Source organism: Lithobates pipiens, unplaced genomic scaffold (assembly GCF_037356315.1).
Source record: "Lithobates pipiens isolate NorthernLeopardFrog02 unplaced genomic scaffold, aLitPip1_a1.2 Scaffold_27, whole genome shotgun sequence".
Taxonomy (NCBI): domain Eukaryota; kingdom Metazoa; phylum Chordata; class Amphibia; order Anura; family Ranidae; genus Lithobates; species Lithobates pipiens.
The window spans coordinates 188389583-188529706 of record NW_027507788.1 but is presented as its reverse complement, the minus strand read 5'-3'; the positions used below and the strand labels follow the sequence as shown (position 1 = coordinate 188529706).

The window sequence follows — 140124 nt, the reverse complement described above, 5'->3', positions numbered from 1 at the left end:
CCCTGCTTTAAACCTCTCCACAACTTTATCCCTGACCTGTCTGGTGTGTTCCTTGGCCTTCATGATGCTGTTTGTTCACTAAGGTTCTCCAACAAACCTCTGAGGGCTTCACAGAACAGCTGTATTTATACGGACATTAAATTACACACAGGTGGACTCTATTTACTAATTAGTTGACTTCTGAAGGCAATTTGTTCCACTAGATTTTAGATGGAGGTTTAGGAGTAAAGGGGGCTGAATACAAATGCAGGCCACACTTTTCAGATATTTATTTGTAAAAAAAGTTAAAAACCATTCATCATTTTCCTTCCACTTCACAATTGTGTACCATCTATCACATAACATCCCAATAAAATACATTTACGTTTTTGGTTGTAACATGACAAAAAAGGCCTGGATTCTTTCCTAAATGTATAGTATCTCACAAAAGTGAGTACACCCTTCACATTTTTGTAAATATTTTATTCTTTTTATCTTTTCATGTGACAACTCTGAAGAAATTACACTTTGCTACAATGTAAAGTAGTGTACAGCTTGTGTAAATATTCTGTCCCCTCAAAATAACTCAACACACAGTCATTAATATCTAAACCTCTGGCAACAAAAGTGAGTACACCCCTAAGTGAAAATGTCCAAATTGGGCCCAATTAGCCATTTTCTCTCCCCTTTGTCACGTGACTCATTGTTACAAAGTCTCAGGTGTGAATGGGGAGCAGGTGTGTTAAATTTGGTACTATCGCTCTCACCCTCTCATACTGGTCACTGGAAGTTCAATGTGGCACCTCATGGCAAAGAACTCTTTGAGGATCTGAAAAAAAGAATTGCTGCTATACATAAAGATGGCCAAGGCTATAAGAGGATTGGCAAGACCCTGAAACTGAGCTGCAGCATGGTGCACAAAACCATACAGCGGTTTAACAGGACAGGTTCTACTCAAAACAGGCCTCGCCATGGTCGACCAAAGAAGTTGCGTGCACATGCTCAGCGTCGTATCCAGAGGTTGTCTTTGGGAAATAGACATTATAAATGCTGTCAGCGTTGCTGCAGAGATGGGGGGGGGGAGAGAATCAGCCTGTCAGTGCTTAGACCATATACCGCACACTGCATCAAATTGGTCTGCATGGCTGTTGTCCCAGAAGGAAGCCTCTTCTAAAGTTGATGAACAAGAAAGCCCGCAAACAGTTTGCTGAAGAAAAGAAGACTAAGGACATGGATCACTGGAACCATGTTCTGTGGTCTGATGAGACCAAGATAAACATATTTGGTTCAGATGGTGACAAGCGTGTGTGGCGGCAACCAGATGAGGAGTACAAAGACAAGTGTGTCTTGCCTACAGTCCAGCATGGTGGTGTGAGTGTCATGGTCTGGGGCTGCATGAGTGCTGCCGACACTGTGGAGCTACAATTCATTGAGGGAACCATGAATTCCAACATTTACTGTGACATACTGAAGCAGAGCATGATCCCCTCCCTTCAGAGACTGGGCCGCAGGGCAGTATTCCAACTAACGACCCCAAACACACCTCCAAGATGATCACTGCCTTGCTAAAGAAGCTGAGGGTAAAGATGATTGACTGGCCAAGCATGTCTCCAGACCTAAACCCTATTGATATAAATTCTTCTACATATTTTTTGGTAAATAAAATTGCAATAAGCGTACAGTATATTGATTGGTTTGTGCAAAAGTTATAGTCTACAAAAAGATTTATGGCATTTTTATTTTTATTATTTTTTTTACTAGTAATGGTGGCTATCGGCGATTTTTATTGGGACTGCATCATTGCGGCGGACAGATCGGACACTTTTGACACTTTTTTGGGACCATTGACATTTATACAGCGATCAGAGCTAAAAATAGCCACTGATTACTGTATAAATGTCACTGGCGGGGAAGGGGTTAAACACTAGGGGCGATCAAGGGGTTAAGTGTGTTCCCTCAGTGTGTTCTAACTGTGGGGGGATGGGAATGACTAGAGGAGGAGACATTATCACTGTTTCTGTCTAATAGGAACACAAGCTGTCTCTCCTCTCCTGACAGAACGGGGATTTGTATGTTTACACACACAGATCCCCGTTCTGTCTCTCGTGCCCGCAATTGCTGGTGGCCAGCGGTCATCAGACCACCGGCCACATGTACACGAGCCGGTTGGGAAGTGGTTAAACCTCATTTGCCATGTATTTTCCCACCCCATTAATTAGTTCAGATCTTTTTGCAAGGTTTCCACATCCTGCGGAAGTTATTGCCCTGCTTAGCTTATTATCGTCTGCAAATATTGAAATTGAGATTTACGCCATCCTTCAGGTCATTTATGAATAGATTAAATAGGATTGGTCCCAGGACAGAACCCTGGGGGACCCCACTTTCCACATTGGACCATTTTGAGTACTCCCCATTTATCACCACCCTCTGAACACGCCCCAGTTTTCAATCCATGTACTCACCCTATGGTCCATGCCAACGGACCTTACTTTGTACAGTAAACATTTATGGGGAACTGTATCGAATGCCTTTACAAAATCCAGATACACAACGTCTACGGGCCTTCCTTTATCTATATGGCAGCTCAACTCCTCATAGAAGGTTACTAGATTTGGCAAGAACGATTGTTCATGAATCCATGCTGATTACTGCTAATGATACCATTCTCATTATTAAAATCTCGTATATAGTCCCTTATCATACCCCCCCAGAGGTTGCATACTATTGACCGCTTTCAAGTTTTTACTGCCATCCGGGGCTGGCAGTTTCTTTATATAAATTTTCTTTAGAGAAATTTACCCTTCATATCCTGTCCTTCGGCAGAAAAAAGGTTAGGAAACAGGGACACAGGTGGAAAAATACATCTGATAGGGTTTCTAACCTTCCCCCACTATACTAAAGAATGTACTTTGCCTGTATTTCTGTTGGAGAGTTCTCCTCACTTCCTGTCTGGTATAATGATGTCAGCGGGACAGGAAGTAAGGGGAAGTCTCCCATAGAGCTGCAGATAGCAATAAAAACTCATCAGGGATTATATCCCCCTCTCTGCTCTATTCTAAACTAAGAAAAAAAGTGCCTGCGTGGGTTTCCTCCAGGTACTTCAGTTCAGTCCCACGCTGTTAGCATGATTGGATCCTGTCTAAATTGACCCTAGTATATGTACAGTATGTATGATTCTGAGTTAGATTGTTAGCTCCTTGAGGGCAGGGTTTGATGTGAATGTACAATATATATGTAAAGCACTATGTAAATTTACAGCGCTATGTATTTACCCAGAGGAGACTCTCTAATTAGGCGGCCGCCGAAGGCCTCGCACTCCAAGGGGCCTCGCGGCCACCCGGCTCCTCCCCTCCTGCCGTGCACTGCGAAGCTCCCTGATCTCCTCTGCAGGATGGATGATCTGTAATGGAGGACCTGCCAGAGCTGACTCCTGGTGATCATCCAGGAGCCAGCCTGCAACAGCCTCAAAGGTACAGCATGTACGGTCGTGCCCGATACGACACATCCTGTGACGTCACCTCCTGACTGAGGGCACCCCAGAGAATTACTGCTGCCTTCTGCCTTCTACCCATGACCTGACACACACAGCCCTGAGTGATGATATACATGCGTCTTGTCCGCATAGCTGGTATCCCCATGTACCCCACCTTCAGCATCCCCCAACTTACCCCTGTTATCATCATTATCTTTATCCCCCCTGTACCCCACTGTCAGCTTCCTACCAACCTACCCCCTGTCATCATCATCATCTCCATCCTTATCATAATCCCCCTGCGCCTGGTATCTTACCACCCCACCCCCTATGATCTTCATCTCCCCATACCCCTCTGCCAGCATCGTACCAGTATTCGTATTCGACCCCCTTGAAGTATTCGGCCCCCTTGAACTTTTCAACCTTTTGCCACATTTCAGACTTCAAACATAAAGATATAACATTTTTATTTTCTGTGAAGAATCACCAACAAGTGGGACACAATTGTGAAGTGGAACAAAATCTATTGGATTTTTGAAACTTTTTTAACTAATAAAAAAAATGAAAAGTGGGGCGTGCAAAATTATTCGGCCCCCTTGCGTTAATACTTTGTAGAGCCACCCTTTGCTGCGATTACAGCTGCAAGTCGCTTGGGGTATGTCTCTATCAGTTTTGCACATCGAGAGATTGAAACTCTTGCCCATTCTTCCTTGCAAAACAGCTCGAGCTCAGTGAGGTTGGATGGAGAGTGTTTGTGAACAGCAGTTTTCAGCTCTTTCCACAGATTCTCGATTGGATTCAGGTCTGGACTTTGACTTGGCCATTCTAACACCTGGATACATTTATTTGTGAACCATTCCTTTGTAGATTTTGCTGTAGGTTTGGGATCATTGTCTTGTTGGAAGATAAATCTTTGTCCCAGTTTCAGGTCTTTTGCAGACTCCAACAGGTTTTCATCCAAAATGGTCCTGTATTTGGCTGCATCCATCTTCCCCTCAATTTTAACCATCTTCCCTGTCCCTGCTGAAGAAAAGCAGGCCCAAACCGTGATGCTGCCACCACCACGTTTGACAGTGGGGATGGTGTGTTGAGGGTGATGAGCTGTGTTGCTTTTACGCCAAACATATTGTTTTGCATTGTGGGCAAAAAGTTCGATTTTGGTTTCATCTGACCAGAGCACCTTCTTCCACATGTTTGGTGTGTCTCCCAGGTGGCTTGTGGCAAACTTTAGACGAGACTTTTTATGGATATCTTTGAGAAATGGCTTTCTTCTTGCCACTCTTCCATAAAGGCCATATTTGTGCAGTGTACGACTGATTGTTGTCCTATGGACAGACTCTCCCACCTCAGCTGTAGTTCTCTGTAGTTCATCCAGAGTGATCATGGGCCTCTTGGCTGCATCTCTGATCAGTCTTCTCCTTGTCTGAGCTGAAAGTTTAGAGGGACGGCCAGGTCTTGGTAGATTTGCAGTGGTCTGATACTCCTTCCATTTCAAAATAATCGCTTGCACAGTGCTCCTTGGGATGTTTAAAGCTTGGGAAATTTTTTTGTATCCAAATCCGGCTTTAAACTTCTCCACAACAGTATTACCTGCCTGGTGTGTTCCTTGGTCTTCATGATGCTCTCTGCGCTTTCAACAGAACCCTGAGTATATCACAGAGCAGGTGCATTTATACAGAGACTTGATTACACACAGGTGGATTCTATTTATCACCATCAGTCATTTAGGACAACATTGAATCATTCAGAGATCCTCGCTGAACTTCTTGAGTGAGTTTGCTGCACTGAAAGTAAAGGGGCCGAATAATTTTGCACGCACCACTTTTCAGTTTTTTATTTTCTAAAAAAGTTTAAAATATCCAATAGGTTTCATTCCACTTCACAATTGTGTCCCACTTGTTGGTGATTCTTCACAAAAAATTAAAATTTTATATCTTTATGTTTGAAGCCTGAAATGTGGCAAAAGGTTGAAAAGTTCAAGGGGGCCGAATACTTTCGCAAGGCACTGTGTATATATATATATATATATATATATATATATATATATATATGTGTTGTGTTACTGTGTTATAAAAAACGGTTCAGTATTGTTTTTGTCTTGCAAGGCTCAAAGAAGTCGAAAGGTTTTTATTAGCTGCAAATGCATGATGACTGAGACCCACCCCTGACAACTGGCCATCTGGTCTACATTTGGAAAATGGAAAGGTCTTCCCACACTTCCCAAAATTTGATAAAACGCTTAATGAAAACATGCCTCAAACCATTTAAAAAATAACTGTTACTGTAAGTAGGGTGACAATGCGTGCCAGTAAATATTGCATAAAAACCATGTGGTAAGGTCTGTAACTAAAGGCAAAACTTTTCACAATTTTGAACAGAGTGGTGATGGATTGAATCTCCTGACAGTTTTTATTGCTGTCTGTGCCCAGTTAGGCAGATTCCCCCTCTCTGTTTGTTCTGTTTACTAGTATCATTGAAAGTGAACTTGACCTCACAAATGCGCGTCTGGAAGAATGGTCAAACATTTTCATAGGCACACTCCTAAACCTTGTGGACAGCCTTCCTAGAAGAGTTGAAGCTTTTATAGCTGCAAAGAATGAGCCAAATCAAGTTTTAACACTATGGACCAAGGCTGGGAGGACATTAAAATTAATTTGCATGTAAAGGCAGGTGTCCCAATACTTTTGGTAATATACTGTATGTATAAACAGTGCACAAGTAACTGCAAAAGCCGAGATAACCAGTAACACAGAGCTGTAGTTGGACTTAATGGTAGGAACCTACAGAATATATACAGAAAAAAAGGCTGATGGTTTATAAGCAACTTATAGACGTCTTCGAGATTTTTATACAATCTGAAATATACAAGCCCGGGTGGAATTTTGATCCAGATGAGGGCCATAGTTTACTTTAAGAAAGAGGAAGCGATGTAGAGCCATAAAGCCCCCTTATAAAGAGATTAGGGGAGTAAGAGAAGAAAACTGCAGTAATAGTTGGGAAAAAAGAAAGAGGTAGGGATCTGTAGAAAAGTAAGGACCAAGATTAGTATCATGGGTTGGAGGAAGGGATGGGATAGGAAGGGGGAGGAAATAGGTGGGAAAGGACACCAAGGCCACTCAAGGATGAACCTTGGGGTTCTACATCTACAGGGTGGAGTTGATTGCCATAGTCATTGAGTTGTGGGCATATTGTATCGAAGAAGACCATGCCCCGAGGAATTTCTTATGTGTATCCAGGAGAAAGGTAGTGCGTTTTTCATTCATAAAAAACACACTGACTTCTGTAAAGCAAGTAAATCGTTTTTTACAAGCTTTTGCTTAGGGTTTCTTTTTTGCTGCTAAGAAAACATATGAAAAGCACTTTTGATCCAAAACCTTGTAAACATGGGTAAGGTCCACCAGATGTGAAAACCATCTCCTGAGACCGTGCCGCCATGAAAGCATACGTTTGAATGAGATGGGTGAAGCTGCACCAATCTAGATGGAACCAGATACCCTCTTTTAACATTCTTGAATGCAGATATATTTAAAGACCAGGAAGTTAATTCAATTTTCGAATCAGTATTGGGGTCAAACTGATGGTTGATTTTGATCATAGTGACAAGAAAATTTGAAGGAGCGGGATGAAAAAATTCTAATGCACGCTCATGTGCAGCTTAATTTACGTTCTGACACATTGCCTGTCTACTGGGATAAATGAATTCCTGTGCATGCATGGGAGTGATATCATCACACACCGCCCAATCAAGACAGTCAAAAGCTGGCATCTGGAGGAAGCTATGGGACAAGATGTTAGTGTCGATGAAGGACCTCACGGATGTTGGATCATTGAAGCAAAGCTAAGTAATGTGGACTTTTGAATGAAATTAGAGTGGACTCGATGGCAAAATCAAATGCTCTGATGATACATTTTTCTGAATTTTCTTTACCGACTTTCAAACCAAATTCTACTGGTGTATGCGCAGCCTTTGTATTGTCACTGCAACAGATGTCATAGCTGGAAGATTTTACCTCTATTAAAGTGTATCTAAACCCAAAAACATATATATTGCAGATAACTGATTCTTAGATGTGGTGGCTGTATTTTTCTTTTTTGTAGGCTTTTTTCCTTCTTATTTTCACCTGTTGATCCCCCCAGTATGTAGGCAGATGGAGTCTACTTTCGCCACTGCAGGTGGTGATCTTCCGCAGCGGCACTGTTGTCATCTTGGGTCAGGCAGAGCCTATTTAAGGCCCTGGCTCACAGTTTTGGCATGCATTTGGTGAGTAACCAGTGTAGGGAACAGTACCCCGCCTATTAGGAACAGTACTAGTGGTAGGGAAAGGTTCCCGATGAGGAGGGTCTGCAACTCCTCTGCACATCTTCCTGCTTGGGCGTGAGATGGCCAGGCCCCATTATGCCCTTTTTACAGGTGTTGTAAATTGAGAATTGCTCCATTTACATTGCTAAAAACTGTAAGTGTACAAGGTTGGGTAGTCTTCCCTCTGGGTTTAGTTGTGAACTGTTACTGCATTACTTCAATACAAGTTCTCTATTTGACCTGACTGAATTATTGCCACCGCTCCATGCTGCACCCCACCTTCAAATCTGTTGGAGGCTCCCGTGCCTGTCACCCAGTTGTGGGAGTGACGCTGCACAGCTGATGCGTACTCTTTCACTTTCCATGGGATGCCTACACACAGCTCAATGCTGGTAAAGCTGGATACATTTTGGTTTAAGAAAGCATGAAGCATCACCAACACGACCATGTGAAGTATACTGCTAGCTGCAATAGACATAATTGGTACAGAACGTTGATAGTGAAGATTTAAAAATGTGGAAGAAATGTCAGTTTTTGGTCCATGTGTAAACAGTTGATAACAGATGGTATGACGTTATACATAAAAACTTATTTTCATGTACAAGGGCTTTCCCCAGACTGTGGATGTCATTTATTCTCAGCAAAAACATGGAGGGCTTTGTGATTCACAGCTGCAGCTGACACATCAGTCCCCGGAGATTCAAGTTGGCTCGATTTAGAGTGTTTTGCTTTCTGAATGTCAAAATTGTTGAAAAAAAATGTTAAAAAAATTTGGAGAGTTATCTAGTCAATACGGAGTACGGATTTAACCTCCTCCACCTCCCTTCCAGGCTGTAGACCCCATCCACCTACAACCTTCATCTGAAACGCTCTCGCCCTTTAAGCCACAGATAAGGAAACAGTTACTCGTCTGTTTGTCTTTCGCACCTTGCTGTGCTGAGAAAGGTGGATTCCCCATTAAATGACATAAAAACAACTTATGTTATGTGTTTTGTAGATCCACACAGAGATATTTTACCAAATTAAATATCTTTATAGTTTGTGCAGTGACATGTAGAAAACATGAACGGACTTAAAGGACTATTAAAGAGGACTATTAAAGTGGAAATTTAGTCAGAAAACTAAATCCTGCTAGGTTACTTCATGCTGGCCCCTTTTTCAGCTATAGCTATGTAAAACATTAAAAATAAGTGCCTATACTGTTTAAAAATCCAGTAATACTCTGTTTCACCCTGTTCTGCACATGCTCAGTAGCTCTCTAATTTTCGGAATTGTGCCGAAAATGTAGAGGCCGATCTGCTGACAGCCTAAATATTTACTGCTGATCAGGGGCTCTGGGCTTCAGCAAAATGGCTGTTAACCACTTGCTTACTGGCACTTATTTTTTTGCTAAATAAAACAAAAAAGGATCGAAAATTTTGAAAAAAAACAAACAAAACTGTTTCATAGTTTGTTATAACATTTTGAAAACAGGTAATTTTTCTCCTTCACTGATGTGTGCTGATGAGGCTGCACTGATCAGCATTGATAAGCTGTGCTGATGGGCACTGATAGGCGACTCTGATGGGCACTGTTAGGCGGTACTGATAAGGTGACACTAATGGGCACTGATAGGTAGCACTGATGATGTGGCACTGATGGTTGGCACTGAAGGGCACTAATGATCACTGATGGGTGTCACTGATGGGCACTGGTAGGTGATACCGATAGTCAGCACTGATCTGTGGCTCTGATTATGAGACACCGATGGGCATTGATGAGTGGCACTGTGGGCACTGGCAGCTGACAATGGTAGGAACAGAAAATGCAGCCGTGGCTTTCTGTGTGAGGGACCGATGTCCCTCTGATAGAAGCCAGCGATCGGCTTTTTTTTCCCCTCGCGCTGACAGGTGGTAATGCTTACTGCCCTCTGAAGAACATCTATATCTCTCTCTGTCCTCCATCAGCCATACAGTATCTGTATCTCTCTCTTGCCGATTAGACACATCCTTGTGTATCTGTCTTCCATTAGCCACATCCATGTCTCTCTCGGTCCTCCATCAGCCACATCCATATCTCTCTCGGTCCTCCATCAGCCACATCCATATCTCTCTCCCTCACTGTCTTCCATCAGCCACATCCTTGACTCTCTCTCTGTCTTCCATCAGCTTCATCTCTGTCCATCTCTGTCCTTCATCAGCCACATCCTTGTCTCTCTCTCTGACCTCCATCAGCCATAACCGTGTCCCTCTCTGTTCTCCGTCAGCCACATCTGTGTCTCTCTTTCTGTCCTTCATCAGCCACATCCGGGTCTCTCTCTGTCTTCCATCAGCTTCATTCTTGTCCCTCTCTGTCCTCCCTCTGCCACATCCGGCTCTGTCTTCCATCAGCTTCATCCGTGTCCCTCTCTGTCCTCCATCAGCCACATCCTTGTCTCTCTCTCTCTGACCTTCCCCAGCCACATCCTTGTCTCTCTTTCTCTGACCTTCCTCAGCCACATCCTTGTCTCTCTTTCTCTGACCTTCCTCAGCCACATCCTTGTCTCTCTTTCTCTGACCTTCCTCAGCCACATCCTTGTCTCTCTATCTCTGTCCTCCATCAGCCACATCCCTGTCTCTGTTATCTCTGTTGTATCAGTCATATCATAGTTTCATAGCTGGTAAGGTTGAATAAAGGCACTAGTCCACCCAGTTCAACCTGTGTAGGTGTATTTGTGTCAATCTTAATTATCCTTTCCCATATCCCTGTATGTTGTGTTCACTAAGATGCACGTCCAAGAGTCTTTTACAACTATCAATAGTCCCTGCGGACACCACCAATTGTGGAAGAGCATTCCACATCCTTATTGCCCTGACAGTGAAATACCCCCTGCGCAGCTTATGGTTAAAATGCTACTTTTCCAGTCTCATTGTGTGTCCCTGTGTCTTCTTACACTCCTTAAGACTGAATAGTGTTCTTCCTACACTGGAATCACCATTAAGGTATTTGTGTAATGCTATCATATCTCCTCTCAAGCATTTCTTCCCCAGGGAGAATACGTTTAGTGCGTATAGCCGTTCCTCATAATTGCCCTTATTCATTTTGTTGCCCTTCTCTGCTTTTCTAGTTCCAGCACATCCTTCATGAGGATTGGTGACCAGAACTAGATGGGATACTCCAGATGTGGCCTAACAAGAGTTTTATAAAGTGGCAGGTTTATTGTTTTATCTCTGGAATATATTGCCTTTTTTATGCAAGCTAACAGTCTGCTAGCTTTGCTCGCTGCAGCTTAACATTGCATGCTATTGCTCAGTCTGTCATCTACTAGGACCCCCAGATCTTTCTCCATCCTGGATTCCTCCAGAGGTTCTCCCCCTAGTGATGGGGGGGGGGTCACTGTTTGTATTGTTAATTGTGCTAATTGGAACACCCTTTGTCTCTCCTAGCAAACCCTTGGGGGATGTGTGTTTACTTGTAACAATGTGTATTGTACTTTAAGTGTTTGATGCTGGCAAGTCTGACCTGAAGTGGGGATATCTGATTAATCACAACACTGTCTGGGTGGGCATTGAGTCACCTAGGTTGGGTTAAGTGACAAGTTAATTATCTTTTGTTAATTATGTTCTTGGTTACAGATTGTATTGTTAGGGTAATATCGGGTGGGGGTGTCATCCTGTGGTATATATTCTGTGGGAGAGTGACAAATAAACATTCCATGTTCCTACAAGCTAGTGTTGGCTAGTGTTGTACGGGAGGCTATAATATCTGATATCTGATGTCCAAACTGGAGGAGGCTGTATATTGAAGCACTTAAGAGAAGTTTTACGGGGTTCCGTTACAAGCCACATCATTGTCTCTCTGTCTTCCATCATCAACATCTGTGTCTCTCTGTCCTTCATTAGCCAGGTACATGTCTCTCTCTGTCTCGTTCCTCCATTAGCCACATCCATGTCTCTTCCTCTCTCTGTCCTCCATCAGCCATATCAGTGTCCCTTTCTGTCCTTCGTCAGCCATGTCTCTGTCTTTTTCTCTGTCCTCCATCAACCACATACCTCTCTCTTTCTCTCTCTCTCTCTCTCTCTCTCTCTCTCTCTGACCTCCATCAGCCACATCCATGTCTCTCTCTGTCCTTTATCAGCCAGATCCCTGTCTCTTTGTCTTCCATCAGCCACATCCATGTGTAAGGCCCTGGGGGTTAGTCAGGGAGCCCTTTACCAAATTCCTTATCAGGAGTAGCTACTGTAGATAGTTGTTAGAGATCCATTGACTGCTCCCTAAGTTTGGCCTTGTTGTACTTTTCTCTTATGCCACTAGGTGGCCGGGCCCTTGGTGTCATTGGATGTGAGAAGGACATTTGGAGGGTCAAGTTATGGGTATATGGGATATCTCAGCCAATGGGCAGGGGTTTTCTTGAATCCATTAGCCTGCTGGGAGAACCTGTATATTCGGATGAAGTCAGGTGATTTCTGTTCTGTGCTACCCGGACTACTGTTTGGGTAGACGTGTGTCATACGCCCCGGGCTGCTTGGCTGGAGATTGGGCCTAACCCGGGGGGCATCTTGTTGCCAGGCTGTGTGAGTGCCCATCCACGAGTAAGAGGGCAGCGCAGGGTTGGGGTTGCAGCTTACAGTCCAACCAAAAGTGACGGTTCTGCCCGCCGGAGAACCTGTCGTGGTCAGAGGTAGAAGGGAAGCTGTTGCCACTAAGGGACCAACCACCTTTACCAGGGACCACAGTGAGTAACAGAAGCAAGTACCGGAGCAGTATTCTCAATAAACGGGCACGGTGGAGAATTAGGAAACTTCAGGCAGTGATCAAGTCAGGGACCCAACCAGCGCAGGAGACGCTTACAGAGCAGCCTTGTGTGTTAATCCAGGGACCGAGCTGGTTAGCAGGGGTGAAGCTTGAAAGGTATCTGAAGTGGCAAGCAAGGGACCTAGCAGGGAAGCGTGGGTGACGCTTGAGGGAGATATCACTGCAAACGCCTTGAGGACTCACGGGATTCAGAGTGAGTGAATCAGAGAGTCCAGTGAGAGACTAGGAGCTGAAGGGGTTGAAGAGCTACAAGTGGACATTGTAGTGAAGCTGAGAGAACTGTTAGATTCTGTTGCCATAGGAGACCGCAAACCTGCACGTGCAGAATTGGCACCTTGCTGGGGCCTTTCCCTGTACAGCTGTCCTATTGAAGTCTCAGAGTCTGCCAATTGAAATTGTAACTACTCAAGGATGTCCTGGTCCTAACCCTCTTTCCCTTTCAAAATTTAAAAAGGACTATTAAAGTGGTTGTAAACCCTTACAAACCACTTTGACCTACAGGCAAGCCTAGATTAAGGCTTACCTGTAGGTCCAAGAAATATCTCCTAAACCTATACGGTTTAGGAGATATTTGCCCAAAGACAGGCGCACTGAGCGCAGCATTTCCAACAACGGAGCTGCCGCGTGCGTCGGCTCCCGTGCGCATGCGCGGGAGTGACGTCATCGCGGCTCCGCCGAATGACAGCGGCGGAGCTGCGAGACCCCACCGAAAAGATGGATGCGCCGGACTACAGGGGACAGCGGTGACATCGCTGGCTCCTGTGTCAGGTAAGTGACACATAATGGGCTACTATGCGATGCATAGTAGTCCATTATGCTTTAAAAAGTAAAAAATAGTGTAACGCTTCTATAATAGTGAATGTGATCAACACGCACACAAAAAATTCTATATAAAGTAAATGGTCACATTGAGAAGTCCATAATTATATGAAACAAAGTCCAATTAGAATGGATAAACACTTCCGTGATGTAACTGGTGCGGAGATGGTTAGACCGCTTCAAGGAAGATAGGGGTCTTGCTAAACAGATATGCCCATGTAAATCAGCTTGTCTGTAGACATTAGAAAGGTAGATAAATACTCTTACCAACTGTGTTGGACTCACACGGTCATATGACGGTTGAGTCTGAAAGGCTTGGGGTCCCAACCTAGGACCAAAGGGTGGATCGATGTAGGTCCGTCAAACTGGTGAGGAAACTCCAACCAACTGTATACCAAGCGGTGTGTCTCACGGATGGAACATCGGGATGATTTCTTATCCAGCTCAAAACGTGGCACGATCAACACAGGTACCCCGGTCACCCCAAAATGGGGTGGAAGATGTTATGGGTTTTAGGCCAAAAAAGAGAAAGGAAAAAAAGAGCTCCACATGGTGCGGGTCAGACGGTATTAAACGGCAAATTTATTTAAAAGTCACAAAATATATAAAAAATTTTTATGACTTAGTGATCACAAAGAGATTGAATAAGAATAAAAATAAAAGCAATGTAGGGTGCCAACAGCTATCCCGACGCGTTTTGACATAAATGTCTTCGAAGACATTCGAAGAAGTCGAAGACATTTATGTCGAAACGCGTCGGGCTAGCTGTTGGCACCCTACATTGCTTTTATTTTTATTCTTATTCAATCTCTTTGTGATCACTAAGTCATAAATTTTTTTTATATATTTTGTGACTTTTAAATAAATTTGCCGTTTAATACCGTCTGACCCGCACCATGTGGAGCTCTTTTTTTCCTTTCTCTTTTTTGGCCTAAAACCCATAACATCTTCCACCCCATTTTGGGGTGACCGGGGTACCTGTGTTGATCGTGCCACGTTTTGAGCTGGATAAGAAATCATCCCGATGTTCCATCCGTGAGACACACCGCTTGGTATACAGTTGGTTGGAGTTTCCTCACCAGTTTGACGGACCTACATCGATCCACCCTTTGGTCCTAGGTTGGGACCCCAAGCCTTTCAGACTCAACCGTCATATGACCGTGTGAGTCCAACACAGTTGGTAAGAGTATTTATCTACCTTTCTAATGTCTACAGACAAGCTGATTTACATGGGCATATCTGTTTAGCAAGACCCCTATCTTCCTTGAAGCGGTCTAACCATCTCCGCACCAGTTACATCACGGAAGTGTTTATCCATTCTAATTGGACTTTGTTTCATATAATTATGGACTTCTCCATGTGACCATTTACTTTATATATAATTTTTTGTGTGCGTGTTGATCACATTCACTATTATAGAAGCGCTACACTATTTTTTACTTTTTGATTGTTGAACTTTGTTTGTTTTAAGTGTTGGCAGCTGCTTTCTTATTTAGTCATAGCGCAGTGTTTTCCCCCACTTGTCCATTATGCTTTGCCTTTGCAGGGAATGAAAGAGGAAGTAAACCCATCAGGGTTTACTTCCTCTTTAAAATAAATAAAACCTCCTTTACATCCAAGAAGTGTCTGGCGCCCAATGACATTTTCTCCATCTTTGCACCCACTATGCCTCATAACCCACTACATATTGAAGGATGTCAGCTGTCTTTAGCCTTGAAGGTTCTCATTAGCCTGGGAGAGGTAAAAGACTTTGCTACACCTGTCTCTCTTTGTCCTTCATCAGCCACATCTGTGTGGGTCTCTCTGTCATCCATCATCCAAATCCATGTCCTCCATTAGCAACATCCGTGTCTCTCTCTATCCTCCATCAACCACATCCCTATCTCTCTCTCTGTCCTCCATCAGCCATATCTACAGTGGTGTGAAAAAGTGTTTGCCCCCTTCCTCATTTTCCTGTTCCTTTGCATGTTTGTCACACTTAAGTGTTTCGGAACATCAAACCAATTTAAACAATAGTCAAGGACAACACAAGTAAACACAAAATGCAATTTGTAAATGAAGGTGTTTATTATTAAAGGTGAAAAAAAATCCAAACCATCATGGCCCTGTGTGAAAAAGTGATTGCCCCCCTTGTTAAAACATACTATAACTGTGGTTGTCCACACCTGAGTTCAATTTCTCTAGCCACACCCAGGCCTGATTATTGCCACACCTGTTCACAATCAAGGCATCACTTAAATAGGAGCTGCTTGACACAGTAAGGTCCACCAGAAGATCCTTAAAAGCTACACATCATGCCGAGACCCAAAGAAATTCAGGAACAATTGAGAAAGAAAGTAATTGAGATCTATCAGTCTGGAAAGGGTTATAAAGCCATTTCCAAAGCTTTGGGAATCCAGCGAACCACAGTGAGAGCCATTATCCACAAATGGCGAAGACATGGAACAGTGGTGAACCTTCCCAGGAGTGGCCGGCCGCCCAAAATGACCCCAAGAGCGCAGCGACGACTCATCCAAGAGGTCACAAAAGACCCCACAACAACGTCCAAGGAACTGCAGGCCTCACTTGCCTCAGTTAAGGTCAGCGTTCATGCCTCCACCATCAGGAAAAGACTGGGCAAAAATGGCCTGCATGGCAGAGTTCCAAGGAGAAAACCACTGCTGAGCAAAAAGAACATCAAAGCTCGTCTCAATTTCTCCACAACACATCTTGATGATCCCCAAGACTTTTGGGACAACATTCTGTGGACCGATGAGACAAAAGTGGAACTCTTTGGAAGGTGTGTGTCCAAGTATATCTGGCGTAGAAGGAACACTGCATTTCATAAAAAGAACATTATACCAACAGTAAAATATGGTGGTGGTAGTGTGATGGTCTGGGGCTGTTTTGCTGCTTCAGGACCTGGAAGACTTGCCGTGATAAAAGGAACTATGAATTCTGCTGTCTACCAAGAGATCCTGAAGGAGAATGTCCGACCATCTGTTCGTGTACTCAAGCTGAAAGGAACTTGGGTTCTGCAGCAGGACAATGATCCTAAACACACCAGCAAGTCCACCACCGAATGGCTGAAGAAAAACAAAATGAAGACTTTGGAGTGGCCTAGCCAAAGTCCTGACCTGAATCCTATTGAGATGTTGTGGTATGACCTTAAAAAGGCCGTTCATGCTCGAAAACCCTCTAATGTAACTGAATTAGGACAATTCTGCAAAGATGAGTGGGCCAAAATTCCTCCAGGACGCTGTAAATGCCTCATTGCACGTTATCGCAAACGCTTGGTTGCAGTTGTTGCTGCTAAGGGTGGCCCAACCAGTTATTAGGTTTAGGGGGCAATCACTTTTTCACACAGGGCCATGATGGTTTGGATTTTTTTTCACCTTTAATAATAAACACCTTCATTTACAAATTGCATTTTGTGTTTACTTGTGTTGTCCTTGACTATTGTTTAAATTGGTTTGATGTTCCGAAACACTTAAGTGTGACAAGCATGCAAAGGAACAGGAAATGAGGAAGGGGGCAAACACTTTTTCACACCACTGTATGTCGCTCTATGACCTCCATCAGTCATATCTGTATCTCTCTCTATGATCCATCAGCCACATCTGTGTCTCTCTCTGTATTCCATCAGCCACATCCGTGTCTATCTCTCTGTCCTTCATCAACCACAATTGTGTGTGTGTCTCTCCCTCTCTCCCTTCCATCAGCCACATCCATGTCTCTCTCTGTCCTCCATTAGCCACATCACTGTCTCTCTGTGTTGTCAACCACATCCGTATCTCCCTCGGGCCTCCATCAGCCACATCTCTGTCCCCTCCCCTCTGCTTCGTCAGCCACGTCTGTGTCTCTCTCGTCCACCCCCACATTATCCATATCTGTGTCTCTCTCCTCCACCCCCCCCCCCCATCATCCACATCTGTGTCTCTCTCCTCCACCCCCCCCCCCCCATCATCCACATCTGTGTCTCTCTCCTTCACCCCCCATCATCCACATCTCTGTCTCTCTCCTCCCCCCATCATCCACATCTGTGTCTCTCTCCTCCACACCCTCCTCATCCACATTTGTGTGTCTCTCCTACACCCCCTCATCATCCACATCTGTGTCTCCCTCTTCCCCCCACCAACCACACCTGTCTCTCTCTGTTCTCCATCTGCCACATATATTTTAGGGGCAAAAGCGAGCCCTAATAATTTCAACATTTAATAAACGCCCTAAAAAAACCAAGCAGTTCCTTTTTCGAACTTTCACGCCTGGCTTTGTTGGGAATTAGCCAACGAGGGGTTAACCCCAGCTGCTCTCTGGCCACACACTACATACTGTACGAGAATCTCCTCCCACTCAGTTTCCTTTTCCTAGATAGTAGTTTGTGCCATGGCCGATCACTCTGCTACTGTCGCTTCCCCCACCGCACAATCCTGCTTGCGCGCCCGCTGCACAGATGGACGCACTTGCTGGGGTCGAAACATGGAAACTGCTGTGGTAGAAAGTGTTTTTTCTCTCTACACTATTTTATCTCTGGAATAAATTCCTTTTTTATGCAAGCTAACAGTCTGGCTTCCTTCAGAGGTTCTCCGCCAGTGAGTAATTTGCATTTATATTTTTAGCCTCCAAGTACATTACTTTACATCTGTGTCTCTCTCTGACCTCCATCAGCCACATCTGTGTCTCTCTGTCATCCATCAGCCATATGACAGGAGTCACTTTGGGCGGGGGGGCGTGTGGATCCCAGAATGCCTTGGAGAGGTTGGGAATCCCTTGTTTCAGCTCCCCAGGCCCCTCTTATGTCTAAGTTACCCTGTGTTTATTAGAGGCACAGGGTGACTGAGAAAGTGATGGACAACTACTTAATGGACACTGAGAATGTGGTGGATTACTGTCAGAAACCATGAATCAGACGGAGACAGAAGTACAGTTAAATCCCACTTGTTTAATAATAATAAAAAAAGGTAAATAGAGTAAACGAAGTCAAAACATAACCAGAGTTCAGGAACCGGAATGGATAGTCAGACAAGCCAAAACATCTGAGAGGCAGAGGTGAGCATAGTAGAACAGCAAGCAGGATCTAGAGCCAGAAGGAATGTCAGTCAAGCAAGTCTGTAACAGGAACACAGGAGAGCGTCTCTAGAGATGTGACCAAAGCAAAGGCAGAGATCATCTGGGCTGGATGGCTTAAGTAGGCAGGACTGACGAGCAGGATATCATCAACAGGTGAGTCACTGTGGAGAGATAGGAGCTGAGCAGCCAGCTCAGAGAAAGAAGGGCTGAGCCCAGCTCTGACAATTACTTCAGAAGGGGCAGTAATTTTTATCCACAATATCTCCCAGGAAGTATATAAAGACTATTTAGAAGAAAAAGAGAACGTTGGGACTTTAAATGAGGCGGTGACCGGGTAAGGTCAGTTGCCTCCATCCCTATTTGAATAATATATTGGTCTTCTTGGTGTACTCATGACTACCCTCATGCAACTTACCATTGATTTTCCAATAAATTTAAATGTTTTACACCTGCCTGCTTCATTTAAAGTCCCAACCCCCAGTCATCCTGATTGCTTTATTCAAATAGGGATGAAGGCAACTGACCTTACCCGGTCACCGCCTCATTTAAAGTCCCAACGTTCTCTTTTTCTTCAAAATAAATTAGGGATGGAAGCGTGCTTGTTTATATCATTTTAGGTCTGATACCAAATTATAATACCATGTAATAATTAGATTACCTAATATAGGAACCCCCCCCCCTTCCACCAGGCTAATCGCCATGGGATGAGGCCCCCTTTTTACCTCCAACCCCTATTTTAAATGGGCTAATATCCCTGGCAGTTGCATGTGTCGCATGTTTTAGATAGGAGCAGTGGCTCCATCACTTTGGGAGCTGCGAGGCGTAGTGCGGGCCTTCCTCCTCCACTCTCTATAGGGTGGGTGGACCACCCTGCACTACGCATCGGCGTCACGCTTCATTTGATGAAACCGCTGCGCCATGTCTTTGGCGCCGCCATTTTCCATCACTTTTTACATCTAGCAGCCAGGTGGAGGAATAATTTGGCACTGTTTTACTTGGGGGCGGTTCCGCCAGACTGCAGCTGCCTATCCTCCTTAGTGCATGCTCTCACGTGACGTTGGTGGGTGTGGCAGATTAGCCCTTATAAGTCTTCTGGGGCAGATTGACTCACATAGTGGTTCCAGCCCTTTATCTGCACACCTTGTGGAGCACTCAACACTGAAGTGTCTATTAGGTAATTTGATCTTACTTTTTCGCTATTTGATTTATGCTGCACTTCTATTTCATTTCATCTAACCCTTTTGGTTGATATGGTTTCTTAAATTTTATTATTTTTTTTTTATATATATCCCATGTATTTCACCTTTCCAATCATTCTAACTTTCTACTCTCACTAAGTTAACCTTACCTATACACTCATTAGCATCTCATTATCCTATCCTTTACCAAGTTTAGGACAGATGACCTATTGTACCACATAATATGACCCTCCAACTTATTTTACAATCCTTCTTTTACTTTTAGCACTTATGGTCACTGTTGACCCTTATTAATTTTTAGAATTTCCTTTCTTGGAAACCATCTTTGTCCAGTCCTGATCTGCCTTAACCACCTCAGCTCCCATCAGTGATACCCATATGGGGTTATTCTGATTCATTTTGGCACATTGCTACTGCATAGATACAGACAATGTAAGTACTTTTGAGAGTGGTTTTGGGGGGGTTTATCCTAGCCAATATTACCTCTAATTACTTTATTTTAATCTCTACTTTCCGTGACAGGGTCAGACCTTACAGATATTATTTGTTATTATACTACAGCATTCAGTTTTCCACATGCATGCTCCTGAAGAGTGGATGAATCCACGAAATGCATAGAGCTACTATATGCCATGTTTTATGCCAACCATATGTTTTACTTACTTAATGATCACTTGTAATATGTGATTTGTATTTTTGTGGTCAATTGTTATTGCTGTATGTCTATCCATTGAATGGAATATATTGGTCTTCTTGGTGTACTCATGACTACCCTCATGCAACTTACCATTGATTTTCCAATAAATTTAAATGTTTTACACCTGCCTGCTTCATTTAAAGTCCCAACCCCCAGTCATTCTGATTGCTTTATATAAAGACTATGTCACGTACCTTACAGCGGAGTCCGAAATGCTGAGAGTGGCCTCTTGCATGGTTTCGGTCCCAACACCCCTGGTAGTGAGGACAGGGAGTGCTGGTACAAGGAAAGGGTTCAGGTGCCTGCAGACTGAAGGCTGGAGCTCAGAGATACAGGTTCCTCTCGGAGGAAGGTGTGAAGACTGATCACCAGAACTGTTCAGCGGAAGCCAGGCAGGTAACTATGGATTCAGAAACAACTGCAACGTCAGGAACAGGCAAAGATTGGCAACTGGCTGGCAACAAGGTACATAAACGGAAGGCAAGTTCGTAGTCCACAGGCAGAGGACAGGCAGAGGTTGGCAATGAGCTGGCAGCGAGGTACAGAATCAGGAAGCAGAGCCGTAGTAGAGAATCCAAGCCGAGGTCTGTATAATCAGTAAAGGTAGATAACAGGTAGGGGTGATCCAAGAGAATGGTCAAGGAAGCCGGGTTTGTCAGGAGCAAGGTAACAGGTCAAACGGCAATCAGGAACTCAGGAACAAGCTGAAGATGATCCAGCACTGGTATCAGGCAGACACTCTGTTTATATAGGGTGCCATGCGCCAGGATTGGTGGACGTGAATGTGCGTGCGCGAGTGCGCACACGCGTTCGCATTGGTGTGCGAGTGCGCACACACGTTCGCATTGGTGTGCGAGTGCGCACACACGTTTGCATTGGTGCTCGTGTGCGCATGTCCTCTGTCGGGGACACTGCGCATGGCCATTGGCATTAGCGGAATGGGAATTAGCCACTGCTGCACGGAGACGGCATTAGCACTGTGAGTTCTCTGACACTGCCCCCTCCTTAAGGGCAGCCTCTGGATGCCTGTTCTAACCGAACCCTCTGGGCGGGAGCGATGAAAGGCCCCTATGAGTCTGGGCATGGAGATTTGTTTTGGGCTCCCAGGAATTTTCTTCTGGGCCAAAGCCTCTCCATTTGATTAAATACTGGTTCTGCCCTTGTCGTTTCCTATAATCCAAAATGGCTTCAATCTCGAATTCCTCCTCCCCATCCACAATTATAGCTTCTGGAGGTCCTACTTCACGATCTGGAAAGGAATTTGGTACATCAGGCTTGAGTAGTAAAGCATAAAATACAGGGTGGATCCTGAATGAGTCGGGAGTTCAAGTTCATAGGCTACCGAATTGATCTTCTTCTTAACTAGGAAGGGCCCTGAGTATCTGGGTCCCACTTTCTTGGAAGGGCATGCCAGTTTTAGGTTTGTAGTTGAAAGCCATACACGGTCACCAACTTTTAAGTCCGATTCCCCCCTTCTTCTCTTTTAGAATCATTTTTTATTATCTTCCTGTGCCTTAGAGATGGTTTCTCTAAGCACCAGATTGTTAATGACAAAGAAATTCAATCTATCCTGGACAGCTGGCACAGGAGAGCCTGGTACAAGCGTTGGCAAAAAGGAGGGATGAAATCCGTAATTGGAGAAGAATGTTGACTGATTTGGGGCAGAGTGAGTAGAGTTGTTGAATGTGAATTCTGCCAAAGGCAGTAATGAGGCCCAATCTTCCTGAAAAAAAGAGGAGAAGCAACGTAGGTACTGCTCCAGCGTTTGATTAGTACGTTCATTCTGCCCGTTGGTCTGGGGGTGATAGACTGAGGAAAAACTGAGTTTGATGCCTAGTGTTTCACATAATGATTTCCAAAATTTTGATGTGAACTGTACTCCACGATCAGAAACAATGTCACTGGGGATTCCGTGGAGCCTAACAATTTCTTTAATAAATATCCTGGCAGTCTCGGTTGCTGACGGGGACTCTTTCATGGGGATAAAATGTGCCATTTTAGAAAATCAAGATCAACTACCACGTAGATGGATGAAAACCCCTCAGAGGGAGGGAGCTCGACAATGAAATCCATTGCGATCTTATCCCATGATCTTTCAGGGATAGGCAGTGGTCTCAATAGTCCCCATGCTTTATTTTTACTGTTCTTATTCCTGAGGTAGGTGAGGCAAGAATTAACATAGTTCCTGCAGTCCTTTGCAAGATTGGGCCACCAAAAGTGCCTTTGAACTAGGTCCATAGTCTTGTGACCCCCAAAATGACCTGCCAAGGGATAGTCATGGCAGACCTGTAGGGTGGTGGTGTGCAGATTTTGAGGGACAAAAATGTTATTTCCTCGCCAGAAGAGCCCATCCTTTTCTTGGAGGTTTGTACCTGGGGGTAGCGATGTTCTTGGGGATGCCTGATGGATTTGTGACACAAAACTAGATTGGGTTAGTAAGAAATTCCCAGCTTGCAGGATAGTATCTGGTGGGGATGAAACCTCAGCCTCCGTGAACATACAGGGTAACGCATCGAGTTTGATGTTCTTATACCCTGGCTGGTAGGTAATATGGAAATTAAAATGAGAAAAGAAAAGAGCCCATCTTGCCTGTCTGGGTCTGAGGCGCTTGGCAGTCCTGAGATATTCTAAATTTTTATGATCTGTGAACATCAATATTGGGTGTGCTGCTCCCTCCGAATGGGTGTACCGCCATTCTTCCAAGGCTGATTTTATTGCCAAGACTTCTCGGTCCCTACGTCATAAATTCTTTCCAATAAATCAAATTTTTTGGAAAGAAAGCCACAGGGTGCTTTAAGGACTTAGGTCCTTGGCGTTGGGACAGGATGGCCCCCACAGCACTTTCCGATACATCCACCTCCAGGGTATAAGGCAAGGCAGGATCAGGATGTTTTAGCACTGGGGCAGAGGTAAATAACCCTTTTAGTTTGTCAAATGCAGCTTGAGCTGCTGCAGTCCATTGAAAACGACTTTGCTTCCTTGTGAGCTGCTTGATAGGTGAGACGGGATGATACGGGAGACGTTTTTGATAAATTTTCTGTCGAAATTGGAGAACCCAATAAAACGTACTCCTTTTTTATCGGATGGGGGTGGCCAGGACATAATGGCTGAGACCTTCTGAGGATCCATTGCCACACCCCCAGTTGATATTACCATACCGAGAAAGTGAATGGTCTGGCGCTCAAACTCACATTTCTCGGCTTTAGCATAAGGTCTGTTTTGTCTCAATCTGTGAAGAACTTGTTTTACATGGTTACGATGTGCTTCTAGGGAGGTCGAGAATATCAAAATGTCATCCAAGTAGACAATCATGAATAAGTCCAAAAAGTCTCTGAAAATATAATTTACAAAATGTTGGTAAGTAGCCGGTGCGTTACAGAGTCCGAATGGCATAACCAGATACTCAGAGTGGCCAAAGCGTGTCCGGAAAGCCATCTTCCACTCATCCTCCTCACGGATTCTGATTAAATTATAGGCACCCTGTAAATACAGCTTTGTGAATATCTTTTCTGAACGAAGTCTCTGGAACAGTTCTGGGATCAGTGGGAGGGGATAGTGTTTTTTAACTGTTATTTTATTCAAGTCCCTGTAGTCCACACATGGGCGGAGGGAATGATCCTTCTTCTCTACAAAGAATATTCCGGCACCAGCTGGAGAAGAGGAGTGTCGGATGAACCCCTTTTCTGAGGTTCTCGTCAATGTACTCCTTAAGGACCAAGTGTTCCGGTTCCGACAGAGGAAAATTCCTTCCAAAGGGAATTTCTGCCCCTGGTACTAGTTCGATTGGGCAATCATAAACCTGGTGGGGGAGGGGAGAGTGTCCACCTTCTGTTTATCAAAGGAATTTATTTATTTTATAATTTATAATTATAATATAATTTAATTATAATATAATATAATTTATTAGGATTTATCCAGGAAGCTATGGTATACAGATGGGACCAGTTTTGGGGATTCAGATGCAGATTTTAAGCAGCCGATGACTGGGACCATATGGTGGAAGGCCTTGAGGCAGTTCTGGAGACAGTAGGTAGACTGGAAGACCACCTCAACGGTAACCCAATTAATTTGAGGGTTATGGGCTTGTAACCATGGCATCCCCACAATGATTGGAAATAGTGGTGAGGAGATGATGTCCAGGCAAAATAGTTCCTGATGGTTGGGTAGTATATTGGCGGATAATGGTTGGGTTTCATGAGTAATAGGCCCGGATTTGATGTTTGACCCATCTGCTAGCAGTATGGAGAGTCGTTGTTTGGGTGTTAATGGAATGTTGTGTTGCAGGACAAAGGCATGGCCAACAAAGCAGCTGCAGGCGCCAGAATCAATTATAGCCTGGACCTGGAGTGTTCCTTCTGGAAGCTGTAGTGAGACAGAGACAGCAATGCGAGCGGATTTAGTTAAAGTCAATGCACAAGGTTCATGAGGCAAAGAGTTAAACTTATGGGTCTTATTTGGGCACATATTTGCATAGTGGCCGGCTTCCCCACAATAGAGGCAGAGGTTGTTCTGGCACCGACTCTGGCACCGGCAGGGGTGATCCAGGGGACTAGTCAAGGAAGCCGGGTTTGTCAGGAGCAAGGTAACAGGTCAAACAGCAATCAGAAACTAAGGAACAAGCTAAAGACGATCCAGCACTGGTATCAGGTAGAGACTCTGTTTATATAGGGTGCCATGCGCCAGGATTGGTGGACGTGAATGTGCATGCGCGAGTGCGCACACACGTTCACATTGGTGTGCGAGTGCGCACACACGTTCGCATTGGTGTGCGCGTATGCTCGCGTGCGCATGTGCGTTCCGGAACTCTTTTGCCTCTGTCGGGGACACTGCGCATGGCCATTGGCATTAGCGAAATGGGAATAAGCCACTGCTGCACGGAGACAGGCATTAACACTGTGAGTTCTCTGACAGACTATTCCTGGTGTGTTTTATTCTGAACTATACATGTTCATTGAAAGAGCTGATCACATTGATCTTGTCAGGAAAGGCTGGCTGGGGATAGTGGTCCGTCGCCTGTCTGTGCGCGCCTGCGGGTGCCTGGGCGTGTGCGGGCGCGCACACATGGTTACCGGCGCCGGGCTATTTAAACCCAGTTCTCCCTTCAGATCTTGCTGCTTGATCTACAGCGTTCCTGAGTCTATTGCCTGAATCTGATCTGATCGTATATTGATCCGGCCTGACCTGTGACCTTCCTTGCCTTCTGCCTGCCTCTGACCTCTGGCTTGTCTACGACTCTGCACCTGTCTAATCCTCTGGTCCATCCGTGCTCATCCGTTACTGACCCAGCCTGTTCCACACTCCTGCCTCTGCCTGCTGCATCTGTTCCTGTACTGACTGTCTGGTTTGACCTGGCTTGCCCGACTCTTCTGTGTGCCTGCTCCTGATTGATCTACCTGTTCCTGTTGGTCTCCTGCTGTATGCTGGTTCCTGTCTGCTGCTGCTGAGGCCTGCTTGTCCAGCTACAGTTCCTGAAGTCAGCCTGACCCATCCTTTTAGCTGTTGATCCTGCCAGGCATTCGTGCTACCTTTGATTCCCATGCCTCCCGTCACCACCATCAGGGGCCGTGAGTCGGGGATGCAAGAGAGGTCTCCTTCTGCATTCTGGGCTCACCACTAGGTACGTGACATATCTCTTCAATATAGGAGACAGACAGTCTGCTACTGAGGTCTCCTGCTACAGTCTGTTGCCTACTAGGCTGAGGAGGGGGGAATCACTGTTTGTATTGTTATTTGTGATAATTGGAACACCTTTTGTCTCGCCTAGTAAACCCTTGGGGGATGTGTTTTTACTTGTAACAATGTGTATTGTACTTTAGGAGTTTAATGCCGGCAAGTCTGACCTGAAGTGGGGATATCTGATCAAAATATTGTCTGGGTGGACATTGAGTCACCTAGGCTGGGTTAAGTGACAAGTTAATTAGAGTTAGAGAATTACAGTTTGTATTGTTAGGGTAATATCGGGGGGGGGGGGGGGGGGTTAACATCCTATGGTATATATCCTGTGGGAGAGTGCCAAATAAACATTCCATATTCCTACAAGCTAGTGTTGTACAGGAGGCTATAATATCTGATATTCAGACTGGAAGAGGCTATATACTGAAGCACTCAAGCGGAGTGCGACAGGGTTCTGTTACAAGCCAAATCCGTGTCTCTCTCTGACCTCCATCAACACCTGTGTCTCTCTGTTCTTCATTAGGCAGATACATGTCTCTCTCTGTTATCCATCAGCCACATCCGTGTCTCTCTCGTTCCTCCATTAGCCACATCCTTGTCTCTCTCGTTCCTCCATTAGCCACATCCTTGTCTCTTTCTCTGTCCTCCATAAACAACATTTGGTTGATGTCTCTCTGACCTCCATCAGCCACATTCATGTCTCTCTTTGTCCTTTATCAACCAGATCCCTGTCTCTCGGTGTCTTCCATCAGCCACATCGATGTGTAAAGCCCTGGGGTTTAGTCAGAGAGCTCCTCACCGAATTCCTTGTCAGGAGTAGCCACTGTAGATAGTTGTTAGAGATTCATTGATTTCTCCCTACGTTTGGCCTTGTTGTACTTTTCTCTTATGCTACTAGGTGGCCAGGCACTCATGGCATTGGATGTGAGAAGGACATTTCAGGGTCAAGTTATGGGTATATGGGATATCTCAGCCAATGGGCAGGGGTTTTCTTGAATCCCTTAGCCTGCTGGGAGAACCTATATATTTGGGTGAAGTCAGGTGATCTCTATTCTGTGCCACCCAGACTGCTAGGCCAGAGATTGGGCCTATCCTGAGGGCATCTGGCTACCAGGCTATGTGAGGGCCTATCCAGAAGGACAGCGCAGGTTTGGGACTGCGGCTTGCACTCCAACCAACAGTGATGGTTCTGCCAGCTGGAGAACCTGTCGTGGTCGGAGGTAGAAGGGAAGCAACCACCTTTACCAGGGACCACAATGAGTAACTGAAGCAAGTACCGGACCAATATTCTCACCGAATGGGCACAGTGGAGAATCGGAAAACTTCAGGAGGTGATCAAGGCAGGGACCCAACCAGCGGAGGAGGCACTTGCAGAGCAGCCTTGTGTGTCAAGCCAGGGACCAAGCTGGTTAGCAAGGGTTAAGCTTGAAAGGTATCTGGAGTGCTAATCTAGGGACCCAGCAGGGAAGCGTAGGTGACGCTTGAGGGAGATATCACCACAAAAGCCTTGAGGAGCTCACGTCCAGTGAGAGACTAGGATCTCAAGGGTCTGAAGATCTACAAATGGACATTGTAGTGAAGCTGAGAGAACTGTATGTTAGGAACTGTTAGATACTGTTGCCATAGGAGACGGCAAACCTGCACATGCAGAATTGGCACCTTGCTGGGGCCTTTCTCTGTACGGCTGTCCTCCTATTGAAGTCTTAGCCCTTGTACACATGGTCGGAGATTCCGACAATCAAATCCGTCATAGTAGTTGGAGTAATTCCAACGGATTAATTCCAGAAGAGGTCCGGAAGTGATGTTGCATACACACGGTCGGACTATGTTGTTGGAAAATCCGATTGTACATAACGTGATGACGTTATTTCGTTAGGACGGGACTATGTTCAGGCTAGTAGCCAATAGCTTTGGTCTAGGAATTTGATCTGAGCATGTGTGGCACTTTGTCCGTCGGAGTAGGCTACACATGATCGGAGTATGTCCGATCGGAGCATTTTGTCGAAAAATTTTACCGGCAAGTTGGAAAATTTGGTCCATCGGATATTCCGACGGAAACAGTCCAATGCAGACCACACAAAGTCGGAATATCCGACAAGACAGTCCGATAGGAAACATTCCGTCGGAATCTCCGACCGTGTGTACAAGGGCTAAGAGTCTGCCAAATGAAATTGTAACTACTCAAGGATGTCCTGCCCCTAACCCTCTTTCCCTTGCAAATTATACAAAGGACCGCTAAAAGAAATAAAACCTCGTTTACATCCAAGAAGTGTCTGGCGCCCAATGACATTTTCTCAATTTTTGCACCTCACAACCCACTACATATTGAAGGATGTCAGCTGTCTTTGGCCTTGAAGGTTCTCATTAGCCTGGGAGAGGTAAAATACTTTGCTACACCTGTCTCTCTCTGTCCTTCATCAGCCACGTCTGTGTGGGTCTCTCTATCATCCATCATCCAAATTCATGTCTTTGTCCTCCATTAGCCACATCCGTGTCTCTCTCTATCCTCCATCAACCACATCCCTATTGTCTCACTCTGTCCTCCATCAGCCATATCTATGTCTCTCTATGACCTCCATCAGCCAGATCCATGTCGCTCTCTATGGTCCATCAGTCATATCTGTTTCTCTCTCTGTATTCCATCAGCCACGTCTGTGTCTCTCTCTGACCTCTGTTAGCCACATCCCTGTCTCTCTGTGTTGTCCATCAACCACATCTGTATCTCCCTCTGTCCTCCATCAGCCACATCTCTGTCCCCTTCCCTCTGCTCCATCAGCCACATCTTTGTCTCCCTCTTCTACCACCCCCCCCCCCCCTCCATCAGCCACATCTGTGTCTCTCTCTTCCACCCCCCCCCCCAATCAGCCACATCTGTGTCTCTCTCCTCCACACCCTCCTCATCCACATCTGTGTCTCTCTCCTCCACACCCTCCTCATCCACATCTGTGTCTCTCTCCTCCACACCCTCCTCATCCACATCTGTGTCTCTCTCCTCCACACCCTCCTCATCCACATCTGTGTCTCTCTCCTCCATACCCTCATCCACATCTGTGTCTCTCTCCCCCACACCCTCCTCATCCACATCTGTGTCTCTCTCCTCCACACCCTCCTCATCCACATCTGTGTCTCTCTCCTCCACACCCTCCTCATCCACATCTGTGTCTCTCTCTCCTCCACCCCCCATCATCCACATCTGTCTCTCTCTTTTCTCAATCAGCCACATATTTTTTAGGGGCAAAAGCGAGCCCTAATAACTTCACATAGGCTACCACCATATCCCACAAGACCCTGAGCAGCTTCTCATTAAAGATAAAGCTCTCAGATGCTAATCCACATCTCATTTCCATACTGACTAATTTTATAAACATTTAATAAACACCCTTAAAAAAAAACAAGCAGTTCATTTTTCGAGCTTTCACGCCTGGCTTTGCTGGGAATTGGCTAAGGAGGGGTTAACCCCAGCTGCTCTCTGGCCGCAGACTGTACATACTGTACGAGAATTTCCTCCCACTCAGTTTCCCTTTCCTAGATAGTAATTTGTGCCGTGGCCGATCACTCTGCTACTGTTGCTTTCCCCACCGTGAAATCCTACTCGCGTGCCCGCTGCACAGATGGACGCACTTGTTGGGGTCGATACACGGAAAGTGCTGTGGTGGAAAGTGTTTTTTCTCTCTACAGCGACCAAATTGAAGGGTTTCTTTTTTTTTTTACAGTGCAGTATGGGAAATTCAAGAAGCTGGCAGCTGGCTGTCATTTTGAGCACCGCTAATAATAAAAATAATAATAGTGTCTGCTTTGCCAATTTCAACCAATCAAATTACAGATGTAATTTTTCTAGAACAAACTTTTAAAGAAATACTGAAAACCATTGGTCAATTTAGGATATCAGTTTTTATATAGACTGTCCTAATGACGCGTACACACAATCGGACTTTCCGACAGACTTGGTCCGGCGGACTGGAATCCGTCGGACAATTCGATCGCGTGTGAGCTCCAACTGACTATTTTTCCCCAAAAGTCAGATGGATCTAGAAATAAAACATGTTTCAAATCTATCCGGACTAAAAATCGGGAAAATCGGTAGTCTGCAAAGTTTTTATGTGAATGCACCATATATATGTAAAGTGCTGCATAAACTGAAGGTGCTATATAAGTACCAGTAATAAATAAATAAAAATAAAATAAATAGACCCCATAGTGTCTTTTTGGTGAACATATCTTTTGAATTATTATCATAGTCTTTACCTTTAAAGTGGTTGTAAACCCTCCCCCACAACTTTGTCCCATGTAAATCAGCATAAAAAACTGTAATGAACACTGCTTGTAGATATCTCTTTACTTGCTTAGTATTGTAATCCTTTTTGTTCTTTAGAATGATGTCACTGAGCATGCCCAGATCTCCCCTGATTTACGGCACACTCTCTATGTGCTTGTCTATCTGTTAACAGGACTTCCTACAGCACACAGCACTGAACTCTCAGGAGGCTGCTAATCACTCAGAGCTTCCTTCTACACACCATGTGACCATGTGACCTCACATACAGTGTAAACCAGGGCATGGAACAGAAATAACTGCAGTCTTATCAGCTGAAGCTGATAGGACTCATACAGGCAAACACGAGGTAATCAGCACAAGTAAATACTATGAAATAAAACAAGTCAGCTATGAATAGGGAAGCAGGGTTGCCATAGAAACGTTGGATTGAGAAGGAGGCTTGGTTAACAGTACAAGAAGTGCTCAATGTAAGGGCGGAAATACACTCCACTGTAGACTCAGAAAACAATACTTAACCTCCATGGCGGTATGCTTAGTTCTGATTTTAGGTGCTGAAAGCGGTACAATTTTTTTGCATGGAAATGTGGTGTTTTATATTGTAGGCCTGCAATTCTTAGGAATAACTCTCTTAAATCTGTTTAAACTAGAGTCTAGCAGACATCCCGGGTATTATAAAATTTATAATATAATAAATAATGATAATAAATAATAATAAAAATTATTCAATAATGTAATCAAATCCAAAAACACAGAAATTTGCTCATTTGCAGAATTGTCCCTGTCATTAGATTTAGTGTTTGATGACGACTTTCCCCACAAATCGCTATCGCTCAATTCTGCAAGTGATTATAATTTATTATCGCTGTTTTCTAGTTGGTCTAAAATCACTTTTGACATAAAGGGACAGTTTTTGTTTGCTATGGACAATCTCCAAATTCCAGGCAGAAAAAACTGTATTTATAATATAAAAGTGCATGCAGTGCACTGGACAGAGGGTGTGTGTAATTTTTTTTATACAGTACTATAATCTGTAAGATTACAGTACTGTGTGTGTTTTGTGTGTTTTTACTTTTTGGAATTCGGTGCCAATCTCGGCTCCCGTGCGTCCTAACATCGCAGGGAACGGAGCTCGGCGGCACTCGGGCACTGTGTGAATCGAGCGGAGGGCGGCTCGATCACACAGCGCGGAGGACATCGCTGGATCCAGGGGACAAGGTAAGTAACTTCTCCCTGTATCCTCCCTGTACCAAGTGATGCGATCCCGAGTCTGGCTCGGGGGTTACCGCTTGTGTTACTGAAATCCCAGCCCGAGCCAGACTTGGGATCACCGCCAGGGAGGTTAAGATGGCGCTGCCTAACCCCTGGAAACAAGATTTTTAAAGTTTCTTTAAACAGTAAGTAATATGCGATTTGGGCTGGATTACAGTGGATATACTTTGATAATTACTTATTATAATGGACTAAATAAAAAGAAGCATCAGAGTAGGAGAGTTTACTTCCTCTTTAAAGAGGAAGTAAACCCTGATGAGTTTACTTCCTCTTTTTTTCCCTGCAAAGGTAAAGCATAATGGACTACTATGCATCGCATAGTAGCCCATTGTGTGTCACTTACCTGACACAGGAGCCAGCGAAGTCGCCGCTGTCCCCTGTAGTCCGCCGCATCCATCTTGCTGGTGGCGTCTCGCAGCTCCGCCGCTGTAATTCGGCGAAGCCGCGATGACGTCACTCCCGCGCATGCGCACGGGAGTCGACACGCGCGGCAGCTCCATTCTTGGAAATGCCGCGCTCAGTGCGCCTGCACGCCGCTGTCTACATTTTCGGGCAAATATCTCCTAAACCATAAAGGTTTAGGAGATATTGCTTGGACCTACAGGTAAGCCTTAATCTAGGCTTACCTGTAGGTCAAAGTGGTTTGTAAGGGTTTACAACCACTTTAAGCATAACTAAATGCAAAACTTTTTTTTTTTTTCTTGGATAAAGTGGAGAAGCACTAGAATCCATGTCAGTTTTTATTTCTGTCTGTGCCCTGTTAGAGAGACTGACCCTCTCTATTTGTCCTGTTTTCTATTATTGCTGGAATTGAAATAAAATTCTAAATTTTGGCTTGTCCCGAGAACAGAAATAGAGGAGAAATCTTTCAATGGGGACACTAGTTCTGGTGACCACCAGGGATTCCATCATTTTGGAGGGGGTTTCTCTCACTTCCTGTTTTGGAAAGGTAGTGTTGGGAAATCTCCCCAATTGGACATAGATGGCAAAAAAACAAAGAAAAAAAAACAAAACTAATGAGGGTTTATAACCCTCCCTGGCCATACACGGTTCGAATTTCGAAAGAATTTTATTTCGAAAATCGTATCTAAGAATTTTCGTATGAATTTCGCACCATTAGTGGGCTGCAGCAACAGCCGATTTTCGTGCGGAAATAAAATTTGAGGAATTGGACATGTTGGAAATTTTTTGAAAAACAAACGATTTTCTAACCAATGATGGGAGAATCGTGCGAGAAATGTAATAAGAAAAGAAAATTTACGGAGATAAAAGAAAATTTACGGAGAGAAAAGAAGATTCCCGGCCAAGAAAATTCTTTTTTGTAACAACATGAGGTGAAATTGAAGGCTTGGTGGGCCGAATTTCGAAAATCAATGGTGACATCATCGGATCACAAAAAATGAATTTTCTGATTTTGAAAAGAAAATTTGTTCGAAATTCCACCATGTATGGTCTGCATTATGCAAGAAGGGGGAGTTTTTGGGACTTTAAATGAAGCACGGATAAGTGCCTCCATCCCGGTAATCGGTACGCATAGAAGGGAGTTTGGGACTTTAAATGAAGCACTTGGATAGTGGAGGTAAATTTTAACCATGTTTGGATGTTTATTAATTGTTCAGTAGAAGACCGTAAAAAATAAAACAGATTCATAATATGTATAGGCATCAATGCAGTAGAAACATGATATATAGTATCCACATATAACAACACATGATAATAATAAATAAATTAATTGAGTAGTGTGGCATGGTAGTGCCCATGACAGCAAGCCCGACATCGACAAATATACCCACATGGTAAGTATGCATCCACTAGATGTAAAACAAAAATAAATTTTTAGTATATAGTTAAAAAGTCAATTCATAATGACATTAATATGGTTCCATATAAAATGTTACTGGGACATCAAATCAAAAGCTTGACGCGTTTCATGGGTGTATCCCCACTCATCAGGAGCTGATGCGACCAAAAAGTTCCTATGGAATAAAATAAAAAATATAATATACTAACCATATAGATAGAAATAAATTAAAAAGGGTTTAATACGTGTAAGTGGTTTAGCCAGGGCAGACTCACCAATCCGGACGGTAGGTGCAGCGTGCAGCGGTGGGCGTAGGGTGGGCCAGGAGCATAATCCCTCCACGGGAACTGAGGCGGCATAGGAGTGGATGCGATATCGGGCAAAGCAAAGAAATGCAACAGCATAGAAGAGTGTCACCAAAAATGGGATGTGTAGTGATTGTTGAAACCAATATATCTAGGAACAAAATGTTGATTATAGGTATAATTAATAAAAGTAATGTTGTTACAAAAGAAATTTAAATTAATGGTGACCCCCAGGGAAAGCAGAAAGAGTGATAACAAGTGGCCGAATCGTGCAATGTAGTGGGTGTATGAAAATGAATATCATCGTGAATGGTGTGCAGATTGAAGGAAATAATGTGAATGTGTCAATGGGAGTATGGGTGCACAGGTTCAAGTAAGTAAAGGAAAATAATGATGTGGTGTACGTGGACCGTAATGGACAAAGGAGAGTAACGAAATTACCATTGAGCGAAAGAATGAAAGTGTGAATAGGGGGAAAGAGAGAATTTTTCACCTAGATATCGCTCCTAGAACAGCACCAGCAAGCCAAGCGGCTGGTGTGTACAAACCCCATGCAGAGACCAGCCGTACACACAGCTGGCTCCGAGTGGGGTTTAAATATGCCGCCAATGCCACGTTCGTGAAACACAGGGGGAGGGGCCACACCTAACCTGGGTTAACAACCGGCAACAGGTGTGGCAAAACCTCCTAATGGAGACACGGAGAAGGAAAGCACCAGACGTTGGCGCGATGACGTCAGAGACTGACGTCACATGCACGGTGTAGGAAGCGTGGCACCAATGCGCAAAATGGAGTCCACCCGAACCTCCCGATCAAAAGTGAAAGGGGAGGACCCGCTGGAGCATCGCAGTTCCCGCAAGGAAGGAAAAGAGCCCAGCAACACCCAAACGCCCAATTGCCCCACACAAAACAACACCGGCCGGCCAGCGAGCGTGCACTGGACCCTAATAACTAGAAATCCATGTGGGACATTTATACGGTGTCGGTAAATAATGTCAATATACAATATATACATTAATGAATTAGATGTATGTGGATACACAGAAATAAAAATCTATAAGTATTAACAATATATAGACAGACCTCACATATATTTGTCGATGTCGGGCTTGCTGTCATGGGCACTACCATGCCACACTACTCAATTCATTTATTTATTATTATCATGTGTTGTTATATGTGGATACTATATATCATGTTTCTACTGCATTGATGCCTATACATATTATGAATTTGTTTTATTTTTTTATGGTCATCTACTGAACAATTAATAAACATCCAAACATGGTTAAAATTTACCTCCACTATCCAAGTGCTTCATTTAAAGTCCCAAACTCCCTTCTATACGTATGGTCTGCATTAGTCTACCCAAATTATAAAAAAAAGTTTTGGCTGATGTTGTCTCTCCTGCGTATGTGTGCAGGAGTCACGGCTGCCGCATGGCTCTCTCAATGGATGGCACGCCATCTACTGAGAACACAGTGCGCATCACCGCTGCTGTTTGGGTAAAGATCTACTAGACTGTACACGTTTAGAGGTAACTGTACCTAGAGGTAAGCCTCATTATTTCATTATTTTCCTCAAAATGCTACAAACAATACATTATAATGACAAAATGTAAGAAGTTTGTTTGAAGTCTTTGCAAGTTTTTTAAAAATAAAAAAATCTCATGTACATAAGTATCACAGTCTTTGCTTGATACTTTGTTGAAGCACCATTGGCACCAATTATAGCCTCAAGTCTTTTTGAGTATGATGCTACAAGCTTGACACACCTATTTTTGGGCAGTTTCGCCCATTCTTCTTTGCAGGACCTCTCAAGCTCCTTTAGGTTGGATGGGGAGCGTCAGTGCACAGCCATTTTCTGATCTATCCAGAGATGTTCAATCGGGTTCAAGTCTGGTCTCTGGCTGGGCCACTCAACGACATTCACAGAGTTGTCCCGTAGACACTCCTTTGTTATCTTGGCTGTGTGCTTAGAGTCCTTGTCCTGTTGGGAAATGAACCCTCGCCCCACTCTGAGGTCCAGAGCTCTCTGGAAAAGGTTTTCATCAAGGCGATCTCTGTACATTGCTGCATTCATCTTTCCCTCAATCCTGACTAGTCTTCCAGTTCCTGCCGCTGAAAAACATCCCCACAGCATGATGCTGCCACCGCCATGCTTCACTGTAGGCATGGTATTGGCCATGCTGTGAGCATTGTCTAGTTTCCCTCAAACATGGTGTTGTCATTCAGGCCAAAGAGTTACATTTTTGTTTCCTCTGACCAGAGAATTTTGTTTCTCATGGTCTGAGAGTCCTTCAGGTGCCTTTTGGCAAACTCCAGGTAGGTTGTCATGTGCCTTTTACTGAGGAGTGGCTTTCATCTGTCCACTCTACCATATAATCTGTCAGAAACCATGAAATCCGGTCGAGACAGAAGTACAGTTAAATCACAGTTGTTTAAAAAAAAAAGTAAAAAGAACAAACGTCAAAACATAGCCAAAGTTCAGTAACCTGAATGGATAGTCAACCAAGCCAGAAGTCAGAGATCCAATGTAGTGGAACAGCAAGCAGGATCTGGAGCCAAAAGGGATGTCAGCAAAGCAAGTCTTGAACAGGATCGCCAGAGATAGTTTCTGTGATGTAACCAAGGTGAAGGCAGAGCTCCCCTGGACTGGATGGCTTAAGTAGGCAGGACTGACGAGCAGGATATCATCAACAGCTGAGTAACGGTGGAGAGATAGGAGCTGGCAATTAGCCGACAGCTTAGCGGCCAGCTCTGAGAAGGAAGGGCTGAGCCCAGCCCTGACACAAGCCCAATTGGTGGAGTGCTGCAGAGATGGTTGTTCTTCTGGAAGGTTCTCCTCTCTCCACAGACAAAATGCTGGAGCTCTGTTAGAGTGATCATTGGGTTCTTGGTCATCTCTCTGGCTAAGGCTTTTTCCCCTGATCGCTCAATTTGGCTGGGCAGCCTGCTCTAGTCCTGGTGGTTCCAAACTACTTCCATTTACATATGATGGAGGCCACTGTGCTCAATGCTGCAAAAAAATTCTGTACCCTTCCCCAGATCTGTGCCTCAATACATCCTGTCTCGGGGGTCTTCAGACAATTCCTTGGACTTCATAGCTTGGTTTGCGCTCAGACATGCACTGTTAACTGTGGGACCTTTATATATACAGTGGTGTATTTAGGTTTTGTGTTGCCCTAGGTTTTTGTTGTTTTGTATACCATTTCAAATGTTGTATCTATTATTTTAAGAGATAGACATCCTAAAATAAAATAATGAAAAGTGCAGCCTCCTCAGTACCCATCATTGCAGCCTTATCAGTGCATATCAGTGCAGCCTCATTAGTGCCCATCAGTGCGGCCTCATCAGTGCAGCTTATCAGGGGCCACCAGTGCAGCCCCATCACTGCTGCCTTATTAGTGCCCTTCAGTGCAGCCTATCAGTGCCCATCAGTGCGGCTCATCAGGGGTCACCAGTGCTGCCTTATCAGTGCCCATCAGTACAGCTTATCAGTGCTCATCAGTGCAGCCTCATCAGGGGGCACTAAAGCTGGGGACTAGGACTGGGATTGCAGCGGACCCTCAAGCACAGCAAGGGGGAGGTTGAGCGCCGGTACAACTTGATATTATTAGTGCAGCCCCATTAGTGGTGCCTTATCAGTGCCCTTTCATGAGGCCTTATCAGGGGCCACCAGTGTCACAACTTATTGGTGTATTTGAATTATTTGAACTATGTATGAATGAAAGCACGAAGCACTTTGCAGAACATTCATTTTCACCGAATGTGGACTGTTTAAGGAGTTTGCATTAATTTCAGCATGCATGGAGCACTTTGTAGTAGTAATGAACTTTCATTTCAGCATGCATGGAGCACTTTGTAGTAATGAACTTTCATTTTAGCATGCATGGAGCACTTTGTACATAATGAAATCAAAGCAAACAGTCCACATTCAGTGAAGGTTCGAAGGTTCATTATTGCAAAGTGCTTCATGCATGCTGAAATCAATACAAACTCATTAAACCGCCCACATTCAGTAAAAGTTCATGAACTACAATGTTTGCAGTACATGAACTTTCACTGAATGTGGACGGTTTATTGAGTTTGCAGCATGGATCACTGACTTAGAATGATCTGTATATTAATTCAATCCATGTTTAGCCCTTTATATTGGCTGCTTGGCAAAGGACTTACAAAAATAATAGTAACTAATTAATTGTACCTGCAGCAGTGCTGCTCTCGCCACCGCCTGGAGGTTCCCCTCATCCTTCTCTTTCTCTCTCTCTCTCTCTCCTCCTCCTTCTATCGTCAAAGACAGACCCCCCCCCCCCCCCGGGCTTGGAGAAGATGCAGTGTAAGGATGCCACATGGAGGGTAGACGGTGTATTAGGCTCTGCCTCTGCCAGCTGAAAAACATGCAGCAGGTCTGGCCAGTCACCGGCCACTTTATGATGATACCAGTCGCTCTCCCTCTCCGTACTGCCCATAATAATAAGTGCCTAAAGGCGAACACAGCCGGGGACTGTATATTTTGTGCGGGAGGCGGCCGGGGGACCCGGGACTCGGGCAGTCAGGGTGGGGGGGTTTTCGTGTGGGGGGGCGGGCTTTTTTTACTGCCCCCCCCCCCCACAAAGTGCTGCCCTAGGCCTGGGCCTTGTTGGCCTAGGCCAAAACACAGCACTGTGTGGGCCTTTCCAAATCATGTCCAGTCAACTGAATTTACCATAGGTTGTAGAAACATCTCAAGAATGATCAGAGGAAACAGGATGCAAAATACTTATGTACATATGATTTTTTTTTTTTTTTCATTTTTTATTATATTATGCAAAGATTTCAAACAAACTTCTTTTACATTGTCATTATGGGGTATTGTTTGTAGATTTTTGAGGAAAAAATAAGAATTGAATCAATTTCGGAACAAGACTGTAACAAAATTTGAAAAAAAGCCAAGCGATGTGAATACTTTCCGGATGTACTTTTACCTTGTAACAAAGTCTTTCCTGTTAGAATAGTCTTGTTCTTCTGTATCACTGGAACTTTCCTACTAGTGATGCTAGACACATACAGCAGGCTTCTCACCGCCTCTCACATACAACAGGCCTGATATAAATGTAGCATCCCTGCCCTGGGCTGGCTGATTTTATTTTTGGCTCTACCATACCCAGCTAAGCAGCAATTTATTTTCCTGGTCTGGTCAGGTCCTCCTAAGGCTGTTGGTTGATTCCTCTTGCCTGCCTCTGGAAGAAGCTTCCAGAAATAGAATAGGATGGTCAACCACTGGTCTTTGTCTTCCCCATCCTTAATTATGGTGGACAGAAAATTTGTACAGAACATTTTAATGCAATACAGGTGCTTTCCCCCTTGCCGAAGAGGCTTTGGTTTACGCTGCTCCTCCAGATGTCATCATCACCAACAACCCCATTTCTGGTCAAACAAGATCTTTTTTTGCCCACGTCAATGGCAGCACCCCAATCCAGTGACACTACTTTTAATAGCCTGGCTATTGAATCAGTCAGACGAGAGGTTCAGGAATTCTCATCCAAGGTGGTTCAGACTTTGGTGAAGATCATCTACGAATGCTTCATATGAGAGGCTATGAAGGAAGTTTTTTTTTTGTTTGCTTAGAAAAAGATTTCTCTTCTTTGTCCCCAGTTTGAGCCAATATCCTGAACATTTTTGCAGTCACTGTTAAAGTTTGGTCTGGCATACAACTCCATTATCTCCACTAGTACAGATCTCTGCCAAATCCTCTTCCTCAGGCTGCAGATGGGTGGAAGATCTATTGACCAGATGCTTCATGGAGGCAGTAATCCATATTCAACCCCCAAGAAAATCCTTGTTCCCTTCATGGGACTTAGGATTGGTTCTGAAAACACTAGTGCAGACACCCTTTGCTCCAATAGCTTAATTTTCATTGAGGTTCCTAGTGGTAAAACTATTTCTTCTGACAGCAGTTGCTTCAGACAGAAGGATGTTGAGGTTTCAGCACTTTCTTGCAAAGATCCCTTTTGTGTCTTTTCCCCCGAAATAGTGATACTAAGTCCATCTCCAAAGCTCAATACTAAAGTGCTATTCAGTTTCCAGGAAAACAGAGGGGCAGTCCCTTTGAGCTTTTGCATGAGTCACTGAGTACACAGCAGGACCACTTCAGTTCCTTACACATGGTCAAGTTGCTAACAGTGTAGTTCTAAAGACATGTGGAAAGTGGACAATCTATTAATTTTGCCATTAGGTCCTCAAGAGTCATCCCCTGTCGCATTACCGGGGCGGTTAGATTGACATGCAGGAAGTGGCCTTTCTTCTTCCGAACACGTGGAAGCTCCTTTGACCAAATGGGTTGCAGCCTTTGGGGCAGTTTTGCCAGGATTTTGGTGGAAGATATACAGTATGTGATTTGGCTAGCTTAATTTCATGTGCGGCCACTGGCGGACTGACCATATAGCCACTCGGGCACTGCCCGAGGGCCCCATCAGGGTTGCCAGCCTCAGTAAAACGAGGGACAGTATGTAAAAATCTGTTGTTTTTTTTACATCAGTCTCTGAAATGTCCCTTACCGACATCCTTTTGGTCTAAAAATCCTGAGATTATAGCTGCCCCACCTCTCCAGTACCTTCTCAGCCAATAGAAACATGTATGTGTATACTGTGTGATTGTATGATGTGTGTGTATACTGTGTGATTGTATACTGTGTGTGTGTGTATATTGTGTGATTGTATACTGTGTGGCCCCATAATCTCTGATTGCCTGGGGGCCCCATAATCTCCTATTGGCCGGGGGCCCCATGAGTTGTCAGTCCGCTCCTGTGTGCGGCCTTCGTTAGACTTTGCAAGCTGGATGTGCAGTCAGCAAGTTCTGCAAAGTTTTGGGACAAGAGACGTAAATTCTTTGTCTTTAACAGCTTTTCTTTGGTTGTCAGTGTCTCTTTTCATGTGTTCTCTCTCACCCATGTATTCTGCTAGTTATATGATATAATTTATATCCCATTGTGAGCTGATGTGAGGTAGGGCTAGGTAAATGGAAAATTGTTATCAGAAACCATCATTTTCCTTTCCTGGCCCATCCTCATGTCAACATAGGACTTTCATTCTCTCTAGTGGACTGTTGTGTGCTGACGTGAGTATAGGCCAGGAAAGGAAAATTACGTTAAGTATCTGATAACAATTTTCCGATATATTGCAGCTTATCAGTCTTTAGATATGGTGGCTGCATTCATTTTCTTTTTCATTGTACGCACCCTTCTCAGTGTTTCATTTTACCTCGACCCTCTAACTGCTAAATCTGCAGGACAGCTTGTTCTGGTGAAAAACAAAACAACAGACTTACTGGTAGGATCACCAGGTAAAAACAAAAGAAAGAAAGCTTAAAAAAGAAAACGAATGCAGCCACCACATAAAAGAATTGGTGAGCTGCAAAATAGTAAATGTTTTCTTTTGGGTTTAATACTGCTTTAAGATAAACCAAGGGAACTTTATGACTACAGCGTTTCCTAGTCTGGATTAGGACCTCATTGTTTAGTTTTACTTTTTGCTTGGAATTGCTCATTAAGACAATTTGCAATATAAAGTTCCTACACCATGAAGCTATAATGCATACGTTTTTATCCCATAATGATCATCATTTTCATCCATGTGACTCATTGATTCCAGGGCCGTCTTTAATATTGATTGGACCCTGGGCAAAACTTTTCTTCGCCCCCCCATGCAGTTTTGCTCTCCACCTCTGAGACATACAATAAATAGCAGCTAGACTCAAAATCAGTTTACTGAATCAGATCAGGCAGCTATTGCGATTGGTTGCCAGAGGTTACAGTGTATCATTACTGCTTACAGACTGGTTGCTAGAGGTTAGAGCACATGATTTCTGCTTGTTGATTGATTGCCAGAGATTACTGTGGATATGACCTCAGGGGGGCATGATATACATATCAATGCTGCTGGCCGCCCTATTTACATATGAATGGCAGTAATGTACTTGTAAACACAGGGTCTGTAGGTGAGCCATCTTTACGCAACAATAGGGCAGATCTGGGCAGTATTAGTAGCAGCACTTCACACTGAGATATCAGGACACAGCACAGGACTAAAACCTCAAGGGATGAGGGAATCTAAACCAGGATAGTTGGCAAGTATGAGGCAGCTGCTTTGGGCCCCACAACAATGACAGGGCCCAGTGCAGCTGCCCCTTTTCCCTGCCTTAAAAATGGTCCTGATTGGTTCCCACTGCTGAGAATAATGGGTGTAATGGCAAGTAACAATTGCTACAGCAATGAATAGAGTTGCCACCTCACCCCTTTAAGCCCAAACACATATAAATTACACAGGTTCTGTGGCTGATTAAGGATGTAATTAAACTCACTTGGTGCCTTATCTGCATTAAATTAGCCCCAGAACCTGTGTAATTCATATGTGTTCGGGTTTAAAGGGATGAGGTCTATTAGATTGTAAGCTCTTCTGAGCAGGGCCCTCTTAATCCTCTTGTATTTTATTGTATTATAACTGTATTGTTTTCCTTTTATATTGTAAAGCACTGCGTAAACTGTTGGCGATATATAAATCCTGTATAATAATAATAATGAGGTGGCAACCCTAGCCATGAACCTAAAAATGGCACTATTACTTATAAGTTTTTTGAATGAAAGATCTTTTCAGTAGGAAAAATAAAACAAGTTTAGCGAGTTCAATGCATATCGGGAGTCTAAGCCTTAGTATCGAATGCAATAATAATGTAATTTACCTTCATGGATGCTCATTTAACTAGCATGATTTCCTGTGGCGCAGAAAGCTGAACCTTTCAGCATCTCCTCATAGCTGTTTAGGTCTGAACCAGGGAAAAAAATGCTCAGCTACCATGATGTACTGGTGTGCAGTCATGTTGGAACAGGAAGGGGCCATTCCCAAACTGTTCCCACAAACTTGGGAGCATGAAATGTCCAAAAGTCGAAAATGTCTTGGTATGCTGACGCCTTAAGAGTTCCCTTCACTAAGGTGCCAAGACCAACCCCTGAAAAACAACCCCCCACCATAATCCTCCCTCCACGAAATGATTTAAACCTTGTGGACGGCCTTCCCTGAAGAGTTGAAGTTATTATAGCCAGCAAAGGGTCGGCCAACTCTATATTGAACCCTATGGACTAAAACTGGCATTAAGGCTGATTTCACACCAAGCTGCGGGGGGCGTTGGCGGTAAAGCGATTTTTTCAGGTGCTATTTTTAGCGCTGTAGCTCCTGAAAAACGCTGACAGTGTGAAAGGGGTGTGAAAGGGGTCTTAGGTTCATGTGCGTGTAAAGGTAGGTGTCCCAATACTTTTGGAAATATAGTATCTATAGGATGACGGACCCCTTCAAAAATTGTCCGAGTTCAGGGAACCCCTGCTAATAATCACAGGCCCCTGGGTTACGAACAAAATAGGGACTGTGGGTTTGTTCTCAAGTCAAATTTGTTCGTAAGTCTGCAGTGTGGAATGTGTATGGCGCTGCAAGAGGGCTTCTCGGTGGTATCTGGGACCAGTGTGGAGCGGAAGCAGCTGGCAGTGAAGTCACTCCACCTCCGTTCCTAAGTAGGAGTCGTTCGCAACTCGGATGTTCGTAACTCAGGGACTGCCTGTGCTATATCTACAGCTCACAATACATTAGTGTGATGGTCAATGGGAATAAAGTTTCCTAAATTTATGAATTGAATAAAATGTCTGCACACCAAAAAATTAACTCAATGTGTTTATTTCCAAAACATGACAGTTGCAGGCCACAAGGACAAGGTTACAGGACCCAGGAGGTGATGCGTTTCACACTGAACACAGTGCTTCTTCAAACGGTTTGAAGAAGCACTGTATTCAGTGTATTCATGTTTTGGAAATAAACACGTTGGATTCATTTTTTGGTGTGCAGCCGCTTTCTTCAGTCTTTGGTGGCGAGCAGTGGTATTGCACACAGCACTATTTGGGCAGCAGTGATTGCTCACCTGGAGCAGAGTTTCCTTCTTTGAATTCCTAAATTTATGGTCAGTGAGAAAAATGTCCCCCTTATAACTAAAAAGATGATTGGCGTTAGGAGAAACTCACCTGAGAGGCAAAAATTGCTCCTTGCTCAAGAAATCCCTAACAAGAAACCCCTTGAGTAAAGCTGCCCAGAACCTACAGTGGTGTGAAAAAGTGTTTGCCCCCTTCCTCATTTCCTGTTCATTTGCATGTTTGTCACACTTAAGTGTTTCGGAACATCAAACCAATTTAAACAATAGTCAAGGACAACACAAGTAAATACAAAATGCAATTTGTAAATGAAGGTGTTTATTATTAAAGGTGAAAAAAAATCCAAACCATCATGGCCCTGTGTGAAAAAGTGATTGCCCCCCTTGTTAAAACATACTATAACTGTGGTTGTCCACACCTGAGTTCAATTTCTCTAGCCACACCCAGGCCTGATTATTGCCACACCTGTTCACAATCAAGGCATCACTTAAATAGGAGCTGCTTGACACAGTAAGGTCCACCAGAAGATCCTTAAAAGCTACACATCATGCCGAGACCCAAAGAAATTCAGGAACAATTGAGAAAGAAAGTAATTGAGATCTATCAGTCTGGAAAGGGTTATAAAGCCATTTCCAAAGCTTTGGGAATCCAGCGAACCACAGTGAGAGCCATTATCCACAAATGGCGAAGACATGGAACAATGGTGAACCTTCCCAGGAGTGGCCGGCCGCCCAAAATTACCCCAAGAGCGCAGCGACGACTCATCCAAGAGGTCACAAAAGACCCCACAACAACGTCCAAGGAACTGCAGGCCTCACTTGCCTCAGTTAAGGTCAGCGTTCATGCCTCCACCATCAGGAAAAGACTGGGCAAAAATGGCCTGCATGGCAGAGTTCCAAGGAGAAAACCACTGCTGAGCAAAAAGAACATCAAAGCTTGTCTTAATTTCTCCACAACACATCTTGATGATCCCCAAGACTTTTGGGACAACATCCTGTGGACCGATGAGACAAAAGTGGAACTCTTTGGAAGGTGTGTGTCCAAGTATATCTGGCGTAGAAGGAACACTGCATTTCATAAAAAGAACATTATACCAACAGTAAAATATGGTGGTGGTAGTGTGATGGTCTGGGGCTGTTTTGCTGCTTCAGGACCTGGAAGACTTGCCGTGATAAAAGGAACTATGAATTCTGCTGTCTACCAAGAGATCCTGAAGGAGAATGTCCGACCATCTGTTCGTGTACTCAAGCTGAAACGAACTTGGGTTCTGCAGCAGGACAATGATCCTAAACACACCAGCAAGTCCACCACCGAATGGCTGAAGAAAAACAAAATGAAGACTTTGGAGTGGCCTAGCCAAAGTCCTGACCCGAATCCAATTGAGATGTTGTGGTATGAACCTTAAAAAGGCCGTTCATGCTCGAAAACCCTCTAATGTAACTGAATTAGGACAATTCTGCAAAGATGAGTGGGCCAAAATTCCTCCAGGACGCTGTAAAAGCCTCATTGCACGTTATCGCAAACGCTTGGTTGCAGTTGTTGCTGCTAAGGGTGGCCCAACCAGTTATTAGATTTTTTTCACCTTTAATAATAAACACCTTCATTTACAAATTGCATTTTGTGTTTACTTGTGTTGTCCTTGACTATTGTTTAAATTGGTTTGATGTTCCGAAACACTTAAGTGTGACAAACATGCAAAGGAACAGGAAATGAGGAAGGGGGCAAACACTTTTTCACACCACTGTATGTACGTAGAAGTAATTACCTCCTCTGCTGTTACAGGTTAGAGTGCCTAAAAATAGAAACCCGGACCATAACTACAGACAAGGCAACAGCTTTTGCTGCTTTATAATTAGGACAAGAAGGTGTAGTTTGGGGGCCATCCCTTAGTTTTATATGCTCCACATTACAATTTGTATATGTAGAGGCCATAACCCTCGATGGGGCGGCCTTGACTTTTGGGCTTACCCGTTACCTCAGCTTGGCTTGTTCTTCCACGTCTAGGGATTCTCAGGGTTAGTACCCAACAACTTTGGACGCTGACACCATAAAAGTCCTTTAGAAAGGTTTTTATTTGCAGGGGTAACATCCAACAAACACAGTCTCGTATGGGAACAAAGGGCAAGGGTGAAGAAACTCAGGCACCTTGAACTGCTAATCATCAGAAGGTCTCTAATACAACCCAGAGAGTAGTCACTCGCAGCTGGGCACTTCAAGGCTGAACAAATCTCTAGCCAGAGATTATGGCAGTCAGCACTTTGATCCAGAACTTACAAAGTCTCTGACCTTGAATAAAGCTTGCAACCGAAAGTGAACAGGAACCTTTCCCCAGTACCTGGAATGATCTCTGTCTCCTTGGCAGTACTGGAAAAGCGTGGATTCATTAGTGTCCTTGACAAGCCAGCAACCAGGCACTTCTTGGGATGCCAGCTTGTTGGCCCTCCTCCGAAGAGTCCTCCACCGTCTCTTACACCTTGAATCCTCCTTCAGTTACTGCACCTCGGACCAGCAGGTTCCGAGACTCGGGAACAGATGGATCCTTAACCCAGACCACGTGGGTCTAATGGGGCTAGTCAAACCGACCATGTTGCGGGGCAGCACACACTCCCGTAACCGGGACCCCTTGTGGGGCTACTCTGGTCCAGATCCAGGAACAGGCAGCTATGGCCTCACGAATGAACCCTGAACACATGACTTCAACATCTTAAATACCCTTCCCCAGACTCCTCAGCAGGGCCAGACGCACCCACTGATTGGCTCCGGGGAACGCTGATACCTAAAACGTCCAACCAGGCCTGGTTCTGGGCCTGTCATGTGCACCTAACTGTACACATGACCAGGCAGAACTCTAACACAGCCCAGCCAAACTGATGCCAAAGTTAAACCTACACAATCAGCCCTCAGAACCCCTTTACGATTTTGAGGAAAAAACAAAATTTGTACATAGCAGACACCTTGTACAAAGTGTCGACATACATATAGAAGTAAAATGTGACATTTTTAGGTGTTACTATTTGGTTCAAAGAATATACTAAATGTACTGGTGGGAAGAAGTCAGAACTCTGTTTCACAAACTGCAGTGTTTGCTTTCTCAAGAGATGTGTTGAGTGTATAAATAATGATATGCACAACAAGTGGGGCACCCAGGTTTAAGCACTGGATGGTTGGAGTGGAGCAACAGGAGATCCTAGCAGGGCTTCACCTTCTTGGGCCTTTTCAGAATCCTGTAGATGTAAATTACTATAAACCTTCACCTTCTATGGCAAGCTATATAATATTTGAGATGATGGTCTATACAACCATCTCAATTAGGCTCAATTATTCTAGTTGTAGCCAATCACATTACCTTCCTACTTCCAAAACCTGGACCAATACTACTTTCCTTGCAACAGGAGGAGATGGAGTCAATCTATCCAAAAGACCGAGATTCATAGAACTTATAGGCTTGTTGGTTCTGCTTTATCCCAATTTGTTCAGGGAGCCATTAGCCATTATTGTTCTGCACTAAATTAAAGGGCAACTCTTTTTTAAAGCTTCTTTTCTAGACACTTCCTCGGAAATAATACAGTACCCTTTTTTGGAAAACCCATACAACACCCCCTTGGACACTTCGGGTAAAGGTAGTTAACAACATTATGAGATCGGAAAAACTTTTGGTGCTTGACTCATATTCTTGGGACAAGCTTAGGGCCTAATGGATGGTCTGGATCCATTTTTGCTCCCTTGATGCCGTGTACACACAATCAGAATTCCGGCCAGAAAAAGACAGATGAGAGCTTTTCATCCGAAAATGCGACCGTGTGTATGCTCCATCGGAATTTAGTTGTCCGAATTTCCGCCACCCAAAAATTGATAGCATATTCTCAATTTTCCAGACGGAAAAACTTTCTATTGGTAATTCCGATCTTGTGTATGCAATTCCGACACGCCAAAAATCTAGCATGCTCAGATTCAACTACGAGACAGAAGCTATTGGCTACTGGCTATTGAACTTCCTTTTTCTAGTCCCGTCATACGTGTTGTACATCACCATGTTATAAAAGATCGGAATTTGATGTGACTGTGTGTAGGCAAGACAGCTTGAGCCGAATTCTGTCGGAATTCCGTTGGGAAAACCATCAGAGCTTTTTCCGACGAGAATTCCGATCGTGTGTGCGCTGCATTAGACTTTGAAAATACTTTTACCCACTGTAGTTGACATTTACCTACTGCCAATTCAGATGCTACAATCTTATTTCTACCACCAGATTAGTTTATCAGTTCCCAGATCCAATCATGCATGTCTTTCTATTCTTTAAGTTCTCTTATGTTTTCACAAAAGTATTTCTTTTTCCTCACATTTTCTCATTTTCTTCCTTTTCACTTTCTTTTGACCTTTTTCCAGGACATTTTATATTAATCGCAGGTTCTTCTATAAATGGTTAAATTCCCAAAATAATGGAACATCAGTTTATAACCTTCATGTATACCAGGATGTTTATATAAGGTGGATCTTATATATAGATCCTTTGGATTGTATACAATTCTTTCTGTAAAAGGAACACCACAGCAGCGCTCAAGTGTTGCAGGCCATGGCAAAGGATCTTGACAAGAAAAAGAAGCACATTTTTTAGATGGCTCATAAACATGTCAATCTGTACACTGCCACTGATCCATCCATGCCTTTGCAGCCTTCTTTAGATAGGGAAGATCTGTAATTCTAGAAGAAAGGGTGCCACCCGGGTGCATCACCTCAAAGACCATTTATTCACAAAATTGTAAAATCACAAGGATAAAGTGAATGCTTCCCTTGAAAAAATGCACCAGCATACTTGCTTTGTTCAGTGTATTGTTGTAAAGATCTTCTTATGTCAGTCATCCCGGTTCTGGAGGCACCGAGGTACCCTGTCTTAGGATGCATTTTATACTCGTGATCTTATAGTTTTGTGAGTGTGCGTGTATATATCTATATATACTTTTTTATATCACTAATTGAAGGTTGGGGTAATGCCTTCTTTTGCTTTCCTTTTCTTGATAGTAAATATATACTCAACTATAAAACTGTTTTTTTATTTATCTTAAATGGTTGTTGCTTAGTTGAATCACATACTGGCTTCTTGAATCACTTCAAGAGACAACAACATCTACCCATTTAGGGCTAATCAACTGTACCTATTGACTTCCGACCCTTTGCTGTCTCCCCGTTGCGTTGGAGCCCCCACTTATAGCCACCGACAGGGGGGGTACCACCGGGCGTCTTGTAGGGGGCCCAGGCACACAGAGGGGCACGAACAGCCAGGGGATCGGTGCGGCGAGACGGCAAAACAATTACAGAATGATGCACTCAATGTCTCTCCCTCCAGCAGCTGAAAGCTGATTTCTCCCCCTCTATACCTGCTTTCAGTTGCCGGAGGGAGAGATGCAGACACAGTGCATCCTTCTGTAAATGTCCTCCTGCCCTGCCGCACCGATCCCCCTTTGTGTGCTGCCCAGGCCCCCTCTTGTTCCCCCCGCAGCACTGGCGGTTTCCCTCTCCCGCTGCCTGCTGCAGGTACCCAGGGGAATAGTGAGTTGTGGAAGGGGCCGGTAAATATATAATTTACTGGCTCCTTCCTTTTCTGAATTGGACACAGAGAGTGATCAGTATCATTCGCTGCTGTGTCCATTCAAAACTGTAGCAGAGAAAACAGTATGGCCAAGAGATATCTCTGTATGATATATTATGCATTTCTGGTTGGTCTAATATAGTCACAAGTTTGAAAAATATAATGTTCTTTTTAAATTTTTCACACTTGTGACTATATTAGACCAACTACAAATGCATAATATATCATTACAGAGATATCTTCCACTTGTACACGCTTTCGCCTGATGAGTGACATCAAGTCACGAAACGCGTTGAGCTAACAGATGTCATGTTCAAATCGTATACTGCATCCTACCACGTCATTGTGGATTCTGTCCATGCATTATGTATTTGACTATATTCCAATCATGTACTATCAAATTTCGGGCTTTTCTATATGTATCATGTGCCATCCATTTTTTTGGATTATTTATAAATTATGTACTGCTGTATGAAATAAAAAGTTTTTCATTCATTGTCTTACTCCATGCAGGTAATTAATTATATGTGTAGTATATTAATTTTCTATCAAATATGAATGAGACAAATGTCCTACTCCTTTATGTATATAATAGAGATGTTATTTATAATGCCACGCAACACTTGACCCTCCGCGTACTTCATTTAAAGTCCCACTTCCTTGTTCTCTGGGATGGAGGCTGATGACAATGTCATCTCCTCATATAAAGTCCCATAGACCCCCTTTTCTTGCACAGCTGTCTACGGAATGCTCGCAATTGACCTTTTAATACATGTCTTCTGATGTTACCCTAAGTACAGGCCCCTTTTGTTCAGAATGGGGAAAGATGCTGTTCACATAAAACTATGAATCAGAATTGGAGTACGCAGCTAAGTAAACTGCAACCACGAGGTACGAGCAGAAGTTTAGCGATCAGTGTGGTTTCTGAATGACTGGGGGCTTAAATGAGCAAACTTGATGAATAAGCATGCAGTAGCACAGTGACACGGAGAAAGAGCACACGTGGAGGGGACTGCTGCCTGAGCAGAGAGAAGCACAGGAGACCCAGGACCTTCTGGACCAGACCCAGCAGAGAAAGGACACACCGGTGAGTACAAAAGACCTGCTCCTTACAGCTATGACTAGAGTTAATTTAAGGTCCGGAGGAAAGTGTTTAAAAATAACTTCTAGAATGGGGGCACTTTGTCATGTTTCCTTTTTAAGAAACACTAGCCCATGCATTAAGACAGAGTGGAAAACTAGATACTACGTAGTCACCAACACTTTAAAATAAAATTCTAAGGACATTTCTGCATTACTGGTATAGCAAAACCCCATCATTGATATCATTGATGGTTTTGTCAAGAAGATCCACAAATCACTCTATGACTTGCTTAATATAAATAAATATATATATATATATATATATATATATATATATATATATATATATATATATATATTATTTTTTATATATTTTTTTATTCTTTTTTCCTTTTTTTAAATGGTGCTGTTAAATAAATACATTTTAACAATTTATGAAACATTATACAGAAACACAGGAAAAGATTGGCACTTCCATCACTACAATATTTTTGGTTTTGGTCATATTTGGAAGCTGTGATATCTCGAAAGAACAGATTTTCATAACCTGAGGGTGTGCTGGAGTTCAGAATGCAAATGCTAACTCAACAGTTTAAACCCCTTCAATAGGCACCACATAATAGGCACTCTGCAGTTAGGACCCAAAACATATAGAGTATAATGCCTTTATTGTCCTACACACATTAGGGATCAAGAACATTTATGGTTGGGGTGCCATTAATGAGCGTTTCATCAGTTCAGATGGAATGACTGTCTCAGCCACGTGCAAAAAAGCAAGACCCTGCCGCATTTAAAGAGTTAAACATGTTTGGGATTGACACAAGCCGAGCTATAGACAGAAGCAGCAACTTGTAAAATTACTGGGCAACTAAGAGACCATCTACCTAGGGTCAAAATTCTATAATTCTGTGAACTTTACTCTGAAATACAAGTTACGTTTATAAGAGACCAACCAGCATAAAAGATTGTTTTTCAGCTACCTCTATTAAGCATGGTCTCTGATTTTAAGTCAAATAGCCTTTTCCATTTTCTTTTTCTGAAAATTAATTTTACAGATAGATATTTTTGTTGTCAAAACTGTCACATTTGTCGTTGGGGGGGAGTCTTTATATTAATGACAAACATGATCCTTCATGGGTGGACAGCAGTGCATGCACTGTCCAACCTGGGCAGAACTGTCAAACGGAAGCATTTGGGTCATCCAAACATCTGATATAATTTTTAACAGAGAGGGGAGGAGACAGTAGGATGGTGATGCAATTGCTGCCCAAACCACCTAGCACTGGGAAGGAGGTTGGAGTCAAATGGTACAAAAAGCTATAACTGATGCTTTATCTGAGACCTGCTTATCTTGACTGGGGACCATCGCTAGGTGGTCACTTTATGCCTATCAACTCCTCTGCCTGGGATCTCTTTGGCTGGGGACCATCTCCAGGTTGAGCTACTGTAATTTTTTGTCTATGAATGAAAAAAAGAAAAAAAACAACAGTATTTGTATAGGTATGAATTTCTAACCAGTCAGGAAGGGTCTTAGCCCTTGTACACACGGTCGGAGAATCCGTCGGAATGTGTCCTATCGGACCGTGTCGTCAGATAATCCGACTGTGTGTGGTATGCATCGGACTGATTCCGTCGGAATATCCGTCAGACCCAATTTTCCAACATGTTGGAAATATTTCCCGACCAACTAGGCCGATCGGACATACTCCAATCATGTGTAGAGAATTTTGTTCGGACCAAGTGCCACGCATGCTCAGATCAAATTCCTACATCAAAGCTATTGGCTACTAGCCTGAATGTAGTCCCATCGTAACAAAATTACGTCATCACGTTCTGAAAGATCGGATTTTTCGCCAACTTTGTTCGACCGTGTGTATGCAACAGTTTCGGACAAGATCCGACGGACAAAATCCGACGGGCAAAATCCGACGGATTTGGTTGTGGAAATCTCCGACCGTGTGTACAGGGGCTTAGAAGTAGATCTAAAGGAAGTTGGGTGGACAACCATATTGTAAGGTTAATGACCAGCTTTTAGATGTTCATCAACAAGACCCACAGCGGACAAGTCTTTATATTTAAGCTGTAACTTTTATTCCAAAGGATTTGTAGAAGTGACAGGCTCAGTTTGAAGGTTATTTATTCTTTTTTTTTAGAGTATTTGAGGATTTGCATATAGATTCGCCTTTTGTGTTTCTTGACTAACACGTTTTGTCCTTTTCTCCAGACGCCATGGCTCTGCCTCATTTTTTCCTCCTTGCTTTCATTGTCAGTGCAGCACACTTCCAGGTAAGGTTTTTCATTACATAAGAAAATGTTCTAGCTGTCTTTCTATGGTCTTATCTTGGCTGTTTTGCTTCTCTCTGGGTGGGCGACATCTCAGGGGGGAGATATAAGATTAGTCAACTCAACAGACTGAGCTATTAATTTTCCACTGTGTGCTCCAGCGTGGGTCTTCACAAACATCTAAAAGCTTATATGAAGTTTGTCATCTTGAAACAGATCCTAATTTCTATATAATAATGACATAAATCTGAGAAATGCGAAAAAGGGTTTCGGCAGCAAAGAATTGTAACTACAGGACATACCTTCAAATATTAGAAACAGGAACTGCTTGGCTCGGACACATCTCTCTCCCCACCCTTCTCTCCACCACTCCACATGTTACAAAAAAAAACCTAACATGATCTTAATATCATAAAATTAATTGCTTTTACAAAAACTATCAAAACATTTCATAAAATATCTAGTTTAGGGGTGCCCAACCTTTTGAAGAGCAGGGGCCACTTAAAGCGGTTGTATACTCAAATGTTATACTTTTACCTACAGGTAAAAGGCTTACCTGTAGATAAAATTAATATCTCCTAAACCTGTACGGTTTAGGAGATATTCCCTATGCATGCAGCCGCTGACGTCAGCAGGCACAAATGCGCTCTGAATGCCCCAGCTGAAGGCCCGGCAGCGTCCCCGGACCTTGCTGGGAAGAAAACTCCTGCACGCGTGCGTGGGAGTGACATCATCGCGGCTCCGGCCACTCACATCGTTGGAACCGCGAACCTGGAAGACACGCCGAGGGCAAGATGTCAGCTCCCTCGGCGTGGACCGGCACCGATATGGGGGCTTCGTTCTAAGTTAAGTATTTGATAATGAGCTAGTATGCGCTGCATACTAGCTCATTATACCTTTACCTTGCAGGGGTTTTTTTTTTCCTTTTTTTTATGTGCGGGTTTACTACCACTTTAAGTGATTTGGTAACCGGTCATGGGCCACAATGAAATGAAATGGTTCAGAATTTAAAGTTTAAAAAGCATAAGGAACATCTTCCTCCTGCAGCCACAGATTGCTGGCAGTAATCAGAGGAGAAGCGGTTGCAGGAGGACAATGGAAACGAGCGGTTTTCTGTAAATGCCAGCCTCGCCGCTGTTCCTGTCCAAATGACAAACAGAATGTAAATGCCAGCCTCGCCGCTGTTCCTGTCCAAATGACAAACAGAATGTGACAGGGAGGCCGCACAAGCCCCCTGGAGCATGGGGTGGGGTTGCCATTGTGACCCTAGACATTACACCAGCTTGGGGGTGTGTCAACTATGGGGTTTTACTGTCCCCCAAACTGCAAATGTAAATCAGTGGTTCTCAACCTCAGTCCTCAAGTACCCCCAACGGGCCATGTTTTCAGGTTTTCCTTTATTTTTCACAGCTGCTTTAAATCAATATCAATGACATGGTTTTGATAAGAGCATTTTTATCTAAGGGAAGTTCCCAAAACGTGACCTGTTGGGGTTACTTGAGGACTGAGGTTGAGAACCACTGATGTAAATGAGCCTTTACTGTCCTGAGCCCCTTATAAAGCTGCTTTCACACTGATGCGCTGCAGTTTACCAGCACCGTGGGTACAACGCAGTGCACCTGAGGTTTTTCTGTGGGTTAGTTGCGCTTTGCCATAGACTTCTACTATATCTTGTGGGTGTGGTGCACTTTCTGAAAGCGCAACTAAACTCCTGCATTCTGGAGTTTCCGTATGCTTTCAGAAAGTGTGCAGCATTATGATAATCACATAGACATCACAGTAAGCAGTTGCTCTCTCAGGGCACTATATCACATGGCTTTTGGGTGCTGACTTTGTTATGGCTGTACTGTTACAATCTATAACATTCAGTACAGCCATAAATTAATAAAGTCAGCACCCAACAGCCATGTGACATAGAGCCATGATAGAGCACCTGCTTACTGTGCTGCCTGTGTAATCATCATAATGCTGATGATCATAAGACACAGAGAAATGCTACTTTACACATGCATTTCATCATTTCAGCGTAGCTTCCCAAACAAATCCCCTTTAGCCGATTCCCGTCCAGCATTGCAGCAATGATAGAGATAAAGTATCTCCCAAATGTGAGTACACCCCTCGCATTTTTGTAAATATTTTATTCTATGTTTTCATGTGACAACACTGAAGAAATTACAGTTTGCTACAATGTAAAGTAGTGAGTGTACAGCTTGTATAACAGTGTACATTTGCTGCCCCCTCAAAAGCCATTAATGTCTAAACCGTTGGCAACAAAAGTGAGTACACCCTTAAGTGAAAATGTCCGAATCGGGCCCAAAGTGTCAATATTTTGTGTGGTCACCACTATTTTCTAGCGCTGCCTTAACCCTCTTGGGCATGGAGTTCACCAGAGCTTCACAGGTTACCACTGGAGTCCTCTTCCACTCCTCCATTATGACATCACAGAGCTGGTGGATGTTGGAGACCTTGCGCTCCTCCACCTTCCGTTTGAGGATGTCCCACAGATGCTCAATAGGGTTTAGGTCTGGAGACATGCTTGGCCAGTTCATCACCTGTACCCTCAGCTTCTTTAGCAAGGCAGTGGTCATCTTGGAGGTGTTTGGGGTCGTTATCAAATTAGAATACTCCCCTGCGGGCCAGTCCCCAAAAGGAGAGGATCATGCTCTGCTTCAGTATGTCACAGTACATGTTGGCATTCATGGTTCCCTCAATGAACTGTGGCTCCCCAGTGCCGGCAGCACTCATGCAGCCCCCAGACCATGACGCTCCCACCACCATGCTTGACTGTAGACAAGACACACTTGTCTTTGTACTCCTCACCTGGTTGCCGCCACACACGCTTGACACCATATGAACCAAATATGGTCTCATCAGACCACAGGACATGGTTCCTGTAATCCATGTCCTTAGTCTGTTTGTCACCAGCAAACTGTTTTCGGGCTTTTTTGTGCATCATCTTTAGAAGAGGCTTCCTTCTGGGACGATAGGGCACTTTACGAGAATTTCATCACTTCCAGTTTTGGTCTCATGTAAGCAAGCCATTACCGATATGAACAAGCATCTGATCAAACCGATCTTGGATTGATTAAAAAAAGCGAATTTTATTTTTTTAAATAATAAAATAAAATGTTAAAGAAATTTAAACTGCCCCACTCCTTCATGTTAATACCCACGCACACGTTGGTCCTACATGCATATATAAAGGGCAACAAACCTGCATTTTGTTTCGAGGCGGGGCCAGGGTGGAGTCAAGGGAGTGGTTGAAGGGGGCCCCATCAGGTAGGCTGTACGGAGCCCTGAAATTTCTAACAGTGGCCCTGTCTGTATGCACCATTCCTCCATCAAAATAGTATCTATAATACCTTTCACCCCAAATCAAAATAGGGTGGGGGAGAAATGGGAATTTAATGTGCCACACAGAAGAAACATGAATGTAACACAACCATCACAGCTTTATTATATTAGAATATAAGGACACATTTCATTCCATGTCCATAAAATGTGGACATCTACATTACAATAAAATAAAATTTGACATAACAGTTTTCAGTATATGCGACTGTCCATGAGTGGTGTCTAGGAATTGGGCCAGCCATAGATGGTTCCTGCTGAACCGGCCGAGATTCAAACCGTGTGTGTGGGCAGGTTGATCGATCAACTTGGGTACAACCAGCCTGCTGGATTTATTTACGATTATCACTAGCAGCTGCTATAGCCGCTAGCAATAACCACTGTCTTCTCCTGGTGGGGATGGCGACACATAGCCAAGACAGGAAGGGAGAGGAAATCCCTCCAAAATGAGGGAATCCCTGGTTGTCACCAGAACTAGTGTCCCCACAGAAAATTTCCCCTCTATTCCTGTTCTGGTGACAACTCAAAATTTGGCATTTTATTTGTTTACTTTTTGTGATAACAGTCACCACCAGCAAAAATGGACAGGGAGAATCTCCCTAAAGGCCCTTTTCACATGAAGGGTCCGATCTAGGGGTGCCACCTGTCCGGAATTCACCCGGACAGTCAGTTTTTTGAATATTGTGTCTGCGTTTCCATGCCTTTGAAACCCGGACAGAATATTCAGATAGGAATGCGGTGCAGAACAGGGTCTGACAGGAGGGTTAGGAGGCACTATGCGCCCCTCATTACTATTCTCTTTGGAGCCCCCAAAGGTGTCCCAAGTCTGTTATCTTATAGTGCAGGGGTAGGCAACCTGTGGCCCTCCAGCAGTTGTGAAACTACATTTCCCATGAGGCATTACAAGGCTGGCAGTTACAATTACTCCCAGAGGTATGATGGGACTTGTAGTTCTGCAACAGCTGGAGGACCCCAAGTTGCCTACCCCTGCTACAGTGTGTACAAAAAAAAAAGAAAACAAAATTATTATTTTTTTGCTGTGCGCCGCTAAAGTGTTCGGGTTTGGCTTAAAGAAAAAGTGGCAACCCTAGTCCGATCAGGTATGCCTGCCATTTTTTTCAGGTAAACCTGATCAGAACCTTACAACTGTTGTTATCAATATCAATATGTACAGCTTTTCTATGAGTCAAACTTTTTGAAGAAAAATCAAAAAAATAACCTATGTTCACCCCTATGGACCAATGGGTGTTTACAGGCTCCCACCCCTGCGGTTCCATAGAGCAGAGCGCGCTCTGTCCTCTCTGCAGAAACTGAACGGCGCATAGCCCTGTCATCCACCCGCTCTGCTCTAATCAGCAGGGGATCAGCAGACAGATCCCCTGCTGATCTAATTGAAGTCTACCCCATGTGAAAGGGGCCAAAGGGGACAAAGAGCAGTAAAAACCTGACAGGGGCTCTAATCCCTCTCCACTCTATCCAAAATCAAAAGAAAAAGTTTTGCCTTCAGTTCTACTTTAATAGGTAGAGTAGAGGTGACTGTAGGTTATTACTCCACATAACAGAAATGTGTTTTGATAATGACCGAGATGACATTAACCTCCATTCTTAATGTGAACCCTTTACTCGAATCACATTACGGAAATTTCATCAGGTCATCTTTGTAGATTAAAATGTGCGCTCCAAAGGCGTCCAAATCGCACAGATAGGTCTTCAGCTGCAGCGCCGGCTGCACAAACCCTTCTGAAGAGACTGACAGTGTCGATCAAAGAAATTTCACAGGCGGTTGTCTGGGTTCTGTGGTTTTTGGGGTTTTGCACGAAGACTCTGAAATTTGTCTTTCTAAGGGAAAAACGATGAGTGAAACCAAAACTTACGCAGAACAAAAATGAATTGCGATAAGAGTGACATTTTGGTTCGATTTGTGCTCATACAGCTGCTGAGTTTGTCATTTCCCCCTCCCAGGGCGTCAAAACAATTCTCGGCTTACCGAGCCGAGTTCTTCTAATAGTTTATTTTTATTCCTTCTCGTAAAAAGAACACATCAGAACTGAACAGCTTTGTATTAGGGCAATGTATATGTCCCCATTTTAGCCCATGATATCTTAAGGAGTGCATTCGGAGCCAATTTGAAACCAAAAACAAAAATGAATTATATTGCAGCTTATCGCCTTAGATGTCCTGACTGTATTCGTTTTCTTCTCTAGATGTTTTTTTCCCCTTTTATTTTCACCTAATGATTCTGCCAGTAACATATTTTCTGTCCTAAGGGGACAACGCTTACTCACTATCCTGTATCTATTGAACGGTAGCATTGTCAACCTAGGACAGGGCTACAGAACACCTCCTATTCTCCTCTTCACCATAACATACACACTGATGCGGCCGCGTGTCCCAGCATGGGGTCCGGTGTGTCGCTGTACACCGATTCGGTGTGAATCAGATCCATATTCTTGCCTGAATTTGCTCCTGAAACTGAGCCACCAATGCAATACTCCCAACGCACATGTACCTGCACAAACGGCTGGATCTTAAATTGGGTGCTGAAATGACCAACGGCTAGAACCGACTGCAATCATGAGAAGGAATTGTCACCAGCACACCAGGATCTCCAAAATTGGGTTAAAAATTTTAATCACATAGTATCAAAAAAATAAATATAAGTGGCGTTTCGGAGCCACACAGTTCCTGCGTGGCTCCGAAACGCCACTTCTATTTATTTATTTTCATACTATGTGATTAAAATTTTTAACCCAATTTTGGAGATCCTGGTGTGCTGGTGACACTTCCGTCTCGTGAAACTGAGCCAAAGACGCACAGGATCCTTTTCCAATGTGAACCGCAGCCACCCTGCAGCTGTGTGGATGGCAAACAGTATGTCACCACCTCCTCCCCACCCCCCCCCCCCCCCCCACCATCGGTCGCTAGCACTTAGCCCCTCACCTGCAGCTTCCCCCTGCTTGACGGTGTCGGCCTCCTGTTCTCCTGCTCTCCATCACCAGCGGCTTCCCGTTCTCCTGCTCTTCATGGCGGCAGCCTCCGTTTCCTACCTCCTCCTCGGCGGCCAATCGGGAGTCTTCTCTTTTCGACCATTCGGAAAAAGAGTCTCACGCCCGCTTCTGATTGGCCAGATTGAGGATCAGTGTTTCAACAGCAAATATTAATTTGCTGCTGTAACACACCTACAAACTGTAACCAGTGCTCGGCTGGACACTGATAGGAGTCACAAGACTGCTATATAGTGCTGATGAGAAAAGGTCTTTAGCCATTTATATTTACTAAAATAATTGCATTTCTATGTTCTGTGTGCTGTGGGAGACCAGATATAGTTAATGCAGGCTTCTGGGTTTAGTGATACATTAAATATAACTGGGAACAATGTAACTGATAAGCCTGCAACACAGCCAGAGAGAGCAGGAAGTTATAAGTAGACAAGATTTCTAGCAAAGATAGGCAGGATTTTTTCTGCACTCATTAAACAGGTTAAACAAAATTTTTTTCTTTTTGTTTTTTTTTGTTTTTCACTTGTCCTTGGGGTTTACATCTATATGCCATTGTTGACATGTTCTTTTATATTCATGGTTATTGTTTCAGTTAAGCCGAGTGGTCTCCGACGGACCACTGCACCCTCATGATGTGGTACTTGATCCGAACTAACGTTCGAGTCAACACCTGACCAGGTAGTGGGATGATAAACCCACGACCCATAGCAATCTTACTGTTACAGAGTTATATGTTCACAGCATTGCATGATTCTACTACCTTTTCTGATGTGATACATTACTTCTCTCTTCCTTCTCCCTCTTCACTGCTTCTATCCCTTTCTTTCCCCTTTGGGTTCGCGGGGTGTGTACTCTGGTTCCAGGTTGATGGCCACCCAGTGCTGTCCCAATGACAATTAACTGGTTGTCCCTGAATGTCCAGGGCATGAACTCTCCCCATAAGAGGGTGAAGGTTTTTAAATATCTGCGCAAGCAACAAGTTGACATTGCTTGTTTACAGGAGACGCATTTTTCTGAGACCTCCCATCCTAGGTACTTCGATGCTCAGTTCCCTCAGGTATTTTTTGCAAATGCTTCAACTAAACAAAGGGGGGTTCTCGTGGCTTTTCGCAAATCTGTTCCATTTAGTTGCACTAAACAGATCGCAGACCCTGATGGACGGTACCTATTGCTCCAAGGCACCATTCATGACACAGAGGTTACCGTACTGACGTACTATGCCCCGAATGTAAATCCAGGGCCCTTCTTGACCCATGTCTGTGCCCTGCTTATGTCCCACTGCAAGGGCACCCTCCTTCTTGTGGGTGACTCTAATCTTATATTAAACCCCAAACTAGATAAGCATCCGCCCGAGAGAAATGGACAGTCGGCAGGGGCTAAAAAATTCACGTCCTCTTTACAAACACTTGACTTAGTTGACCTGTGGAGGGAGTGTCATCCACAGGGCAGGGACTACACCCATTACTCTCACCCCCATCAGGTTCACTCAAGGATAGACCATATGTTTATGCTCAGACGTCACCTTCCGTTAGTGGTATCGGCCTCAATCTTGGCTGTTCCTTGGTCGGATCACGATCCAGTGCTAGTCGTCTGTCACTCTATCCTAGATAGACCTAGCTTTTCTCCCTGGGTGATGAATGATTCCCTTCTTTCACATGCAGGGGTGACAGCGGATATTGTTAAGGCTTCGGAGGACTACTTTTGTGAAAATTTGGGCTCGGTGCAGTCTCCGGTGGTCCTTTGGGAGGCTTATAAAGCGGTGTTACGGGGTCGGATAATTGGTCTGGCTTCGGCCCGTAAGAGGGCTAGAGAGACAAAACAAAAAGAGCTTGAGTCCCGATTGGTGTCACTATCTGAGAAGTTTAAACAATCTCCCACCCCGGGCAACCATAAGTTGCTGGAATTAGCCAGATCGGAGCTTGATCTGTGTCTCACTGAGGGTGCTGAGCGTGTACTACGCTGGTCCTGCCAGAGGTGGTATGTGAGAGCAAATAAGCCAAACCGTATGTTAGCTAACAGACTCCGAACCTTTGCCCCTAAATTGATCCCGATCACCCTACGAGATCGAAACAATGTCCTATCAGGGAACCCGAAGCATGTCCTAGAGGAATTTGGGTTTCGCCTTGCGAAGCTATACGCGGCGCCAGAGGGAAATGCGGCTCAGAGTACGGCAGACTTCCTGGAAAGCCTTTCGCTCCCATCCTTAACGGGGGCTCACGTTACCCTCATGGATAGGGATATTCAGCTCTCCGAAGTTCTACAAGCAATAAAAGAACTTAAGGTGGGAAAACGTCCTGGGCCTGACGGGTACACCGCGCTTTATTATAGGAAGCTGGCATCGGTAGTAGCTCCCCACCTGGTGGCAATGTACAATTTGGTGAAAAACGGCTGCCCTCTCACCACAGATCTTCTGACAGCAAATGTGGTGATGATTCCTAAGCCGGACCGTGACCACTCATCTTGGGCCAATTTCAGGCCTATCTCACTCATCAATGTAGATATGAAACTCCTAACGAAAATCTTGGCGACTCGACTAAACTCTTTTCTCCCCCATTTAATAAAAAAAGACCAGGTTGGCTTCGTACCACAGAGACAGGCGGGAGATGCAATTCAACGTATAGTTCAACTCCAACATATAGCCCAGGCTCGCTCTCTGGAATCCATGCTTCTCTCCCTCGATATAAATAAGGCCTTTGACTCCTTATCTTGGCCCTATCTCATGTCTGTCCTACGGCACTATGAATTCGGGACTTCTTTTATGACTTGGATGTCAGCCCTATATGATTCCCCCCGAGCAAAAATGTAATATTACGGATTTGAATCCCCCATTTTTAATATCCGCAGGGGAACCCGCCAGGGGTGCCCGCTGTCACCCCTTCTTTTTGTGTTGGCACTGGAACCTCTGGCGGAGGCAATAAGAGCTCATCCGGATATCAGGGGCATTGAAATAGCAGGTTGCCCCCATAAGATTTCCTTATTCGCTGATGACATTCTTCTTTCTGTCACCTCTCCTAGAACTTCCCTGCCAAACTTACACACACTGTTGCAGACCTTTGCATCTCTCTCAGGACTCCAGATTAACTCAACAAAGTCAAAGGCATTGTCGACTAACCTCTCTATGGAGGTGCTGGGGGACTTGCAGTCGGCCTTTCCTTACCAGTGGGTCTCCTCTTTGCCTTATTTGGGAATCCGTCTCACATCGACATATCAGGCTTTATATCAGGCGAATTATCCACCATTATTCAAAAAATTAACGCATATGTTGTCGGCGTAGTCCTCCTTACCTCTTTCATGGTTCGGGAGAATAACAGCCATCAGAATGGCGCATCTCCCAAAGCTACTTTACTATTTTAGGGTTCTTCCCATCCCAATTCCCTCCCATGTCCTTAATACCCATCAGCGTAGGATCCTGCAATTTATCTGGGAATCGTCTCGCCCCGTATTAATAAACAAATCATGTTCGCCAACAGAAGTAATAGGGGCCTCTCGGTCCCGAATATAAGAGACTACTACGTAGCTGCTACCATTGCTCCGCTTTCTCACCTCCACGAGACGTATCAGCTCCCACTATGGGCGACTATTGCTCTGCTTGAGACTGACCCCATCCCAATCTCTTCATTACCATGGCTCCCACCTATACATCGCCCTAAGATTACAGGGCCTTGTATGATTCATACGCTACGAGTTTGGGACTCGGTGAAGTACTCGGCGGGGCTGGCTCCTCCCCATCTCCCGCTGTTGCGACTTTTACGTTGCCCACTTTTCCCTCCGGGCCTTGATAACCCAGCGCAATTCAAGTGGTGGACCATGAATGGATTCGGCGACGTACACTCCTTGCTTACTCCCACTAGGATCTTAACATATGATGTTTTACGCTCATCACATGACATACCTCTACGAGAATATTTCAGGTATCTACAGATCCGTCATTTCCTCCAGAGTCTCATTAAATCTCAAGACGCCCCATACAGGTTGACACCGTTTGCGAGCATCTGCAGATCCAGGCCCCACTCTCCTGGTCTGATATCTATGATATACTCAGCTCTGATCTCTAAGAGGAGACCTCCAGTGCGGTCTTATCATTTGCAGTGGGAGAGAGAGTTGGGGAAGAAGCTGGATCCGGAGGATTGGCAGGCAATGACCCTAGCCATATCCAACTGCTCGCGCAACGTAGTAATTCTGGAAAATGCATATAAGGTGTTATACCGGTGGTATTATACCCCGACGCGCCTGGCTCGCTTTGTTCCAACCTGTTCCCCTCTTTGTTTAAGGGAATGTGCCCAGGAGGGCACTATGGCCCATATTTGGTGGACGTGCCCGCGGGTGTGCAGACTATGGGTCAGGGTGTATGCATTGCTCCGTAGCCTACTTCGAGTAAATCTTAAAAGAGATCCGTTTGAGGCACTCCTTGGCAAACCAATCACTGCGCTATTACACCCAGAGCGCCAATTGGCGCAACATCTCTTTACTGCAACTAAGTTGACAATAGCCAGAGCATGGAGAACCCCAGCCCTGAGTTTTGAGGCAGTCAAGAACCGACTGAATGATGTTATGGTCAATGAAAAATTGTCTTCTGTTCTTTCTGACACTCATGCCAAGTTGCTACGTGTCTGGCAACCCTGGATCGCATATCATTATTCTCATAAATTCGATGTTGCTATATTGTCAATGTAAGGACCGGTTGTGCACACCCTGTGAACCCATGCTCTTCCCTCCCTCCCCTCTCTCTTCCTCGACTCCCCTTCCTTCTCTTTTTTGACCCTCGCTACTCCTCCCCTGCTTTTCATTCTACAACCTCATTTAATCAACTCTTGACTCATTGTACATCTTCTTCTCTCCTTCTTTCTTTCGTCTTACCAATTTACAGTAGATGATTACTATGGGCTGTCAATGTATTGTACGACACGCTTCTGTTGCAGTCATGTGAAAACCCGGGTTCACCCGGACACAGAAAATGTTGGCATCGCTTGGGCAACAGCCTGCTTTAATTAATACTATACTGTGAAACACCTGAACTGTAATTTGTATGAAAGCCTATTGTATTGGAATGTAAACTTGTTAATTAATAATAAAAACTTTTGTAAAAGAAAATCTCCCAGAGATAGCGTTGTTCCATTTGGCCTTGTTGCTAGGACATTGCTAAGACACTCCCTGCTGTTATTACTCACCCCCATCATCACAGGAGTGGGCCCTCAACCCTTGGCACATGTGTGGTCCCCTATCACTTCCATCACATCATCGCTGAGCTCAGAGCTAGTGGGGACAAAGGAGAAAGACAGTGCATGCAATGGGTTTGAATTGGCTGGGAGTGTCTTAGCAACCTCCTAGCAACAAGGCAAGACAGGATAATGCCATCTCTGGTGAACTTTCTAGCCAGGCTTCAGGAAGTATGCAAATGGTCTACACCAGTGGTCTCCAAACTGCGGCCCTTTGCTGATATTTTTCGGCCCTTGAGGCACTATTTTTCTTACTGACACTAACAATGCGGCAGTATTGCGCTCACTGACAACAACGATGGGGCACTATTCCTCCCACTGACACCAACAATGGGGCACCATTCCTCTCATTGACACCAATGGAGGAGCACCGTTCCTCCCATTAAAACAATTGGCGGGACACCGTTCCTACCATTGACACCAATGATGGGCACTATTCCTCCCCAGTGACACAAATGATGGGCACTATTCCTCCCCAATGACACCAATGATGGGGCACTATTCCTCCCCAATGACACCAATGATGGGGCACTATTCCTCCCCAATGACACCAATGATGGGGCACTATTCCCCACCAATGACACCAATGATGGGCACTATTGCTCCCCAATGATGGGGGGTACTATTCCCCTCATTGACACCAATGATGGGCACTATTCCTCCCATTGACACCAATGATGGGCACTATCCCCCCCCATGACACCAATGATGGGGCACTATTCCCCCCATGACACCAATAATGGGGCACTATTCCCCCCCAATGACACCTGGTCTTCACCTACAACAAGGGCATTTTTTAACGTTTGTGAAAGCTGAACAGTTTGTTTTTATCTACAGGCACCCCTTACCTATTAGGCAGTTTTTTTTGGTAAAGGTGAACTAACCCTTTAATGTACACCAGGCCACACATGCACAGCTCAACACATATGTACAGTGCTGCTCTTGCTATGTTTTGGCTATGATGATGTGACTCCCGTGTTCATGTGTGAGAGTGACATCATTGTGGCCCAACTAACCAAAGGTTTGGATCCCAAAAAGAAGACCGGGAGAAGATGGCAGCACCCATGCCCTCCGGCTTCCACACTGGAGAGAAAGGGGCCGGTTTCTTCAGGCGCTACACAGGCGCTATCTTTAGCGCTGTAGCGCCTGAAAACCGCCCCAGTGTGAAAGGGGCCTTAGCAATGTTTGAATGATTTTCCTTTTACTCAGCTTAGCATGGTACAGGTTAATCTTCTAGATAATGATCAGTGCAATTCTCAGAAAATACATCTCTTTGCCTGTAGAGAAGTTCAGTTCACTTGAACATAAAAGTTTTTTAAGAAAAAAATGTTCTCAGAGAAATAAGTGGGCTGGTGCCCCTGACCCCCCTCTAGGAATGAGAAAAAAATCCAGCAAATTCAAATTCAGCAAAAAGATCTTGGCGAAATGCATTGGATTCATTGAGAAATGGGGCATTAAACTGTATTTAAACCTCAGTACCTTTCACCTTAATACATTCTATGCATTCAAGTTTTTTTTTTTTTTTTTAAATAACAAACATATCATACTTACCTCCACTGTGCAGCTCGTATTGCACAGAGTGGCCCCGAACATCCATTTCTGGGGTCCCTCGGCGCTCTCGCGGCTCTTCCCCACATCTTATAACCCCCTGGGACAAGCGCTCTCCCGGGTGGGATTGCCTTGTGGGCGCGCTCTCGAGTCCAGCATTCGGCAATCATAGACGCCGAATGCAGGACTCAGCCCCACCCCCCGTCATTGAATTTGATTGACAGCAGCAGGAGCCAATGGCTACGCTGCTATCAATCTATCCAATTAAGAGCCGGGAGCCCGTGGAGAGATAGACAGCGCACCCCCGCCGGCTGAATGAAGAGGTTCAGGTAAGTAAGGCCAGTGACTGCCAGGTGTTTTTACACCTTAAAGTGGTTGTAAACCGATTACAACCACTTTAACCTACAGGTAAGCCTAGATGAAGGCTTACCTGTAGGTGCAAGAAATATCTCCCAAACCAAAAAGGTTTAGGAGATATTTGCAAGAATAGCATTGCGCCGTAGACATCGGGTGCAGGTGCACTGAACGTGCCATTTCTAACGGCAATCATGCCGTTAGTGGCGGCACGGGAGTGACATCATCATGGCTCCAGCCAATAACAGCGCTGGAGCCACAATACCAGGAAGTCACTCCGGGATAGATGGCGAACGAGGGCTGATGCCAGGGCTTCGATCTCAGGTAAGTAATTCATAATGCGCTAGAATGCTATGCATACTAGCTCATTATGCCTTTGCTTTAACACAAACCTTTACTTTTAACACAAACCCTTACAACCCCTTTATGGTAAAAACCCTTCTGTGATGCAGTCCCCCCAGAGCACCCCCTTTTACTTACCTGAACCCGATTTTTCCAACAACGGGGATGAGCACATCAGCTCTAGCCCGTTTTTCGGGTTCTGATTGGATAGATTGATAGCAGCGCAGCCCTTGGCATCCAATGACATGGGACCTTGGGGCGGGGCCAAGTCCTGCTGTCTGTGTAAATAGATGCAGCAACCGGAGCGCCCCCATGGAAAGTGGCTATCCAACAGGGCACTCAAGGAGATGAGGAGCCAAGAGCGCCACTAAAGGGAACCCAGAAGTCGAGGAACGGGGCCACTCTGTGCAAAACCAACTGCAGAAAGGACGTAAGTATGACACTTTTTTTAACCGATCCTTTACATATCCTTTAAGGGATCCAACGCACCACTCCTTTCTTCTACTGATGCCCCGTCGGAAAAAAACTTGTATGGTTTTTCTGACGGAATTCCGCTCAAGCTTGGCTTGCATACACGCGGTCTCTGAACTTTCGACCGTCAAAAACGCAGTGACGTAAAACACTGCGCGAGCCGAGAAAACGAAGTTCAGTGCTTCCGAGCATGCGTCAAATTGTTTCCGAGCATGCGTATGAATTTTGCGCGTCGGAATTTTTACAGACGATCGGAATTTCCGGTCTGAACTTTTTCCGACAGAAAAATAGAGATCCTGCTCTCAATCTTTTGCTGGCTGGAATTCTGCCAGCTAAAGTCCGATGGAGCATACATAATTTCTGACCAAAAGCTCACATCGGACTTTTGCTGGTGGAATTTCTGATTGTGTATAAGGGGCTTTAGTGATAGAAAACTGACAAAGACTCCAACCCCTCAGCTTTCTATCCAAGATGATAAAAAGATAACTATACATACACTTTAAAGAGGAAGTAAACCCTTCCAAACAACTTGGACCTATAGGTAAGCCTAGGTTAAGGCTTACCTGTAGGTCCAAGCAATATCTCCTAAACCTATATGGTTTAGGAGATATTTGCCCGAAAATGGGCACCGCTGTCTACGGCGCATGCGCCGTAGACAGCGGCGCGCATGCGCACTAAATGCGGCAAATCCAAGAATGGATTTGCCAAATTTGTCGACTCCCGTGCGCATGCGCGGGAGTGACGTCATCGCGGCCTCGCCGTATGACAGCGGCGGAGCTGCGAGGCGCGACTCCCGTGCGCATGCGCGGGAGTGACGTCATTGCGGCTTCGCCGCTGTCATTGGTCGGAGCTGCGAGACGCCACCAGCAAGATGGACGCGGCGGACTACAGGGATCAGCGGCGACTTCGCTGGCTCCTGTGTCAGGTAAGTGACACATAATGAGCTACTATGCGATGCATAGTAGTCCATTATGCTTTACCTTTGCAGGGAAAAAAAGAGGAAGTAAACCCATCAGGGTTTACTTCCTCTTTAACTCATCCATGGCATGTCAGTGTTTAGAAAATGTATTTTTCATGTAGCCGCTTTTGCCTGCGCCATATTGTGTCACAACTGTCTCTCTTTAGGTTATCTAAACCCACAAAACGTTTTAGTGCTAAATTAATCATTATTAATTTTTCTGTTTACTCATCAGTAATCTTATTTCCAGGCAGAGCCAACTCATCTCAGGAAAGGCAAGTGGGGTCATCACTGGTGATGTCATATTTGTAGTAAAAGACCACTTTCAGGATGAGAGCGTGTAGCAGCACGGCAGCCCTCCAGGGGCAAACTGTTCATTGTGCTTAAAGGGGAACTACTGACAGAATTAAAAAAAAAAACAACAGTTGTACATAATATCAGGTCATAGCTCGGCATGTGTTTTTCAACTATAGCAGAAGCTCTACGGAAAGTCAACTTATTCCCCCTTCTCAGATGATTCAAGTAAATAACTTTTCACTTTCTACCAAACTCAGGATTTTGTACTTGAATACTGAATACACTGCTTTGCCTTTTGCTCACACATAAACTAATACTACTAAAGGCAGTGGCGGCTGGTGGGTTACTTGTTCGCAGGGGACGGCAAAGACACTAACAACCCCCCTCTCCCAGACGTCTTCTGGTTGGTCCGGCACTCACCTGGATAGATAGATCCAAATAAATGGGGGGTGTCATCCAGCGGGGTGTGGGCAGCTTTTCCAGGCTGGTGGGTGCGGGATCCGGGCAGCTTTTCCAGGCTGGTGGGTGCGGGATCTCGGCAGCGGCTCCAGGCTGGTGGGTGCGGGGTCTGGGCAGCGGCTCCAGGCTGGCTTTTTGAAGCCTATTAGAGTGCTTCAAAAAACACATTCCTGCCTACCCCCTCCATAGTAATTCATGCGCCCAGCGTCCTGAAAGGGGCCAGGGGCATGGGTTGGGAAGATGGTGGCAGTGGTGTTAGGGGGGGGCAGTGCCTGTGTGCCTACAATGCACGGGCCACCACTGACTAAGGCCCCTTTCATACTGAGGCTTTTTTTTTTTAGCGCCTGAAAAAAGCCACTCCTTTCACTCCAGTTTCACTCCAGTGTGAAAGCCGGAGGGTTAAAACCGCCCCGCTATCATCCGAATAGAACGATGGTAAAGCGGCGCCGCCCCAGTGTGAAAGGGGCCTAAAGTTGAAGCAAAAGCAGTGAAATTCTTTAGCAGGAGAGGCAAAGTTGATGACCTCAGCTGACATTTAGATGTGCTTTCATATCCAGTTGTCCATAAATGTATTTCCTTGGGAGTCTATATTCCCAGGGGCCAGATGAGAATTCCCAATCATATAGCCACTCTGATTGTCAGTCACAGTGGTCAAATGATCAGAAACTCATCCAGCCAGCTCCAAATCATGACTAGAGACCAAGAGCAGTCTGTAAGTGCACTCCTAGCGCAGAAAGCTCTGCCATCCATAAATGCATATGTGCAGCGTATAGGTGTTAAAGCCCGCCCTCCTTGCTGCGACATACGCATTACGTGGTTGCCACTGAGAGTCTGAGCCGGCTGCTGCTGCCCCCTCCACAGCCCAGCACCACAGTGAGAATGGGGGAGGGGCAGAGCAGACAGTAGTAAATCTGACTGATAGTCACCAGCTCTCTACTCAGGGATCCCTGGAAACTGAGCGATCGGCAGTGTTTGATTGCTCAGTTCTCGGTGTTAGAGCCAGCGGGGGGCAGATGTAACATGGGGACCAATGCTACATCCACCTAGGCAAGTATGGTTCTGCAAAAGGAAAAAAAAAAGCCCATACTTCTCTTTTTTTTTTTTTTTTTCCTTTTTTTTTTCCCTATGAAGAAAGTTTATTTATTTGCAAAATTGTATATTAGAAACAAAGAAAAACTTTTTCAAAATTTTCTATCTTTTTTCTTTTATTTAGCAAATAATGAAAAACCCAGTGGTGACTAAATACCATCAAAAGAAAGTTGGTGATAAAAATAAAAAAAATCATATGTGTGCAATGTTGCATGACTGCGCAATTGTCATTCAAAATGTGACATTGCTAAAAGCTGAAAATTGGCCTGGTCAGAAAAGGATTGAAACTGCCCAGTATTGAAGTGGTTAAAAAGCACATGAATTAAATATGTTGCTGGTGCATAGAAGTGCCCTTGTTAGTCTTTTGGTACATCTGGCCATACCTGTGGAGTGTTTAAATATTGTTTATTTCGTTTTCCACATTTACAAAAAACAGTAAAAAATATTCCTTATACATACTATTAGAAATCACTTTGTTTAACATTCATATTATTTCAGTATTTTCGACATTCATATAAAAACAGACAGTAAAAAAAAAAAAATACACATTGGGTGCCCGACCGGATCGATCCTAAATATACCGGAAGAAAAGAAAGAGAAAAAAAAAAAAAAGGGGGGGGGGGAGCCAATCCTTCTCCCCTCATGTGTTCAAAGTTATCCTTTTGTGATTTTATCTTGCCCTTATTGTTACCCCTCCCACGTGACGCTTTTTCTTAATTCCAATTTGTGATTTGTGTAAGGTGGGGATTCCTCTCCTTCCATCCCCACTCCCTTCTACCTTAAGATATAAAAAAAAAAAAAAGAAAAAACCCCGAAAGGACCCAAAAACAAGGGGTCCCCCCATCTCCTCCCCCCACAAAAAAAGAAAAAAAAAAAAAAGGGGTTATGAAGTATATGCATCCAGCCTCCCTCCCCTAGACGCCCACTCCATCCCCCATAATTCCAAGATATATTGAGGATTTTCTGAATTCCATCCAGTTCCTCCAAGTCTCCTGGAATCTCATTTCTGCTCCCCTTTGAAGGTATATTAATTCTTCCATAATCCTCATTCTGTCTATTTCCCTTAACCAATCTCTTATCCCTGGTGTTTCCTTTGCTTTCCAGTATCTCGGGATCAATACTTTCGCTGCGTTCAGCAAAAATGGAGTTAATGCTCTTCTATATTTTTCCCTGGGGCCCTCGGTCGCGTGAAACAAACATTTCCAGGGATCCAGTTCTATTTCCTTCCCATCGATCTCTTTAATTAAGCCCACCACTTTTTCCCAATATAACTGGATTGCACTGCATTGCCACCATATATGGGCATGAGTTCCCTCCTTCCCACATTCTCTCCAGCAAAGGGGTGATAAGTCTTGGTTAATCTTATGCATTTTCGATGGAACATAATACCATCTAACCAATAATTTATAATTCATTTCTTGTATCTTTGTATCTATTGAAGTAGAATGGGTATAGTCTATAACTTTCCCTTTCAGTTTTTCTGGGATTGATTGATTCAATTCTCCTTCCCATCTCCCTAAAGCAGGCATTGCCTCGTCCTCCGTTAAAGATATTAAGGTCCTATATATTTTGGAGATCCCCTGTCTGCCCGCTCCTCCTCGGTCAATCAATTTCTCCCAAGGATTTAAATTGTCGCCAGAGCGGAGAGGTTTTGGAAGGGACTCTACAAAATGTTGGAGTTGTCTGTATCTCCATCCATCCCATGGTGTTCTACCATATTTCTCTCGTATCTCCACTAATGAGCATAAGCTATTTACTTTTATCACATCCCTTAATCTTAATATGTCCCTATGAGTCCACTTCAGGAACATTTTATTTTCTTTCCCCGGGGGAAAATAGTTATTTCCTGACAGGGGCATTAAAGGGCTATTATTATTTTGTCCTACTGTACCTTTAAGTACCCCATCCCATGTTCTTAATGTTTCCATTGTAATCGGGGATATTCCTCTAGGGAGGCCCCTAAACTTCATTGGAATCCAAATGGTCTGACTCAGGGCGACGTTACTCATTTTTTCTTCCAGTGGTACCCATTTTTTATATGAGGCATTATAAACCCAATCCAGAATTCTCCTCATTACCGCTGCTGAATGGTATTTTTGAAAATCTGGGAGAGATACCCCTCCCTTATCCTTGGATCTATTCATTATCTTATAGGAGACGTGACTTCCTCTTTTGTTCCATATAAATTTCTGAATCAGGGATTTAATAATTTTAAAGTAGGCCCCTGGGATATTTATCGGGAGGCTCTGGAAAATATATAGAGCCTTTGGAAGAATCATCATTTTAATTACGCTTATCCTGCCAAACCATGACAGTCTATGTGCAGGGTATCCTTTAAGATCTTGTTTAATTTTATTTAAAAGAGGGAGATAGTTATCTTGATATAAATCTGTAACTGATGTCGATAAGTATACTCCCAAGTATTTCAGGCCCCTCTCTTTCCACACAAAGGGGAAAAGAGCTCTAAGTTCTCTTCTCTCCTTTGGGGAAGTATAGACATTTAGTATCTCAGTTTTCTCCCTATTAATCTTAAAGTTCGAGACATTCCCGTATTCCTCCAGCTCCTGCAGAATCCTAGGGAGGGACTATTTGGGGTTCGTTATATAGAGCATAATATCATCTGCGAATGCAGATATCTTATGTTCATTCTCTGAAACCTTTATTCCCTCAATGCCGTGGTTCGCTCTTATAGATGCCAAAAAAGGGTTCTAGAGAGAATACAAAAAGTAGGGGAGACAGTGGGCATCCCTGACGTGTACCATTATACAGCCCAAAGGAGTTTGATAAGGTCCCATTCACCTGAATCTGAGCTGTAGGGTTAGAGTATAAAGCCTCTATCCACCTCAGCATTCTTGGGCCTAAACCAAAATTATATAATGTCTGCAGCATATATTCCCATTCTAACCTATCAAAGGCCTTTTCCGCATCGACCGATAGGAAAAGGGAAGACTGCCTCCTCTTCTTAACTTCCTGCATTAAGAGGGTTGTCCTCAGTATATTATCCCTCGCCTCCCTTCCAGGTACAAAACCTGCCTGATCTCCTTCTATACAATCTGGCATATACTGTTTCAGCCTCTCGGCTAAAATCCTTGCATAAATTTTTACATCCTCATTAATCAGAGAAATAGGTCTAAAGCTAGAGCATAATGTTGGATCTTTCCCTTCTTTTGCTAATATAGTTATAAAGGCCCCCAGAGCTTCCTTGCGTATCTCCCTTCCTTCCCCAATTGAATTCATATACTGATGGAAATAAGATGTCAGTGGTCCCAAAAACTTTTTAAAGTATAATGACGTGTATCCATCGGGCCCTGGGCTCTTCCCATTCTTACTATCCTTAATTGCTCTTTCTATTTCCTCCTTAGAGATATCCCTATCGAGCATACCAGCATCCTCCTCTGCTATCCTCGGTAGATCTATCTTCCGGAGATATTGTTCAATTTTTTCCCTTCTCTTTTGTTTATCCTTGGGGTCCTGGTTGCCATTTACCTTATACAGTAGTTGGTAATATTCTGAGAAGATGTTACTGATATCTCTTGTTGCATATTTCATTACTCCCTTCTTATCTTTAATTTTTGCAATATAATTAAAATTTCTTCTAGGTTTAATTACCCCTGCCAGGATTCTCCCCGGTTTATTACCAAATTCATATTGTCTTTTAGCGGACTTTAAAAAGGCCTGCCTGGTTTCCTGTTCCAATATATCTCTCAGTGCCTCCCTTTTTCCCATAAGTTCGTCCATTATTTTATGGTCATTTAACCCTTTATGTAACTGTTCCAACTCCTGGATTTCCTGTAAGATCAGTGATTTTCGCATTGACCTTATTTTCCTCCTCTTAGCTGCTTCTGCTATCAATCTCCCTCTCATATATACCTTATGGGTCTCCCACAACACAGTTGGTGTAATATTCTCTACATTATTTTCTTTAAAAAATAAGTTCATATCTCTTTCCAAAGCTTCAAATATTTTATGGTCATGCAAGAGGGATTCATCCAACCTCCATACTCTTTGCCTAATCGGTATATCCTCCAAGTCCAGAACAGCCATAACGGGGGCATGATCGGAAAGGGTTATTGATTTTACTTCTACTTCCTTTAACCCCTCCAGAAGCTGATGGTCTAAGAGGATATAATCGATTCTTGAATAAGAGTGATGTACCTGGGAATAATAGGTAAAATCCTTTCCCCCTGGATGCGCAATTCTCCACACCTCCACTAGTTGCTGTCGATGTAATTTTTGTTTAATTATCTTTAGGTATTTACCTTCTGAGCGTAGGGATGGGGGTTGGGCATCCAGGGTTGGATCAAATACAAAGTTAAGGTCCCCTGCCATAATCACCCCTCCTTCCTTAAAACATTCTAATTTATTCAACACTTTCCCAAAGAAGGGACAGGGGAGATAATTAGGGCAGTAGATACAAGCCAACGTATACATTTTATTAAAAATCGAACCTTTGATAAATAGATACCTCCCTTCAGAATCCGATTCCATAGCCTTTAAAGTAAAAGGGGTATTTCTGTCAAACCCAATAGCAATTCCTCTTGCCCTTTTACTAGAGGAATATCCGTGAAACCAAGTTGGATAATTTTTAGACTTCAGACCACTATTATGGGACCATTTAAGATGAGTTTCCTGTAGGAAAGCAATATTTGATGACCATTTTTTCAACTCCTGCAAAATCTGATATCTCTTATTGGGACTATTTAACCCTCTAACATTATATGTAACAATCTTCAACTGGGCCATCTTTCATGGAGATCGGTTATAGCCCGCCATAGACATTCCATCGTGAAGTCAAAAACATAAATAAACGTATATTTTTTACCTAGATCGATCCAGTCGGTATACCCTTCATTGATAAATGTGAAACAACATATTCTCCCCCCCGATATTTTCCTCCCTCCCTTCCCACCCCCCCACCCTTTACACATTGAATATCAATGTTACCGTCCTCCAGGCTAGTGCCTATTTACCAGACCCCAGCCCTGGTTGGACCTTCCTTGAGGGAGTATAAGTGCCCGCGTGAGCCCCCGAGCCTCACCTCCCCTTGGAGGTGGTCTCGGGGGGGCACGCGGGCACCGCCCCGCCCCCGGCGCATACCTCCCCTCCATGCAAGCCTAATCAAATTCATCCTTGCCTAGAACCTTTATTTTTCCCTTTTCTTTCTTCTTTCTCCTCTTTTCCCTTCTTTTCCCCCTCTCCCCTTCTTCCCTTCCCCTTTCCTTTCTCTTCCCCTTTCCTTCCCCTTTACTTTTCTTCCCCTATTCCTTCCCATCAACCTGTTATTATTTATTTACCCCAATATTTGCCTCTTCCACCCCCCTCTCCTCTCCCCTAATCCAGCAAAGGAGAAAGAAAGAGGAAAAAGAGGAAAAGAGGCCCTACACTCTGTTCCAAGGTTGTTCTCTTAATTTCGTCCAGTCTAGGGGTTTTTTCTCCCAGTTTTCTAGATTAACACATGGTATATTCAGTTTATTGCAAAATTCTTTCAAGTCCTCTGGGAATCTTAAGATGGCTGATATCCCTTGGTTTTTAGCTATCAGACATGCGGGGAATCCCCATCTTTAAGTGATCTTCTTCTCTTGTAGTTGATTTATTAGGGGTTTCAGTGCCCTTCTCCGGCTCAGTGTCTCTTGTGAGAGGTCAGAAAAGAAAAGCAACGTAGCTCCCTCATATTTAATAGTTTCAGAGCTTCTTGCATCTTGCTGAATTTGTTGTTTTGTTTCGTATTGAGTAAACCTCACAATCACATCTCTCTCCGTCTCAGGTCTTGGCTTCTCTTTTGTTTGAATTCTGTGTATTCTACCAAAAGCTATATAAGATGTTACTTCTTTTTTCATTATTTTATTAAAGACTTCTCGAAGCACAGTCTCCAACTCAGTGTTTTTCACGGATTCTGGTAGGCCACGGATTCTTAAATTATTGCGCCTGTTCCTGTTTTCCTGGTCTTCTAATTTATATCTGATATTTCTCATTTCTATCCAGTCCATATCCGCCCTTTTTTGTAGTTCCGAAATAGCTTTTTTATGCTCTTCTAATTGTATTTCCGATTCTTCTACCCTTTTTAATACGTTTTGAATATCTGCACGGGTTGCCTTTAATTCTCCCTTAATCATCCCTTCCAAGTGTGACATCATTTCGGCCATGTCCTGTTTAGTGGGGAGTGATTGGGGATCGATTCCTTCTTTTTCTGGTTCCCACATCTTTCCTAATTCTTTTTGTTGATGTCGTTCTTTCAAGCTTTTCTGTGGAGTTGTACCTTCCTCTATATTAAGTTTTTTATTTATCTGTTCTTCACGGGCAGGTGATGTTCCTTCTCCCCTTTCAGCCTCCCTTTCTTCCCTCTGATCTACTCTGCCCTGGGCCATATAAGTTTTTATAGAGTTCCCTTTCCCGCTTTCTGTTTGTCCCGCTTTGGCTCCCCTCCTTACCATTATCCTTTCTTCCCCCCTTTGCCTTCGATTTAATCTTTCAAGTTTACGTAAATAAGCGTTAATATTATTTAACTCTATTACCAGCCTAGTCTCCCCCAGATTATAGCTCCTCCTGGGGAGCAGACACTCTTTCCTTATTTATTCCCTTCTTCTTTTCCCCTTCCCTCTCCACTTCCCCCAATATATTTGTATACAAATCCGTTTTCAATTACAATACATCCTCAGTATTATGCAATTTTTATATAATTTTTCCAAAACTATATATATTGTGTATCCTCACTCTTAAAAGAAAAGGAAGGGTTTTCCTTCTTTTTTGAGATAGATGCAAAAGGTGCAAAAAGTGCAAGAAAGATGCACAAAGTGCAAAAAGTGCTAGAGGTAGTGAAATTGCCAAAAAGTGCAAAAAGCGCTAAGAGTGCCACAGAATAGAGGTGCTAAAAAAAAAAAAAAAAAAAAAAAAAAAGAATGAATAAATAAGTGCAATTAATGCAACAGGTGCAGAAAAAAAAAAAATTTAATACAAAAATTACGAAAAAGTGCCAGACATACAAAAATACTAAAAAGTGTAAAAAAGAAAAAAGTGCAGAGAGTGCAAAATTGCAAAAAAGTGCATAGAATGCCAAAAATTGCAAAAATAGAAAAAAAATAGAAAAAAAAAAAAAAAGAGTTTTTTTTAGGGGAAGGAAGGGGAGATGGAATACTCCCAACAACAGAGATAGGGGGGTACTTATTATTTCTTAGTTTGTCTACTTTTTTTTTTTTTTTTTACCAAAGCATTTTTTAGTCCAAACCCTGTATCCTTTTTATTTACCCCCCCCCCCCCCAAAAAAAGGAGGGGGGGGGTACAGGTGACAATAAGGTGACAATAAGGAAAGGGGAAGAAGAGGCAGGTTGTTATGTTGGTATACAGATGTATGCTCTAGTCTAGTCTTAGTCTCTTAATCTCTACACAGACAGAGAAGCAGTGTCCAATAACTTTTAACTTCAGCTGTATCAAAGAGAGAAAGGGGATTCCAGCACATACATCTTAATATCCATTCAACTCGATATCCGAAGTAAAATATCCGAAGTAAAAAAAAAAAAAAAAAAAAAAAGGGGGGGGGGAATACAAAAAACAGTCCAATAACTCCTCCTGGGTCACACTTTCTCTGTTTGTAGTTGATTTAATAGCATTATTTTTTATAATTCATATAGAGTCCATATTTCAGGTTCCCCCAAAGCTCTTTCGTATTTTCTCAAAATATCATATCATCCAAAACCTTCGTTCAGTCTGCTGAGATAAATGTTTTGTTTGGGGCAATCCACTCCGCTTCTACCATCCGATCGAATTCACCTCTCTCTTAGCCCCAGTGCACCAGCCAAGCCGTAGGTCTTTCATCCAATTTGATACTTAGAAGGGCTAGTTATATGAACCTAGGCATGAACTGGTTTCTATATCCACCATAGACCCAAGGCAATTCCTAAAGGAATAATCCAATGCAGCAGTCCTCTCAAAGCAATCCGCGGGACATGGGGGGGGACAGGGGGGGAGAGTAATTTCGGTTTATCAGTCTATCAGTATATCAGTCTACACAGCCACAAGATTACAGCCGCTCTCTCTTCCCTACCCCCTCAAGAACCCTCTCACCGTCAGCCGCATCGGCGTCCTCTCCCTCTGGATGTCTCAGAATCCTCCACACTCCACTCTCTCACTAGGGGGAGGTCTCAGCGAGCAATCGCCTCCGCAGTCAGTAAGTCACGTCCTGGGTCTGGAGCTCCTGGAGCGGACCTCCGTCCGCTAATCTCCCTCACTCCTTCTCCTCCGCTCGTCCGCGTCTGGCAAGCTCCTTAGCGCGAGGGGTAAGTAGGTTTCTATGTCTGGCTCCACCGACGGCAGGGTACTTGAGTTCCACACGATCGTTGCTTCAGTTACTTCAGTAGCTAAGCATAGGCATAGGCAGTGTCAGTAATTAGCACAGCATGCTTTTCAGCTCGCCGGGGAGGTGCGCCTTTGGCCGCGGCGTTCAGCTGGTGTGTGGCGCCATCTTCTGTAGCTCCACCTCCCTCATCTCTCCCATACTTCTCTTTTAACTAAAACATTTTGGTTGCCAACCTTTGCCAATCCTATTGACTGGACAACGGAGGAGCCCCACAACTGTGATGGTGTCACTCAGCTAACTCGACTTTTTCCTTCTTCAAGCATGCTCCCAGGGTTAGGCCCAATTCATATCTATTCATGTTGCTTTTTAGCATTTATGCAGTGCTTTTTGCGGTGCTTGCCGTGTTTTTTGGACACGCGGGTTTACATCGATTTTACCGTGATTTTGCAGAAATCTGCAGTTGTTTTTTTTACACTGTATATAGCTGGAAAGAGAGGGCTGGAAAGCCGGCTGCTGTGTTCCTAACAACCGATGAGTCTTCTGAATGCAAAAAAAAAAAAAGTATTGCCGGCTAAAAAATATTATCGTAAAAAAAAAACAACAGAGTGGGGCCCCCCCCCCAGGACCATACCAGTCCGCATGCCCTCAACATGGGGGGGGTATATTATCTGGTGGCGCAACTCCAACACCTCATAGGGACTATGGAGGGGGAAGCAGATAGGCCAGGTCACGCCGGTAGTTCTTCAGAGGCGGTGATGTTACACACAGTAAAACGAGACTCGGTGCCTGCGGCACTTGAGGCTCTAGCTTTTGGGAAACCAAATAAGAAATACCCGACCTACAATCTCATACAGAAAATTTGGAACAAAAGTAGATATTTGCAGGGAGTGACAGGGTACACAGAGTTTAGCCCAATATGGTCCAATGGAACATACCCTGAGATAGCACAGCTACAACATGGGGCATTGTGGAAGAGGTATGGAGTGGTATATGTTCGGGAGATCTTCCAAAATGGGATCCTACAGTCTTTTGAGACTCTGCGGGACAGATTTGGCTTGCCGCCCAGTATGAGGTTTTACTATATGCAATTGAGGCACGCGGTGAAGGCGCAGAGTAGAGCCTCTGAGTGGGTTTCTTCGCCAATGCTGGTGTCTAATTTAATACTGAGGGAAGCCACTACTAAAGGTTTTATCTCTCAATGCTACAATATGCTCCTGCAGAGTCTCCTGAAAACACCCCCTGAAAGTGAAGAGTGGGTGGGACAGGGATGTAGGACCCATAGATAGAGAACAGTGGGAGGAAATATTACAGGCAGTGCCCATGAGTTCCCTGAATGTGTCACAGAGGTTAACCCAGTTATATCTTATTTTAAGGATTTACTATACCCCACATAAAATGCATAAAATGGGTCTTAGGCCTACCCCGACGTGTACCAGGTGCAAGAGGGATCACAGAGACCTGATCCACCTTCTGTGGAGGTGCCCGAAGCTTCACTCCTATTGGGGTGGCGTGGTGGACACCATAAATAGGGTGTTTTGGATCTCTATGCCCACCGACCCCAAACAATGCCTGTTAAATATTTTGGAAGTCTTTGAATGGGAGGAGGGTGTCAGAATAGCTGTTATTAGAATCTTACAGTTGGCACGAAAGATGATAATGCTTCATTGGATATCGGAGGATCCGCCCACTGTTAAGGAGTGGATTTCCGCAGTTGGGAATATGATTAGAATGGAGAAAATGGTATACCAACACAGGGGTTTCTCCCGGAGGTTTGAAAAGCTTTGGGGCCCGTGGCTGGATGTACCGGGGCTGCTCCCAGTGGATCTGGTAATGGGCAGACTACTGGGAGGGAATGCTGGTTGAGTGAACTCATACGGAATATTGGCCATCTAGAAACATGGGGTCAGGAAATAAAAAGTTAGAGAGGAGTGGGGTTTGTCTCATCTAAGACGGTTTTGCAGTGATTATGTAATGTACACGTACTGACCATGTAATGTAACTGAGAATTGTTGAAGCCTGGTTATGTTTGTTCATGTTGAACTAAATAAACTTTTCTTTGGATAAAAAAAAAAAAAAACATGGGGGGTGGTGGATGCTTGAGGAGGAAGAAGCAGACATTTTTGGACTTGTCAAAAACTGTCTATTGTCTTTTGTCACACTACACTAGTTTTTTTTCTGTGAATGGGAAAGGGTACCCGATATCCATTCACATGGGGGGGGGAAGGCCGGGATCTGTTAAACCAATGGCCAGGGTTGTCGGGAAGAAGCCCTTGTCCCCATCAAACCCCCCCCCTGTGCCCCAAAGCAGCCACCCCCCCACCCCCATATTGAGGGGATGCGGACTGGTATGGTTTAGGAGTGGGGAGGACGCTCGCCCTTTCCTGCCCTGCCACGCTGCATGCTTGTATAAGGGTCTTGTATGGATTTTGGGGGGACCCCACGCCATTTTTTTTTTCAATTTTGGTGTGAGGGGATCCCCTCTGAATCCATACCAGACCCTTACCTGAACATGCAGCCCGGCAGGTCAGGAAAGGGAGGGGACAAGCAAGCACCCCCCTCCCCAACCATACATGTCCACATGACCTAGGTCCTTTTTTTTCACGATTTTCTTTAGCCGGCATTTCTTTTTTTTTTACATTCAGTTGTCAGCGGGGAAGCCTGCTGACAGCTGATGACTCATCGTTTAAGGAGAGGGCCGGGAAGCCGGCCGCCACGTCCTTAGCAACCGGCTAAATACAGTGTAAAAAAAAAAAAAATGCAAATTGCAGCAAAATCATGGTAAAAATGTGGTACTTGCATTTTGGATGCAGGTCCATTGAAGTCTATTACATACAAAACGCTGCATTTTGCAGGGAAAAAAAGTCCCCAACCCTTTCCAAAAACACAGAGGCACAAAAATGCATTGATGTGAATGTGTTCCATAGGAACCCATGTGAAGAAAATTCCCTGCATTTCTGCAATATGCAAAATGCATCAAAAGATGCATTAATGCGAATCGAGTCTTACAGCACTGTGCATCGCAGCAGAGGCTATTTTATACTACTTGTCCTATCTCTTCCAGTCTTGCTGTGCAAAGGATTCAGGAAGCTAATATAGAGGCAAATTCAGGTATTTAGAGCTGAACTCTGGGCAGAATTAATGCAGCTAGGTAGTCATTCAAAAACATTTAAATGCATCTGCTATCAGTACCTAAATTTGCCTTGGTATTAAGCTCCTGTAATCCCCTCACAGCAGAACTTCAACTAGAGAAGGGAGGACCAGCACTGGGAGGCAATCAGATTCATCTGCAGTGTACATGTGCTGGCAGGAAGAGAAAGAAGTGTAAGCAGAAGCTTCTCTATCAGCAATAAGGCTCGGTTTCCACTATTGTGACCCCAAAGTCGCGCAATTTACAGTGCGACTTTGCAATGCGTTTTTTGATGCAATGTCATGTGACTGGTGAGAACCATGGGAGAACAAGTTTCACTGAAGTCAGAACAAAGTATTACAAAAACTTTTTTTTGGAGTCACACCAATTAGAGCGGGGACAATTGAAATACATGGATTTTGACTTGTCATGTGACGTTACAAGTGTCACGTCGCACAACGACTCGCAGTTGCACAACAAAACTGTTTGCCAAATCTTTATTTTCAAGGAGAAAGTACACTAAAATTAATCTTATTGCACAAAACACAATTTAGGCCCCAGTGATTTGTACAAATGAAAAGATGAGGTATTGTCAAGCAAATAGATACCAAATATGTTAAGCCACAAAACTGCATGCTCCCATGGAATAGTGAAAAAAAACATGGTACAAAAAATTATCAATAGGTGACCACACTTTTAATGCCCAAATAGCTTGTCCCTTTAGAGTTAAAGAGTTCCTAAACCAACAACAGTAAAATCAGTGTGTATGTGCAGTAAACCATGCTGGTTATACTCACTGTGGAACCTAAGAGGCTAATCCTCTGCATTGTGTAAAAAGGCTGTTTGATCCTGTCTTCTGACCCCCCCCCCCCCCCACTTCTTCCACTGTCCCCAATCCATCTTCTGATAGAACAGAGCTTTGGGGGCACTCTGCACATGCTCAGTTTGGTGTGTATTGCTAGATTATTTTTGTTCTTGGGAGAGTGCATGTGATCAGCACAGGGCTGTTCAGACAGAGGGTCAGGGGTCCTGCAGCCTCATAGGACAGTCAGAGGAGAATTAAAACTCCTCCTACAAGCTTTAGGCCTTTTAAAACTCGGCAGTGCTTTACCTTACCTCTTCCTGTCGGGTACTGCACTGTAGGGGGAGACAAAGAGCACAACACACACTGTGCTTTCACTTTAGATGTAATAAATGTGATGAGCTCCCTGCACAGTGCCAATTACATTTAGGCTGAGGAACAGGGAGCTTGGTCTTAGCTGCCCTTGCCGCTCCTCCTATCGAGGTATACAGGGGGCCCGGTCACATGGCGACCTCAGCGACCCCTATCATTCTGCCACTGGTTGGAGTTAAATGGCCGTCCAGCCTTTTATTAAACAACATAATTAATAAATAGCAACAGTAACATAAACCAAAGCTAGATGTCCCCAGCCGTAAGAACACTGACTCAGGGATATTAACACTTGCCCTACAGACCTTACAGGTCTACACTACCTGATCCCTCTTAGTGGACCACACCCAACCAGAAGATACCATACCAACGATGGTTCCCCACTTGTTTCCCACCAACAGATTTTTTTAACCACATCCAAGGGGTCCCAACAGCCATCTCCATGCCTACACCCTAAAAAAACAACTCACCCTATCTCAGGGAGGGAGGGCAGGACGTTCATCTGATGGCTTCCCAATGTTGACTGCTACGGTACTATCCCTTCCTCCAGACCTTTTCTCCTATGCACCTCCCCATCCCCTCGTCTACTCACCAATCACGTAAGTAAGAAACTACCACCTATCTTTTTGGCAAATTAACCCTCAACTGTCTGGTTCCCCTTCCACCCTGTCATGCCAACCCTGCGCTTTATTCATTCCTCCTAGCTCTGGGCCTTCCTTTCCCTGATCTAGTCCCACTTGTCACCCTTACAGGGGGAGCAAAAGAGCCTGGGAACCACCGAGCAGGGCTGCAGCACCTGCAAGCGCAGTAAAGACTTGTTCACTTGTGCGGTAGCCTTTGCCGCCCCACCTCGGTTCTGAGTCTTTTGACAGGCAGTGAGGAGGAGATATGTCATCTCCTTACCACTTGATTTAATGCTGTAAATGCCTCACCACAATCCCGTGTTACAAGGGCGCCCAATAGACTTGCATGGGTTGTGTTCGGCAACAGTAACGCTGGCAAAATAAGACATGCTGCTACTGCAGCCCTGAGGCTGTTTCAATCTTACACATTTTGGACATAATATATCTATCCAAAATGCAGAGCTATATTTTTACATGCAAGCTTTTCCATATTTTTATTATTATAATAAACATAGAAATGTATAAATTGGCCACCAGAGGGAGCAAACACTGAATTAGCAATATCAAAAAATTTCTGGGGCCACACAGTGCATAGAAAAAGGTTAATTTCAATGCCCTCCACCTGCATATACTCACAACTTCTATGCTCTCCTGATATTTTATTTTGCAATCAGGAATGGATGAAATGTTGTGTACGTTTGGGCAAGGGAGAGCATTGTGACTTTTGGTCCATCCTCCCATAATGCCGATTTGGGTGCCTGAGCAGCCAATCACCAGTCCCTATGCTGTCACATGATGACACGAAACTGCATCCAGATGGCCTTGGAATTTTCACACTCTTGCAGGTAAAGGGAAAGTATGTCTAAGAAGCTGTTGGGCCTGTCATTTAAGTGAACCAATTGCTTTGTCCTGTATGGGACAGGTGCCTTTAATGTTTTCTGAATGCTGCCAGCAGCAGGGACTCCAATGGCACTTTCATTCATCCTCTTCACTTTTCTGCAGGTCATATAGGCGACTACATACACAGTATCCTATTGTGCTTATTTGACTAAGCCATATCATTTTTTTTTATTTTTTATAATGAATATTTTTGTATTCTTAGAGCCCTGATGAAGGAGGGAGGGCCCCCAAAACCTGTTGATGTTGTATAGTATTTTTGTGAACAATGAAAGGACATTTCCACCATTGATCTGGCACCTGTGGCGCTTGTATATTCCTCATGTCATAATCATTATTTCATGGTGTTTCATCACATATATTGTTCAGGACATCTGCAAGCCGCCAGGCCTCCACGCAAAGATGAATTGTGGTGATTAGAATTTGCATATTATCCAGCAGCTCACACAATACAAATTTGCATACCATCTACAATCTACAACCAGCTTGGAGTCACGTTTTCCACTATATCTTGTCAGCAGTATGGAAAGTGAATTGGGTTAGTGTGTCAGTGCACAGTGTAGCAGTTTATTGTTTCGTGCCTTGCCTAGGCCACCCAGAATATATGAAAGTTTGCCTCATTTATCAAAGTGTCTGAAATTGGGACTCCTCCACAGAAGCCAAGTGTAAAACTGCCCAGGAATAATTGGCAGAATCCGGCTTTTGGGGCAGCAGAGAGGGCTTTTGTATTTTGTGTGTTACATTGCTTCTTTTTTTTTTTTTTCAGTATGAGGGACACACTATATTTTGAAAACATTTAAATGAATGTATAAATACGCTTTAGGAAATAGCTATTTATCACTTACATGGATGGCTGTTCAGTGGTTAGGTCTTCGGTTTGAATCCCACCCGGGTCATTCTTTGTGTAGAGTTTGCTCTGTGCTTTTGTGGGTTTCCTCCAGCTACTCCAGTTTCCTCCCACAATCTAAAGACATGCTGGTAGGTTAATTGACTGCTGTCCAAAAATTGGTCCTAGTATGCACTGTATAGGGACTGATGCAAATGTACAGTATCCAAAGAGTTGCTTAACCAAAAAGTGGAAACTCCGTCTATCTGCTTCCTTCCAATCTGGTGCCACATTTGGCACCTTTCAGGGGGAGGGGAAAGGGTACCTTTCCAGGGGGCGGGGGGAAAGGGTACCTTTCAGGGGGGAGGGGGAAAAGGGTACCTTTCAGGGGGGAGGGGGAAAAGGTACCTGTACCTGATCAGAGCTTTAATATCTGATTTGATATTTCTTGAAAAAAAAAAGGATGGTTCAAGTGTTTGATTGAACTCACAATGTCCTATTATCCCAGAACATTCTCCATTTTATTTTTTAGGTAATGACCAGTTCAACATGCCATGAACATGAATATTACAACCGAACTCTCAAACAATGCTGTGGGAAGTGTCCTGAAGGTCAGTCACAAAATGATGATTTATTACTTATTGACAGTAGTACTTATAGATTCTGCAACACATATAGGTTAAGGGCAGGGGTGGACTGACAACTCATGGGACCCCCGGGCAGTAGGAGATTATGGGGCCCCCAGGCAATCCGAGATTATGGGACCACACATATATATATATATACACACACACAGTATACAATCACACAGTATACACATACATGTACACACAGTATACACAGACATGTTTCTATTGGCTGAGAAGGTACTGGAGAGGTGGGGCAGCTATAATCTGGGGATTTTTAAACCAAAAGGATGTCGGTAAGGGACATTTCAGAGACAGATGTAAAAAAAAAAACAGATTTTTACATATTGTCCCTGGTTTTTACTGAGGCTGACAACCCTGATGGGGCCCCCTTGTGGCTCGGGGGCCCTCGGGCAGTGCCCGAGTGGCCCAATGGTCAGTCCGCTGCTGCTTAAGGGTTTATGCACACAGATATCAAAACACCTGGTCCTGATCCATAAGGCAGTTTTATTTATTTTACGGATCTAAACACAGCTCTATTATAGTCCATGTCCATCCATGCATATGATGGCATTTAGCTCCATGTTCTAGAGCAGGGGTTTCCAAACTATGACCCATTGCAAGATTTTAACTGGCCCTCTAATGTAAAGAGGGGACTCTAATGGGGACTCTAAAGGGACTCTGATGTAACAAGGGACTCTGATGGGGAACCCGATGTAACAGGGGATTCTGATGGGGAACCCGATGTAAGAGGGTACTCTGATGCAGAACCCGATGCAACAGGGGACTCTGATGGAGAACCCGATGCAACAGGGGACTCTGATGGAGAACCCGATGCAACAGGGGACTCTGATGGAGAACCCATGCAACAGGGGACTCTGATGCAGAACCCATGCAACAGGGGACTCTGATGGAGAACCCCATGCAACAGGGGACTCTGATGGAGAACCCCATGCAACAGGGGACTCTGATGGAGAACCCGATGCAACAGGGCACTCTGATGGAGAACCCGATGCAACAGGGGACTCAGATGGAGAGCCTGGTGCAACAGGGGACTCTGATGGAGAACTTGATGTAACAGGGGACTCTGATGGAGAACCTGATGTAACAGGGGACTCTGATGGAGAACCCGATGTAACAAGGGACTCTGATGGAGAACCCGATGTAACAGGGAACTCTTTTTTTTTTTTAACAAAGATTTTTATTTATGTTTCAAACAAAAGAAAAACAGAAAACAGACATGCATCAGCAGGGTACATACATATTTTGAGTAGACAGATAATCAAATTGTATCACATAGAAAGCACAGACAGTTCTTAACAGTGTGTAGAGTCACTAATCATTGCAGCATAGAATGCAAAACCTCCCCGAGACCTCCCCCCACTACACAAAAAACCACAGAAATTACAAAAACGGGAACCCCCCCCCCCCACCCCCCACTCCCCCTAGCCTAAGCAATGGTCAAATGCTTCGCCTCAACCCATGCCGCCCAAATCTTTCCAAATTTCCCAGGGCAGTTCCTGCCCAGATATGTGAGTTTGAAGAGCGGCAAAGCTGCGTTCACCAGGGACTGCCACAGTTGTTTAGTAGGAGGGAGAGGTTGATTCCATTGCAGTAGTATTGCTTTCCTCGCATAGAGTGTAGTGTAAAAAATAAACAGTTTCTTCCCCCAGGAAATATCCAAAAAATCACAGATACCCAGCAGGAGAGGTAGCGGGCTAAGTGGAATCGTAAGCTCCCCCACAGCATTAATGTCGGCCAGGACCCCCCTCCAAAATCCCACTACCCCAGGGCAGGACCACACCATGTGAAAAAAGTCAGCATCATCTTCGTTGCATCTGGGGCAGGTAGTCAATCGGTCAGGGTAAATCCTTGCCAGGCGTGCCGGTGAAAAATATACCCGGTGGAGGAACTTCAATTGTATAAACCTATCCCTTGCAGAAATCGCCAGGGTCAGGTATTGCTGTAAACCCTCCTCCCAGTCCTCCTCAGTAAGCTCCGGAATGTCACCGTGCCAGAGCTCAAACAAATGGGAGATCCTAGTCTCGTCAAATACGGTCAGCGCGGCATACATCGTGGACAGTGTGCGCGTCCCTCCCCCCGCAGGACCAAGCGCCTCCTCCACCGCCGACACCCCCAGAGTCACTCTAGATGGGAATTGAGATCGGAAGGCGTGTCGCAACTGCAGAAATCTGAAAAACATATGGTTCGGGAGGTCCCTGGCCTGTTTAATAGCATCGAAGGAGAGTAGCTGCCCCTGAGACACTATGTCCCCTAGTGTTGTAACTCCATGCCTGGCCCAAACAATCGGATCAGGGATGGATTGAAAATGGGGCAAGCGGGGGTTCCCCCAGAGGGGAGTCCCCGGGGCCCACACCCCTGCGCCCACCAACCTTTTGTTCACCAGATCCCATATTTTAAGAGTCGTGCGCATCGGAAGAGTTATCCCAGGGTTAGATCGGGGTCCCCTATAGATCAGGTTCCTGAGTTCCGCATAAGAGCCCAACAACGCCGCCTCCAACGAGGACCCAGGGTTGACTGGGCCCTCGGAGAGCCACCACCTGACAGTCACTAGGACTGCCGCCCAGTAATATTTCAGAAAACAGGGCAGTGCCAGACCGCCACGCACAAGGGGCCGTTGGAGGGTTGTTTTAGCTATTCTAGGGGGCCTACCATTCCAAACAAAGGACGAGACAATGCCATCTAGTTTCTTAAAGAATCTAAGCGGGATGTGGACTGGGGTCTGACGGAAGAGATAGGTAAACCGAGGAAGAACCGACATTTTAATTAAATTGACCCGTCCCACTGGTGAAAGCGGCAAGGACCTCCACCCAATACACCTCTGGGTCAACTGGGTGACCACCGGACTCAGGTTAAGGGTAATAAATTGTTTCAAGTCTCTGTGTATTTCCACTCCCAGATATTTAAATTGAGAAACCCTCTGCAGTTGCCCATCCACCCGGGAACCACCCGCACCATCATGTAGTGGGAATAAAATTGATTTCGCCCAGTTTATGCGTATACCCGAGAACTGTCCAAACCGGTCGATATGCGACAATGCCGCCTGTAGGGAGGCTCCGTCGTCCTTGAGATACAACAAGGTATCATCAGCGTATAACGAAACTTTTTCCTGCAAAGGACCCCGGACAATACCCCGAACCTCAGGAGAGGAGCGGAGGAGAGCCGCCATAGGTTCAATTGCCAGTGCAAAAAGCCCTGGGGACAGGGGGCACCCCTGCCTGGTTCCCCTGTGTAGGGGAAAGAGCGGGGAGAGGACCGCACCCGTACGCACTCTGGCCGTGGGAGCTCTGTACACCGCCCTGACCCACGAGATAAAGGCTGGACCGAATCCAAATCTACGGAGGACTGCCCACAAATAGTCCCACTCCACGGAGTCAAAGGCCTTCTCCGCGTCCAGGGAGGCCACAACCTCCTCCCCGCCTTCTACATCCCCCGAGGCCAAGACAGTAAAAAGCCTGCGAATATTAATATCCGTCCCCTTCCCTGGCATAAAGCCAGACTGATCCTCATGGATCAAGGTAAGTATAACCTCATTCAGTCGCCTGGCAAGGATTTTGGTCAGCACCTTCGCGTCCGAGTTGAGCAGGGAGATGGGTTGGTATGACGAGCACAGCTGGGGGTCCTTCCCAGGTTTAGGGATCACCACTATGATGGCTTGTGCCATAGATGGAGGAAGATCTCCCTCCCGGAGGGACGCGGTAAGCATATCATGCATTCTAACTGACACCTCCTCCAGGTAGTGCTTATAAAATTCCGGGGGTATCCCATCCTCTCCAGGGGTCTTCCCCGGCTGCATGGACCCCAGTGCAAGTCGGACCTCCGCCAGAGTGATCGGGGAGTCCAGGCCATCCCTGGCCTCAGAAGTAAGGGCAGGGAGCGCCACCCCCTCTAAAAAAGCACTTAACTCCTGCGCTGAGTACTGCACCCTAGATGAGTAAAGGGTGGAGTAAAACTCCGCAAAGCAAGCGTTAATGGCAAGGGGATCCGTCACCAGTGTCCCAGCACTATTCTGTATTCGAGGGATAGTGGAGATTGGGGCCTGCTCCCTAGAGATCCAGGCCAACAACCTCCCCGTCTTTTCACCCTGTTCAAAAATCCTCTGCGTCTGAGCCAGTTGACGTTTGCTTGTCTTAGCCACCCTAAGCAGCACCACCTCTCGGTACGCTACTTTCATATCCTGAGCCGTGAGCGGGTTACCCGTGAGGGTGAATCGGGTCTCCAGTTCTTGGGCCCTGGCTTCTGCCTCCTCTACCGTGATCCTATCATTCCTGCGTTCCCGACCAATGGAAGAGAGGTAACACCCCCTCATATAGGCCTTGAAGCCATCCCAGACCATCCCCCCAGAAGCCGTGCCAACGTTTGAGGCCCAGAATCCCCGGATTTCACCGCCCATCTCAAAGGCAATAGTGGGATGTTCAATCCAGTACCTAGACAATCTCCATAGTCTATCCCTCTGAGGGGTAGAGGTCTGCAATGTACACAACAGTGGGGAGTGGTCAGAGATGCCCCGAGGAAGTAACTCTATTCCAAGGACCCTGGGAAGCATGGGGGCACCAGCGTAAACAAGGTCAATATGGGAGAGTGTGTTGTGGGAGGAGGAATGGCACGTAAACCGGCGATCTGATGGGTGTTTCCACCTCCAGACATCCTCCAGCCCAAACACCTGTGCCCAGCGAGAAACTGGAGAGTCTGTGGCCCGGTCAGGCGTCAACCTATCCAGGGAAGGATTAGGAGGAATATTAAAGTCCCCTGCTATAACCACATTGTCATGAAAATTGGGCTATCAGGGCAGTCAATTTATGTAGTAAAGACAGATCCGCAGGAGGAGGCATATAAAGACCCACCAGCACCATCTCTATCATATCTATTGTGGCGTGCACCAGCACGTATCTCCCATCCTTATCTGTAACAATATCAAGAGGCTCAAAATTAAGGGACTTATGGATCAGGACGCTAACCCCCCGGGCATAGCCGGAATATGTGGCATGATAGTGGTATCCCACCCAGGGCCTCTTCAAACCCATAATCCTTCCCCCCACTAGGTGCGTCTCCTGAAGAATACAGATATGCGGAGCATATTTTTTCATGTAGTCAAAAACAAGAGAGCGTTTAATCTTCTGGTTAAGCCCCCTAACGTTCCAGGAGAGGATCTTCAACGGAGCCATAACCTGGAAGGACAGGGGGGGACCAACTGATATGACCGCCCGACCGGGGCCAAGGCACAAATATCTTATCCTAAGCAATGCAATGATATACCCTGTACATTCGTTATAGTAGCGCTGTCTATAGCAGAAAACATGGAAGCATGTAACAAAAAAACAACAAAAAAAACAGAAAAAAAAACAGAACTCCCCTCCCTTCCCACCCCACACCCCAGAAAAACAACCCCAGGGTGTTTGAGAACCCAAACCAAATGTAATTAAACCCATTTAAAGGAGAAATCTCCCGTGGGGGCGGTGCGTATCAACCAGCACACCTAGGACAGAGTCTCCTGCGCAGAGTAGACAGACTCCAGCGCAGCCGCTTCCTGGAGGCAAAAAAAACAAGTTAAAGGGGAACAAACAATAGTATAAGTGACGCCTCAGATTGAAGTGCAAGATTCTCTTGGAATGTTCCAAGGGCCCATTCTTAGTTACAACTCGTCCATCAAAAAGGAGACAAAAACCAAAAAGAGAAAAAATAAAAAAATAAAAAAAAACAACCCCCCCCAAAAGTTTGGACGACAACTTCGGAGTAACGGGGTCCAGCATCCTCGGTACAGTGTGTCCACGTCCAGAAGTAATCATGCAAACCGCCCCGGGCATAAACTAGGGGAGGGGTAAGGCCCTAAGGCCCGTAAGGCAGTAATATGAAAACATGAACCCATAGACCCCCCCCAAGGAGCATCAGAATATCAGGTCGGCTCCTCTCCCCCTGCCCAAAACCACTAATGGAAAGGAGGGGGGCACTCCAACCGGAGCTCCAAGTTCAGAGATGGAGGGACAGAGCTGGGGGGGGGGGGGAAACCGATCCGCATGCTACTGGGCGAATCTTGTGATGCTTGTGGACCCCAGTCAGGTAATCACCATCAAAAATTATCCCTGCCGGGGAAGGGAGTCGATCCATCTGGAGGCCTCACTCGGGGAGGTAAAGAAACGAACGGATTCTCCGTCAATCACTCTGAGTTTCGCGGGGAACATCATGTTGTACTTGAGACCTTTGGTGCGCAGCTGGGCCTTGACTTGGTCGAATGTCCTGCGTTGCCTCTGCGTCTCCACAGAATAATCAGGAAAGAGCATTACTTTAGCATTTTCAAAGCGCAGGTCCCCCACCTTCCTCGCCTCCCGAAGAACCAGGTCTCTGTCTCTAAAGTTCAAAAGACGGAAAATAAACGTGCGCGGCGGGGCTCCCGACGGGCCACGAACCGACGGCATTCTATGCGCTCGTTCCACGACAAAGTGAGGAGAGAACTCAGCGAGCGGGAGAAGTGTACGTAGCAAACGTTCGGTAAAGGCTTCGGTGTCACGGCCCTCCGACCCCTCCGGCAGGCCCACCAACCTCAGGTTGTTCCTCCTATTCCTGTTCTCGTGGTCCTCAGCCCTGGATTCCAGCGCCTTCACCCGCACCTGCAGGGTACGGAGGGAGGCATCATGGTCGCGGGTAACATCTTCCACGTCTCCAACCCTCCGCTCCGCCTCGGCAAGCCGCTCCCGGTGTTTATCCATATCTCGCCGGATAAGCCCCATGTCGAGCTGTATCTGCTCTATCTTAGTGGTTAGGGTAGTCTGGCAGCCTGTGATCGCTTGCATAAGAGCTTGGAATTGATCAGCACCCAGCGGTGGCGTGTCAGCGTGGTCCGTTTGAGACGCCATGTTGGTGTAGGCCTGCCCGCGTGCCGCGCGGGTCTGTAGCGGGGTTCCCGGCGGGGTTCCCGGGGCTGTGTGCTTCTTCCTATGGGAACCGGAGCTACCCCTGCGCATCCCCGAGCCTCACCACCGCTTCACCGGCCCACGAGGATAGATATATGTCCCTAAATGCCGGATAAATAGCCTGCCAGGTGCGGAGCTCTCTGCAAACACGTCCTAGCTGGTTGCCATCTTGGCCACGCCCCCCCAACAGGGAACTCTGATAAGGAACCTGATGTAAGGCTGGATTCACACCTATGCATTTTTTGTGCTTTTTGCATTTTGCAGATTTGCACTACAGAGCGTGTTCCATAGGAAACCATGATAAATGGACTGTAGTACAAATATGCAAAAAGCTCTAAAAATGCATAGATGTGAATCCAGCCTAACAGTGGACTTTGAAGGGGAACCTGATGTAACATGAGGCTTTAATGGGGAACCTGATGTAACAGGGGACTCTGATGGGGAACTTGATGTTACAGGGGACTCTGATGGGGAACCTGATGTTACAGGGGACTCTGATGGGGAACCTGATGTTACAGGGGACTCTGATGGGGAACCTGATGTAACAGGGGACTCTGATGGGGAACCTGATGTTACAGGGGACTCTGATGGGGAACCTGATGATGTAACAGGGGACTCTGATGGGGAACCTGATGATGTAACAGGGGACTCTGATGGGGAACCTGATGATGTAACAGGGGACTCTGATGGGGAACCTGATGATGTAACAGGGGACTCTGATGGGGAACCTGATGATGTAACAGGGAACTCTGATGGGGAACTTGATGATGTTACAGGGGACTCTGATGGGGAACCTGATGTAACAGGGGACTCTGATGGGGAACCAGATGTAACAGGGGACTCTGGAGGGGGAACCAGATGTAACAGGGGACTCTGGAGGGGGAACCTGATGATGTAACAGGGTACTATGATTGGGAACCTGATGATGTAACAGGGGACTCTGATGGGGAACCTGATGTTACAGGGGACTTTGATGGGGAACCTGATGTTACAGGGGACTTTGATGGGGAACCTGATGTTACAGGGGACTTTGATGGGGAACCCGATGTAACAGGGGACTTTGATGGGGAACCTGATGTAACAGGGGACTCTGATGGGGAACCAGATGTAACAGGGGACTCTGGAGGGGGAACCTGATGATGTAACAGGGTACTATGATTGGGAACCTGATGATGTAACAGGGGACTCTGATGGGGAACCTGATGATGTAACAGGGGACTCTGATGGGGAACCTGATGTTACAGGGGACTCTGATGGGGAACCTGATGTTACAGGGGACTTTGATGGGGAACCTGATGTTACAGGGGACTTTGATGGGGAACCTGATGTTACAGGGGACTTTGATGGGGAACCTGATGTAACAGGGGACTTTGATGGGGAACCAGATGTAACAGGGGACTCTGGAGGGGGAACCTGATGATGTAACAGGGTACTATGATTGGGAACCTGATGATGTAACAGGGGACTCTGATGGGGAACCTGATGTTACAGGGGACTTTGATGGGGAACCTGATGTTACAGGGGACTTTGATGGGGAACCTGATATAACAGGGGACTCTGATGGAAAATCTGATGTAACAAGGGACTGTGACAGAGAACCCGATATAACAGGGGACTTTGATGAGGAACCTGATGTAACAGGGGACTTTGATGGGGGCCCTGATGTAACAGGGGGCTTTGATGTGGACCCTGGTGTAAGCTGGGGATTCCAATTGGACTTTCATGCAAATTACAAAAAACATATTCATTCATTTAAATTTTCAATAATCACAAATTATGTGATGTAGTCCTCATAATGAAAAGTTTGGAGACTCCCACACTAAGGTTAAGCAGCTTTGATGCACCTATGTTGTGATGTATGTGATGCACTGTGGTTATGGTATGCTTCGTCAGGAAGATTGCTGCATGTATTTTATTTTTTGTCTATCCTCGGGTGTTGCCACTTTGTATTATACTGTCAATTTCTATGGTACAGCACCCCCTGACTGCTGTCATACAGCACTGCATCCTGATGAAATATAAGCTAAAACACTGCACATTATGTTCCAGGCACCAGAGATGTACATTAAAACTGAACTCCAGCTTTCCCTTTAGGCTTGCAGAATTTGTACGGGCTCCTCTCCGGTACTGAAAAAGATTTCACTGCACACTGTGAGCTTTTTGCAATGTGCATTAGAATCTGCAGCAAGTGAGATAGAACCCACCCTCCTTTTCTGGCTAGAGGACTTCCAGCATCATCTAGGGTTGCCACCTGTCCAGGATTCACCTGGACAGTTCGGGTTTGAAATCATGCATCCGGGTTTCAGACTGCCTGAAACCTGGACACATTATTTAGACTGGACTATGGCTTCCCAGCAAGGTTTCTAGCTGCAGTTGTCTAAGCTGAGAGTGTCTGTTACTCTTTTCACAGCGCCTAAAGCCAGCATTAACAAACCTCGCCCCCCCAAAACATATACAAAGACGGGAGAGGAGAGAGGGCTCAATCTGCACCTCTTCCCCCCACCCTTACTCCTTTGTGTCTTCCCACACTCCAAATTTCTAGCCCCAACTTTCCTTTTCTGAGACACAGCACTGGGGATTGATGTCCAGTAGCCTCAGATACATCTAGATAAGAGGTGCTAACTGCCAAGGGTTGAGTGAGCTCACCATCCATCCCTGTCTGTGACTCAAGTCTCCCCTCATCTCTCTCCTGCCTCTGAGTAAGTACACTAAGGCATTTCAGGGTTCTCAGAGCACCCTTTATATCAGAGTTCCCCTTTACACCAGAGGCCACAGTGTTTCCCCTTACATCAGAGTCTTCTCCGTACATCAGAGTTCTCAGTGTTACCCCTTAAATCAGGGTTCCCAGAGCATCCTTTATGTTAGAGGCCCCAGAGTTCTCCCTTACATCAGAGTCTGCAGAGTTCCCCCTTACAGTGAAAGAGAACTCTGCAAGTTCAGATGTAAAAGGGGAACTCCGTGGATCCAGGTGTAAAGGGGGGCTCTTGTTATTAACTTCAAATGATTAGAAATGTTATTTAATTGCAAAATATATGTATAGTTTTAAAGAAAAAAATGCTGTGCACCGCTAAAGGGTTTGACTTGAAGAAAAGGTGGCAACCCTAGCATCATCTAACCCAGGGGTCTCCAATACTTTCTAAACAAAGGGCCAGTTTACTGTCCTTCAGGCTTTAGGAGGGCCGGACTGTGGCCATTGGGAGTAGAAAAGGTTCCTGATGTCAGTGGGGGAAAAAAATTCCCATCTTTGATGTCAATGGGATGAATTATGTCCCATCATTTTATAAAGAAATAATAGGGTCCTAGGCGCTACCCCAAAAAATTATTATATGAACTAAATCAATATTTAGGGGGAGTCTCCAAATTCCTCTCTACCACCTGAGGACAGAGACCCTCCTAAGCAAAAGGAAGACCAGAGTGTCTTCTCTAATAGTGAGATCACGCTACATATATTTTATCGGACTATAATATTTTTGCACATTATTTGGACTTTATTACCACATGGATTTACTTTTTTTTCACATGGAGATACATAGTGTGGGCTAATTTAATGATATAGAAGCATTGTGATTGAGCACCTCACATTTATACTTATGGTCTGATTTATATAGAGTTTTTTGCTTGATATTGATATTCATAATCATTTTTTACATTTACTTATAATTTTTCATTGGTTTAATCAATCCCAACACTGTATTGTTTTATACAATAGGTTGTATGCAGAGGATGGGGTGTCCATCTTAAGTGTATGGTTGTACACGCACTTAGCATAGGAGAATACTATATACAATTTTGATAGCCTCATTGGATATTATAGTCTGATAAAATATATGTAGCGTGATCTCACTATTAGAGAAGACACTCTGTTCTTCCTTTTGCTTAGGAGGGTCTCTGTCCTCGGGTGGTAGAGAGGAATTTGGAGACTCCCCCTAAATATTGATTTAGTTCATATAATAATTTTTTGGGGTAGCGCCTAGGGCCCTATTATTTCTTTATAAAATATTTGCAAATCCACAGCCTTCTGTTGGGGGCTGAGGATCTGTAGGGCGGCAGCAACCAAGTATAAACCTTAGCCCGGCTATTTATAGCATTTTTTATATGTCCCATCATTGGCGTCAGTGGGAGAAATTGTGCCCCATCATTAGTGTCATAGGGCAAAACTGTGTCCCATCATTGGGTTCATTGGGGGGGATTAAACCCCATTGTTGGTATCAGTGGATGAAATAGTCCTGCATGGGCCAGAAAAAAGCAAGCAAAGGGTCACATCTAACCCCTGGGCCGCAGAGTACTGATCAAACCTATTCCTCCCCAGCCCGACTATCCTTGGTCAGCTCTTTTCAATTATTGCATTTCACCTCTTTCATGCAGGGTTAGCATTACATGTAGGCATTACTTAGGGTGGTCTGCATGTAAATACAGCTTGTCTAGGAACACCCACCCCTCCAGACTAACATCCATCCATCAAGGCATTTTAATATTTGCATTGCCCCTGAGAGCAAAGCCACTGCTTGCATTAGGACTGAGGACTTTTCTGAAAAGTACAGGATGCTGCCAGCCTTTCCCACCAGCCATGATCTGTCTGCGTTACATAGAAAAGCACAAAGATCCAAGATATAACTGGGTTTAAAATAAAGTGTGTATTGAAAATTTTACATTTAAACATCTCTGTAGCATGTTGATGAGGGGAAGACATAGAAAGCCAGAATATAAGTAATTGCCAGACCATTGTTCCTAATTTTTACTGACAGTCTACTGACTGGAATGGTACCAGCTGATTGGAGAAAAGCCAGTGTAGCACCAATTTTTTAAAAGGGCCCAAAATACATCCCTGGGAATTACAGACCAGTTAGCCTAACATCAATAGTATGCAAGCTCTTGGAGGGGATGATAAGGGACTATATACAAGATTTTAGTAATGAGAACGGTATCATTAGCAGTAATCAGCATGGATTCATGAAGAATCGTTCTTGCCAAACCAATTTATTAAACTTCTATGAGGTGGTGAGTTTCCATCTAGATAAAGGAAGGCCTGTAGACATTGTGTAACTGGATTTTGCAAAAGCATTTGACACAGTTCCCCATAAACGTTTACTGAACAAAATAAGGTCCGTTGGCATGGACCATAGGGTGAGTACATGGATTGAAAACTGGTTACAAGGGTGAGTTCAGAGGGTGGTGATAAATGGGGAGTACTCTGAATGTTCAGTGGTGGGTAGTGGGGTCCCCCAGAGTTCTGTGCTGGGACCAGTCCTATTTAATTTGTTCATAAACGACCTGGAGGATGGGGTAAACAGTTCAATATCTGTATTTGCCTAGCTTAGTGTTGTCCGCAATAACTTCTCCACAGGATTGGGAAACCTTGCAAAAAGATCTGAACAAAATAATGGGGTGGGCAACAACATGGCAAACGAGGTTCAGTGTACAAAATGTAAAATACTGCATTTGGGTGGAAAAAATATGAATGCACTCTATACACTGGGGGGAGAACCTCTTGGGGAATCTAGTATGGAAAAATGCTGCTCTGGAAGAATGGTCAAACATTCCCATAGACACACTACTAAACCTTGTGGACAGCCTTCCCAGAAGAGTTGAAGCTGTTATAGCTGCAAAGCATGGGCCAGCTCAATATTGAACTCTACGGATTAATGCCCTGTACACACGGTCAGACTTTCTGATGGAAAATGTGCGATCGGACTGTGTTGTCGGAAAAAATCCGATCATGTGTGGGCTCCATCTGACTTTTTCTGTCCGAATTTCCGACACACAAAGTTTGAGAGCAGGATCTTAAATTTTCCGACAACAAAATCTGATAATTTAAATTCCGATCGTGTGTAGACAATTCCAACGGACAAAGTGCCACGCATGCTCAGAATAAATTATGAGACAAATGCTATTGGCTACTGCCCTCTTTATAGTCCCTTCGTACGTGTTGTACGTCACTGCGTTCTGAACGATCTGATTTTCTGACAACTTTGTGCAACCGTTTGTATGCAAGACAAGTTTGGACTAAAATCCGATGGATTTTGTCGTTGGAATGTTCGACCGTGTGTACAAGGCATTAGACTGGGATGCCATTAAAGTTCATGTGTGTGTAAAGGCAGGCGTCCCAATACTTTTGGTAACATAGTGTAAATACTGTAAATAAATATAACATATTTATATATGAGAACATTTACTATTTTTTGCCCTGAATAAAAGCGATATCTTCCGATATCCCGGAGTTAACGGGCGGCTTTGCGGTTTCTCTACACGCTTCCTTTGGTCGACGAGCACAGTCATGTTACAGTAACTTTGAACAGAGAGGGATGATGCTCAAAACGAGAAATGGTGCGCCCCAATAAAAAAATGTAAAGCAGTTCGAAACTGCTATTTATACAGATATGCTACTGCAGGCCGAAGTTGTCTTTTGGTTTCAGAATCTGTCTCAACTTTCAGAACATGGTCAGGGCTGACATGTTGGTAACAGTTCTGAAATGAGATCAGCTATAAACTAATATCCTCATTTTTAAGATGGGCTAAGGCCCGTGGAAGGGAGGTGGTGCAGGAGGATGCAGTTGATTAGACACGCAACCTTCAAAATATGTATCAAATGGAGAAGATATCATTAAGGTTACCGGGGCCAGGTGAGAAATCTTTTAGCATTTTTTTAAATAAAGCAATAAATAAATGTAGCGCCGGCTCCTTATGAGCATGCGCTATGTGTTTTTGTAATTTTAAAGTTCCTAAATCACAGTTGGGTTTTAGGGCTAATTATGTCAAATTATGATTTCAGTACCAGTCAGTCTAGCTGGACTGCGTGGGGTTCTCCTTGGTCACAGGTCTTGCTGTCACCACTGGCAAGTGTGAGAAAGTAGTCCAACTAGGTGTATTGAGTGTCATTCTTTCTCGGGAACCAGCCCAGTGGGTGTGTCATCCTGCTGTGCATTCTGGGAAAGGTACTGAGATCACGTGCTTCGGGGTTCCGGTCCAGAAAATGTTTCTGTTTGATCTTGGTCCTCCTGACCAGCCCCCATGGCCCTCATGGCCTGGGGTGCAGATCCATCCAATTCCGAGTCTCAGGGCTGGCTAGCCCGAGGCAAAGTAACTGAGAGGAGGATTCAAAGGTGGTCCGGTGCCGTCTCATCTGTGGAGAAGCCCAGCAACTGGAGAAGCAACCAGGGGAGGACTCTTCGGGAGAAGGCCACGCATAAGGCTGGCTTCTCAGAAGGAGCCTTGAGGCTCAGTTTAAGGACACTAAGTGAATCTACACTCATACGGTATCGCCGGGCCGGCTGCGAGATACTGGTACCATATGATAGCTCTCTAAATGTATCTACGTCCCTCAGTTACATTCAAGTATGTGGCAGAGACTTTATTCACAAGTGTTCTATATTCAAGTCTGTGGCAAAGACTTAGTTCAAGTGTTTTATATCAAGGTCTGTGGCGGAGACCTTGCTTTGCTTAAACACTCTATCGGCTGCTAGGCCTAGTGAGAGGAGGTCTATCCGGTAGCTGTGAGAATCCAGTTGTGAACGGTAATTCTCTGGATTTCTATAGTGAGAGACTTCCTATCTTTTGCAGTTCCAAGAGTACCTGAACTTCCTACCCAATCTTCTACCCTTCAAAGAGAGACTGTTTTGTTTACTACTTTTCAAATAAATATCCCAAAAGTGGAATCAGTGTCAGTTTCTACAATTCTTTGGGACATCTACCTCGGGAAACCTCTAGACGAACACGAGGTCAAGAAGGTAACGGTAAGCCCAACAAAACCGGCAGCTCCTTCGGGGGTCAGTGCTACATAAAAAACACTTGTTATAGGAATATTCAACAAGAGCCACTGCATTCATTCAGCAAGACCTCAAAGGAATGTGAAGTCTGTCTTTTTTTCTTGCTACACATGAAAACTTAAGTCTCATACACATGATTGGATTTTCCGCAGACAAAGCCTCTGACTTTTGTCCGAAGGGCATTGGCCAAAAACTTGTCTTGCATACAAACGGCACACAATTGTCTGCCAACAAACACAAACGTAGTGACATACTAGACATACTACGAGTCGATAAAGAGGAAGTTCAATTGTCAGATGCCACCCTTTGGGCTCCTTCTGCTGATTTCATGTTAGTAGAAGTATGTAGAGTGTTGATTCGTGCTTTTCATATGCCACTTTTCATTTCATGCTTTTCAGTTCATTTCTGAATGGCCGTTCATCAACCAGACATGTTGCAGAATCGGAGGTGATAACGTGTTATTATTGGCCTTGGAGTTATTGCTTTGGCCCAAGTCCAGTCCAGGAACAGGAGGAGGAGGATTTCTTGGACCAAAAATTGGTTGCTTTATTAAATCTTGACCAATTATGTCATATGCCTTTGCTGCGGGAATTCCAGGAGAATAATCCGTATTATTTTCAGAATTATCTCTGCATGATGGACCCCTGCTTTCCCCCATCTCTTGGCATTGTTGACCCCCTATATTAAGAAGCAGGACACATGCATTTTATTTTATTTTTTGGTTGAATAATGATTTGATTTGGTATATTTTCTGTATTTTTGGATGCATAGAATACACTTTTTGGTTAAGTTCTATTGGCAGATAGCATGTCTAATTTTATTTGTTTCCTTTTTTTAATGCACAATAAAAACAATTGTGGATAATACTTGGCTATGTGTTTTACTTCAAATGACAGTTTGGCAGTAGGCAGTTACAGTTAAAAAAATACAATGTAAAATTAACAAAGGACACCAACATAGTTGTATCTTTTATCTTAAAAACTACGGGATAATGGTGTTGTGATAACTTGCCCAAAAAAACCAAAAAACAAAAACAAACAACCATAATAATATTATTCTTGATATCACTAGAAAATAAAAGCATTTAAAAATACATTTGCAATAACTCTGTCAGTATCCCCAGCAAAGCAGCTTCATTATTATCCCATTAAAGAAGGAGAATGTATTTCGAGATTTCAGAATTTACCACGTCACAAATGTTAATTCTTCATTACGAATGCTAGTTTACAAGACTGACCGCTTCCAGCTCATCCTCGCTTCTGAGCATGCGTGTTTGTACTTTGGATGTTTGTCCAATGGACTTGTGTACACACGCTCGGAAAATCCGACACCAGATCGCTGTCTGCGGAAAAATTTAAAGCCTGCCATCCAACATTTGTCCGCGGCAACAATTGTCCAATGGAGCGTACAAACAGTTGGATTTTCCGCCAACAGCCTGTCATCACACATTTCCCGTCAGAGAATCCGATCGTGTGTACGCGGCTTAAATTTGCTTGATGTCTGCCCTTAAATCCTATTTCTATTTTTAAGTCCTTGTTTCTATATATAGTTTCTTATCACATATGTACATGGAAGGAACCATGTTGCTGTTTTACATACTCTGCTTCCTGCTTTGCAGCACAATGGTTGTGCTTTACTGCTTCTTCTCTCAATGCAAGTCAATGAGTCAGTTGACGCACTGTAAACAAATATAGTCCAATTGTGGCTGGTATCTATTTCAGCAGATGTTAAGCAGGGTCACTGTAATAGCTAAAGTACTCTAGTGACTAATCTACAAATCTATAGTTATAATAAAATAAGTATTAATATTAAATATATTTTATTTATTAAATAATTAATATTAATATTTAATAATAAATAATTAAAATGTGAAAATTACATCAGAAATTACTTTTGGAAAATATTGAAATAATTTCTCTCCATTAACAGCATTAGGGGATACAAGACTGAATTTTACTATTTTCACTGTTGCCACCTTTTTATTAATTTCCAGGTACGGTGAAACGCTTCGCTTGTATTCAGGACATCAATAAGGATTGTGCAGAGCCTTGTAGTGCCGGCGAGTTCATTAACTGGAACAGATCACCTCCTCAATGTGCAACTTGCAACAAGTGTAATATAGGTAACGGCTTCTATATTTTGTCAAGATGGTTCAACATACAACAAGGGATTGCTCTGCCTTCTCTGTGTATATGCTGTGCCAGTTTAGATTTTAACCAATGAGAATTCATTAAGCATTCTGAAGAGTGACCAAACACAGGGACATAATTTATCCTTCTTCATGATGGTCCACATAGGGTGCCATTAAAAAAAAAAACAAAAAAAAAAACACATATACATACAGAATCTCACAAAATCCCTCACATTTTTGTAAATATTTTATTCTATCTTTTCATGTGACAACAATGAACAAATGACACTTTGCTACAATGTAAAGTAGCGAGTGTACAGCTTGTATGACAGTGTAAATTTGCTGTCCCCTCAAAATAGCTCAACACACAGCCATTAAAGTGGTTGTAAACCCTTACAAACCACTTTGACCTACAGGTAAGCCTAAATTAAGGCTTACCTGTAGGTCCAAGAAATATCTCCTAAAACTATACGGTTTAGGAGATATTTGCCCGAAGACAGGCACCGCTGTCTACGGCGCATGCGCCGTAGACAGCGGCGCGCAGGCGCACTGAGCGCGGCATTTCCAACAACGGAGCTGCCGCGCGTGTCGGCTCCCGTGCGCATGCGCGGGAGTGACGTAATCGTGGCTCCGCCGAATGACAGCGGAGGAGCTGCGAGACCCCACCGAAAAGATGGATGCGCCGGACTACAGGGGACAGCGGTGACATCGCTGGCTCCTGTGTCAGGTAAGTGACACATAATGGGCTACTATGCGATGCACTACTGTCCATTATGCTTTGCCATTGCAGGGAATGAAAGAGGAAGTAAACCCATCAGGGTTTACTTCCTCTTTAATGTCTAAACCGCTTGCAACAAAAGTGAGTACACCCCTAAGTGAAAATTGGGCCCAAAGTGTCAATATTTTGTGTGACCAACATTATTTTCCAGCAATGCCTTAACCCTCTTGGGGATGGAGCTCACCAGAGCTTCTCAGGTTGCCACTGGAGTCCTCTTCCACTCCTCCATGATGACATCACGGAGCTGGTGGATGTTGGAGACCTTGCGCTCCTCCACCTTCAGTTTGAGGATGCCCCACAGATGCTCAATAGGGTTTAGGTCTGCTTGGCCAGTCCATCACCTTTAAACATGGTTACAATTATTTGCAACAAGTTGTTATAGTAATTTTATATAAATACACCCCACTGTTTATGGGTCCTCCAGTTATGCACATGTGGAATTCAAAATTAGAACATGTATTTTTCTCATTGGAAAGAAGTTATTTTGATGCAGTTGCGCTTATATCATAGATCCCATGAGCCCCCTTTCCAGTCTTATACTTGCACTGTTACAGCAACGCATTGGGGGTTATTTACTAAACCTGGAACATACAGAATCTGGTGCAGCTGTGATTAGTAACCAACCAGCTTCTAACTTGAGCTTGTTCATTTACGCTTTGATAATAAAACCTGGAAGCTGATTGGTTACAATACAGAGCTGCACCAGATTTAGTAAATCTCCCCCATTGCATGTATTTGTAGGGAGCTCTAGGTGCCAGCACGTTATGCTTTTTTGTGTGTTTATCCTAGGAACAGAGATCCCTAAAGTAAGGTTCTCATAGGAAAACATGTTTAGTTACTTCTATTTCAGCAATTTACCAATAAATATATTTCATTCACAGGTGATCAGCTTGTGGAGATTCAGAGCTGCTCCTTGCATACAGAAGCAGTCTGCCAGTGCCAAGATGGGCTCTACTGCCAGAGCCCTCTAGGGAAAACGTGTGTACGGTGTAAGCGCCACAAAGAGTGCCCACCTGGGCAAGGAGTAAAGACAAAAGGTACAAAAGGTTTATTTATTAGGAAAGGCTCATTAAACACAGCCTGCACTGGGCCCGTCAACTGTCTGCAAATTTGCAGTCCATCTGAAAATGTTTAAGCTGATTAAGGTTGTTTGTAAAGGCAGTGAAAAAAAAAAATGAATGTCCAAAAAAAAAAAAAAAAAATTAGCTTTTGCCATACCTATAGTTTAGTGTCACAACAATACATCTTCCTGATGAGGTTGCCAGCACAAGTCATGAAAACTGTGTTATATGTGTATGCTGTGATTAATAAAGACTCACTGTTCTCATAAAAGATTCTCTTGGGCATTTCCTTCAACAATTGGCACCCCTGCGCATCTCCTCCACCCTTTTATTGGGGCTCAGCTCCTGAATCTCCTATACACCGCGATCCTACTGCTTTCTAGCGCAAGATTCTCCGGAAGAACCCCCATTAACTGCAACCACCCTCTGCGCATTGACAGCTATAATGTTCTATGTATAGGTTGCTTGATCACTGCCCAGGCATCTTGCAACCTTACAGATGAAAAGTATCAACCACTTGCCGACCGCAATACGTATATGTAGCACCTTCTGGTGTGCTACTAGTGGTAGTGCAGGTAAATTATAGCTGGCCCAGGGATAAACCTAAGTCATGGAATCTGGGTCAGGGTTATTAGAGGTTTGGGCTGGATGACTCATCCTGGAAGCCCTTTGGTTCTAAAATTTTGGAGAATATTCTAGAAATTAGTGGGCAGAGGCTAGGAGGGTTGCCTTGCATATTGGGGGCTCTTAGCCAATCTTCAGGATGTAGACCTGGCAGGGAACTAAAGAGGCCTTAACTAGCCATGAGCCATGCCAGCCACGCTGTCAGGTGGAAGATGGAGAAGCAGTGCTGAGGGAGTCTGTCGAGGCCCTTGGGGGACCCTTGCCATCTAGGGGATTTACTTTGAGTTGTGATGTTATGAATAATAAAGACTCACTGTTATCCTAAACGATTCTCTTGAGCATTTCCTCCAACAATTGGCACCTCTGCAAATCTCCTCCATTCTTTTATTGGGGCTCAGCTCCTGAATCACTACATACAGATCCCACTGCTTTCTAGCGCAGGAGTCTCTGGAAGAACCCCCATTGAAAGCAGCCACCCTCTGCGCATTGACAGCTATAATGTTCTATGTACAGCTTGCTTGCTCACCGCCCAGGCATCTTGCAACCTTACAGATGAAAGTATTAACCATTTACCGACCGCAATATGAATATGTAGCACCCTCTGCTGTGCTACCAGTGGTAGTGAGTGCAGGTAAATTATAAAAAGTTTGTTTGGCCAGCTCTTCCTCCCGCCCTCTGTCCTTGGCTGTGCTTCTAGCCGGTCTCCACTGCTCACTGATTACAGCGATGTCGGAGGAGGAGGATGAAGGCGGGAGAGAGGCACCGGGACATAGATGGCGCAGCGAAGCCGCAGAGGAGGCTCGGGAGGGGGGACAAGCAAGGCTCAAGTCCTGCGGGAACGCATGGGAACGGAGTTCCTGTACTTTTTCCACAAATGTAAATGGTTGCTAGGCTGCACAGCGCCTCAGAGAGAGCAGCCAGCCAAAGACACCAAACCAGACAGAGCCACACTTACTGCTGGTAAGGATCCAGCCTGTGCCCACTGCCCAGTCAGTGCCAGACAGTCCCGGGCTGCCGCCGACTACTGCCGCAGCCGCTGTAGCACATTGCCAGCAGTGCATCCCAACTCTGAGCTGCCAGACTTCTCCAGTTCAACTTCTCCTCTCCTGAGCTGTGCCTCCGAGTCCTCCCGTCCACGAAGTCCACCGCGAGTTTGCCATCCGCCAGAGTCATTGACAAACTTCCAGGTTAGTGTGTTACACACACTTTGTTAGTTACAGTGAGCATGCTCCCCCTCCATTCTGCTGCTGTGTCCCCCACTCCCCCTCTGTTCTGCTGCTGTGTCCACCACTCCCCCTCCATTCTGCTGCTGTCCCCCTCCAGTTTTCCTTCGTGTCCTCCTCCATGTCCCCCTCCGTTCTGCTGCTGTCCACCTCTGTTCTGCTGTCCTCCATTCTTTTGGTGATTATTCTGTTAGTTTGACAAGTTAACTTACTTTGTTTTTGTAAACTGGCACTTTACAATAAATGTTGCACTGTATTTTCTGTGAAATATATATGCATATGAGCGTATCATTTATTTATTTTTGTTGGTGGAGGGTGGATCTTGGGTGGGAGTTCCCACACTTTTTTCCCCAGGACTTGACCCCTGGGGACAAAGGACTGACACATAGAAGGCGGGGGCTCGACAGCGCGGGAACCTGTTCGCGGTCCACCTGTCACCTGCCGACGGTAGACAGGTGGACCGGGATCGAGGAGTTGCCGACCCCCTGCCCTAATAAAACAACAACAAGAAAAAAAAAAGCCAAAAGACTGTTCTCTGTGTCTGGATGCAAGAAGGAAATGCCGTGTGACTGTCTGTGCAGCAGTGGGGAACTCTGCCTGATGTTCTGTGTCTCTCTGATCAGCCTCTGCAGTGGTGCTCCATTCACACCTAAGCGTATAAATTTACTGGCGTTTTTCAGGCTTTTTTTGCAGCTTTTTACAAGCTTTTTTAAAGCGTTTTAGAAGTGTATTACAAGCGTTTTACAGCTTCAGGCATTTAGGTTTAGCCAATAGAAAGCACTAGGGGGAGGAGAGGGAGAGGAAATTATGGGTGGAGAGAGCTGCTATTTGAGCAGAAAATGCTCGTACAGCACTTGTAAAACACGCAAGTCACATGTTTCTATTGAAGTCTATGGAGCCCAAAAACGCTTGTAATCTGCCAAAAAAGAGGCTCATGTACTTTGAGCTTCAGGCATTTTGCTTCAGATGACAGAACGCTCAGATGTGAATAGAGGCCATTGAAATTAATAGGATTTGGTTTTCTGAGCGTTTTAGAGCTACAAGCTTCAAGCAGAAATGGGTGTGAACGGGGCCTAATAAAATTAATAAAATACCGAGTGAAATTTTCTGTGCCTTTTTCAGGGACTTCAGAAAAGGACACAGTATGTGAAGCATGCCCCCCTGGCACGTACTCCTCCATCAACTCCGCCACAGAAAACTGTAAACCGCACACCGAGTGAGTATAACTAATTGTTAATAATGGTAAGCTTCCAGAGCAAACTGTCTGCATATTGATGGGCCAGAGAATCTATCCAAAATGATTCAAATGGATATTTTTTTTTTATTATTTTAATTTATTACTACACAAGCTAAACAGTGCTTTACATATACAGTGCTTTGAAAAAGTATTCATACTCCTTGAAATTTTCCAAATTTTGTTATATACTACCAAAAGTGTAAATGTATTTTATTGGGATTTTATGTGATAGACCAACACAAAGTGGGACATAATTGTGAAGTGGAGGGAAAATTATAAATGGTTTTCAAAATGGTTTACAAATAAATATGTGAAAAGTGTGGGGTACATTTGTATGGCGCCCCCTGAGTCAATACTTTGTAGAACCTTCTTTTACTGCAATTACAGCTCCAAGTCTATTTGGGGATGTCTCTACCAGCTTTGCACATCTACAGAGTGACATTGACCATTCTTTATTTCAAAATATCTCAAGCTCTGTCAGATTGGATGGAGAGCATCTGTGAACAACAATTTTAAATTCTTGTCACAGATTCTCAATTGGATTTATTTCTGGACTTTGGTTGGGCCATTCTAACACATGAATATACTTTGATCTAAACCATTCCATTGTAGCTCTGGCTGTATGTTTAGGGTCGTTGTCCTGCTAGAAGGTGAACCTCTGCCCCAGTCTCAAGTCTTTTGCAGACTCTAAGCCCTTGTACACACGGTCGGACATTCCGACAACAAAATACGTCGGATTTTTTCTGATGGATTTTGTCCGAAACTGGTGTTGCATACACATGGTCGGACAAAGTTGTAGAAAAATCTGATCGTTTGGAACGTGGTGACGTTCGTTCGTTACGACGGGACTATGGTGTGGCTAGTAGCCAATAGCTTTGGTCTCGTAATTTGATCTGAGCATGCGTGTCACTTTGTCCGATCGGAATTCTCTACAAATGATCAGACAAAGTCCGATCGGATCATGTTGTCAGAAAATGTTATATCCAGCTCTCAAACTTTGTTGGTCGGACATTCCGACGGAAAAAGTCTGATGGAGCCCACACACGGTCGGATTATCCGACAACGCGGTCCGATCTGACATTTTCCGTCGGAATGTCCGACCATGTGTACAAGGGCTAACAGGTTTTCTTCTAAGATTGTCCTGTATTTGGCTCCATCCATCTTCCCATCAACTCTGACCAGATTCCATGTCCCTGCTAAAGAAAAGCATCCCACAACATGATGCTGCCACCGCCATGTTTCATGGTGGGGATGGTGTGTTCAGGGTGATGTGCAGTGTTAGTTTTCTGCTATACATAGCGTTTTGCTTTTACGCCAAAATTTCAATTTTGGTCTCATCTGACCAGAGCACCTTCTTCCACATGCTTGCTGTGTCCCCCACATGGCTTCTCACAAACGGGACTTATGGCTTTCTTTCAACAATGGCTTTCTTCTTGCCACTCTGCCATAAAGGCCAGATTTGTGGAGTACACGACTAATGCCTTGTACACACGATCGGAAATTCTGATAGAAAAGGTCCGAGCGGATTACATTGTCGGAAAATCCGATCGTGTGTGGGCTCTATCAGACGGAAAAAATTTGAGAGCAGGATCTCAAACGCATGCGCAGATCAAATTATGAGACCAAAGCTATTGGCTACTGGCCTCAAAATAGTCAGGTCGTAACGAACGAACGTCATCACGTTCCGAAACTATCAGATTTTCCGACAGCTTTGTCCGACCGTGTGCATGCAACACCAGTTTAGGACAGAATCCATCTGAAAAAATCTGACGGATTTTGCTGACCGCGTGTACAAGGCATTATAGTTGTCCTGTGGACAGATTCTCCCACCTGAGCTGTGGATCTCTGCAGCTCCTCCAGAGTTACCAATGACCTCTTGGCTGCTTCTCTGATGAATGCCCTCCTTGCCCGGCCTGTCAGTTTAGGTGGACGGCCATGTCTTGGTAGGTTTGCAGTTGTGCCATCCTCTTTCCATTTTCAGATGATGGATTGAACAGAGCTCTGTGAGATGTTCAAAACTTGGGATATTTTTTTATAACCTAACCCCGCTTTAAACTTCTCCACAACTTTATAGCTGACCTGTCTGGTGTGTTCCTTGGCCTTCATGATGCTGTTTGTTCACTAAGGTTCTTTAACAAATCTGAGGCTTCACAGAACAGCTGTATTTATACTAAGATTAAATTACACACAGGCGGCCCCTATTTACTAATTAGGGGACTTCTGAAGGCAATTGGTTACACTAGATTTTAGTTAGGGGTATCAGAGTAAAGGGGGCTGAATACAAATTCACACCACACTTTTCAGATATTTATTTGTAAAAAAAAAAAAAAAAAAATTTATAATTTTCCTTCCGCTTCACAATTATGTGCCACTTTGTGTTGGTCTATCGCATAAAATACATTACATACATTTATGTTTTTAGTTGTACTATGACTGTAGCACTAACCCCCAAAGGAGCTGCTGATTAGATTGGGCCTGCACTCTTCTTAGAAACCCCACTAACTTGACTCAATCCCCTTGGCTCAGCTGTGGTGCAGTGTAATACAGTACAATATAAAACAATGCAAAGTACCTGTATTATACCCTCAGGATCCACTGGCCTCACCTGGTGGGAAGAAACAATATGCCACACAACTGGATACTTAACCAGAAATATCTTTCCCGCAAAATATTTACACAGGTGATTACAGGAATTGTGCTGTCATCCCAACGTAGGGTGACAGCACAATATATTTCAATATAACACAATACAAAATGTATATATATGTATAACCTGGGAGCTCCCCCTGCTTTAAATGCTATATGTGAGGCCTCACTTAAAATACTTTTATCTGGGGTCTTCTTTTCTTCGCTAACTAGCTAAATATGTATTTGTAATCCAAAATTCATGGAGGATTAAGCTGAAATGCTCCTGGTGTAAGTCCAGTAACTTATTTACAAACGCTTGAGGCGCCAAGGTAGATAGGCCTCAAGCCTGTTCAGTGTCAGTTGCTCTGCTGTGCCTCCGTGGAAATATAGGTTCCACTGAGGCCTGTATGTGAGTTTAACTGCGTGCAAAAGTTAACAAATGGTGGGCCGCAACCCGCTCACCAACTGGATCAGAGTTCCGCATGATCACTTTGGCCCGGTGACTGTAGCTTGCCTTTTTGTCAGCTGGGCCAGACGCTCTGTATCACTCCTCTGAATCAATCCGGTTCTCCGATTCTCTGCTGATTGCCTTTGGACCTTCTCGATCCAGCTACCGTCTTTCAGGCTCCGTCAGGTCACCTCACAAACAAACAAGCTGGCACTCTGCAATGGTTATCGGCCGCTGTCTCCGAGAAACCTCTCCACAGATCCGCACAGGCAGGCAGCGTGGTCCCAAGAGACCTAAAATGGCCAATTGGGTCCCTTTTATCCCCTACCCAGCATGCACTGCGTAAAAGAGTGTTCATGGGTAGGTCACACAGACTCCTGGGTAACAAGGTAAACCTTCAGAACCCAAACAAACAGTCACTTCCTGTACAAGTCTTTAGGTTGTTCTGTGGTGATAATAAACAGGTGCATTACCCATATTTGGTCACTAGATGGCTCTGGTATGAAACCACAGTAATGTCCATAAACCTTACATTAAGCATACATAACCACATCAATAGGCAAGAATGTCAGCGCTACATGCCAAAATGTGGAAAATTTCAAGGGGAATGAATACTTTTTTCAAGGCACTGTACACTCACCGGCCACTTTAGATACACCTGTTCAATTGCTTGGTAACACAAATTGCTAATCAGTCAATCACATGGCAGCAACTCAATCCATTTAGGCATCTAGACGTCTTGCTGAGGTTCAAACCGTGCATCAGAATGGGGAAGATAGGGGATATAAGTGACTTAGAATGTGGCATGGTTGTTGGTGCCAGACGGGCTGGTCTAAGTATTTCAAAAACTGCTGATCTACTGGGATTTTTACACACAGCCATCTCTCGGGTTTACAGAGAATGGTCCCGAAAAAGAGAAAATATCCAGTTGTGTGGAGGAAAATGACTTGTTGATGTCATAGGTCAGAAGGGAGAATGATTCGAGATGATAGAAACGCAACAGAAACTTAAATAACCACTTGTTACAGCCAAGGTATGCAGAATACCATCTCTGAACGCACAACACATCAAACCTTGAAGCATCCACCTGTCTATGTAGGGTTATGGACTGCATTGGTCTTGATGAGGTCAGGACTTGGTGGAGAATCATGGAGAAGACACTGTGGGGACCAGTTTGGCAGCACGGGGAATGGAGGATCAAGAAAGTAGATCTTCTTTTCTATATCGCCTAGACCTAAACTTGCAATTAAAGTGGCTGTATACCTAGTAGACATGGGCACCATCCAAAAATTAGTTTCCTGGGGTGTTAACTTTTAGGTTCAGTAACTTTTCGTAACAATTACGAATTTTTGTTATGAATTTGGATCCGAACTTCATGAACAAAATTTTCGTATTTTGTACGGAATTCGTATGCATAAAAATTTGTATTTCGGATTCGTATGAATTTCAGGAAATTCGTACGAATTGAAAAGTCAAACAAATCACACATGTCTAATACCTACCCTGTTTCCCCGAAAATAAGACCTAGCGTGATTGTCGTTGATGGCTGCAATATAAGCCCTACCCCCCCAAATAAGCCCTAGTTAAAGTCCTTGTGGGTCTTATTTTCTGGTTAGGGCTTATTTTTGGGGAAACAGGGTAGAGCTTATTTGGGGAAACAGGGTAGTTACACCACTTTTACCTATGGGTAAGCCTATAATAAGGCTTACCTGTAGGTACTGTGAATATTTCCTAAACTTGCACAGTTTAGGAGATATTCATTGAATATGCTTGCGCCAACGTCATCAGCGCATGTGCACTGAAGAAACGCCCCGCTCATGCGGTTTCTTCAGGGCCTGTGCCATGACCGGCAGTTCTCATGAGCGGGAGAGACATCATCGCCGCTCTGGAGCCTGCGAACCCAGAAATAACTCCAGGAGACATGTACACAGCTACACAGTTAGAAAACTCTTTTTCTTTTTGGGAAAAAATTAATTTTAATAAATAAAAAAACAAAAAACTAAAAACAAAACACAATAGTTACCCCATTTTTTTTGTATAATGTGAAAGATGTTAGATACCTAACATGTCATGCTTTAAAATTGCACATGCTCGTGGAACGTTAACAAACAACGTTACTTAAAAATCTCCATAGGCGACGCTTTAAAAAAAAATGTATTTTACTTTATTTATTTATTTATTTATTTTTCTCTGTCCCTTTATTTTTTACCACTTTTATTCCTATTGAAAGGCATGTAAGCATCTCTTGTAGTAGAAATAAGGATGACAGGTACTCTTTTTTGAGGGATCTGATGTAAAAAATACCCCAGATCTCTAATTTACCTTTAAAAGCAAAATGCACTACCTATATAATGAAAGGTGACAGACCCCGTTCACTTGTTAGGTGCTATGTGCCTCTATAGTGACTAATAAATGTGCATATACTTATAGTGCAATCCTAATAAATTACCAATGTGCATATGCTAGTGGTGCAAACCTCACTAGATTGCCAAATAAATATGAACTAGGTATAAATAAATATTTCAAAGTGATACATAAACCGTAATGCTTCAATAACAAAACTACCAGTATATAAAAAAAAAAAGTAACCAAAATAAATAAAATCCAAAAAATTGTTTTTGTAATAATAATAATAATAATAAATATATATATAGTCCCAAAAGTGTAAGACAAATAAAAAAATAAAAAATAAAATAAAATAATAATAAATAAATAAAAAATAATTGAAACAATATGAAACGACCTCAAAAAAAATTAGCATGCCACGTCCAAAAAAATATACATCAAAAAAATCAATCCAACCAAAGCCTTGTGTGATAATTAAGTGCTTGGTGATGATACACAGGAACAAAATCCCAGTGACTTTTAAGTGCTCCCCCTCTTGGGTCCCCACTCACCAACTTCAGTAACACCTACAGGGGTATCTCGCATAGCATATAGGCTTGATGTACCGATCATTCAGCCAGGCTCCAACTTTTCCAACCAATATCCAGCTCCTATGGACCTTCCAAGGATATCCCGCAGTTGGATCAAATTGTGTGTGCAAACGATCTCTCTCCGAGCCCAGATCAACCAGTTGTGCTCCTATCCTAATGCTCTCTCCAATATCCAGTATAGGTAAGGGTTTTCATGCAAGAAATTAGATATGGGCTCCCATAGTGTAGTATTTTTAAATAAGGAAATGTTTTTATTCCAAAATGAAAACAGTAGAAAAAGAAAGACAAAAAAGGTAAAAATAGAAAATAAAAACAAATGTTCCATACTATGGAAACTCCTCTCAAAGTCCTACAACTATTGGAGAAATGACAGCTTCAGACCCGTGGTATGTCTCACTTGCAACGTGCGTTCCACAGGCTCACTGACCGCTATCACACCCGGAAATGACGTCAGTGCGTGACGCACGTTTCATTATCAAACGTCTTCTGAGGCGGTGCCATGTTACTGAACTAACATTCTTATATAGGCCAGCGGCCGTGCAGGACCCACCCCTTATGAAAATATATATATATATATATATATATATATATATATATATATCTGAATACAAGGAACACTGATGATAAAATGGGTACATGTGTATAATTAAAATGATAGCAGTCTCAAAGCCAGGTAGTATTGATGAGCAGTATGCCTCTGTGTACATACTCCCTCTAGTGGTAAATAGTAGTAACGGGCACAAGAATAATCAGGTAGAGGTACAAACCTGATATTACCCAGTAAATATCATCAGTACTCAACTCAGAGAAACAACACAGAATATTAACCGGTTCCCAATGTACGTCGGCAGAATGGAACGGACAGGTAAATGGGCGTACATGTACGTCCCTTTAAATTTGCCACCTTGCCATCGCGCGCGCGCCGGTCGGGACCTCCGTGAGTCGGATCGCGGGTCCTGTGGACTCTATCCCTGTGGGGATACCTGCCATCGTCTCACGGGAAGGAAGAACGGGGAGATGCTAATGTAAACAAGCATCTCCCTGTTCTGCCTAGTGACCGTGTCACTGATCTCTGCTCCCTGTGATCGGAGCAGAGATCAGTGACCTGTCACACACAGCCACGCCCCCCCCACAGTTAGAAACATGCCCCTAGGACACACTTAACCTCTACACTGCCACCTAGTGGTTAACAAAAACAACAAATTCTCCTGCGCTTTGGTTTCTTGGTCTTTAAAATGTGATATATACAGTTTGAAGTGGTGTTGTCACTAAGTCTTGCAGCCCTCCTTTAGAACATTGGGTGTTCAAATACTAGAGAGAAACAATACAAAAAGGGAGAAGGCGCACTGACCTAGTGCATTACCAAAAAACAGCTTTATTTAAATAAAACAAATAGCAAAATGGCTACTCACAAACGAGTGTTGGTCAAAGGCAAAATCAATAAAAATGAATCCATCGCACCAGACGTTTGGCGAATCCAGACCAGATGTCAGAGGAATTGGTAGATACCTCTACGGAAATAGCTAACGCGTTTTCGGGAGTGACCCCCTTTCTTCAGAGCCAAAAAGGACAATGGTCATTTTGTCCTTTTTGGCTCTGAAGAAAGGGGGTCACTCCCGAAACGCGTTAGTATTTCCGTAGAGGTATCTACCAATTCTTCTGACATCTGGTCTGGATTCGCCAAACGTCTGGTGCGATGGATTCATTTTTATTGATTTTGCCTTTGACCAACACTCGTTTGTGAGTAGCCATTTTGCTATTTGTTTTATTTAAATAAACCTAGTGGTTAACCCCTTCACTGCCAGTGTCATTTACACAGGAATCAGTGCATTTGTATACTGATTGCTGTATAAATGACAATGGTCCTAAAAATGTGTCCAAAATGTCCGATGTGTCCGCCATAATGTCACAGTCACAATAAAAAGCGCTGATCGCCGCCCTTACTAGTAAAAAATTATTAATAAAAATGCCATAAAACTATCCCCTATTTTGTAAACACTATAACTTTTGCGCAAACCAATCAATAAATGCTTATTGCGATTTTTTTTACCAAAAATATGTAGAAGAATATGTATCGGCCTAAACAGAGGAAAAACATTTTTTTTAGATATTTTTGGGGGAATATTTATTATAGCAAAATGTAAAAAATAATGTGTTTTTTTTAAATTGTCGCTCTTTTTTTGTTTATAGCGCAAAAAATAAAAACCACAGGGGTGATCAAATACCACCAAAAGCTCTATTTGTGGGGAAAAAAGGATGTCAATTTTGTTTGGGAGCCACGTCGCATGACCGCGCAATTCTCAGTTAAAGCGACGCAGTGCCGAATCACAAAAAGTGCTCTGGTCTTTGGCAAAATGGTCCAGGGCTTAAATGGTTAATAATAAACTACACCCTACATGCCAAAGAAAAACTCATACGCCAGCGGCCGTGCAGGAACCACCTCAGCTACTGAGGAAACAGTACAAATATATACATTCACATTGGAAGTAGTGTATAAATATCTGAATACAAGGAAAACTGATGATAGAATGGGTACATGATATAATTATAGCATCTCAAATCGGGTAGTATTGATAAGCAGCATACCTATGTGTGCATACTCCCCCTAGTGGTAAATAGTGGTAACAGCCATTAGAATAATCAGGTAGAGGTAAAAACCTGATATTACCCAATAAAATCATCAGTACTCCATTCAGAGATATAACACAAAATAGCAATAATAAACTGCACCCTACATTCTAATGGAAAGCTCATAAGGACACCTAGTAAATATAAATAATAACTTAACCCAGAGATCTGTATCCATCACTAGCAACCCCATTCTTATCTGGGGTATCAGCCTGTTATACACATATTCTTCCCACATGTCCATGAAGAGGTTAGCTATGCTCGGTGTGTAGCGTGCCCCCATAGCAAGGGAATTACAAAAAAAATAAAAACTGAATAACATGACCACAGGTTTTTTGTTACAAAGTGAAGCTGACCACAGATTCACTGCCCGCTTCAGCTTTCACACTAGAACTAAAAATAATATGCTAATTATCACAAGTCATCTCCTGTAAAAAGAAAGCATAGCGGTTGCGACTATGTGTCATATGTGTCACTGCACAAGCGGATTCTTCTTGAAAATCTATTTATTCTATCTTATATTTAATTTATAGACTTTTCTATACGCACTATATTTATATTTATTTTTGTTAGTTTTTATCTGCGCTGTACTATTACTTTTCATATTCTGCATGAAATTTCTAGTTAGACAAAGCCAGCCCCAATGCATTAGCTAAACTACAGTGCTCTGTATATCCTTTGTCTTGTATTATTTGAAAAAATAAGACTGCATTCGTGTATATAGAAAAACAGATATAAACAGTTTAAAGGAGGCGTACAGACAAATCTCGTTTGGCTGTACTAGTCCTGTGAATCACAGGAGTTCAGTTCGTTCTGCGCTCTTGTGACCCATTTTCAGCAGACAGCTGGCTGAAGCCCACTGTCGGCTGACATCACAGAGACGGTCCAGGCTGGGGATTGCGACAATATGCTTGGGATCCGCCCACAATCCTGGACCGTCATCTGGCCCAGCATTGAGAATTTTTAAACAGACATCAAAAACCATAATAGTTTCTATATGGGGATAGAAAAACATAAAAAAATACAACTTCCATTTTTTTTCCAGCTGTGCTAACTTGCAGACATTAAGGAAAGGGGACTCCATGAAAGACACAGTTTGCAAAACATCTGGTCATACAACTCCAGATTCAGAGAAGAAAAATGATGTCTTGGAGAACAAGAGGTCTGGAGACAATGCAGGCACAATCCCTTCAGCAGAGCAGAGATATACAACGCCCAAGGTCCATATAGTGCACCATATCTCTGAAACTTCTACTGCATCTTTTGCTATGACTTCAACCAAAGATAACGAAGGCACCAGAGGTAAGTGGACATGCATTGTGGTGGTTGTCACTATTGGTAGACAGCACTGTCATGCTCGAGATCTGTGTGAACCTAATGACAGAAGAGAAATATGAAAGGAACTGATCACGTGTTTTTTTTTTTTATTCATTATTATTAATTAAATGTGAATTCTTATCAACTGACACTTCCTTATAATTTTTTTTTTCATATTTTTATTTTAAGAGAAAATGGCAATATCCAAGTTATGCAAGTGACCATAATCCCACTGATATTGAAATAAGCAGCAGACAGGATTCCAGTCAATCATCCCACATGGTGTACAGAAAAAGCTTACCGGATAGTGTTAATCCTCATATAAAAGAGCGGTCAAAATAGCTTTTTTTTTTATAGATCCTCCTTGGCTCCTTTAGTCTCCCAGCACCATGTGCAGGGCTGTCTTTAACGTGGGGCAAAAGGGGAAGCTGCACTGGACCCAGTCATTGTTGTGGGGCTCAAAGTACCTTCCCCTTGAGCCTGAGCTGGCCACAAATATTTGATAAATGGATTTGACTATCACTCAGGAGATGAGGGCGGAATTGAATGTTGGGCTGGTGATTGGTTGGGTGTTATGTCTGCAGCATGTGTGGTGATTGGCCAGCTCAGTAAGGTAAACCTTGTGCGTGGAGAGCACCTTGTCACAGTCACACTGACCCCTCACCATGTCCGACAAGCTGCAGAACGCCGGCCCGCTGAAGCACTTCTTCGCCGGAGGGTTCAGCGGGGTGGGCCTGGTGATCACCTGACATCCTGTGGACACTATCAAGGTGAGACCGCTGGGGGGGGGGATTCTGGGGTAATTAGGGGTCCTATGTAATGATGGGGTAGTTAGGGGGAAAGGTTTTGTGTAATGATGTGGGAGGATCCTGTGTAATAATAGGGGGTAGTATGGGAGAGGGATCCTGTGTAAGGATGGGGGTAGTATGGGGGAGAGGGGTCTTGTGTAATGATGGGGGTAGTATGGGAGATGGGGTCTTGTGTAATGATGGGGGTGGTATGGGGAAGGGGTCCTGTGTATTGATGGGGGGGGCCCAAGAAATTGATTGCCCAGGGTCCAATCAATATTAAAGACGGCCCTGGCCATGTGGCAACAGTGTCACCAGTATTCCAAGGCTATTGCCAACTGCCAGACATCAATCTCATATGTATGGGCAGCACAGTGGTGTAGTGGTTAGCACTTTCACTTAGCAGCAAAAAGGGTCGCTGGTTTGAATCCCGACCATGACACCATCTGCCTGGAGTTTGCATGCTCTCCCTGTGCCTGTGTGGGTTTTCTATGGATACTCTGGTTTCCTCCCACACTCTAAAGACATGCTGGTAGGTTAATCGGATACTGTCTAAATTGGCCCTAGTATATGTATGAATGTGTGTTAGGGACCTTAGATTGTAAGCTCCTTGAAGGTAGGGACTGATGTGAACGCACAATGTACATGTATAAATTGACAGTGCTATGTAAGTACCTGAAATAAATAAATATGTAAGGAACAAACTCCCCATAGTGTAACATTTTTAATATTAAAAGTTGCACTTGCAGACAAAATAGAAATCCACAGAGATGTATGCATTGTATTAAACTCTGATGTGCCAACATCAAAGATGGTCACTGTCCGGCACGCATGCATGCTGATGTACGCCTAGGCGTACATTACTTGATAATTCCTTATAACTGATATCCTCCTTGTAGGCGGCAATAGCATACTGATACCAAAGTTCAGGAAAGTCTGGGAAGCTTTAAGAAAACCAGTCGCGACCTGGTTCATGCAACAATATGAATATTGAGTCTTAAATATCCATACAATTGTAGTCACCTATGGAAGATTTAAATTAGCAGCTTTAAAATTTAACATAAGCCTAGCATACATGGGCTTTTTGAGATTACTTAAAGAGCATGCACAGATGTACTGAAGGGCTCTGCCCGACCTTTGGGACCTGGCAGAGACCTGCGGCACATCTATGCAGCTGCTGAGATTCCCCTTTGCATGCGCAGACATCCTAAGATCTAGGACCTCCAGAACTGTGGGGTTTTAGTGCATGCGGAGATGTGTCGAACACCTTTGCCCAATGGACAACTAAAGGAGCTTGCACAATTTTATTTTTTCAAAAAGTTTGTAACACAAATTCAGCCCTACAATCTGTTTATGGCTACTTAAACCCTTTCCTGCCCAGCCCCGGCATTACTTTAACTAGGTGTAGCACGGCCCCCTTGGGGACTGCTTGGATTTACCTGCTCATCTGCATTGCTGCAACCCTGTATACATTCCAACCCATCTAACACTCTGGGTTCAGACATAATTGCAGCACCTTTAAGTAATAAGACAACACTCAATGCGTTTAAAGTGGAAGTAAACCCATTGATTTAAACAGTTAAAAAAAAAAGGCATGCCGGGAATGCTAACTGCACATTGGCTGTGCTCTCAGCCAAACTATCAAACCATCCAATGGCTGGTGTCATAACGAATCACATGTGCAGCACCATAGCAGTTGAAGATTAAACAGAGGCAAAGATGGCAGCTTCCTTGGCTGAAAACGATAGGGGAGTTTACTTACACTTTAAGTTCTATTAATGTTTACTGGAATATTTTAGATAGGGTATTATTGTACAAGAGAGGTAAAGGTTCAACTGAGCTTTGAATAACAGCACAAACTCAGTAGAAAGATTCCTCAAAAAATGCCAGTTAAGATAGTTGGTAAACAACAGAGTATTATATATACATATGTACAATAACGCACCACTTGGACATAACCTAAAAGGATAAGCAAAGGTTAAACATCAATTCTGACTATATTTCTACAGAGGAACCCAGGCCGGCCTGTTCAACCTTCTATCCTAATGAGAGATTATGCTAAACAAGGATGGTATGAGGGCCCTTAAGCAGCAATGACAGAATGTCCCCGTTGCAGATCCAATGGTCTTCACTGGCAGTCGGAGCTCATTCACTGTATCCAATAAGGTTTAGTGACAGAGTGGTTGTATATCTTATGATGCCTGTAGCTAAAGATGCTTATGTACAGTGTTTGAATAGAAATGCAGTGAAGTGTTCCCAAGGTAAAGCTGTCTGTGCACAGTGTCCCAGTAAAATAACCAAGGAAAGACTTGCAAAGGTGGGCAATTGCCTTCTCACCAACGACCAGGCCAATTCAACGTCTTGCAGATAACGACCCCTGGATAGACGTCCTGGCAGCGGACTTGCTTTTGATGATCCCCTGATTGCGAGACACAGAGCCTGGGTTACTGTACGGTTGAGTTGGTGCTGGTCAGATGTCCGATGAGCAGCAGGCAGCGATGAACCCCTTCTCGGTTGGATAGGAATGATGTACACCTGCGTAGTAGGCTGCAACCTCACTCTCACTGCGCGGAGAGATCAATCACACACAAGGCCCGGGAAGAAGAGAGCCTGGGGAGGTTCTCTGGTTTATTTTATAGCCCTGTCTCAGCAATCTCTCCGATGGTAGTAAAGATCCCTGGGATATGTATTCCCAGCGTATAGTCACGCAAGGGAACAGCCATCGGGTGGAACTACAATCCTACAATCCCCTTGATTGGGCTCACAAATATGATGTCAGTTTAATAACACCGTTACCAGAGGGATAATATGATATACAGATAGGGTAGGGAATAGCAGTTAGTTGCAATCATGGTCCATATTGCTACATCGGCTGCTGTGATTGGCTGTCACAGTGGTCACACAATCACTCCCGATCAATACTAGAGATTGGCAGCTGTCTTTAAAAGCCCAGTCAGTCTGCTGAGAGCACAATCTCAGCACAGAAACCTCTGCTTCCCACCAACCTATATATGCGGCACATGGGCAGCAAAGGATTAAAGAATAAGTACAGCCAAAGCTGTACTTCTCCCATGGATCCAGAAGTGCACAGCCCAGCACTCCAGTGCATGCTGCATTCAGCTAGGTAAGCATGATTAATAAATAAATAAAAAACAAACCCATACTTTTCTTTTAAACCAGCCAACCAAGTGGGGTCTATGTAAAAAAAATTGCTGGGCTCAGCCTTCACAAATAATCACTGTAATTATTTCTTCTGATCTAGTCAGTAATGCAGTATTTTCCCGATTGCGGTATTTCAGGAAATACTCATACTATTCAAAATACAGGGATGATTTGTGATGGCTGGGTGAATGCTCGTGACACTCATCCAAAGATTTTTTAGTAAATAGACCTCATACTGTCTCATACAATCTCCTCCATTTTTGATAAATACATTTTATTCTATGTATGCCCACACATCTAAGCTTAACGGACTGTACAATCCAATTGTGTGCCATCATCTGTAGACCTATAATCCAGATCAATTAAAGTGAAAGTAAAAAGTCCTGCTGTGCAACACTGCACAGACTATCCACCATAGTTACATAGTTACATAGTAGGTGAGGTTGAAAAAAGACACAAGTCCATCAAGTCCAACCTATGTGTGTGATTATATGTCAGTATTACATTGTATATCCCTGTATGTTGTGGTCGTTCAGGTGCTTATCTAATAGTTTCTTGAAACTATTAATGCTCCCCCTGAGACCACTGCCTGTGGAAGGGAATTCCACATCCTTGCCGCTCTTACAGTAAAGAACCCGCTACATAGTTTAAGGTTAAACCTCTTTTCTTCTAATTTTAATGAGTGGCCACGAGTCTTGTTAAACTCTCTTCTGCAAAAAAGCTTTATCCCTATTGTGGGGTCACCAGTACGGTATTTGTACATTGAAATCATATCCCCTCTCAAGCGTCTCTTCTCCAGAGAGAATAAGTTGAGTGCTCGCAACCTTTCCTGATAACTAATGTCCTCCAGACCCTTTATCAGCTTTGTTGCCCTTCTTTGTACTCACTCCATTTCCAGTACATCCTTCCTGAAGACTGGTGCCCAGAACTGGACAGCATACTCCAGGGGTGGCCGGACCAGAGTCTTGTATAGTGGGAGAATTATTGTTTTATCTCTGGAGTTGATCCCCTTTTTAATGCCAATATTCTGTTTGCTTTGTTTGCAGCAGCTTGGCATTGCATGCCATTGCTGAGCCTATCATCTACTAGGACCCATCCTAGATTGTCATGCTAGAACTTGTGCTACTCAACATTTGTCATGTTTTTATATATTGTTTTGTCAACCTTTTTACACTTTAATGTTAACTCTAATAAACAAAATTGTTGTATCCATAGGTAAATGGAATGGCGGTTACATTGTGGCCTTGATAATCTGCATCCTAATCCTTTTTGTAGCCCTTGCCATGATCCTCAAGCAGAAACTATGCCGTCTGAAGCTGTGGATAAAAAATACACGTAAGTGTTGTCTTAGAGCTTTGTGCGTACAGCGCCACCTATATTGAATTTTCCATTCAACTAACAAGTACAGTTTTATTTATATTGATCAATGTGAATCTGGGAAGATATATATATGGAAACTGCAATGAATGACTTGTTTTCCAGAGCTATGCCTCCTGCAGTACTCTCCTTTCACCACTAGATGTACTCAGTCGTCCAGGTTGAGGGTAGGCTGCATGGGCCCACCCCTGAAGGGTCCTCAGAAAAATGCCATGCATTCACTGTGTAATGGTGCAGAGTACAGTAAAATGTCAGTGCCCCTCTGTGTATCATTGAGGACTTCCTACTGCAGGATGAAGTCTATAAAGAAAAATTACTTTGCATGTCACGTAACTGGCAAGATAACTTCAGAAAAAGAAAATAAAAAAATACTGCTGGGGGTCTTCTTCATAGGGGGAGGTCCATAAAGACATGGGTGAGTGAGTTTGGGGTGGAGGAACTTGACTGGCTTGCACAGAGTCCTGGCCTCAACCCGATAGAACACATTTGGGATGAATTAGAGCGGAGACTGCGGGCCAGGCCTTCTCATCCAACATCGGTGCCTGCTCTCACAAATGTGCTTCTGGAAGAATGGTCCAACATTCCCATAGACACACTCCTAAACCTTGTGGACAGCCTTCCCAGAAGAGTTAAAGCTGTTATATCTGCAAAGGGTGGGCCAACTTAGTATTGAACCCTACGGACTAAGACTGGGATGCCATTAACGTTCATGTGTGTGTGTAAAGTCAGGTGTCCCAATACTTTTGGTAATATAGTGTATTCTTCTATAGCCACAAATTATATAAATCCACTTTGTGTGCACCAAATCCTTTAACCAAACTTATCGTCATCACTGTGCTGTACATAGACTGTGCAGAGAGCAGAGCTGTAGGAGGGGCCCAGCAAGCCCCACCCACCATTGGCTACCTGTAGAAAAATACAGGAGGGGGTGGGGACAAGACCAGTCAACCGACACAAGGAGCGAAAGCAGCAGTGAGCGGTCTTTATTACAGGAAGTTTCACACTGAATTACTGCACAGATCTAGAAGAAATACACAAAGCACACCAAGATTTAAGGAAGAATTCACGGGACTCTTGGATTTAGACAATATTTGATTATTCCAGGTCAGATTTAAATCTATACAATGCAGCACTCACAAGTTGAAAAAAAGTTCCTATTTTATTGGAGAGCTTGCTGCTTCATAGTTCCCATTTTATTGGAGAGCTTGCTGCTTCATAGGTAGGTCCATGTGTTGAAATGGAGCAGAATTTTAAACTCCATATAGCCATGACCTGACCATGAGTAGTATGGAATATGACTCTCATTGATTATTGTACCTTGCCAGTATTATTTCATGAAAAAAAGTAGAATTTTACTTTTACCAAGAATTGTCGCAAAAGGATATCTGCTGTTTTCCCGCAATACCTTCCTCTTTGTGTCCTCTGTTTTTTGTATGGCCCTGACCCAACCTGATATCATGGCTAAGTTCCACGAACATGCCCTTCCCCTGATACAATGAGATTACCTAATGGCATTCTTCAGTGGCGGCTCATCCATTAAGGGGGCACGGGCGCCGCCCCATTGTCCATGTGTCTGGCCCCAGTGGCTACTCGTGTTTTTTTGTTTGGGGGGGGCAGCAAACAATGACCCCCCCTCCCATGGCACCTCAAAGCCCCCAAACCCCCCCCCCCGTACGTTGTCTGCTGGTTGGTCCACTTACACCATCTAGGCGGCAGGCAGCAGCGGACATCAAGGAGCGGCAGGGATCGGTGCATCGGAGGACATCAGGCTGCGGCAGGCATCGGGTAGCGGCCCTTTTGTCTTCTCCTCGCTTCCACCGTGTGTCTCCTCCCCTCCTCCTAGGCATCCAATAGAATCACCTGTCCTTTCACCTAATTGGGTGATGGGTATCAGACCCACTTCCCGATTGGCTGGGAGGAGGATCAGTGTTGCGCTGTTATAACACCTGGTTGGGCTCATAGCACAATGCTCTGCGCCACGAGCCCACCCTATTTTGAAGCCTATTAGTGCCTCATGCGCCCGGCCGAATACATGAATGGGGGGGGGGGGGGCGGTGATGGCGATAGATAGAGCACGGATAGGGGGTGGCAGCATCAATGAAAAGAATGGCACAGAACTCGGGCGCCCCTAATGGACGGGCTGCCACTGTCTGGCCCCCTAATTTTACAACGCGGTGTGCCGGACGCATGGATTCCAATTGGGTATTTTTTTTTTCTTGAAGCACATGATTAGAGCCAGAGGCTTTAATAGACTTCAAAAGAAGAGTGGGCTCGGGGCTCAGAGCCCACCCGGTTGTGTGACAATAGTGAATTAATATTACGGGTGACCCGACCGACCTGGGGGGGGGCTCTGGGTGTATTGTTTGCCGCAGTGTTTCCAAGAAGCCCCCAGAGGAAGCTTTTCTAGGTGATACAAGAAATAGACTACATCTCATTGTGTCTGCTCTGCGCTAGAAATTGTATTGGTAAATATTGAAAATGGGTTCATATTAAATCGCATGACCAGTGTTTAAAAAAATATTTCTTGTGCTTTTTTTCTAGATTTCATCCAGCCAAAGACCAAACCTGTAAGTATTATGTCTGATGACCATTCATTGTATCGGTTTGATCCAGGCTCAGATATATAAATTAGGAGCCTGTAGGTCCAGATCCTCTGACCTCTTAAAGTGGGATTTACAAAAAAAAAGCTAGTAGGTAGGCTTTTCTTTCCTGCAACCATGGGTCCTCCATCAACACAGTAGATACTGAAGGGAAAATCCCTCCGGTGAAGCCATTGTGTTCTCCTGGCGGGGGAAGCCGTCACCACTGGGAGAACAAAGTGATTACTGCTAGCGATTATAACAGCCGCTAGCAATAATCACATGTACTGTAAAATCCAACAGGCTGGTTGTACCCAAGTTGATCAATCGATCAACTTGGGTACATTCAGCCTGCCCATACATAGTTCAGATCTCAGCCGGTTCAGCAGGGAATTCAAACAGTCTATAGCCATCTATTGGTTTTTAGAAATGTGATTGAGAATGTTATCACTAAATGTAAAAATGGGAGTTCTGGAACAGGGAGCCTTTATGCACAAATGTTTTAAGACCTAAAAGACCTAGTAAATCTAACTTCCACAGAGGACCCCCTCCTCGTCTAGCACAGTCAACCTTGCAGCTGCCAGTGAGGCCTGGCACTGCCTAACCTGATGGTCTATTATTGGGTGGATATCCTAATTACCATTAGATGGTGTTTTTTGCAGTCTGCTTGGAAGTGGCTATCCTGGGCTCTCTTATAGAACTCCGTAACCTAGGTAATAGAGGTCCCAGAGCATATGCCTTCCTACCCTGTCCCACTAGGGTGACGTTTCGAGTCTGGGCGGTTGTTAGGAAGAGATTCATACAACCCAACCAGTGGTCCCCTTTCCATCCATTATGGGTTAATCTATCCTTGTCCCAATTCAGAATGCAACTGGACCCTCAGATATGGACATGTTTTGGGGTCAGAACACTTATGCCGTGTACACAGGACCGGACTTTCTGGCAGACTACATCCGGCGGTCCTCCCAATGGATTTTCGGCGGAGTTCTGACAGACTTTCCGAACTAACAGACTTGGCCACACACAAATGGACTAAGTCCATTCGTTTTGAACATGATTACGTAAACAGGACTAAACAAGGAAGTTCAATAGCCAGTAGCCAATAGCTTCCCTTGCGTCGTATTTGGTCCATTGGACCAGCACACAGACGAACGGTTTTCCAGATTTTAGTCTGTCGGAATTGAGTTAGTCGGATAGATTTGAAACATGTTTTATTTCTAGGTCCGTTTGATTTTTCGGATTAGCCCACACACGATTGGATTGTCCGGCGGACTAATCCCTTCGGACCATTAGAGATATTATGCCCACAGACATATTACTATCTTTCCAAGACCTTTACTCTAAATTTAGATTAACTAGATCAGGATTCTCAAACTGACGGCCCTCCAGCTGTTTTGCGAAACTACAAGTCCTATCATGCCTCTGTCTGTGGGAGTCATGCTTGTAACTGTCAGCCTTGCAATGCATCATGGGACTTGTAGTTTCACAACAGCTTGAGGGCCGCAAGTTTGAGACCCCTGACCTAGATGGATGCACTTTCGCTACCTTTAATTGCATCACTCAAGAGCGCAATTTCCTGACACTCCTAGTCTAAAGACGGATCCAGTAGAAGACCTTCTTGCACAGGGCTCCCTTACTAAGTCCCTTCACTTTATCTGGCTATTATTAGCATGGATTCACCTAAAAAGTTGTGGGAGCAATGGAGGGTACATCTTCCAACCTTGGTCTGGGTGTGCTGGGAGGAATGCTTTGAGGACAGTTCTAAGTTATTGGTTTCGTCCCATGATAATTTTATTCAAACAAAGTTTTTGCATAGAATTTACTATACACCCCATAGACTGCACAGAATTTGACCACAGTGTTCCCCTGATTTCCCCTGAATCTATTCTCCCGTTGGTACCTATTTTCATATGTTCTGGTCCGGCCCTAGGTTGGCACAGTTCTGGGTAAAGGTGTTTAAGTGTATTATTGCCCGTATACAGTTGACCCTGCCGCTGTCACCTGAGTTGGCTTTATTCGGCATCCAGGATAATATGCAGAGGCCTTGTTATATCAAAATTCTGCTTTCTTTCTTTCTGTATGTAGCACTGACCCCCGAAGGAGCTGCTGGTTTTATTGGGCTTACCGTTACCTTCTTGACCTCATCTCCATCTAGGGATTTCCCATGGTAGATAGCTCAAAGAACTACAGAAACTGACACTGTATCCTATTTTTGGGATATTTATTTAGAAGATAACACAGTCACTTAAAGAGGAAGTAAACCCTGATGAGTTTATTTCCTCTTTCATTCCCTGCAAAGGTAAAGCATAATGGACTACTATGCATCGCATAGTAGTCCATTATGTGTCACTTACCTGACACAGGAGCCAGCGAAGTCACCGCTGTCCCCTGTAGTCCGGCGCATCCATCTTCTCAGTGGGTCTCGCTGCTCTGCCGCTGTCATTCAGCGAAGCCGCGATGACATCACTCCCGCGCATGCGCACGGGAGCCGCCACGCGCGGCATATTCGCCGTTGACTGTGCCTAGGCTTACCTGTAGGTCAAAGTGTGTTGTAAGGGTTTATAACCACTTTAATGGAAAGTAGAGGGTTAGGAAGAAAGTTCAGATACTTTTGGAACTGCGAAGATAGGAAGGCTCTCACAATAGAAATCCAGAGAATTACCGTTTCTCAACTGGATTCTCACAACCACCGGATAGACCTCCTCTCACTAGGCCTAGCAGCCGGTAGGGTGTTAAGGAAAACAAAGTCTCTGCCACAGACTTGAATGTAGAACACTTGAACAAAGTCTCTGCCACAGACTTGGATGTAGAACTGAGGGACGTAGGTAAATTTAAAGAGCTATCATACAGTACCAGTATCTCGCAGCTGGTCCGGTGATACCGTATGAGTGTAAGCCAGCCTTGGCCTCCTCCCGAAGAGTCCTCCCCCTGATGCTTCTCCAGTTGCTGGGCCTCTCCTTAGTTGAGACGGCACCAGACCACCTTTGAATCCTCAGTCCTCGATATCCACTCAGGCCTGTCCCTGCAGTTACTTTGCCTTGGGCCATACATCCCCGAGACTCGGAATTGCATGAATCCGCACCCCAGGCCAGGGGGGCCATGGGGGCTGGTCAGGAGGACCATCACCAAACAGACAGAAAACTCTTTTGGACCAGAACCCAGAAGCACGTGATGTCAGTACCTTAAATACCACCTCCCAATGAATGCACAGCAAGATGACACTCCCACGGGGCTGGTTCAGAGAAAGGGATGGCACTCAATACGCCAAGCTAAACTGTGTTCTCTCACTTAACAGCGGTGACAGTGAGACCTGTGGTCAAGGAAAACCCAGTGCAATCCAGCTAGACTGGCACTGAAACCATAATTTAGCATAATTAGCCCTAAAACCCAACTGAGGTTTTAGGAATATTAATTTGCAAAAACATATAGTACAATGATGTTTCTTCTGTGTAGATCCTTGGTTGCTTTATCCTAGCGTTTGAATTAAGCATTCATATAATGCAAGCCAACCCTTGTAGAATGCTTGTATTCTGTTTTTTGTTTCTCTACTTACATGCTTGTAACCTATTTGTCATGTGTAGTACAGTAAAACCTTGGCTTGTGAGCATAATTCATTCCAGAAACATGCTTGTAATCCAAAGCACTAGTATATCAAAGTGAATTTCCCCATAAGAAATAATGGAAACTCAAATGATTTGTTCCATTTATTCATAAGTCCAGTGGCGGTGCAGGGGATGGTCTATGTGGACAGCTTTACCCCGGATGCCTCCATACTTAGATGTGTCTGTTTGACTCATCAACCCATGTGAGTTGCTGAATGTTGTACCTTCATTAAATGTAACCATATTGCTACACTTAGAGGCACCTCTCTTCTCTTTTATACTCACTAATTTTGACATGACACTACTTGTATATCAAGACATCGCTTGTATATCAAGTCAAAATGTATTAAAAAATGTTGCTTGTCTTGCAAAACGCTCTTAAACCAAGTTACTCTAAAACCAAGGTTTTACTGTATGTGGATATTGTTCACTAGTTACAACCTCACCACATTGCAATGCATTGTCGTGTAATCTGTGCTCATTGTATCATGTCATTTTTTTAATAAAGACTAATTCTGGTTGTTAAAAAAAAAAATCTATCTTCCACCCTTTGCGCTGTACAGGCCAGAACAGAGTTCATTTACCAGGAAGACGATAAAGAGCAAAACTTACTGGAAAGGCAAAACTCTGCTCGATCCCAGCAAGTTACCCTGGAGTTGTACCAAAAGACAGAGGGAGGGCAGACTGAGCGGGCAGCAGATGATAAGATGGAAATGCAGCAAGGACGAGACCATCTCAATAACAGAATCGGTAAGAAATGTGTATATGCCTTCAGGTGTTGCTTAAAGTGGAGCTCCGCCCAAAAGGGAAACTCCTCTTGTCTGCCTACTCCCCCCCCCCCCCTTCCGGTGCCACATTTGGGGGAAGCAGGTACCTGGTTTTAACATGTACTCGCCCCCTCCCTCCTTCCCCCTGCTGCTGGACCATTCACTCATGTGCAGTAGGAAACCGGCTATGAAGTCGCAAGTCTTCACACCGGTTTCCCTTTAGCCAAGATGGCGGCACCAGCACCCAAGAGCCGATTCAAGAATCAGCTCAGGTAAGGACGCCGCTTAATGCCTGGACAGGTAAGTACCGTAATAGTAAAAGTCAGCAGCTACAGTATTTGTAGCTGCTGACTTGAATTATTTTTTTTTTTGTTGGGTGGGTGGAACTCCTCTTTAATGAAATAATAAACTTTAGACCCCTTTCACACTGAATGCATTTTTCAGGCGCTAAAGGGCTAAAAAATAGCGCCTGAAAAACACCTCCCCTGCAGCCCGTTGTTGTGTTGTGATTCTTGGCAGACTGCCCGGTTTTTTCTTGCTTTCTTTTGGTGGCTGTGGCTTCAGCAGAGCAGAGAGAATTCTATGCATAGAAAGAATAGGGAAGTACTTTTGTCAAGATCGCAACAGGGAAAGAAAAATCACGATAACGATTCTTAGCGATTAATCGCGCAGCTCTACATTGTATACACGGTGATGTGCAATATTTAATATATGTTTTCTAATAAATGTTTAATACTACTCTATTTTTCACGGTTTACATGGTGGTGCCGTAAAAGTCCCACCCTAGGGGGCTTTTTTTCTTCCAAATTGCTAGCCGTTTATGCGGACCCTCACTGCTTTTGAGCAATTACGAATCCTCATCTGCATACTTATTCGGGATCTGTGACATCAATTTGAATCAAAGGGTTCTTTTAGCATGTCCTGCCTTCCAACAACAATAACCTGCCTTTCTTTTTCTGCAGAAAAGATCTACATAATGAATGCAGACACGGTTCTTGTGGGATCCATATCGGATGTCCCTGGCAGATCCCAAAGATCGGTAACAGTGGAGAGTGAAGAGAAGCAGAGCCTGGTGTTAGAGTCCCGGTACCCGGAGCAGGAATCCAGCAAGGTGCCAGGAAATGATCTCATGCTATCTATTGAAGAGGAAGAGACGGGGGGCACCACAGCTAAGGTGATCCTGCAAGGCTAAAGGTATTAGAGGGGATACCGAGTGAGCACAAGAGGTCTGCTCTGTTCATGTTGCACTGTTGGTGTGGCCTACGTCGCTGAACTGATACTACAAGACAAGGTTTATATAGACGACTGATGCTGCTCGCACAGGATATGTCACATCTGTTGGTCCAGAACGGTTAAGTTGGATGTGCAAACTTTGTTTTATATACTGAGATTAACTAATTGTTCCAGGAGCCTTCTAGTACTACTGTGTGCAGCTTCTGGAGGAACCTTTGTTTTCCTAGGAACATTATGGCAATATCCTAGTTCTGTACAGTCCTGCTCTCACCCACAGAAATCACAGTTCTTCCACCCTTCTGCTGAATGAAATACTGACCGAGCCCGGAGGACCCTTTCAACTTCCAGCTTGTGACACTCTCAATTCGGTTCCTAGTAAGTACAGCTTATGTCCTCACACCATCCCAGATAGCAAGCAATTGTGCTGCAAGTTTGAAAATTACCTGCTATGTTATTGTTAGACTTGCCTGGCTTCACAAGTTTGCTGCACAATTGCAACAAGTGCGCATTGCATGACTCCAGATCAACTTTCTTTGCAATCTGCAAGTCTGCTGCAAGTTCTGGTTCAGTTATGTTGGGCAATAGTCATCCCATCACAAGGAGTCACTGTGACTAGCAGAGCTCTTGCTGTAGACTCACCACCGCAACTTTGCCCTTGCTAGAGACCTACCACGCAAATTTGCTAAAGTGTCAACTAGAACTTGTATTTCAAGTGCTCTGCAAGTGTACAACTTACCAATAAAAATGTGCAGCAAGTTAACAAGACTTATAATTCATCACTGCCACAAGTTTGTGCAGGTTATCCTTGCTATCTGGGATTGCAAGTCGAGGCCTCCCATAAGGTCCCCTCAATACTCTGCACTGCAGTCTCTGCATTTTTAATTATATTCTGTTGTGATGTAATCTACTTCAAAACTGTGGACAAACATGGGACCACAATATTGAAAAGGACAGCGGTTTTAATAACAAGTGACTTTTGAGTATAGATATGATTAGAGCGTAGCTGCACTTTTGTTGCGATTAAAAAAAAAAACACAATTCCCTTTGGGTGATCAATGTACAGTGCAAGGATTTTAACAAACTCTGTTGTGGATTCCTTTTTCTTTGTGTTCTGATGAAAGGCTGTTTGTTCCACTATATTTCTGAATGGGGATGTCTGGCTCATTTTAATCACCTGGTGCACTTTCAATGTTCTAATAAGGAAAGTTACAGTGTATGCATCCCTTTAGAATTAACCATTATGGTGAATCTTACTAAAAATGTAATTCCTTTTGCAGAGGATGCCTAAAATGTTACTTGTGTCTTAAACTCCTTTCACACTGGGGCCATGGCCGCACCAGCTCTAAAGCGCTGCTCGCTTTAAAAAATGGATTGTGTGGAAATTTTATATGTTTTTTTTTTTTTAAGCGAAAGTGGAATTAACATTTAAACTCCAGGCAAACACCTAAATACACTGATCACATACATACAGGGGCAGACTGACAACTGATGGGGCCGTCGGGCAACAGGAGAAGATTATGGGGCCCCAGGGCAATAGGAGATTATGGGGGGCCCCTGGGCAATAGGAGATTATGGGGCCCTCGGGCAATAGGAGAAGATTATGGGGTCACACAGTATACAAACACACACATACAGTATACACACACAGACACACAGTATACACACACAGAATACACATACACACCGAAAAGGTACTGGAGAGGCGGGCAGCTATAATCTTGGGATTTTTTTTTTTTAAAACACAGATTTTTACATACTGTCCCTGGTTTTATTGAGACTGGCAACCCTGATAGGGCCTCTTAGTGGCATGGGGCCCTCGGGTATTGCCCGAATACCTGAATGGTCAGTCCGCCCCTGCATACATATACAGCAAGGGAGCTGTTTTACCTGCCAGAGGATTTGGTTTTCTGTCCACCCAGTCCTGGGACTTAAACAGCTCTGCTGCTGTGACCTGATTTTTTTTGGGTGCAGTTATATAACATGTACTTGCCCCTCTCCAGTCTATGACAAGATAGTAAAACAAGAAGCAACAGACTGATGATCTCATCTCATTCTCACTCTCTCCACTTATCAGCATGTTCCTTGCAGTTCAGCACACCTGATTGGCTCCTTGTGCTGCTTCTTCCTCCCCCCCATCTGAGCTCTGCTGTGCAGGGACTGCAAGAGGCTGATACCAAGATTCGGATACTAGCACTGTTTTTCTGAAACTTTGAAGTTCTGCTTTAAAATAAAGTTGGTCCATGTGCAATCTAGCTGGATAGAATACCTCCATCCTTTCGTTTGTGAAGGATTGGTTGGATAAAGTCAGCAGGTAAAGTAAAGTGTATTTTTACACTTTTCACAGCTGCTATCTAGTGATCGCTAGAGAACTGTGGCTTGAGAAAGGGATCAATAAAAAGCTTGCAATAACCTCTAAGCACAGGTTCTGTTGGATGGGATAGTAAGAAAATTGGCTTGAGCTCAAAGTGTTCCCTCTTTAGGTTAGGTCAGAATCACTTTAAAATACCAATGGTAAAAGCTCCTTGTAATGGCTTTAATTTTTTGTTGGAACTAGCAATATATGTAAAGATCTTGCTATTTGAACCACTGAAATAACTCTCATCATCCATTAAAAATTTAGAAATATACTGTATGTTTTAGATGGCTTGGCCTTTAAATAGTCAGAACTTTATTTTTGCTTTTAAGAGTAGAGAAGAGTAAGAATCTATATTGCAGTGGTCTTCAAACTTCGACCCAGGGGCCCTTTGCTTGCTTTTACCCTTGGGGCACTATTTCATCCACTGATACCAACAATGGGGCATAATTTCCCCCACTAACACCAACGATGGGGCAAAATTCCTCCCACTGACACCAACAATGGGACCCAATGATGGGGTGCAATTCTTTTCAATGACACCAACAATTGGGCCCAATGACATCAATGATGGAGTGCAATTTCCCCCGGTCATACTAACGATGGGGCCCAATGACATTAATGATGAAGAACAATTTCTCCCACTGACACCAATGAAGGGGGCACAATTCTTCCCAATGACACCAACGATGGGGCACAATTATTCCCACTGACACCAACAACGGGGCCCAATGACATCAATGATGGGGCACAATTTCTCCCACTGGCACCAATGAAGGGGGCACAATTCTTCCCAATGATGGGGCACAATTTCTCCCACTTGCACCAATGAAGGGGGCAAAATTTCTCCCACTAACACCAGTGAAGGGGGCACAATTCCTCCCAATGACACCAAGGATGGGGCACAATTCCTCCCAATGGCTTTCTTCTTGCCACTCTTCCATAAAGGCCAGATTTGTGCAGTGTACGACTGATTGTTGTCCTATGGACAGACTCTCCCACTTCAGCTGTAGTTCTCTGCAGTTCATCCAGAGTGATCATGGGCCTCTTGGCTGCATCTCTGATCAGTCTTCTCCTTGTCTGAGCTGAAAGTTTAGAGGGACGGCCAGGTCTTGGTAGATTTGCAGTGGTCTGATACTCCTTCCATTTCAAAATGATCACTTGCACAGTGCTCCTTGGGATGTTTAAAGCTTGGGAAATTTTTTTGTATCCAAATCCGGCTTTAAACTTCTCAACAACAGTATTACGGACCTGCCTGGTGTGTTCCTTGGTCTTCATGATGCTCTCTGCACTTTCAACAGAACCCTGAGACTATCACAGAGCAGGTGCATTTATACAGAGACTTGATTACACACAGGTGGATTCTATTTATCACGATCAGTCATTTAGGACAACATTGGATCATTAAGAGATCCTCACTGAACTTCTGGAGTGAGTTTGCTGCACTGAAAGTAAAGGGGCCGAATAATTTTGCACGCACCACTTTTCAGTTTTTTATTTGCTAAAAAAGTTTAAAATATCCAATAGATTTCGTTCCACTTCACAATTGTGTCCCACTTGTTGGTGATTCTTCACAAAAAATTAAAATTGTATATCTTTATGTTTGAAGCCTGAAATGGGGCAAAAGGTTGAAAAGTTCAAGGGGGCTGAATACTTTCGCAAGGCGCTGTATATGTATTTTTTTTTACAACTAGAAACTGGATACTGCGTCACACCTATAGGGCCACGGCACAATAGCCATCCTGAAATTCACCAGCATCATTATACAGAGTAGAGAAGTACACACTAGTTTCCACACGTTGCTCCCTCACTGGCCAGAATGGTGGGGCATTGCTTTGTCATTGGCGTGCAACATTCTGCAGCGTTTCCATAAATGAAGGAGCAACACCTTTGTGGACAAGAAGCGTGGAAACAGGCGTTTTCTCTAGACTTTTTGCAATCCTATTGCTAGGGAGTTGTGTCCTTCAAACAGGATCGTACGTGTGCCATGGGCCTAGATGTAATGAATGTTATAATTTTTTTGTACCATGTTGAAATATGTGAATAAACAAATGTTACCTCAGCTGTGCCAATTTTGTATCTGGTAAGGCTTTCCTTTGAGAAAGGAGCATTGTGACTGACACTGCCCAGTTATTCCAATCAAAGTCCCAGAATGACCCTTAAAGAATATGTAAACCCAACATTTCCTATTTCTGTTATATGTGTCTGCTGTACCATGTTCTTGTGTGAGAAAGTATCCGGTTTTCTTTGTATTGCTTCCTTTGTATGGAATCCCTGGCGTTCCTGCCAGTCCCTCTGCTTTCCCATTAAAAAAAATTGACCACACTTAGCAGAAAAGCACAGCGTGGTCAATTCTATAGCTGTGCTGGGAACTTGGCCTGCGCTCAGCCTTTCACTAGAAAGATCAGTATAATGCTGCCCCCCCCCCCCCCCCCCCAGCTCTTATGCAGCAGAGAACACGCTACCAACTGGGATAGTTAGTCTAGTGGACTAGAATACTGCAATCACTGACCAACAAATTATATCACCTGTGATGTATTTCAGCTATCTTTAGACATGTGCAATTCGTTTAGTTCCCAAATTCGTTTTGTTTAACAAATTTCGGAAAATTCGTTAATTTGTAAATTTCTAAATTAACGAAAACTCGTTTCACAGATTTTTCAGAATATTCGTGTAAAATCGAGTATTCAAAAATGTGTCAATTCGAAAAAATCCAAAAACCCAAAATTCCATAATCTGAAATAATAACTAACTAATAATAACTTAACTATTAAATTGTAGGTATTGGAATTTCCTTTCAAATTGGTCTGTTAGTAAACATAACGAAAACTAATTTATCCGAAGTTACAAATTATCCAAAATAACGAATGCCACATCTAAACAAATGGAACGGAACAAATTAATAATAAATAATGATAAAAACGTTTTTATTATTAATATTGTTATTTATTAGTATTAATTTATTACGTTCTATTCGTTTAGATACGGCATTTGTTAATTTCAGATAATTTGTAACTTTGGATAAATTTCTATTTGTTACTTTCACTAAGGCCCCTTTCACACATGCGGACGATATGTCCGTATTTCATCCATCCGTTTGCGGATGCAGTACGGGCATACAGTCATCCCTATGGGATAGCGCAGACACCCGATATCGTCCGCCTCCGCTACTGTCCGATTCTGCAGACGGAGGAAAATCCTATTTTTCTATCCGTTTGCAGAACGGATCGGATGAACATGGGCAGACGGTCCGTGCTCATCCGATCCCCATAGAGGAGAGCGGAGAGCTGACAGGGCGGTCCCTGCACAGTGTGCAGAGACCGCCCTCTCCGCCGCTGGCTCAGCGGGGACAACGGAGCGATCCCCGCTGAGCGAGCGGATCATCACGGGGTGGATCATTACTGATCTGCCCCGTGTGAAAGGGGCCTAACAGATGCCGTATCTAAACTAAGAGAACGTAACAAATTAATAATAATAAATAATAATATTAATGATAAAAACTTTTTTTATCATTATTTATTATTAATTTGTTTCGTTCCATTTGTTTAGATGCGCTGAGCGAGCGGATCATCACGGGGCAGATCATCACGGGGTGGATCATTACTGATCTGCCCCGTGTGAAAGGGGCCTAACAGATGCCATATCTAAACTAAGAGAACGTAATAAATTAATAATAATAAATAATAATATTAATGATAAAAACTTTTTTTATCATTATTTATTATTAATTTGTTTCGTTCCATTTGTTTAGATGCGGCATTCGTTATTTTGGATAATTTGTAACTTCGGATAAATTCGTTTTCGTTATGTTCACTAACAGACCAATTTGAAAGGAAATTCCAATACTTACAATTTAATAGTTAGTTATTATTAGTTAGTTATTTTTTCGAATTATCGTATTTTCTTTTCTTATTTTGTGATTTTCTAATTTAAGAATTTTCAAATTAACGAATTGCGATCATAACGAATTACCCCAAAAAACTGAAAAAAAAAGAAGAAATGAAAACGAAAAAATTTTCGGCAGTAAACATGTCTAGTTATCTTGCAAATCTGGCCTGTTAGTGGGTCCTGAGGACAGGAGTTCTGAACCATTGAACTGGGAGGTTACAAAGTTGCATATAGGGAGAGATAATGATCACTCTAAAAAAATAAAAAAAATAAAAATAAAGTGTTTCTATTTTTTTTTTATGTCTATACAAATGTTTTGCCTTTCATTTCTATTATAGGCTCCGAGCACACTAGTGCTCCTAGAATTTATTAGCATTTTTTTTCTGCTCCTAGAAGCTAAATAGTGTTGTTATCCTATGGTGTCCATGCACACTACTTTAGGCTATAAGCATTTTTTTTTTTTTTATAATTCTTTTATTTTCGTAAAGGAATACAATACAATCAGCATAACCAACAAAGACACGGAGCATAGGTCACATTCAGGATATAGAATGAAGTACAAAATACAATAAACAGTTCCGGCTTACTGTCCATGTATCGTATATAGAGCGTAATGGGGAGAAGCCCCGTGCTTATAATATCTGTGGCCAGGAATCATCCCGACTGTCAACTGCCCAACCTGTGTTTAGTGAAGGCGCATACTAAGTTGTGTCTGATGGTAACATACTATCCATTTTGTCTGCGGTAGTAGTCTAAGCCCCTGTACACACGGTCTGAGAATCTGTCGGAATGTGTCTTATCGGACCGTGTCGTCAGATAATCCGACTGTGTGTGGTATGCATTGGACTGATTCCGTCCGAATCTCCGTCCGACCCAATTTTCCAACATGTTGGAAATATTTCCCGACCAACTGGGCCGGTCGGACCTAATCCGATCATGTGTATAGCATTTTGATCGGACCAAGTGCCACGCATGCTCAGATCAAATTCCTACATCAAAGCTATTGGCTACTAGCCTGAATGTAGTCCCATCGTAACAAAATTACGTCACCACGTTCTGAAAGATCGGATTTTTCGCCAACTTGGCCTGACCGTGTGTATGCAACAGTTTCGGACACAATCCGTCGGACTAAATCCGACGGACAAAATCCGACGGATTTGGTTGGCAAAATCTCCGACCGTATGTACAGGGGCTAAGATAACGCAGACACCTAGTGGGCCTAAGCATGAGACAAGTAAAGAGATGATACAGTTTAGGATATGCACATTATCTGATCAGGGACTTATGCGTGGGCTGGAGCTGCGAGGTATAATTTTCTGAGCTTCAGCATGTAGGAGCAAAAACAAAAATTGTCTTCGTAGAGTTTTTTTCCAGCATTTTCCTGGCAGAAAAAAGCACCAAGTGCTCCTAAATGCTAAACAGCTTATTTCAAGCAGTTTTTTTTTTCTTCATGTAGTGTAAACTCCTGAATAAAATGTGAACAAAACGCTAACGGTTCTAAAAGGGACTAAAACGCTACTAAACGCCGGCACAAAAGCACGATTACCAGCGTTTTTCACCCAGAGTTTTTCTTTTAGCGTTTTTATAAGCTCAAGAAATGCTAGAAAAAAAATGCTGAACGAAAAAAGTGTGCATGGAGCCTCAAATTGAATGAGTTGTTTTACAATGTGATCGTTTGTTGCGATTCATTATTTCATCTGACTAGAATAAATGTTTTGAACTGAGAAAATAAAATTATGAATTTGAAAGGTAATAAATATTTATAGTAATATGCCCTGTATAAAATAGCAAAAGTGTGCCCATTCTTTGAACAGGTCATACCCAGAAATGCACGACAATGGCAGCGAGTGGTGGCAACTGCAGAAATAAATAGGGGAAGGGGTGTCAGTGTGGTGGTGTCACTTGGGGCAGTGGCCAACAATAAAGGGGAATGTGTAAGCGGCAAGAGGCAGAAGGTGCCGCAGTGCAAGCTAGGGGCAGTGGCAGATTGGAAGTACACGATGGGCCAGCGGTACAGTGCATAGATGGGCAGTTGTAGAGTGCAGTAGTGAGGCAGTGTACGAGTGGGGTGATATGTGGTAGGGCAGAGGAAGATGCGTGGCAGTGGTAGGGAGTGCGGCACAGCACAGCAGCGATGTAGAGTGAGTGGGGGTGGCAAAGAGTAGTGGTGGGTGGCTGTGCAGTGCCAGAGTGCAGTTGAAGAGTGGCAGAAAATGCAATAGTGCTTGGCAAGGCCGTAGCTGAAAAGTCCATCAAGAAATGGTAGATTTGGAAGCTGCGTGATTGGGCTTTCAGGTAACACAAAGAGGGAATCTGCCTGACAAATTGCAGCAGTCAACATCAGGTAAATCTTCACTGCCCAAATCACATCCATTGTATGAAGATCCTTGTCCCCTGGCACTTGACACTTAACAAGGACAGAAAGAAGGCAACACAATGTCCTTGTTAAGATGGAATGAAGAGACCACTTTGGGGGAAAAAAAAGGACAGCAGAGGCCGCAAGACCACCTTGTCACAAGGGAACACCAGGATCAGCTCTTTATAGACCAGAGCAACCAGTACTGAAACTCTGCGAGCCAAAGTCATGGAAACCAGATAAATTACCTTCTGTGTCAGAACGACTATAGGGAATTTCCCAGATGGGTTTAAATTGAGATTTCTGCAATGCAGAAGTACCAAGTTGAAGTCTTGACCAGTGGAATATTCATGATCCTTTATAAAGGCAGGTACACAAAGAATGTGAAGCAATAGGTCCCTGAAAGAGGACTGCCAAGACCGAAATTTGACCCATTTCTTGACTCCTGTTCGAAGAAATGGCAGGATGCAGTTCATGACATACTTACAAAGATGAAGTTCCTGAGCACCACACCAGGCAAAATAAGGCTTCCAAGTCCTGTAATAAATATTCCTTGAAGTCACCTTCCTAGCCTTCATTTTAATTGCAGCTATAGTAGCATTAAAACATGGGTCTTCAAACTATGGCCCTCCAGTTGTTCAGGAACTACAATTCCCATCATGCCCAGTCATGTCTGTGAATGTCAGAGTTTTACAATGCCTCATGGGATGTGTAGTTTTGCAACAGCTGGAGGGCCGTAGTTTGAGGATCCCTGCTAAAACATACAATAATATCAGAGGCACCTAGGACTGCCCACACAGGGGCTAGGAGGGACTAAAGTCTACTTCTAAAAGTTCAGAACCCATCCAAACCTCTCTCCAGAGCCTGCAGCATTCAATTCACATTGAACTCCAGAAGTGGCGCAGACTGTTACCTCAGAAGCAAGTTACCACAAAACCTATATTAGGAATACTCTGAGCCTGTAGGAGCCTCAAGACCAGAGCTAGTACTTTGGTGAAAGCTCTGGGGCCAATGGACAGGCCGAACAGCAGGGCCACAAACTAAAACTGGCAGTCTTCCATTGCAAAACGCAGAAACTGATGTTGAGGCTGGAAAATTGGGACATGCAAATGAGCATCCTTTGAGATGCCAGGATTTCTCCCAGCTGGAGGGAGGCAACTA

General features: G+C 44.1%; 1 protein-coding gene across 1 annotated transcript; it reads left to right on the top strand.

Moving 5' to 3' along the window:
* Window positions 1-50007: 50007 nt before the first annotated feature.
* LOC143934424 (tumor necrosis factor receptor superfamily member 8-like) lies at window positions 50008-134781 on the top strand. The gene is made up of 11 exons (XM_077458030.1): window positions 50008-50232; window positions 52453-52514; window positions 85062-85140; window positions 101841-101969; window positions 103638-103793; window positions 106787-106880; window positions 116587-116843; window positions 122024-122143; window positions 124727-124752; window positions 128930-129116; window positions 130096-134781. Exons 2-11 carry the CDS (start codon window positions 52458-52460, stop codon window positions 130323-130325), a joined length of 1335 nt encoding a protein of 444 aa, XP_077314156.1. The 5' UTR covers window positions 50008-50232; window positions 52453-52457; the 3' UTR covers window positions 130326-134781.
* The last annotated feature ends 5343 nt before the right edge of the window (window positions 134782-140124 follow it).

Excerpts from the sequence above, each read along its gene's own strand:
- LOC143934424 (XM_077458030.1), top strand. The coding sequence starts at position 52,458 with ATGGCTCTGCCTCATTTTTTCCTCCTTGCTTTCATTGTCAGTGCAGCA. Across the intron at positions 116,844-122,023 it reads AGATAACGAAGGCACCAGAG|GTAAATGGAATGGCGGTTAC; the intron begins GTAAGTGGACAT and ends TTGTATCCATAG. Across the intron at positions 129,117-130,095 it reads CCATCTCAATAACAGAATCG|AAAAGATCTACATAATGAAT; the intron begins GTAAGAAATGTG and ends CTTTTTCTGCAG.